Source organism: Brachypodium distachyon, chromosome 1, assembly GCF_000005505.3.
Source record: "Brachypodium distachyon strain Bd21 chromosome 1, Brachypodium_distachyon_v3.0, whole genome shotgun sequence".
In the NCBI taxonomy this organism is placed as follows: Eukaryota; Viridiplantae; Streptophyta; class Magnoliopsida; order Poales; family Poaceae; genus Brachypodium; species Brachypodium distachyon.
Window position 1 is genome coordinate 46632714 of NC_016131.3, and position 105665 is coordinate 46738378.

The following is a 105665-nucleotide window of genomic DNA, read 5'->3' on the forward strand; positions in this document are numbered from 1 at the left end:
GTGTGATCCAAGTTGTTCAGGGAATAAACGTTTTGAGGCCTCGTCAAACCGAATGCCATCAATCCAGGGGAAGGGGAATGCCACTGAGAGGGATTATACTCCCTCCGTCCCATATTAAGTGGTGAAATATTACATGTATATAGACGTATTTTAGTATATATATGGGATGGAGGGAGTAGTTCATTTTTTCTTCAATCCCTTTAATTCAGAGGGATTTGGCGGAGAAAAAAACAAGGTCCTACATGTGTCATGTTTGGAACATAAATAATAAAAAGTTGTTTAAGTTATTAACAATTTAAACAATTTTTAATTAAAATTTGTTTAAGGTGAACTGAGCCTAACTCAGGTGGTGTGGTTCCCTGAGCCTAGCGCGGGTGCTCACATTTACCTGGATTTATTCCAGGGTTTAACCGGTGCTATTCTTTTAGTGGAGGGTGACGTAACCGTCAACAACGAGGCGCCTGCGGTGACTTCATCAATCTCTTAATAACTGTCGGCTCAGTCTCTCGGAGGTGCTCATAGGGGTAGGAGTGAGTGTATGCGTGTGTGTGAGCGTCTGCGTTTGTACTGTGTTTCTCAAAAAAAAAATGTTTAAGTTTCTTATATAAAGGATTTTCTTATGAATTTTGGAGAATTTGAATTCTTAGATTTTTATTTACTATACGGTTTGTTTGATTTGTAGGACTGCATCTCATGGGAAATTTCCTAAGGATTCTATTGCATGCACTTCATAAGATTTTTTTTTGTTTATTCTGTGTTCAGTCAAACAAACTTTGGTGCAAATATAATCTTGTAGGATTCAAATAGGCATGACATTGAAATCCTGTGATTTTTCTATTCCAGTGTTTTTTCTATCCTGCGAATTAAAGAGGCCTTAGAAATTCCTGTTTGGACTTTTCGTTTATTTCGAACGGCTCTAAATTTCGTAGGGTGCGTCTTACTGCCAAGAACAATATGAGACCAGTTTTACGGTTTTGGAGTTCAGCGCATGGCCAGTGCAACTTGCTCCTTCGGTCCTTTTCCAGATCGATCGACTTTGAGCAATTTAAAATGTCCTTCCATACATCCTTCGTTATTAACTAGATGGTATTCAGTTTTTAGCATTGGCTACGGGGTAGCTGATGAGTAACTTTGGCATGCCATTAATTGTGTTGACAAAATATTACTCCTTATGCTCCGGTTTACCGGACCATCTTAAAAATCATTGTAACCAAAGAAGACCTAATTACTTCAGACAATTGCGTTGACAAAATATTACTACTTATTTTTTTGGCTTACTAGACCATCTTAAGAATCGTTGTAACCAAAGAAGACCTAATTACGTCACACAATTGCGTTGACAAAATATTACTACTTATTTTTTTGGCTTACTAGACCATCTTAAGAATCGTTGTAACCAAAGAAGACCTAATTACGTCACACAATTGCGTTGACAAAATATTACTCCTTATTTTCCGATTTACCGGACCACCTTAAGAATCATTGTAACCAAAAAAGTCCTAATTACATCAGACAGTAGCATTGACAAAATATTACTCCTTATTTTCCGGTTTACTAGACCATCTTAAGAATCATTGTAACCAAAGAAGACCTAATTACGTCAAACAGTTGTGTTGACAAAATGTTACTCCTTATTTTCCGGTTTACTAGACCATCTTAAGAATCATTGTAACCAAAGAAGACCTAATTACGTCAAACAGTTGTGTTGACAAAATGTTACTCCTTATTTTCCGGTTTACTAGACCATCTTAAGAATCATTGTAACCAAAGAAGACCTAATTACGTCAAACAGTTGTGTTGACAAAATGTTACTCCTTATTTTCCGGTTTACTAGACCATCTTAAGAATCGTTGTAACCAAAGAAGAGCTAATTACGTCACATAATTGTGTTGACAAAATATTACTCCTTACTTTCCGGTTTACTGGATCATCTTAAGAATCGTTGTAACCAAAGAAGACCGACCAAGATACTAACCATCATCTCCTTCATGCATTGGCTAGTTTTAATCGGTGCCACGTTGAGGACTAAAATCTGCAAAGTTATAAACTGATTTTGATAACAGATCCAATTATATTATTTTTCATCCGATCAATCACAATAACTTTTTCATATCACTTGTCAAATTTACATAAATTTGATCCCGCATTCTCAAAACAAGCTAGTTTGGACCTCATTCGTTCACTTGAAGAAGGTACATTATTTTTGTCCTAAGTAATTTTAGAAAAAATTAACCAAAATTCTAAAAATAATATTACTAACATTTACAATATCAAAACCTATGCCATCATTAAACATGTTTTTATAGCGTGGACAGAAAGCTAACATGTCTAGGAATTACGGGAAAAAAAATGTAAGGACGAGCTTTTAATTGCCGCTATAGAGAAAAAAAAAATAAGAAGAGGAAGGAGCCAAGTGCCAACCTCATCCAGCCAGTCAAGATCGTATCCTGGTGACCCGCAGGCCGCAGCCGCCGCGCACAGTCCCGGACCAAACCTTGCTAACCGCTAAACAGACGAAACCGATAGCCCCTGACCCCACCTAACCGTCGAGCTTACCGCGTCATCGTCCTGCCGTGCTCCAGCATGGATCGGGCAGCAGCCCAAGAAATGGCGGTCAAAGATGGAGACAATCCAATAGGCCGAGGCCCGAGGCCGAGAGCGGTGTGTGTGTCAACAAGTGCTGTCCTCCTGGACTCCACACTGTCCTCCCAACACCCCTATAAGACTCGGCACACTCCACCTCCCTGGGGCTGCCCAGTACTGTCGTCTTGCCGATTAGTGCCCAGCCTTCGTGTTGGTGGCCGCCGAGATCGACCGCCATTGCCGCCCCTCTTGCCTGCTCTGCTTTCGTCTTTGTTGTTCGATCGGCATGGGCGGGTTGCCGCGGCGGCTTGTCGTGGGGAGCCTCTGGCTGACAGCCTTGGCGCTGCTGCTGTGCGCGGATGCGGCGGCGGCGGCGGCGGAGGGGACGGCGGGGGTCGTGAGCGTGGACGCGCGGCGCGCCATTGCGTCGACGGACGAGGACTTCGTGTGCGCCACGCTCGACTGGTGGCCGCCGGAGAAGTGCGACTACGGCACCTGCAGCTGGGGCCACGCCGGCCTCCTCAACCTCGTAACTTTCGATCCTTTTCTCGCCTGTCCATGGATTATTCTCGCTCGATTCCTGACGCCATTGTTGTTCTGTCCTGACCTCGCAGGATCTGTCCAACAAAATCCTGCTCAACGCCGTCAGAGGTAGGCGACAACGATGACCCGAACTAGAGATTTTGGCCGCATGTAGCAGCAGCTCATCGATCCTCGGGTTTTTTGTTTTTCTTGGCAGCATTCTCGCCGCTGAAGCTCCGGCTGGGCGGCACGCTGCAGGACAAGGTGGTGTACGGCGCCGGCGACTCCGGGCAGCCCTGCAAGCCGTTCCTCAAGGGAAACGGGTCAGAGTTGTTCGGTTTCACGCAGGCATGCCTGCCCCAGCGCCGCTGGGACGAGCTCAACGCCTTCTTTCAGAAATCCGGGTATGTATTAGTTAACTTCCCGTATCTTCCCCACGAAATTAATCCCCTCCTACTGAATTTCCATTCAAAATTAATTTCCTACTACTACTTAATTTCCTCCAGATCACTTCACCATCTTACGGTGTGCTGTTGTTACTGATCCGAATTAACACTGCAGGGCGACAATTGTGTTCGGGCTGAACGCGCTCAACGGCCGCGTCCGTCTGCCGGACGGGTCAATGGGAGGAGACTGGGATATCTCCAATGCGGCATCGTTCATCCGTTACACCGTCAGCAAGGGCTACAAGATCCATGGATGGGAGCTCGGTCCGTTACTCTTTCTCCTGCTAAATTGACTTTAAACACGAAATCAGGGGGACACACAGGGTTTTGCACAACCTGGTTCAATCAGGAAGTGATGCATTTTTTAAATTTTGCTCTCTTCTCCTTGCAGGAAATGAGCTCAGTGGCACCGGAGTCGGGGTCCGGATCGGGTCCGGCCAGTATGCCAAAGACGTTGTCGCCCTGAAATCGGAAGTCGACAAGATATACCAAGGCAATGCATCTTCATCCAAGCCGCTGGTGATCGCCCCCGGAGGCTTCTTCGACAGAGGCTGGTTCAAGGACCTCCTCGTCAAGACCAAGCCAAACATGCTCAATGCGGTCACCCACCACATCTACAATCTAGGGCCAGGTATGTATGTAATTGACCTCAGTACCTCAACTTTGCATGCTGATAAAGAAAAAAGGGAAAAATTAGACTGGGAACTGAACAAGTTTTGTCGGAAAATGAACATCGACAGGGGTGGACACACATCTGATAGAGAAGATCCTCAAACCGTCGGTCCTCGACGGGATGGCCAGCACATTCAGGAACCTCCAGGGGCTGCTGAAATCGACCGGCACGTCGGCCGTCGCGTGGGTCGGCGAGGCTGGAGGGGCTTACAACAGTGGCCACCACCTTGTGACCGACGCATTCGTGTTCAGCTTCTGGTAAGATGGCAGTGTTCAATTCTCTATAAAAGAGTTCTTGATGAGGAGTGCTCTCTTAGTTATGGGGATCGTGTGGGTTTTCAGGTTCTTGGATCAGCTTGGGATGTCGGCCAAGTATGACACAAAGACCTACTGCAGACAGACCTTCATTGGAGGGAACTATGGCATGCTCAACACATCAACCTTCGAACCAAATCCAGACTATTACAGGTAGATACAATTATGTTTTTACTTATGATCTATTACTGTGCTAGAACAGAATTTGCACTGAAAATAATGTGCAACCTAAGAACCAGTTTGATTGCGTATGATCTTCTTGAGATCGAATGAAGTGACTGGCCTGTGGTTTTCATGACATTTCTTCTTTTCTGTTTCCTCCACAGCGCTCTACTGTGGCATCGCCTGATGGGAACAAAAGTTCTTGCTACAAAATTCAGCGGCACCAACAAGATCCGCGCCTACGCGCATTGCACAAAACGTTCTGTAAGAAATCCAGATGATCCATCACCTTTTTCATCATACTAATAACAGTGATCTCATCTGCTGATCGCGTGCCGTACCCTTTTTTGTTCCTGTGTTTCAGCCAGGAATAACCCTGCTGCTGATCAACCTCGGTGGCAACACCACAAACCATGTCTCTGTGACAAGTGAAGGTGCTGCAACGAAGCATGGGAGGAAGGTCAGACATGTTGTTGGCTTTGCTCAGGGAGCTGGAGCCATGAGAGAGGAGTACCATCTCACCCCCAAAGGTGGCAACATTCAGAGCCAGGTGATGGTGCTGAATGGGAAGGAATTGGCCACTGATGCAGCTGGGAACATCCCTAGGCTGGAGCCTGTCAAAGTGGATGCAGCACAGCACATTGCTGTGGCACCTCACTCCATTGTGTTTGCCCACATCCCACATTTCCATGCCCCTGCATGTAGTTAGGGGGGTTTTGCCCTTTTGGTGTGAGTTTTTCTTGTTATTGCTGGTTGTTATAGATGGAGTAAAGATGGGTAGCTAAGCTTGCCCATCCCAAAGATAATAAAATGCATTGCTGGATACTTTGTGCATTTATGTTTTTAGTCTGTATAATGGAATGGTTGGAGGGACAATTAGGGGGGCATACTGAGTACAGTTATTTATTGCAGTGGTAACCTTAGGTATACTAGTGCATCCAGTACAGTTACTGAAGATGCAAAAAGAACAAATCCAGCCGTGAATAGTACGATCATGATGCTATTAGTAATTTGGCTTGTCACATGTCAGGACTCAAGGACTCGAATTCAACCCATATTTGAATTTAGTACTTTAAATAGTGTGGTTGTCTTTTTTTTCTTAACAAAAGTTTTGTAAAATCTGTGTCTAAATTTAGTACTATTTTAGCATCATAAAATGATTGGATCTTTTCATGACTTTCCGATACACTTTTTAATAGTGGGAAGACGAATCCGGTTTCTAATTTCCCTTGGACATTCATTCAGTCGGGGACGGGAAAATAGAGAAAACAGAGGTGAATCAAAAGAGACAAATCTAAGGTGAGTGAGTGCCTTTAGTTTGCAAGACATGTTGGAAAGACTCTCACGGATCGATTTCATCCAAACAAGGCAAAGCGCTGTGCGGACTGAAATCACGCGCGGCGGCGAGAGCCTGCTAATGAGCAAATCTGATCCAACGTCTCTAATTTCCATTTAGGACATTCGTTCTTTAGAGGTTGAATGAGTCAAAGGTTTCAAGGAAGCTACGATAAATCAACTTATGGGGAAAACAGGAACTTCATAGAACTTATATTTCATATCTTATGATTGGGGAAGAACAAAACAACACTCCACACCCTTACTACATCCTCAGCACTTCAGGGTGTATTGATCTTATGTAGATCAAAGACAAATTTTGGGCGTAAGATAGCAGCATATATCCAGCTAATGACACAGGCAGATTAGTTTCAGAAAAAAATAGACTTGCAACCACCATTGACATGCAATAATAATCATATCATTGTTCAAGGGTTCAACATTATCGTCATCGTCGTCATCAGGAGACGAGGAAAATTTGCCAGACATACACCACGGGAGAGTGCACAATCTGGTCTCTTCTACATGGAGCTACTACAAGCCGTGAGTAAGACTAAGGTAACACCCTCAAGGCCCCAAGAGACCGAAACGGTAGGTAATGCAATAATAATATCCCGAAACGACATATGAGAGAACCAAAAGCAACAGCGCAACATACGAACTGACTGGCAAGGAATTATTCGTGATGGATGTCCGTAGATCATAGGTCCGCTTAATGTGAGTCCTTTAGAGGTAGTTGAACAGAACGCCTCCGTATGTCGCGAAGAATGGCGCAAACACGAGGGACTCGACGGCCATGAGCTTGATAAGGATGTTGAGCGACGGGCCTGAGGTGTCCTTGAGGGGGTCTCCAATGGTGTCACCAATCACGGCAGCCTTGTGGCAGTCTGATCCCTTGGGACCAAGGGATCTGGCGTGCTCGCTGTTACCAGCCTGAAGAAGATAGTGATGAAGTTAATGACAAAGTTGGATATAGCAAAAATACTAGGTCGACAATCAACAGTCAATGATCAATCAAGACTTTTAGAACATTTACCTCGATGTACTTCTTTGCATTGTCCCATGCACCGCCAGTGTTGGAAGCAGAGATGGCGATCTGTCAGAGAGGAAAAAGATCAATCCCTGGAATGAACTGGCTGACAGATGTACTCAAAAGGAAGAAAAAAACAAGTGAAGGGTACCTGTACTCCAGAAACAAGAGCGCCAGCCAGAACACCAGAAAGAGTTTCCACACCAAAGAAGGTTCCGACAACGAGGGGAGTGAGCATAACCAAAGCACCAGGAGGAATCATCTCCTTGATGGAAGCATCGGTAGAGATCTTGACGCAGGTTGCATAGTCTGGCTTAGCTGTTCCCTCCATCAGCCCAGGAATGGTATTGAACTGCCTGCGAACCTCCTCAACCATCTTGAGAGCAGCACTTCCAACACTCTTCATGGTCATGGCAGAGAACCAGTATGGGAGCATAGCTCCAACAATCAACCCAATGAATACCTTGGGAGAAAGGACATCAACAACCTTCACTCCAGCCCTGCTGACAAAAGCACCAAAAAGCGCCAAGGACACCAGTGCAGCTGAACCAATGGCGAAACCCTGTAAAAGTATATATGGATGGATGGAGTTACATAGCAATTACAGTTGATTTCACTTAAAACCCACAACTCCCACTGCCTGATTCCCTGCTAATCTAATAGATCATTTATTTATCAAATACTTCCGGATGTGCCAAAAATTAACAGTAGTGAAGTAAATAAGTCACCCAACAAATGTGTAGGAAAATTTACCTTCCCAATAGCAGCAGTCGTGTTGCCAGCGGCATCAAGAGCATCAGTTCTCTCACGGATTCTGTGGCTCATGCCGGCCATCTCAGCAATTCCACCAGCATTGTCACTAATGGGACCATAAGCATCAATGGCAAGACCAGTTGCCATTGTGCTTAGCATGCCAAGAGCGGCCATTGCAATGCCATACATCGCAGCAATAGAGAAGCTGACATAGATGCTGACAGCAATAGCGAAAATTGGGATGATAACTGACTTGTATCCCAGAGCAAGACCGAAGATGACATTAGTAGCAGCACCAGTTCTGCAGGAATCTGCAACATCTTGCACAGGGCTGCCACAAGAAAATAGTTGGGGGATAAAATACTGTAACATAGAATGATGGAAAAAAAAATATAACAACAAAATAATATGTCTCTTACCTGTATGCATTGCTAGTGTAGTATTCTGTGACAAACCCAATAATGAGACCAGCCCACAGACCAATTGACACACAGAAGAACAAGCCCCTGAAAAGCATAAAAAACTTTAATCAGAAGAGAGTACCTTTCAGAAATAAATACCAAAGACTAACAAATAAATTACCAGTTGGCCACTTCCTTCTGTGTACCAAAGTTGAAGATGGTGAACTTGGCTGGAAGAGCCAACCAGCTGATTATCGCGACACCAACAGTCATCAAAGCAGTTGAGATAATGAGCTGCTTCTTTAGAGCGGGTTCAATTTCATTTGCAGCCTTAATCTCAAAGAAATCAGTTGCAAAGAATGTGGTCAACAAGCAGACAATGATGCCAACAGAGCTCACAAGCAGTGGGTAGCACATCCCAGTGAAATCATGGTTGATTCCAAAAGATGAGATAGATGCAACAACAAGAGCAGCACAAGAAGATTCTGCATATGAACCAAAGAGATCTGATCCCATTCCAGCAATATCACCAACATTGTCACCAACGTTGTCAGCAATCACCTGCAAAACAGAGTTCCAGGATTAAAAAAAAATGCCATGAAGCATAAGGATCGACATATGTAAGCATTTTGAGCTAAATTCCATAAAAGTATTAGCCAAAAGCATAGAAGATAGCTTACAGCTGGATTCCTCGGGTCATCTTCAGGAATGTTCCTTTCAACCTTGCCAACGAGATCAGCACCCACGTCAGCAGCCTTTGTGTAAATACCTCCACCAACTCTTCCAAAGAGAGCCATGGAAGACCCACCAAGACCATAACCAGTGATGGACTCAAAAAGACCTTCCCAGTCATCACCGTAATACACCTTAAATACGTTGATGGTAATGTAAAGAACCACAAGACCACTTGATGACAATAAGAAGCCCATAACTGCACCAGAGCGGAAAGCGGTGATAAATGCCTTCCCAACACCCTTCCTTGCTTCGAGGGTTGTTCTGGCATTTGCATACGTGGCAATCTTCATTCCAAGGAAACCAGACACCAAAGATGTGATGGCTCCAAGCAAGAAAGATGCAGTGCTAAAGAGAGCAGTGTAAAGAGCTGGCTTGCAGATCTTGTCCTTGCTATAGGTGCAGGGCTTGCCCTTTGTGCTGAATCCCTCGATCGACCCAAGGAATAAGAAGATCAAGACCGCGAAGATGATCATGAAGATACCAACATACTGGTACATAGTGAAAAGAAATGATGTTGCTCCTGCTCATATAGAAAGTCAGTGTTACCAACAAATCATATGATCAAACTCAATAGGATTTTGTAACCTGAAGTTTTATTACACTTAACTGTGTACATATTAGATTATAACTTTGGTCCAATTATATGTTTCCGAAATAAGTATGTACTGAAATATGATCTACCTACAGACCGACACATTTGACAAACAAATGTCTACCACCCACTGCCAGTTTTTACATCTAGGGGAGAACAGCAAGCAACAAAGTACCCGATCCTAGCCGACAATTCCAGAAGTTGCTCTTCGTCCGTACCCATCTCAATCAATGAACTCCTCGGGTCGACATAGGTGACACAAAATCAACAAACTGAAGAAAGACACGTATACGATGAGCAGCAGGCTAGACAGGTGACCGAGATCCCTATCCAAGAACCTGACGTTTCCTGTCTAGATCGACCTAGACCCAAGACAGCTGAGTCCAATAATGACGTGAGGCAAGCTCAAGTCGGGCAAATCATAACGTGTCCAGCTTGCTACGTTTGGCAGATCCATCACGCACCTTCCAGTACCAAGAAAAGGCGAGCAACGGGGAAGGTGTGCAGTTGTCCACTGAAAGCTACAGCATCTTTACTACAGCGTCGACAAAAGGCAAGAGCATCGATACAAGCATTAAAAGAACTGTTTATTGAAACCTCGATTTAGAACCAATTACAAGCATTTCAAATCAATTTTTAATTTTTAAGATATATAAATGGGATGGAGATTTGCTAGCCCCACTGAAGCCACATAAACAAAAATCTAACAAAACAAAAGTAACCCAGGAGCCCCACTTTTAAAATCGTGCAGATTTGGGACAGGCCAGCAGTGACTGAAGTATCACAGGAGTGCGTAGTTTGGAGAAAAACGACACTACTTGGCAGCGCCGACAAACGAATCAAAAAGGTCCAAACGCACGGATTTGGCTTCCTTTGCAAAGCTTCAGCTTTTAACATCATCCTAGTTCAGCTTTTGCATGGTTTTTATCCATCTGTAGAGCCCGTAAAGCGCAAAAACATTCGAGGAGCTCCCCGAGCTAAAATTTCAAAATTCCCCGTCAGGTCAGCACTAAGATAGACAGAACGGAGCCATTTACCCCTGAATGAACGCACTAGCCATGAGATTCTACTCTCTAAGTACCAAAAGCAAGAGGCTAAAACACTACTCGCGGCGAAGAACGCGCCGCCAAATCCGGCGGAACGGCCACGGAACGCGCGGATCTAAACGGAACCAGCCCAGATCTGGGGGAGAGAGTCCCGCCTCGGGCGCGCTCACCTTCGGAGATGGCGGTCTGGATCTCGGCGCACTTGACGACGACGTTGTGGTCGTTGAGGCCCTCCTCCTCCTCGATGAGGTAGTCGCCGTAGCCGTTCTTGGCGCCGGTAGCGCCGGCCGCGCCGGGGGTGACCTTGACCCGCGCGACGAGCACCCACTGCACGACGGCGAAGACGATGCCGATGACGGCGGCGACCGGGATGAACACCTCGGTGCCGAGCGCCGAGAGGATCGCCATGGCGGCGGTGGCGTCGGCCGAAACCCTAACCAAACCGAACGGACGGACGCGAGGGGAAGGCGGCGGCGGGCGAGGGAAGGGTGTGACGCGTACAACCTCTCTGGCTCTGCGTTGAGCTTGGGAGGCGCGTGGGTTATATAGCGGGCGGGGGCAGCTGCGTGCGCCGAGGATAGAGAGACGGGACTTGGACGTAATTGGGAAGGACTTCCAGGGGGCTATCCGTAAGAGTCCATGTAAAATTCTGGCGATGTGAGGCAGGCCGGGATTTCTCTTCCGCTTTTCCTGGTGCCAATGGCAGGTGGGGCCCCGAAGATAGGTATGTCTATTTATCCACTGGGGGCTGGGGATGCCAGAGAATCAATTGGCCCAGATGCTGCAGAGAACCAACGATGCGAGTGAAACCACACGGCTCTCCCAACGGACGGATTAACCTCTCCAGCAAAATGTATCCTTATCCTAACGACACCCTACAAATCAAATCCTGTCAATAAGTCACGAAATAAATTTGTAAAAAATATATGACACAACAGAAAAAAAAAAAGTTAAGTCTTCCTATCCCTTTGCTCCCCTTGTCGTTGCCGTCTTCATCGGCGTCATGAGGTACATGGTAATAACGGAGGTCACAACAATTGTGCTCCATCTATTCAAGAGTAACAAAGTTGTATAGTTATGTTTGGTTAGGTTTCCCTCGATTGCCTTGGTGATGTACAATTTTGTACTTTTGTTTCTGAGGCTTTGACACTACCCGTCCTCCCTCCTACGCCTCGTGGCGGTCCCTTTGACCTCGACACAAATCCCAGAGATTTTATGCAAGTACAGTAGGATGCAGTCGATGGATGTTGTTTTTTGGAGTGGCAATGGCCGATATGGGGGGCACTTTAGCCTGGGCAAAACGACGGTCACTCTTCTCATGGATACTCCTTAGGTGCTGACAATCTCTGAAGTGTGGTCCTTCGTCCCAAATTCATGCCTTTTCGCCACGGTATGCTTCAATTCATATGGTTTGCAGTGTCCCAACAGTCGACCGAATGATTTATGTAGATAGATAAATTCCCTGCTAAAATATGCTCAGATAGACAATTACAGTAAATTTAATGATTGCTTCAAGATTTTCCGATACAAAATGCACGTTTCACGGGCCGACCTAAAACATGCCTAAAGAATTCATGCCCAGAATAAGACCACCCGAATTTTGTTTGGTTTAAAATGCTTTATTAGTAATTAATTTAGCATATAATCTGAAAGGGAGGGAGTATGGTATTTGAGTTCAAGGACCAAATCAAAATAGACCAATAGTTGAGGGACCAAAACTGACACCCCTACCCTTATCTACAAAATAGAAGGTCTTAATATAGCCAGACTTATCTAATTTTCAAGGTTACCTTTGCTTCTATTATTACAAGGGTTGGGATTGATGGTCCATCATCAATCTCCCCTTTCCCTCCATGTTTGTGGTGAATGTGTTTTCGTAGGCTAGGTGACTCGTGGCCTAGAGCATGTCTTGAAGAGGCAAACTACAATTCTACACACCCTAATTGCCATAAGAGATCACGGGAGCTCTCTTATATACTGTTGTTTTGGAGGTTATAGACATGCCTAGTGTGGTAAATTCGCTCTTGCCTTCGTATGGAGCTAGTATTAATCACAAGTTCACAACACAGTTAAAAATTAATTGTATTTTAAGCATGTTTATCCTTTATCTTTGTAGGTACCGATAGTTTTCTGAACTCTTTTCATTTATAGTAGATGACATCATCAAAAGTTTGCATCAAGTTTTCCGGACCTCGACTCATAATATGAAGAAAATATGAGACCGGTCATGCGAAAATGATACAGTAATATCGCTATATTTGTCATGATAAAAAAAAAATACATATAACACACTAGTTTTATATTTTATCTCTACCAACGTAGTGATACTAGACATATAATGGTCAAGATTGCATCTTGAAAACTGGCACCACACATCTAGAACATCATGTAAGCAGCTACTACCATAAAACCGAGCAAAATGTCCCCATGCGTAGAACTAGGTATGCTAACATTGACTCTTGAATTTGGACGTAGTGCTATATCCCGAGGACAAAGTTAAAAGTTTATGTGTGTCAGCAGGCGAGGAGCTTCTAACCAAATGCTGACCAAATCCTGCTCATGGGATTTCTAACCAAATGTCCAAATCCCTGCTCATAGGATGCCTAAACCAAATCTTGCCCGCCCAGACAAGCCTTGCTCCTGTACAAGCACTCCAGACAAAGACAAAACCAGTGAAGTAGTAGTAGTGATCATAAACAACGATATCTCTACAGCTGGAGTCTATCAAGCCAGAGTAAGAGAATACAACCGTGAAGGTAAATATCTGAATTTTGAAGGCCCTGTCCGGCACAACTCTGACCATTTATACTTGGACTTTATTACCCCCCCTTTCCGTATGGTGGCCACGTAGGTATCCGATTGGCTGGATGGTCTGGGAGGTTAAGAGGTACACGTCAGGGCCGGGTGGCGGGCCGATTAATTAGTTTAAGGAGACCTTTCTGTCGCAGCTGGGCTGTTTGGTACGTGCAATCTAATGCTAATGGCTACTGTACCAGCCTCCAGCTCGTCCGTCGGTGCTGCACTGCACAATCCATGATTATTCAGTGTGGTTGCAGGTAACGGCAATCATGCACGCCCTTTCCGTGCTTCGGATTTGCTGGTTATAAATTGAGCCCGGCTTTCTTTTGGCTTAGCATCTAAGAAATTAATTACCACTGCCTGTATTTAGCCAACTAGTAGCACTAAATTCATGCTACGTCTTTATTGGTGTAAGATCTCGATCTTGACATCGGCTCTGATTTCTCGGCGTAACGGCAGATAGATGTACTTCCTTGGATTCATATTACTTGTCTAAAAAACGTCTAGATACGTGTAATATTTCGACAAGTAATTCCGGCCGGAGTGAGTATAATTATCCGAAAGTATGTTATACGCCTGCTTCCAAGAACTCTGCCCTGCACGATTGGATCGAGTCACTGAAGAAGTACCGATCGAGGGAAACAAATTAGAGTACTGGCTAGCGTGCACCGCCACCTGGTCGAATAATGCTAGCTGGTCGAAGGCTTAAACCACTGCAAATATCTTAATCCCACCTCGCCATCACGCAGCACATGCATAAACACACGATCCATTTTATTCTGGTTTCCACATCAGATCGACCTAGCTGTCGATCGATCGATCGCAACGTACGTACATGTGGGAAGATCCCAAGCAAGACGCCGTGAAATCGGACGGATCCATCGCAAGGGAGCAGTGAGTGAGTGAGTGAGTAGGCAGTTAGAGAAAGACCGACCGACAAAAAAAGGGTAGCTTGGGATGCCGGCATCACGCTAGCTGGAAGCTGATTAATTAGCCGGAGGAGGTCACTCACGCACTCACTCACTCACACCTCCTTTTTCCGGAGAAAAAACAATGCTGATTATAATTAGTTTATACACATTCGATGGGATCGACGTGACGTTCTACTGGCGGCTAGTGAGCAGATGGATGGATCGGGCGAGGCAAAGACGAGGACGTGGCTGGCATGATTGGAGTCGGTTGGTGCGGCGGGGCCGGGGAAAAAGAGCTTAATTAAGGGAGCTCGGCCTAAACTAACACTTGACAACAACGGGGAGCACGCGAGGGGGCTGCATGCAGTTGCACGCAACGCAAGCGGGCCGTTACGTTCCATATCCGGATCTGGGCAAGGCCGGCACGTGCATGCCGCCGCTCAGCGGCGGCGGCGCCACAAATGCGCCGGCTCGCATCGGTCGCCGCCGCTGCGTCCGGACGCGGTTCGGTACGGGGGATTTGGATCGGTGCGGCTGTGCGGTGAAATCTGTTCGATCGGTTTAGAAGTTCGCAGCCCACGCACGGTTCATGGATCTTTCGGTTGGTTCACTGGCCGCGGGTGTTCCATAAAAAAACAAGCGCAGCCGAGTACACACGCAGGCACGCGTTCCCATCGTGCCCTGGCCCTTCCGGCGGCACTCCCAAACAAAACATGGCATGGGCCGACCGCTCACCGCGCGCCGGCGCCGGGACCGGGACCGGGAAATGTTAGGGCAACGTGGTCACGGCTAATCGCGGCCTCGCGTCGCGCACCGCATGCAACCGCCGAGAGAGAAGCTCGCGAGCGCCGTGGAGTGACCTGCAACTTGCACGTAAATTGACGCAAGGCGCAAAAGGGAAAAGGCGGCAGCGGCGGCCATGATTTGAAAAAAAAAAGTAAATTTTAAACCTGGACTCGTAGGACCTAACATTTCAATCTCAGGTTTTCAGACCCTAACCTATTTAATCCCAGTCAATTAAAACCTTATCCTGAAAATACATGTTTGGCTCGCACGGGATAATGACGTGTCATGAGATTATCTAAGTGGGCCACGTGCCCAACCGACGGCGCATCTCATCACTGTCGGATCGGACTCCATCCTCTGTCTCTCTTCCATTCCTTTCATCTGTCTCTTCACGTTTCTTCCTAACCACGTATCGGCACCCTGGATCGACGGCCAAGGTCATGACGCTGGGCCGGGCTGCCATGGAGGGGCCGTGCCGGCGTTCCTGCGACAGCGCGTCGCGGGGCGGGGTTGCGATCGGCGCGCGGGAGTTGCGGTGACGGGGCAGCACAGACGAGGTAGATGAGCCGGGCTGGCGGCAGGAGGCTGAGCGACCGGTAGGTGGTTGTTGCTGCCTTTGAACCACTGTCTGGAGTTGTACGGCGGCGCGGTTGACCTACTCGGCCACGCGCCGCACAATCTGCAGCTACAAGCCAAAATCTAAGTCAAAGCCATGGAACAGCACACCTGCATCATGTGTTTAGTCGTTGGATTTTCTCTCCCCTTCTTTTTTTTGCATGAGTTTCTTCAGAAGCCGCCGGCATTGGACAAGGCCACGGGGACCCACGTGCAGTGTTTACTCAGAAAATCCCATGACACATCATCATCATCATCCCGTCTGAACCAAACAGGTATTCTCGGAATAACGTTTTAATTGATAGGGATTAGATAGGTTAGGGTCTGAAAACCTGAAATCGAAAAGTTAGGGTTTGATTCAGATGAGTTGTACAAGTTTAGGGTTTAAATGAACTTTTCTCCTAGATTTATACCAACGGCGTCTGCGCCTACGTACGGGGCTGCAATGCAATCATTCGGCCATGTTTTGCTGTCTGTCTGCCGTCGTCACCTGCCGCTCCTTTTCCCCTTTCTTCTTGAGAACATTTCTAGATGGTTCGTGCGAGCGGCCATAGGGGAGAGGAATAAAAAGTTGTTGTGTCCATCCGGCTCGATCGTCATCTGGATCGGGATGCCATTCATCTCGAGCCGCGCGACCCAATTGGGGCAACTGGGCAATTGTTTCTAGACGACGACGTACGGGGTGGCCACGGTCGATGGATCCATACAAAATTGCTCGCGTGGAAATCTGTTGGGAATATGAAACTGCTGCTGCAAGTCCTTTGGAGTGCGTTGTGGTGAGCCGTGACGACGGCTGGAGACGTGAGATTTCTGAACGACTACGAACAACCACCGTGCACGTCCCCGTCACATGGATACCCCGTTCATCGGCTAGCTGCGACCTGCGATCGATCGGCCAACAAACTTGGCTTAATAATGTGACGACCAGACCCAGACGAGACCAGACTTCATATTTTCCTTTCCTTTGGAGAAAAGTACACCAACGAGGAATGCGAGAGCCTTCTTTAAAGTCTGGTACAGCAGTACTACAACTTCTTGATTTCCCTAAAAAAAAACTACTACTGCAACTTCTTGATCCAACAAAACCGCACCACGTGACAGCGTACCAGATTCACGCACACCCGACCGATCCTCTAATTGCCACTCTGGTGAAGGTCTCATCTGCTGGATCGATCCATGGATCCCGTTCGATCGATGGCATAGAAAAGTGAAAAAGTGACGGTGGTTCGTTCGGGCAGACGCTTAATTTAAAAGGGGGCGTTGGCAGCACGCACGCACAGATTCAGCAGGTTTCAGACTTGCTTTGCTGCTGCCAACACTGCACACAGCAAGTTGGCCATGCTATCAGGTAGCCGGAAGACCGGAATATCTCGAGGGATATACCGAAGCGATGATGGAGGCGCGGCAGGCAGGCGGACAAGGATTCTCTGACAGCCGTCTCGGCTCCATCGACGGCTCTCGTTCATCCACGTATGCAATTAGCTAGGGGTAACACTCACACCATCTCTGCATGGGAACTTGTTGCTGAACATTATCTTAAATATCTAGTTGCGAAAAACATACGGTATTCTCTCCGTTCATAGGAAAATGTATCAAGTTTGTCAAAATTTGGATTTAAGGCATGACTTAGTGTACAGATACATTCAAATTTAATGAAAATTGAGACATCTTTTGTTGGACGGAGGAAGTATGAAAATTGAGTTTTGCAAGTTGAAACATCACGTGCTTGTTAGGTTGTGCCATTAGACGATATGCTAATTGGGGACACGATGGGTCCTCCTGTCATTTTGTTTGCAAAAAGAGTTCAATCAGCGAAAAAGTTCTTACTTACGCAAAGATGGATGGAAGAGAGCCATCAGATGCATTTTTTTTTCCAAAGATTGAGTCCAGGCTGTGATTCGGCTCGGCCAAGCTAGAGAGAATCCTGGTCCGCGGCACGCGTATTCCTGGAAGGTTCGCGTTCGCGCCCTTAAAGCGTATTTACAAAGAGGACAGCCAGGCAGGCTGTGGCTAGCGGGGTGGGCCGGATGTAGCGAGCTTCTACGTTAGTTTGCCTGCTTTTTTTGCTTTGGGCCTTGTATGGCCATTGTTCCAGGAGAGAGCTGCGAACGTGAGGCTATTTGGGCCGGGGAGAGACTCGTGCGTTTTCTTTCCTTTGTTGCCTGCGCCTTGTGTGGGCTAGGAAAGGAAAACGAGAGAAAAAAATGCCAATGGAGTATGCCGCAACATTAGCTTCGAAGCCTAGCCGTATGGCCACGTCCTGCCCCTACTTTTGTACTCGACTTAGTTCTAACGATTATGCTATATATGCGTGTTTTAAGATTAAGTAACCCTTTAAGTAATGGATCTTTTCCATCTAACAAAAAACTTAAGTTTCAAAAGGAGGGATTTGGAAGCGTGAACTCATGTCTGGATTCTGGAATGCACTGTTAATACTCCATCACATATTAAGACACTTTCTATTACATGTATCTATATGCTTTTTAGATATAGATACATTCATGTTTAGCCAAATTTGAGTCACTTAATATGCGACTGAGGGAGTATATGTTTGAAGAATGCAGTTCAGAACTACTTCAGTGTACTAGTTTGATGGTGTCTACGCCAGTGAAATGGAGAATAAAGAAAGTACTACTCCTTTCTATTCATATCAATTGTCTCAAATTTGTTCAAATGTATACCTATAAAACGTCTAGATACATACATGTAATATTTTGACAATTAATATGGATCGGAGGGAGTACCATATGCATGTATTCGACATATATAAACTGACCACCATGAAAGTCCCTGTAGAAAATAGAATAAATTTAAGAATATATGAATATATGATACTCCACGTTTCCCCCTGTAAACGTACGTGTCGATGCGTCTTCGTCATCGTCGCCGCTAGCTTAGCAAGCTGACATGCATACTATCACATACGTCCATGGTAGGTCCAGTGATGACTCATGTGACGATATGATCCGTTCGGCCGCTAGCTAGTTGCTCACTCCCAAGTCCGATCCAACTCCTGCATCCGCCGCCCTTCAGAAACCCGGCGTCACCGTCTCTATTTTCAAATTTGAGAACTTCCTCCGTTCAACAAAAGATTTTCAAATTTGTTAAAATTTGGATGTATCTAGACATGACTTAACTTAATGTATCTGCATTCAAATTTGGTTAAAGTTGAGACATTCTTTGTTAGACAAAAGGAGTATTTGACGAGTGTCACAGATACATACGAGCAATTACACGGACGTTGTGCAAACTTAGATTTACAAATCAACAAATGTGCAACCGACCAGTTAATAAACTCCGTAGCATTTTTTTTAGGGAACTCCGCAGCATTTCTGCGTGCAACTTGATAGATAAATTTCAATCTATCCAAAATCGTTTGAAATTTTAGACGGTTTCGTGCCGATTGCCGGACAAGATTCCGCCGGTCACACCACGACACAAAACTCCCATGATGCATATCTGTTGGCAGAAGGTGACATTTGCAGACTTGCACCGTGCCAAGATGGATTTATGAATTTAATTATCATAGCTCACAGTCAACATGGCACCAGCCAGCACCAGAAAACTATAGGGAGGAGACAGAGCTAAGAGATCGAATATGAAGGTGTCCATACAGAAAATACTAAACAAGTTAACCCAACCTCAGACATGCATAAACCAGATCAATTATTTATTTTCACGAGATTTATCATCCCCTTGAAGTTCACCGATTCTTCATTTTGCATGGGCAAAGTTACTTAAGAGTCTTAGATCTTTGAATCAACGATTCTCGCTCCTCTAGAGAAATCATCATAGTGCGTAAACAGGAAATCCTTGGCCTTCATTTTCCTGTATCGCGCCGGTTGTTCCTCAGTCAACACATGAGGTATCGGTCCGACCTCTTTCTCAGGATCAACACCGTAGAACATGGCCACTGAGATCCTCTCTTTCTCAGCGTTAGTTACAACCCTGTGCACTGGGGCCCTGAAGATCCCGTTGGCCATAATCTGTTGGGAGACTCAGAGTTAATGGTCGACAAATGTCATCAACAAAACTTGAGCATATTATCATCGCAAATGCGGCAGACATTAAATATACTTGTGGGGGTTCAGAGATATCTACCTCCATTGTAAAACCAATGTTAATCAGCAAGGTGTAGTTAGGCAAGGTTGTGACATTGTACCATGTACCATCTCTAAGAACTTGCAGTCCACCGACATCTTTGTCCACGAGAAGAACCGTAAGAGCATAGACATCAGAGTGAGGTTTGACACCCAATACAAGATCAGGTCTTGGACACGGAGGGTAGTAATTGAATCTAGCATAGGCGGGGGCCTTGTCACTGAGCTGGTAAACGAAGTAATCTTCATCAAGCTCCAGAAGCTTGGCTATTGCCCGGAGGATTTCGCCTTTGATTCTCTTGCTCTTCATTGCGTACTCGTGTAGATCATCCCTGCAAAAAGCGCTCGGAGTTTTTGGAATAGATTGCAGTTTGACAGCAAAGGTAATTTCTTTTGAGTGGATGTGTCACAGATTGATTACCTGAAAGATTTGGGATGTATGGGCCAATGGGCAAGATTTCTCTCATTCTCTGGCTCAACTCTAAGATGCAGTCGATCGGACCAGTCCAGTCTTTGATCTTGAGTTTTCACCTGGTCATTTCCATACCCTTCTATCTGGAAATGTTCCCCATCTATTAGGTTGCTGTACTTTCTCTTCTCTTCGAGTGGCAGGCCAAAAAAATCCCTTGATGCAGACATCACAGAGTCCATCAGAGAGGTCTCTATTCCATGGTTAGAAACCTAGTAGTAACACAGGATCATGAATGTTACAAAAGAAATCAAGGACTCCATGAAGACGAAGCAAAAATGCAAAGACACAAGCAACAACTTAGGAGCAGGAAACTGGAGAACCAAGTTAAGATGCTCAATTACCTGGAAGAATCCCCAGCTCTGCAGCGTTGACCGCAGCTTGTTGGCTTCCTGCGTATCACTGGATGCTGATAGTAAGCCGAGATCGATGGTCGGAATGGCCTCCGGGATCTTGGTACCAGCGAGGTTCCCACCGTAAGGTTCTTGCTCTCTGAGCAAGTACCGGCTCGGTGGCTCCTGCACGTTGGCTGCCAGATGCTGTACTGAATTTGGTAGCCTCCATGACTCCTCTGCCATTGGAGTTCGTGGGATGTCTTTGCTTATCATGGTCTGCTTTGTCTCCATGGCAGTTGTGCTCTCTTGGAGGCAGAGTGCGCTAAGCTAGATGAAGTTGGCTTTGTCTCAGCCTCACCAACCACTAGAACTAACAGTAAAAGAATCTGAAAGATAATGCACATGATGGATGTTTTTTTTACTAGTTTCAAGACGAAACCTGGTAGAAGAAGACAAGTAGGAAAACACTTGAAAGAGATACAACTTGTGGATAGATGGCATGTGGTACTCATAGCCGGGGCATACAAATTTTCATATAACTCCTATATGGAATCTCTAATCCTGCTTAATTATCATGATGCTAGGATGCTTTTGACAGAACTCGTATTCAACATTGTCAACATCAGCGAGTAGAGCAGTCAGAATCCACAAAAATCCAGTGATGCAAAAGAAATTTGTACTGGGCACAACAGGGGGCGATGTTGGCACCGGCGACACACGATTTTAATTTTACTTTATATTTTTAAATACAAAATCATTTGAAATTTGGACAGTTTCCTAGAGGTTACTGGTCAAAGCCCGGTATCACACTACCTCATGAGTCATGACACTGAAATCTCATCGTGCATATGTTGGCCTTCGTTACCGGGGTACAACATGCCAACATGGCATTATCACAGCTCACATCCAACATGGTAATAAGTTACTAACACAAGTACCAAAAATTAACAATCATAAAAAACAATTAAGTCTGCGATATTTGAGCACCCTGCAAAAAATTAATTCACGAACCACTGTTTTTTCTAAAAGAAAATTTATGTACTTTTAGGAATACTTAAAAACAGAAAAAGAAGAAGGGAGGAGACACTTGACTACTTGAGCAGTTGAGCTCACAGAACATAGAAATGTACATACAAAAATTAACCACAGAACAGGTTAATCAAAACTTAAAACGTATCCATTCTTTATTTTGACCATATTCAACCCTTGATGTTCACCAATTCCATATTTTACATGGGTATTGTAGCATGAAGTAAAGTCACCTTACTTACATCTTCAGCGAATCGACGATTCTCTCTCCTCGAGTGAAATGTTCATAGTGCGCGATTAGGAAGTCTTGGGCCTTCATTTTCCTGTATCGCGCCGGTTGCTCCTCATTTAACAGATCCTCTATTGGTCCGATCTCTTTCTCAGGATCCACACCATAGAACATGGCCACTGATATCCTCTCTTTCTCAGCATTAGTCACAACCCTATGCACTGGGCCCTTGAAGATACCGTTGGTCATTATCTGCATCGCAGATGGTCAAAAAAAGGCATCAAGACCTTGAGTATATCCTTGACATCACGAATATCAGAGGAATTTGCTCGTGGTTCAAACATAGCTACCTCCATTGTAACACCAACGTTAATCAGCAAGGTGTAATTAGACACAGTTGGGACACTGTACCACGTCCCTTCTCTAAGAACTTGCAGTCCGGCGACATCTTTGTCCATGAGAAGTACCGTCAGAACAAAGACATCAGAGTGAGGCTTGATGCCCAAAACAAGATCAGGTCTTGGACATGGAGGATAGTAATTGAATCTAGCATAAGTGAGAGCCTTGTCACTAAACTGGTTAACGAGGCAATCTTCGTCAATCTCTAAAAGCTTGGCCATTGCCTGAAGGATGCTGTCTTTGATTCTCTTGCTCTGCAATGTGTACTCGTGTAGATCATCCCTGCAAATAGTACCGGGGTGTTCAGTTAAACCAAGTCAGGCTACACCACTCAAGACATAAACAAAATGAACTTTGTTTTGCAGAATTGATAGAACAGAAAATCCTTTTGAGTGCACGTGTCACTGATTGATTATTACCTGAAAGATTTGGGATATATGGGCCAATGAGCAAGATTTCTCTCGTTCTCTGGCTCAACTTTCAAATGCAGCCGATCGGACCAGTCAAGTCTTTGATCCTGGGTTTTCACCTGGTCATTTCCATACCCTTCTATCTGAAAATGTTTCCCATCTATTAGATTACTGTACTTTCTCTTCTCTTCAATCGGCAGGTGAAAAAAATCCCTTGATGCAGTCATCACAGAATCCATCAGAGAGGTCTCCATTCCATGATTAGAAACCTGGTCTCACATGTTGATGAGTGTTACAGACTATCAAGTACTCTGTGAAGCAAAAAGTGCAAAGACAGAAGTAAAGCTTAGGAACAAGAAACTCAAGCTCACCTGGAAGAATCCCCAGTTCTGCAGCGCCGATCGCAGCTTGGCAGCTTCTTCCGCATCACTGGATGCTGATAGCAGGCCGAGATCAATGGTTGGAATTGGCTCCGGCATCTTGGTACCAGCCAGGTTCCAACCCAGTGGTTCTTGCTCTCTGAGCAAGTACTGGCTCGGTGGCTCCTGAACGTTGACAGCAAGTTGCTGCACCGAATTCGGCAGCCTCCATGACTCGGCAGCCATTGGAGTTCTTGGATATTTATTTGCTTATCCTGTCCTACTTTGTATTTGTTGCTGTTGTGCTCTCTCTCGAAGAGCTTGCAGTAAGCAAGATGAAGTTGCCTTTATCTCAGTCCGAACAGTCATCAATGAGTAGACTAGCCACCAACCACTAGAACTAACATTAAAAATATTGGAAAAATATAATGCATATGATGGAAAATACTTATTTTCAAGAAGAAACCTATAAGGTAAAACAAGCTATAGAAGAAGACAAGAAGTGGGGAAACACTTGAAAGAAGACGAAGTTGTCTATATATGGCATGTGCTACTCATAGTTGGGGCTTCGGGCATACAAATTTATATATTCCTTCTATATTTAATACCTAATTCTTAACTAGAAAGATGACAAGATGTCTTTGCCAGAATTCATGGTAGACATGGTCACTATCAACGAGTAGACCAGCCACAAACCAATAACACCCACAAGCACAGGCACTTGCAAATTGTAAAAACAATGCAACTGGTGATGCAAAATATTTCTGGGTTAGGAGGAAGTAAATTTTCATTTTCATTTTGAAAGGGAGAAATGTAAAAATGAAAGAAACCCAACAAAATAAAAGAAGCTGAAGAAAAAATGTATATGGCGTGCAGTACAAAATATTATGCTATTCAGGTCTCTTCATGCGCAAATTGTGATATTCAGCAGTTTGTACTTGTTAGTACGGAGTACTAACTAATTGGTTCATGTAGGACAAAGTAAACCAGGCTGTCCACATCCTGACCTACTGGCTTGTGCACATAATAAATTTTTTATCTTATACAGAAGTGGACAAAGGAGTAGGAGTGGATCTATATGATGTGCCTGAAAGTCAAGATACTCCTTTGAGATTCACTACTCACTTTTGCAAATCCATTCCCATAAAACTGCCAAGTGCAAAGAGGGAGCTCAAGATCAACAACAACAACAAGCAAACATGGCTGATGAACCAGGGAAGATAGTTATACCCTCAATAGTGCAAGAGCTTGTGGCCAGTGTGCATGAGCCACCTAGTCAGTATGTGGTTCGTGAGCAAGACCGTCACACCATGGCTGGCTCTGAGATGCCTGAACCCATCCCCATCATTGATCTGAGCCGTCTGTCTGCCTCTGACAACAGCGCTGATGAGGTTATCAAGCTGCAGTCTGCCTTGGAAAACTGGGGCCTCTTCCTGGTAAACTTCACCCCATCAATTCTTTGTGATATTTTTTATCAACCAAATAAAATTTGTGATTGATCTTTCTCCAGGCTGTTGGACATGGAATGGAGCCAAGTTTTCTTGGTGAGGTGATGAAAGTGATGAGAGAATTTTACAAGCTCCCACAGGAAGATAAGCAAAAGTACACAAACTTGGTGGATGGCAAGGGGTTCAGGATGGAAGGATATGGAAATGACGTGGTCATTTCAGAGAAGCAGACCCTAGACTGGTGTGACCGGTTGTACCTCGTAGTCGAACCCGAGTCCAAGAGAATCTATAGCATGTGGCCAACACATCCTCCTTCTTTCAGGTACTTTTAAGCTTTTACCGGGATCAATATACTCCCTCCGTGCAACAATAGGGGGCATATTAGGGTTCGGTTGACCAAGCCTTTGACCACAAATTACTTCATGAATATGTGACTAATGTGATCAAAATCATAACCATAAGCAAATATCCTTGAGTAGGAATATAATGGATATGAATCTATTTCATATAATTATATATTAATAGAGTAATTTGTGGTCAAAGCATTGATCAAAGGAAAGCTAATACGCCCCTATTGTTGGACGGAGGTAGTACATCATAAAAACACAATTGACTGATAAAAAGTCATTAAGTGATTCTGACCATTCAGATTTCTTCAGAGATATCCTATCCGAGTACACAGTCAGGTGCAGGGAGATCGCCAATCTTGTACTTGGGAACCTGGCCAAGCTGCTCAATTTACACGAGGACTACTTCATCAATACGCTCAACGAGAATGCCATGACCTATGCCAGGTTCAACTACTACCCTCACTGTCCCAAACCAGACCAAGTCTTCGGCCTGAAGCCCCACACAGATGCCACTGTGACCACAATTGTCTTTATCGATGAAAACGTCAGTGGGCTCCAGCTGCAGAAAGGTGGAGTTTGGTACAATGTGCCAATAGTTCCGAATGCATTACTTGTGAACACAGGAGATGCAATGGAGGTATGTGTGTGTCGGAAGTTGCAAAAATTGTTCAATCTTGTCTTGCGGACAGTTAAGCTGAGCTATGTTTTATCTGATACATGCAGATACTGAGCAATGGATTCTTCAAGAGCCCGGTTCACAGGGTTGTGACCAATGCCGAGAAAGAGCGGATGTCATTGGTTATGTTCTATACAATGGACCCGGAGAGCGAGATTGAGCCAGTGCCAGAGCTGGTGGATGAGAAGAGGCCAAGACGTTATAGGAAGATAAAGACCAAGGACTATATGAAAGAACTCTTCGAAACTTTTGCGAGAGGGACACTAGTCATTGATACAGTGAAGATCTGAATGTGATTTGGAGTGCATTTGATTGTGCTGAAGTTTCTTCCAACCGATCTGTCCTTTCTTGAATTGGTTTATCTTTCAACTTTCCAATTAGAATATGCTATGTTTTACCATATATGTGTGCACTTTGACATCATTGTATGCCCTCTGCAGACAACTTCATACCTCTTTCAATTCAAGTGTCACCCAACTGTTCTACAGTTTCTTCTACCGTGTTAGCTTTCTGCTTCAGAAAACTGCTTTCTATACGGTCTTTCCTCATTTTTCTACTATTATTGCTGGTGGTTGGCAGCTGGTCTATTTGTTGATGACCATACTGATTAAGACACAATCAACTTGCTAATTAAGAGTATTAAACATCCATATATTAAACTTTTCTTCTTAGGCATGTCCAGTAGTCTTTCTATCAGTGCAATGAGACAAAAAACTTTCATGCTTTTTCAAAACAAAAAGGAATCTTGAACATGCATTTAAATGTGTGTTAGTTTGTATTAGAAGAAATAAGACGCGAACTGTACAACCGAAAACAAAAAGGGAACAGGAAAAAGCTATCCTAAAAGTCCAAGAAAAACAAGAACAGTGACCGAAAAACTATACAGCATCCCCGGCCACGGTCCACTGCTTGCAGCTAGGAGCATTAGCTCCAACAACCATCCAGAGTTTGGCTTCGCAAAAGATCAAATCCACAAGTGAGGGGCAGTTTGGAACGGGATCTTTGAAGACGCATGCAGTCGTTACGCAGTCTCCAGATCCTCCACAAGGTGAGGATAACGCAACTGGCTCAGCAGCGCTAATCAAAACATCAATAGCCTCAGCAAAGCACCTTTTAAGAGAGGGAAAAAATCAAGTTGACAAAGCACACCAGGATAATCATTTCCAGTTAGACGGGGAAGGATGTGAACCCATAATAACAGAAGATTTAACCAAAGGATGCAAGAAAGTTTGCACACTGGCCCATACATCCCAATGCTTTCAGTAATCTATTAGTGACACGACTACTGAAAAGGAAACACAGTTCATTATCTTATCCATGTCATGATTCACGAGTGATATAGCTTCACCTGGAAAAACTCCAGAACTATCTCTGTGAAATCACTTAATTCCCCATAAAGAAGCAAAAATTACTTCATAAAACCGTGTCAGTACCTTAACCTCTCCTTGTTAGTTGCCTAAGGCGTTTTTCTTCTTCTTCTCCATTTCTTCTTTTTCTGTTTTCTTTGTTTTCCTTTTGGCCCCTGCTGGGGTTTTTGTTGTTGCCTGTACTTGCGCTTCCTGTGCCTTCTTCTTAATGGAAAAGACACGCCGCTCGGCGTGTTCGAGAAAAAAAAACAGAGAGCTATTTGCCAAAATGTCTAGTTGAATTGTACTGTTACATTCTATCATCAGGGATCCCATGTTAGTAGAAGAAATAAGCAGAAAAGTGTAACTAGCAGCACCGGCGTGCTATGCATTTTAGCATATGCTAAAACTAAACCATTTGCAATATATATTCAGTTTAATTTGGGGGGGAAATTAAATCAATAGGCCAATAGTATATTTATTTAGCCATCATTTATATCACCGTTCCCGTGTTGCGTGTTCAAATGTAATAATGGAGAATCCATACAGGAAACCTACATAAACCACTGTTGGTGGGAATCCAACCACTCTAGTCTAGTGGTTCTCAACCGAAAAAAGGGTGTTAGTAATATACTCGCGATGCCCTCATGCCTATGCATGATAACCACCCCCAATGTCTCAAATCGCGGACCGGATATAAAATATCAGCACATCGCCATAGTCACCACAAGGATGAGGAATCATCAGGCTTCATGCTAGGCACAGTAGCATATGCGTGCTCTCAATCAAAATTTCTCGAAACAACTGAGGATATGAAGAGCGTGTTACCTCGGCGAGTACGTCCGGCAGCGCCTCCGCGGCAAGCGAGGAGGAGGAGCATGGTCTCCGGCTCTCCGCTGGCCCCGCATCCCTCCGCCTCGTGCCGCGCCTCCGCGGGGGGCGGGACCGACCTGTCTCCCGGCGTCCACTTTGCCGCTCTCCGCCTGAATCACTCGTGGCGGCATTGGGCAACTGGGAAGGAGGGGAACAAACACCGCAGAACGAACGAGCCGTTTTGTCCCGCGCCTCCTGGGCCATTGATTTCTACACCCGAATCGCCCATGACGAGTTGAATACGGCCCAGGAAGAGGCGAGTGTATAATCGAACTAGATTAGGCCCACAAGTGAATGCCGTTGTCCGCGGCCCACATCGTCAAATGCTGGCTGAAGCGCCAAGCAAGTTCATGTTTTATATCCGATGCCCCATTCATCTTTTTTGGAGTTGTGCAACGGATTTACATCTTGTTTTCAAGCTCTACTAAGAGGTGGCAGGTATTGCTTGATAATGTTCCAAACATGGCTGTTAAATCTTTGTGCAACACTCATTGGGAGAGTCGGATAAAGAGTGTTAAAGCTATTAGATATCAAGCGCCCCAGTTAAAAAAAGCTTTATTGAAACTGCATAGAACTTCTAATGATGACCCCAAAACTAAGAGTGATGCAAAATCTTTGGTTGCTGCACTTCAGAATTTTGAATTTTTAGTTGGTATGGTCATTTGGCATGATGTTTTATTTACTATAAACATGGTGACTAAGAAGTTGCAGTCTACAATTGTGTGCATTGATGTTACCCTTAAGCAAATCGAAGGTGCCATCTCAATTTTTTAGGGATTACAGAAATGATGGCTTTGCATCTAGTTTGATTATTACAAAATCTATTGCATCTGACATGGGTATAGGGCCTGCATTTCCTGTGAAGCGACGTGTTACAAGAACAAGACAATTTGATGAAAATAGTGACAATGAAGAAAATGATCAGAATGAAGAAGCGCAGGCAGTTGAGGAGGAATCATTCAGACTTAAATATTTTCTGGTGATGATAGATGTTGCTATTGCTTCCCAACCAACAGATTTGAGGAACTGAAGTCATTTGGGAGCATATTTGCCTTCTTGTTTAACTCTGAGAAATTGAAGTCCTTGGAAGATGATGATCTAAGAAGATGTTGCACTAAATTTGCAAAGACTTATTCTCATGGTAATACAGCAGATGTTGACTTGGATGATTTTTTTCTGAACTAAAAGTGTTGCAAGTGGTATTGCCAAGTACAATCATGTCCACGGATGAGATACTCGAGTTTGTTAGAGCTGCAGATTGTTATCCAAATGTCTCTATTGCTTATAGAATTCTCTTAACTGTACTGGTGACTGGCATCAGCAGAAAGAAGCTTTTCAAAACTGAAGTTACTGGAAATACTGAGTGGATTGGCCATGTGTTGTATTGAGAAGAATGTGTTGGATGATATCAATCTTGACACTGCAATCGATGACTTTGCGTCAAAAAATGCACGAATGAGTCATTTCAAATGATTATTGAAGGTTAGTCTGTTCTTTTTTGCCTATAAAAATTCATCAATGTTTCTACCGTATTGAACTATTGATTTTGCCTAGTGATATATGGAACTGTTTTTTTTTACCGGGCCCAATTATGAAGTTCGCCCCGGGGCCACCCCATGCAGGACCGGCGCTGCCGACGACACCTGGCCCCGAGCCCGTATCCTGGGTCACTTCGTTCAATGGACTCCTGCTTTTTCAAAAACTAGCGAGTGTTCCATTCCATGTGGTCAACCCGGCGACGCAGTGGTGGGCATGCTTGCCCCAACCCCCGCACCCGCCCCTGCCCCCAGGGAGGCTCCACAAGCCGTGGCACCTTGTGTTTGATCCCTTTGTGTTTGATCCCACGGAGTCAGTGCACAGCTATTGCTCCCTCCGTCTTTCTTTATTTTTTACGAGACACGCACGTCTCCGAAAATCACCAATTTAGCAGCAAAATACTTTTTCCTTTTCACAAAAAATGCACGCATGCATTTCGAGATTTTGGTTTGATCAATAATTAGACTAATCATATGAGAATTACTTGGTACAAAAATTATATCACTGGATTCGTATTTAAAAAACGTTTCCAACGATAAAAATTTTATAACATATAACGCAATATTAGTGGCTTAATTGTTGGTCAAAGTTCGTCCTCGACAAGCGGGTTCGCCATTCTTTGTGAAAATGAGGGAGTATAAGTTATGTCTCATAAAAAATATATCATTAGATTTGTAGCCAAATGAACTTTTTATGATATATATTTTATGTCATACTATGTCCGTTTGGGTTTATAAGGCTCGCGTGGAATTTTATGTCAAATTTTGACCAAGAATTGCATTAGTAATACGAGGTTATTTCGGCACAAAAGATGTACTGTTGGATTTGTATTGAAAAACTTTTTCTAATGATATAACTTTTATACACATATACTAAATATAATTTGAATAATTGTTGGTCAAATTATGGCACGAATTTCAATATGAGATCTATAAACCCAAACGGAAGTAATATAAGTATTTTGGTACGGACGCGTGCCATATATATATAGTGGGACCGAGGGAGTACTCTCGTTACAGTACATAAGTGTCAATGTTCCCCTAAAAAGACGTACGTATATCGTATATACACCGTCATCAATGATTTTTCTTGACTTAAGTATTTGCTAGCACTACTTAATACTTATAAATCAAATTTAGCTGAGTTTCCTCCTCGGAAAGATAAATTTCCGTACGGATCTGCCCCTGTCGCTATCGAAGCAGGCGCCGCCGCGCGCGCGGGTGAAGGAGAAGCCCGAGAGACACCAACTCTCGAAAGTCGAAAAGGTCCGGTGCTTCGGTGGATTCGCTGCTCCACCCCATCCGATTGGCCCCGCATTTCAGTCTCAGACGGGTTCGCTCGGTCGTTCCTTTGTGCTAATCTTGGTGCAATTATGCACTCCGAGTCCCGAGGCACTTCTTCTGGCCGTTAAGGTGTGCTTTGCGTGCCACGAAACAATCTGGGCCCTTCATTCTCGGCTAAGGACGAACAACCACTGCCTAGCTTTTCCATCGACTGGTTTGACCACAGCCACTTCAGTACTTGCATGCCATCGCTTTTACTTTCTTTTGGTTTCTGACCGTGTTGATTCTTTCTCGCTGCAGTAAATTTGTTACCGATCGTCGATCGACCGATACAAGATTCAGACTAACTTTCTTTTGCTTATGCATTGCTCATGATCTTCCGCTTGATTTAATTACCATGTGTAAAACTACATTAACAGCTCAGTGATGTTGATTCGCTGCAGCCCGAGCTGTCCTTGCACATACGTCCCCTTCTTTTCGGCTGAAACGTCTGCTTCATAAACCATCTTTAGCTGAATTCTTGAAAGAAACCGTTGCCACGTGAAATCCTGAGAAGCAATTTTTTTTTAGCTTCTGAAAATGCAACTTTGTTAGTCTGATTTGGCAAGGAAAGTCTCTAGTACCCTTGATATCAACTGTGTTATGTTTCTTTGTTAATATCATTATTTTGGACTGTTTACCATATACTGTAATTGACAATTAGATCAAGGGAGGGCACAACGGCTATCGGAGAGGAGAGATGGGGATGGGGAGGGGAAGCGGCTGCGAAGGATCCCATCAACCCTAGCGGGAGCGCGGAAGACGAGTGCAGAAAGCACGTGGAGAAGCCTGAGATAAGCTAATCTGGACCAATTTCTACATTAATACCAAGATTCCGTTTGGCATTGCGGTGGATTATCAGAATCCCATTTTTTTTCACCCGATTTCCACTCTTTTCGTGTTTGGCTTATCAACTTTTCTCTACTTTGTGTGTATTTTTTCTCAGTAGATTATAAAATAAGTTCAGCAATGCCAAAACTGAGACTAAAAAAAACTGCAGCTGAAAAAAAGAATATGAACAAGTTTTTCTTACTTTTAGCTCGTGGCTTGGTGAGAGCTAGAAGCTGCCCAAGAGGTGAAGAGAGGGGGCCGCGGTCTAATGCACGTACCTTGGCGCCCTCCCCTCTCCCCCGCCAGACCAATCGACGTCAAACCGTTTCAAAGAAGTAAACAGCCCGTGCTATCTGTCGGTGAGTCAATTCAAATGGATCAGATTGCGATTCGAACTGCATTTAGTACTGGAGAGATTAGGAAGATGAACGGATTACATACAAGTCCGGATCGATCTCCAACGGCATGATATACTCCACGGTAACAAACAATACCCACGGTATCCGCGGCCTTCCAACGTTTCTCCAAGATATCTATCGCTGGCTAGCAAAGATCGATAAACCCTATACCCGATGGCAGCGCCGATGCGGGTTCGACTAGTGCGGCCGGCGACGGCGAAGCCTTGAGAGCGGAGGCGGACGCGCGGCCCTGCGAACGGCTGGTGTGGTGGGGCGTGGGCCTGGCAATGATGGTCGTGTGTTCCCTCTTGACACTCGTCCACGTGTACGACCATCCAACCACCACCGCTGGGCGGGTGCTGCGTGTCGCTGACTTCGTCGTGATGTATTTGAGCTGCATGTCATGATACTTGTTTCATTGGCTTTTTCTCCCTCTTCAAAATAAATCTCCTTACTTTAAAGGGTGGGGCTATAAATCCAGATTGTAGGATTGGCTGCCATTTGTTGGGCCATTTGGAAAATTAGGAATAAATCTTGTTTTGAGCATAAGTCGATTAAGTCGCCGGCTGAGTTGGCGTGCTATGCGTGTGCTTTTCTTAAGTATATATACTGGGCAGGTTTACAGCGTGGGATGGAGCGTGATGACTTGCTGATGGACGGAGCTGCATCGTTACAGCTTATAGCACTACATGCGCATCATGAGACCATGGTTCAGAACAAGGCGAGACAAATCAAGGATGGAGATGGAGATGGTGGCGCTGATAACTCCTCGTCCGGGTCGTCCGGGTAAAAAAGGCTTGTTTGGTTTGAGCCCCAGTCTGTCCCACCAAATTTTTGGCAAATATTGGCATGACCAAAACAAGAGCATGACCAATATTTTGACAAATAGGTGTTGTTTGGTTTGCATCCAAATTTTTTTGACCAACCATTTATGTTTGCAACTAATTAGTGCTCAACCATTTAACTTGATCAAATTCTCGGTTCGCGAGGCAGTAAACAAAATTTAAAGGTAAATCATGAATTAGAAATAAACAAAAATGAAAAAGTTGCTGGACTTTTCCACCCACGGGATTGAGAAGAGAGAGTGCTCTGCTTCCATGAACAGCCAGAGAACGGAGAAAAAAAATAAAAAATCACCGGGGCCCACTAAGGATCAGAGGTTGAGCAGCGTTGGAGTAGCACGGGCGCGCCCGCGACAGGGGCGTGCTAGGCAAGCCAACTTTTCGGCCTCAATCCAAATAGCAACCAAATAGGGTGGGCAAACCAATTATTTGGTACGGCTCATTTTTGGTTGTAAACCTGCTGCTGTTAGGCCGTTGCCGTGATGACTGGTTGTGGGAGATGGTTGCCTGGAGCCTAGCAATCTGGCGCTGATGTTCGGTCTGCAAGTTCGTTTTAGATTCTGTTTTGTTACTGTACTTCTTTCCTGTCCTCAGAACAGACTTCTGGGCAGTCTTTTCTTTTTTTCTTGCTTATCTTCTGTCGCATGCATGGACTTATGGCTCCGTTTATGCAATTTCGTGCGGACGATTGGAAAAAAAAACTCAAGAAATTGGGCATATCTGTATCATATGGGAGAAAATTTAATGGAGGTTCAGAGATGGCCACCTCCATTGGAATGCCAAAGTTAATCAGCAAGGTGTAATTAGACACAGTTGGGACATTGTACCAGGTTCCATCTCTAAGAACTTGTAGTCCTGCGACATCTTTGTCCATGAGAAGAATTGTACATCAGAGTGAGGCTTGATGCCCAGGACAAGATCAGGTCTTGGACATGGCGGTTCGAAATTGAATCTAGCATAAGTGGGAGCCTTGTTGTTAAACTGGTTAACGAGGCAATCTTTATCAAGCTCCAAAAGCTTCGCTATTGCCCGAAGGATGTTGTGTCTGATTCTCTTGCTCTTCAATGTGAGCTCGTGTAGATCATCTCTGCAAATAGTAAACAGGGCAGTCAAGTTAAACCACCATTGTCGGTTTAATCTCTGAAGTCCAGGTCAGGTTACATCACTCATGACATAAGTAAATGGATTCTATTCTGCCAAACTGATATCAAAGAAAGATCTGTTCAAACACACAAATATCACTGAAAGATTACCTGAAACATTTGCGATGTGTAGGCCAATGGGTAAGGTTTCTGTCATCCTCCGGCTCAACTATCAGATAGAGTCGATTGGACCAGTACAATCTCTGATCTTCAGTTCTGACTTGGTCATTTCCATACCCTTCTACCTGGAAATGTTTACCCTCTGTCAGGTTACTGCATTTTTTGTTTTCTTCGGGCGGTAGGTGAAAAAAAATTCCTTTGATGAAAACATCACAGAATCCATCAAAGAGGTCTCCATTCCATGGTTAGAAACCTAGTCACACGTGCTGGTGTGTGTTAAAGAAAATCAAGTACTGTATGACGCACACAAATTCAAGATGATAGTTTCTTTTAGATAATGGAAGAGTTAAGAATCTTATCCAAAAAAAAAAGGAAGAGATAAGAAGCTAATAACTGGAAGAGTCCCCATCTCTGCAGTGCCGAGCACAGCTTGGTGGCTTCCTCTGCATTGTTGGATGCTGACAGCAGGCCGAGATCGATGGCTGGGATCAGCTCCGGCAATTCAGTACCAGCCAGGTGCCCACCCAGATGTTCTTGCTCTCTGAGCAAGTAACGGCTCGGTGGCTCCTGCACGGTGGCAGCCAGTTGCTGCACCAAATTTGGCAACCTCCATGACTCATCAGCCATTAGAATTCTTGGACATATCTTTGCTTATCCTGGTCTGCTCTGTCTCCTTGGTGCTCTCTTAAAGGAAGACGTTGCATTAAGCAAGATGGGTGATGGATGACTAAATTCTTAATCGGAAAGTTGCCTTTGTTCGATTAGCTTGGTGAGCAATGGACCAGCCACCAACCCCGAGAATTAATATTAACACTAAAAATCAGAAAGATAATGCACATGATGCCAAAAAATTACTTCCTGGGGATTGGGAGACACCCCTTCTGGATAGGATGCTGTTCATGGATGGCATGTTGTACTCATAGTTAGGGCATACAAATTTCCACACCCCTTCTATACGGATCCCTGATCCTTTATTTAATTAATTCGCAAGATGCTAATATGCCTTTGTGACAACGCATAGTCAACACGATCACCAGAAACTAGCAGAAGCCAACAACTACTAGCCCTTACAATAATATTAAGATATTCAGGCAAATAATGCACATGGTGCAAAATCTTCTTTTTCTCAAGAAGAAACTGGTTGAACTCTATAGAAGAAGACAAGAACTGGGGACTGGGAAATACTTACAAGAGATATAAAGTTGGTCATAAAACTGAGTACTGACAACATTGAACATCGTGCAAAAATTATGTGCCTGAAAGTCAAAGATAACCCACTACTGACTTTTGCATCCCATGCCCATAAAACAGCGCAAGTGTAGGATAAGGGAGATCAAGACCAACAACAGTAACAAGCAACCATGGCTGATGCAGAGCCATGGAAGACAGTCAAGATACACCCGACTGTGCAAGAGCTGGTGACCGGCGTGCAGGACGAGCCACCGAGCCGGTATGTGATCCCTGAGCAAAACCGTCGACCCGTCGTGGCTGGTTCTGAGATGCCTCATCCCATACCCATCATTGACCTCAGCCGTCTGTCTAACAACAACGCTGATGAGGTTGCCAGGCTACAGTCTGCCCTGGAGAACTGGGGCCTATTCCTGGTAAAAACTTATCACAAATTTCTCTGTGTTCTTCTATCATGAGATTTCTGATCAATCTTCCACCAGGCTGTTGGACATGGGATGGAACCAGGTTTCCTTGGTGAGGTGATGAAAGTGACTAGAGAATTTTTCAAGCTCCCACTGGAAGAGAAGCAGAAGTACTCAAACCTGGTGAATGGCAATGAAGTCAGGATCGAAGGATATGGAAACGACATGGTTGTATCAGAGAAGCAGATCCTGGACTGGTGTGACCGCCTCTACATCATAGTGGAACCTGAGTCTCGCAGAGTCTACAGCTTGTGGCCAACAGAACCTCCTTCTTTCAGGTACCTAACCTTTCAGGCTTTTACTTTTTTTTTTCAAAAAGTGGGAATGCCCGGGCCTCTGCATCGATGGATGCACTTAGATCAATCCGCATGTCGACTGGTTTGCAGCCATTGCAGTTGTCTGATCACTGAGATTTCTGCAGAGATATCCTGAGTGAGTACACAGTCAGCTGCCGGAAGATCGCCAACCTTGTCCTTGAGAACCTGTCCAAGCTGCTCGATCTACAAGAGGATTACTTCGTCAACATGCTCGACGAGAATGCCATGACATATGCCAGGTTAAACTACTACCCTCACTGTCCAAAGCCAGAACACGTCTTCGGCATGAAGCCCCACACTGATGCCTCAGTGATCACAATCGTCTTCATTGATGATAACGTCAGCGGGCTCCAGCTGCAAAAGAATGGCGTCTGGTACAACGTGCCCATTGTCCCGAATGCATTGCTCGTGAACGTAGGAGATGTAATGGAGGTACATGTATTTTAAGAAGTTTTGGAAAAATTTGGATCATGTATTCTGGACAGTACTTAAGCTGAGCTGTGAATCTATTTGGACTGATACTTGCAGATGCTGAGCAACGGGTTCTTCAAGAGTCCGGTTCACAGGGTTGTGACCAATGCTGTGAAAGAGCGGCTGTCGTTGGTGATGTTCTATACGATGGGCCCGGAGAGGGAGATTGAGCCAGTGCCAGAGCTGCTGGATGAGAAGAGACCAAGACGGTACAAAAAGATAAAGACCAAGGACTACATAGCACAACTCTTCGAAACTTTTGCAAGAGGGACGCTAGCCATTGATACAGTGAGGATCTGAAATTTGATTTTGAAGTGCACAAGATCAATTAGCTACATGGTGAAGTTTATTTCATCTATCTTCCGTTTCTTATGGATCTTGTCTATGCTCTAAATTAGTGGATCAAAATGTGGTATGGACACTTTGTATCACTGTATGCCATCTACCAGAAACTCCGTATTTCCTTTAATTCAACTGTTGCCCGGCCCTCTTAATATACACATTCTCTTAGGTTTCTGGTTAAGAAAGTACTTACAATTATTGTTTATTGTCTTCCCTTGTTTTCTAATATTATCGCTAGTGTGGTTAGATCTAGTCCATCCTTTTTTTCTCATGCTCATTGAGACAAAGTTAACTTGCTAATTAAGAATTAGGCCTGGCTCTGCTATGCCATTTTTTTAATGACAGTAGATCAATGAGCTACTGCAAATATATTAAAAGAGAATGTCATATGTACAAAGAACTGATAACAGCTCTGCTATGCCATTGCCTCGGCAAAAATAGTTAAAATACAATTATCTTGAATACACATCAAAATGTATGTCATTTTGTATTAGAACAAGAACGCCAACAGAGCGTCAAACTCACGACTGAACCAAGAAAACAAAGAAACACACCACTTTACACAAAACTGCCAACCAAAAATGGAAAACAAAAGGGCAAGAGAAGCAAGAAAAATCACTCTAACACTACCAGCCAAGGGCTCTGGAGGCCAGGCATGAAGAGGAAGCTGTTTTAGCTCCGTAGGATATCTATGCCAAGATCAGTGGGTCTTTTTTTTTCGAAAATGGAAAGCGATCCCTGGGCCTCTGCATCAATAGATGCATACAGCCATTTTTATTGCAATGCGATCAAAAATCATACAATTCACTGATCAGCGATAGTCGATACAAAGATAAGCCAACGAAATAGCTCTAACAAGACGAAATTATGCATCTAGGCGTCTAGTACACCGCCAGCCAGTCTGGCTGAAGATATCCCGAGGGACCATCTCCAATCGGTTGCATCCAGTATCCAAAGGTTCCCGCAGACGTGCAGGAAGCAGGAAAGCCCACAGTCGGATCCAATGGGTAGCTCTGAACACAACCTGCAAAAAATGTGGAACTCTGGTTCTATTAAAAACAGCATCATTTATGCAGTTCCAAATAGCCCAACAGAAATCTGAAACTCCCATTCGAATATGAGCCTTAATTTTGTTGTCTAACCCATTAAGCCAGTTGCCAAATAAATTAGTAATCGAAGATAGGTCTGGATGTGCACCATCATCAAGATACAATTGTTCAAAGCCCCTTCTTTTGAGAGAGGAAAATGACCAAAGGAGACAAACCAGACCAGGATACTCAAATCCCGCTCTAGAAGGGAATCAAAATGACCTTGTAAGTGTAAAACTAACGCTAGAATATCTCCCCCGATGTATATCCCTTGTAACCTCTGTAGCATATCCGGCAATAGCTTGTAGTTGAGATTCTAACTACCTTGTAATCTAATCCCTCGTGTGTGTGTGTGTGTAAATACAAGAGCCGGCAAGGGTTGTTGCCCACGTCAAATTCATCTAATCTATCTTGGTATCAAAGCCTGATCCATCTACAACCATGTCGACCTCTGCGTCCTCCGGTTCCGAGCTCGTCGGCGCAATCTCGTCTCCCATCAGCGCCACCATGTCTGTGTCGTCCCTCGGCGGTCTCATCAGCGTCCGGCTGAACCGCGACAACTTCCTGCTCTTGCGCCCGCAGGTTGAAGCAGCCCTATGCGGGCCAAACTTGTTCGGCCATCTCGATGGAACCATCGCTGCACCCGATGACATGATCACCGAAGGCACCGGTGATGCTGCTCGGCGCGTCGTCAACACGGCCTACATGCGCTGGTTCCAACAAGACAAGACTGTCCTCAGCGTCCTTCTCTCCTCGATGACGGAGGGAATCCTTGCGCAGGTCGTCACGCTCAAGACCTCCGCTGCTATATGGGCCGCCCTCATCGCCATGTTCTCTTCCCATAATAGAGCGAGGGTGGCTCAGATCCGTTACCAGCTGTCCAACTTGAAGAAGAAGAACATGCCCACTGCTGATTTCTTCAACAAGATGAAAGCACATGCCGACGCCATGGCGTCCATCGGCAAAGTGCTCGACGACGAGGAGATCATAGGGTACATGCTCGCTGGACTTAGTCCTGAGTATGATCCCCTTGTCACGTTGATCACCACCCGCACCAACCCTGTATCTCTTAACGAGTTTTATTCCTATTTTCTGAGCTTCAAAACTCGTCTTGAGTTGAACAGTGCGGGGCTGGAGATTCAATCATCCGGCAACAGCGTCTCTTGTCAATCCAACAACAACAATCGTTCCCGCTCTGCCACCCGCGGTGATCGCGGTGACCGTGGTGATCGCGGCAACAGCAACCAGCAGTAGAACCGTGGCCAGCAGAGCTACGGCAGCAACGGGGCAGGCAATGGCAATGGGCGCCCCAAGTCCACTTGCCAGATCTGTCATAAGTATGGCCACGACGCCCTCCGCTACCACAACCGCTTCAACCACACCTATTCCGTGGAGAGCTCGTGCGCCGGCAACTCGTCTTCACCAACCGACTACCATGTTGACACCAACTGGTACGTCAACACCGACGCGACGGACCACCTCACCATCGACCTCGACAAGCTCACCATGCACGAGCGCTACACTGGCAAGGATCAAGTCCAGGTTGCCAATGGCGTAGGTTTGAAAATTTCGCATGTTGGTCATAGTGTTTTGCCCGGCTCATCTTCCCAGTTGCACCTTCGTAATGTTCTGCATGTGCCTCACATACACAAAAATCTTCTCTCCATTTATAGACTTGTTTCCGATAATGATGTCTTTGCTGAATTTCACTCTAAATTTTTATGTGTTAAGGACAAGGTCACAAAGAAGGTCCTACTTCTCGGTAGGAGCAAGGGCGGCCTCTACCCGATTCCCCTATACCGTAGCTCCTCCTCCTTCATCAGTCGGCAAGGTCTCTCCAGTATCACCTCCCGTCAGTGGCACTGGCGGCTTGGTCATCCCTCTTCAGCTGTCACCGACATTATCCTTAGGTCCAATAAAATGTCGTGTGCCGTAGATCCATCCATGTGTGATGCTTGTCAACAAGCAAAGAGTCATAAACTCCCTTTTCCACATTCTACTCATGTGTCTATGTTTCCTGTTGAGCTTGTGCACTCCGATGTGTGGGGGTCTGCTCTTACTTCTGTAGGCGGTTTCAAATACTATGTTAGCTTTGTTGATGATTTCAGTCATTTTACCTGGGTTTATCTCCTTAAGCGCAAATCTGATGTTGAAGCTGCTTTCCACAATTTTCAAGCACATGCAGAACGTTCCTTGAACTCCAAGATTCGCGCTGTTCAATCTGATTGGGGAGTATCATCGTCTTCACCAACACTTCCAGAAGCTTGGCATTGCTCATCGCGTCTCCTGCCCGCACACGTCTGCCCAGAACGGCAGTGCCGAGCGGAAGCATCGCCACATTGTCGAGACAGGGCTCGCACTTCTCGCTCATGCCTCTCTTCCTTTACGTTTTTGGGATGAAGCGTTTCGTACGGCATGCTATCTCATCAACCGCATGCCTTCGAAGGTTTTGCTCAATGATAGTCCTATTTCTCGCCTACTGAATATCACTCTAGATTACTCCTTTCTCCGCACTTTTGGTTGTGCTTGTTGGCCTTACTTGCGACCCTATAACAACCGTAAGCTAGAATTTCGATCTCGGCAGTGTGTGTTCTTGGGGTACAGTAGCATGCATAAGGGTTATAAGTGTCTAGATCGTTCGACCGGCCGCATTTACATTTCTCGTCACGTTGTTTTCCATGAACATGTGTTTCCTTTTGCATCTTCTTCCACCGGTTCTTCATCTTCCGGGCCATCCACCTTTCCTTCATCCGAGCTGGTCATTCACCTTGACTCCATGCGTCATTATCATTCTTGCGACACTAACCCTGGTGCAGGCCCTGAACCCGCGGCGACTCCCTCCACGACAGCAGCGACAGACCGGAGTCCAGCAACGACTCCTGCCGCGGCAACGACTCCTCCTACCGCGGCAGAAAATCCTGCCGCGGTCGATCCTACCGTGTCGCCTACCACCGCAGACGTGTCGCCTCCTGCAACTCCTGCCGCGGAAAATCCTGCCGCCGCTGACCACATGCCTCCATCTCCGCTGGCGGTGATGCCCCCGGCTCCGGCCCGGTCTACTGTGGTGACCCGCCTCCGCAACAACATCCGCATGCCACTGAAGCCCACGGATGGGATTATCCGGTATGACCCCAACCGGCACGTGTTCTTCGCCGTACCGTCATCACATCGTCTTGCCCTCACCGAAGCAGCTGGGCGTGCTGCGATGGAGGCGGAGTTCTTAGCCCTGCAGGACAACGGCACATGGAGTCTCGTGCCCTGTCCTCCCGGCCAGCATGTCGTCGGCTGCAAGTGGGTGTTTAAAATGAAGGAGAAGCCCGACGGCTCCATCGACAAATATAAGGCGCGGCTCGTCGCTCGCGGTTGCACGCAGCGCCCTGGCATCGACTACCTCGACACATTCAGTCCGGTGGTCAAGCCAACCACCATTCGACTCGTCTTGTCCGTGGCCATCCCAAGCGGTGGCACCTTCGCCAAATCGATGTCAATAATGCTTTTCTTCACGGCGTGCTCACCGAAGAAGTGTATATGCAGCAGCCCCCTGGTTTTGAAGATCCATGCTCTCCCGGGCATGTTTGCCGCCTCCATAAGTCGCTTTATGGCCTCAAGCAGTCGCCGCGAGCCTGGCATGCTCGCTTGAGCGACAAGTTGCAGCAACTTGGTTTTGTTCCATCGAAGGCTGACACCTCCTTGTTTCATTTTTGCTCAAGGACCGGTGATGATCTACATGCTCATCTATGTTGACGATATTGTCATTGCCAGCTCGTGCTCCAAGGCGTCTGCTCATCTCCTACAACAACTCCAAGCGGCGTTCCCCATCAAGGATCTCGGCCCTCTGCGTTACTTTCTCGGCATTGAGGCGACCGCCACTTCAGGGGGAATGAATCTGTGCCAACAGAAGTATGCCGCCGATCTTCTTCATCGCGCCCACATGGAACACTGTCGTCCGGTCTCCACGCCAATGGCTGTGCAAGATCCGTTGGCTCATGATGTTGGTACTCCTTTACAAGATGAAGATGTGTTCCGGTATCGCAGCATGGTTGGTGGTCTCCAGTACCTCACCATGACTCGTCCCGATATCTCTTTTGCAGTTAACAAGGTGTGCCAGTACCTTGCTGCTCCTACGGACACACACTGGGAAGCTGTGAAACGGATCCTTCGATATGTCAAGGGCACCATGACAACCGGGATCAACATTCTCCGGGTTTTACCCTTCTCAGTGTGTTTACTGATGTTGATTGGGCAGGCTGCTCCGACGATCGGTGCTCTACTGGCGCATTCGCTGTGTTCTTTGGCCCAAAGTTGATTTCGTAGAGTGCTCGGAAGCAGCCTACGGTCTCACGATCTAGCACGGAGGCGGAGCCGCTGAAGTCTCGTGGGTTCAGTCGCTACTTCGAGAACTACTGATTCCTCAGCCTCGACCTCCGGTAATTTGGTGTGACAATCTTGGAGCGACTTACTTGTCTGCTAATCCGGTGTTTCATGCCCGCACCAAGCACATCGAAGTGGACTTTCACTTCGTTCGTGAGAAAGTAGCACTCGGTGCTTTGGAGGTTCGTTTTGTATCGTCTAGAGATTAGCTCGCCGATGCTTTCACGAAGTCAGCTACCAAGTTGATGCTCGAGAAAGATGCAATCTTCACCTCGGAACCTCTGGTCAAGATTGAGGGGGAATGTAAAACTAACGTTAGAATATCTCCCTCAACGTATATCCCTTGTAACCTCTGTAGCATATCTGGCAATAGCTTGTAGTTGAGATTCTAACTACCTTGTAATCTAATCCCTCGTGTGTGTATAAATACAAGAGCCGGTAAGGGTTGTTGCCCACGCCAAATTCATCTAATCTATCTGTAAGAACTGAATAGTTGACCAGACGATGAAAGAAATCTTGCCCACCGGGCCGATGAATTCCAAAGCTTCCAGGTAATCTATCGGTAATACATCTACTCAAACAGACCTTCCATCGTTGCCAATTTTATAAAACAGAGTTCGTTAGCTGATTCGTGTCAGTATGTCACGAGTTACATACCCTGACCTGGAATAACTTCATATATCCAAGTTGTAAACGGAACTGGTCTGAGGCAATATTTACTTTTGAGTGGGAATAATCGGCTAACAAATTAATTAATTATCATTTGTATCGCAATTCTGACAGTACAGGTTCGAATCTAAGAACACCATAATGGAGAACTCAAACAAAAAAAAATCCGTTTCAGTCATTTTGGTGTTTTTACAATTGGGTTTTTCCCAAAATGACAACTTTAACCGAAAATTCAGTTCGGTCATTTTGGTGATTTTGCAATTCGGTTTTCCTAAAAATGACAACTGACTTAACATAAACTCTACTAACAGATGCTTCAGTTGGCTGAAATTTCGGTTTTGGTTCTCAGTCATACCGAAAGAGACCGGAGCAATTCCTTCACTCGAGGCAGCAACAATAAAGTTACAGAGAAATCAAACCATCGAACGGCGAGATCGAACAATGGCTCGCCGGAGGAGGAGGAGGAGGAGGAGGAAGAGTCCTTCGAGCCGGGCTGGGTTGGTGGCCAAGGAGGAGACCGACCAGAAGCTGGATCCGTCTACTCCGTTAGCCGCCGCGAGGTCGATCACCGTCTACTCCGTGCCGACGCAAACTCGTCGCTGGATTCAGAAAAACACAAGATATTCAGTTAGCGGGCATTCAGGCGGCGCCGTGTGGTGCGGCGAGCCCCTTTGTTCGGTGGCTGGAGCAGCGGACGTCCGAGATCTTCCTGGCTACGATCCGACGGGGAGGGAGGTTTTGACGTATGCCCAAGCCCAATCGATTCCCTTCTCACCGAGTCCCTATGCCGCTCCGTCAAAAGTTAGATCTAACCTTAGAATCTCTCTGCTTCCTCTGACTCTGACGCATGCAGATTCTGAGTAATGGAATCTTCAAGAGCCCGGCTCACAGGGTTGTGACCAATGCAGAGCGAGCGAGAGCGGCTGTCGTTAGTGATGTTCTACTCTTCCATGGACCCGGAGAGGGAGATTGAGCCGGTGTCGGAGCTGGTGGATGAGAAGAATCCAAGGCGGTAGAAGAAGATCAAGACTAAGGACTACATAACAGAAATATTCGAAACATCTGCCAAAGACACAGTGAAGATCTGAATTTGATCCTCAAGTGCCGGAGATCGATTTGCTACGCGGTGAAAGTTTCTCCTGTCAATGTTTCCTTATGGGACTGGTTTGTGCTTCTAGTTTTTTGGATCAAAATGTTATGGTCTGCCCACGCATACGGGACACCTTTGTTTGGCCTAACTATGCCATCTATGGACAATTTCATACCTCTGCCAGTGCTCTAACAGTTACATTAACTTTAACAGAGGTAGTTCTAACATGTTTCATATGTAATACATGACCACGGTGGCAGAACAACCACAGATTCTGACAAAATAATGCATGATAATAACATATTATATACTATATCTTGACTGTATCGATAACCATTGTCCCTTGAGATAAATTTTCATAGAGCCCAGCGATGTAGTCTTTGACCTTGACTTTCCTGTACTTCGCCGGTCTCTTCTCGTCGACTAGCTGAGCCGCCGGCTCGATTTCCCTTTCGGGGTCAACGGAGTAGAACAGAGCCACGGACAGCCTTTCCTTCTCGGCATTCGTCACGACCCTGTGCACAGGGCTTTTGAAGATCCCGTTGCTCATTATCTGTGCCACACTCACAAAAACATTCGATTAGCCATACCGTAAATAGTCGAAAGTCAGAGAAGGTTACTTGTACCCCTCCGTCCCAAATTAACCGACGTAAATTTGTATAAATTTTTATACAAATCAACGTCATTTAATTCAGAACGGAGGAAATCTATACAAATTTACGTAAGTTAATTCGGAACGGAGTGTGTATCAAGTACAGTACCTCGGTTTGGTCTCCGAGGTTGATCAGCAGGGTACCGGGAACGACGGGGACATCCCACCACACGCCGTCTCCGAGGACCTGAAGCCCGCCGACGGTGTCATCCACCATGAGGACTGACAGAACTGTCCCGTCGGAGTGAGGCTTGAGGCCGAAGACGAGCTCCGGCCTCGGACACTCCGGGTAGTAACTGAACCTCGCGTAAGTGTCAGCAGCCTTCCCGTCTCCAGCTCCAAGCTGGTCCAGGAAGTATCCGTGGTCGTCAAGCTCCAGCAGCCTCGCCATTGCCGGCAGCAGCACGTCCTTCACCGCCCTGCATTTCCCGGTGAACTCGTGCAGCAGATCCCTGCAGAATGAGAATTCCCCCATGAGTGACCAACTGACGATCATTCGAGGAATCTGATTTACTCGAATTAAGCTACTACTGAGTGAGTGGTGACCTGAAGGATTGGGGGTGCGCCGGCCAGAGCGCGGGGCTCCGGTCGGCCTCGGGGTCCACCTTGAGGTAGAGGCGGTCGGACCAGTCCAGGATCTGCTCCGGCGAGCTCACGCGGTCGGTGCCGTACCCCTCGAGCTGGAACCGCTCGCCGTCGACCAGGTTCGTGTACCTCTGCTTCTCTTCTTGCGGCAGCCGGAAGAAGTCTCTCGACGCGGACATCATGCCGTCCATCAGGCCGGCGTCTACACCGTGGTTGGTCACCAGGAAGAGGCCCCAGGACTCGAGCGCCAGCCGGAGCTTTTCGGCTTCGGCGGCGGCGGCGGCGGCCTGGTTGCAGCACAGAAGGCCGAGGTCGATGACAGGGACCGGAGCCGGGGCGGCTGCCGGGCCGTGGTGGTGGCCCCGCGCGACGTAACGGGCTGGCACTTGGGGCGAGCTAAGGCCGCCGGCGAGCTCCTGCACCGTCTTGGTCGACGGCGTCGCTCTCCCTGGCCCCGCGCTGATCTCCATGATTGGGGGTAACAGATAATATCACAGAGATTGTGGTTTCAAGTTGAACTGATGCTTGTCCTGTATCATTCTCACGGCCAGGCCATCCGCTTATATACACATACTCCATGATTGGGAGTACACACACGAGTAGCCAGTAGGAGCATTAATCACAACGCAAATATATAAATCGATACTAGTGCAGCCTAGCCTTTTTCTTCTTTTTGAAATGTAAGTCTTTTTTTAATGGAGCACGAGCTAGCACTAATTAATCCTCTGGTAATGCCCATTGAGTCGCATGGGTTCCTCTCGTAGCTGCACCAACCAAGTGTCAAAATGACCGTGCGTTGCAACGGAAATGAACTCAACAACAACATCTTTTGTTTCATCGAGGACAATTGAGGCAAAGGTCTCAGGCGTGAGCATTACAACACTTGGAGGAATGGTTGCCAGCTTTACATTGTTACCTGAAAGAGCTAGCCCACATTATTTTAGAAGATGTTGTCCTTGTTAACAGGTACCAACTGTTTCCGAGAACGAGTAGTAGTGAGGAACAATGACGTATCATTATGGATGGCACCCGCCGGGTTCGGGGCCGGGTCTGGTAGGACCCGGCCGCCTGCCCCGTGACCCGAACCCGGACCAAGACCCGGCGTCGGGTTTAAAAATTTCTCAGATCCGAACCCGAGACGGGTCTCGGGTACCGCGGGTAAACCCGACCCGCGTGGCTGAGGGATGGTGCACGTGCGAGGCAGAGCGACGGCGGCGGCGGGCGTGCGAGGCGTGGCGACAGAAGCGGCGGCGTGGCCCGTGGCGGCGGGGACGCGGGGTGGCGTGGGAGGAGCCGAGGAGGAGTGCCGAGTGGAGGAGACGAGGAGTTCGGTTCGATGGCGTACAGTGCCGAGTGGAGGAGTTAGGTTAGGGTTTTCACACGAATTAGGCCTCCCGATCAGAACTGGGCCGGACCGTCGGATTTGACTGGGCCGGATGCATATACTGACATGTGAGGTCTCTATTACGAACCGGGTTTACGGGTTTACAGGTTCGGGTTCTGCTCTCCCAAATCCGGACCCGCCAGACCCGACGGGTCCAGGATTTCCCCTGTTTGCAGACCCGCGGGTTTTAATTTTTCCCAGACCCGCATCTAATCGGGTCTAGACCTGTCGGGTAATCGGGTTTTGGATACCCATTGCTATCCATACGTATCATAGAGATTGAAAACTGCATCTTCTCAGTAAAACAACACACAAGAAAGAATAGCTTACAAGCTATTTTTTTTTGCTAAGAACTTACAAGCTATTCTAGACTTCCCGGAGTACAAGTTAAAAGCCATATCTCATGTGTATTCACAAATTCAGCAAGGGCTTCTGCATTTCGCTGTCCTTCATACCTACATAGTCATAGCAATATGTACCTAATAATAAAAGCAATAAGTCTTCTGTCGTTGGGTTTCGTCCGTCACCACTTTTTCGTTTTAGTCCCTCCTCTTTTCAGGAATCAACCCACGGTCCCGCAGTCTAAGGGTTTTTCTGCAAAATTTCCACACACCCGTCCTGCCATCCCGTCGAAGCACGCCCCCCTCTCTCACTTCTCCCCGACCAACGCCGCCACCACCTTCGCCAAGCCTACCTGCTGCCGCCCCGTGTCCCCGTCCTCCCCATCCCATCGCACCACGCCCCCGTTCCCTCGCCACGCGCCGTCTGCAGGTTCTCCTCCCTGCTCACCGCCGCCTCCTTGCTCCTTGCTGCCCCGCGCTCGTCCCCCTGCCCCCCCCTTCGCTCCTCGCCGCCCGCCTCCTCCCCTTCACGTCAGCGAGCCTGTCCAGCCCCACCCGCGACGCCCCCTCCTCCCCCTTCCCCAGTTCCCCTACCACGCCCCGTGCCGACGAGCCCCACCCGCGGCGGCGGCCGAGGCAGAGGAATGGCGCGAGGATGACTCGGGCCACGCGGGAGTCGAGGAAGAGCACCAAGAGGTTCACATGATCCTCATGGAGCTCCTGGAGGTGGCGGTCGAAGCTGGAGACCGTTGCACGAGGAGATGGGCGCGCACCGGCACATGGCCGAATCCGGAGAAAACGATGGCGGCGACAGCGCTTGACGGGGATGGGGTCGATTTCTTCCTCAGTGAGGTTCAGCGCGACGATGCGGCAGGGACTGCTTGGTAAGGCGGCTTGGCTTGGGGAGGGCTAGCTTTGGGATCTAAACCGTTCCACCGTCGCTCGGCAGCACGACGTGACAAAGGACGCGTTCCAGACGTGCGAGCGGGCAGCGAACCGGACTGGCTACGCGTGGGCTTCTGGACGGTCCCTGTTCAACTCTGAATGCATGCGCAAGATGATGAAGAGTAGACTCTCGTGTCCATAATGGTTATTACCGTCTCTTAAAAACCGACAAACCAACTCTTCGTTACTTTTGTTACGGGAACGGGAGTCTTATTCCCGCTGCCCCTCTTTCCGCCTTTACGCCGCTTCTCCACTCCGACGGCGCCGCCTGAAATCGGCCGCCAACGCTGCCTCTGTGCCCCTTCTCCACTCCACCGCCCCTGCGGTCCACAATGCCGCTCCGGATCCCCAATGCTTTGAGTTTGTCTCAGATTTGGCAAGGAGAGGGGGCGAGGAACAGACCGCGCGCTGTGTGGGCCGGGAGGAGGAGGCGGAGCGGATCGAGGCAAGAAGGAGGCGGATCCGGTGTGCCGTGTGCCAGGAGGAGGGATCGTGGCGAGGAACAGATCGGCCGTGCGAGCAGGATGATCGGGGAGGATTGGGTTTCTGAGACGGATCGGGACCAGGTGGGACCGAGACAGGGTCGGGCCTCGGTGTTCGGGAGGACCTACAGCGACGGTCGTAGCATCGGCACCAATTACAATTTAATACATGGGTATAGATATTTTTCTTGAACGGTATCCTGTTATGGATCTGTTTTTAGATGATCAGGGGCCAAGCCCCTGGCCCAAATTTCATTCAAGCCAGTGTATGGCAGAGTTCCACAAAATCACAGTGTGCAGTTATTAGAGACTAACAAAACGAAAAGGGCCATTTACAGCTGGCAAAAGCACAGCAGTCACAGGACACAGCTTGGAGAGGGACGAGACACAGTCTTCGACTTCTTGAGCGGCGATGGTTGTGGCGAAAGGTTGCACGCTTCAAAAGGCGAAGTAGGGCTCAGCAGGTGCATCTTGAGAGGACCCAAAGGAGCTCTCTGTGGAGACGCAAGCGGCAGTTCTGAGATCTTGAGGCGTGCATAGTCTCCCAGGAGCGCGTCACCTGGGTCAGGCATGAGAGATTGCACTCTGCCTCCAGCGGGGGCAAATGCTCTCAGTGCCAGACCAAGGGAAGTGGCGCCTTCAGCACCAGAAGGAGGCGGGAACAGAAATCCTCGACCGCCGCTAGCATTTCCTGTTTTAAGATAATCTTCCATTTCTGGACAGATTTAAGAATTAGCCACCAAATGGTTTTAGAACTGATCCATTTAGCATTATTAAAAATTGTATCATTCCTAGTTTTCCAGATACACCACAGTGCAGCAGCACAAACTGAATTTAGAACAGCATGCTGTTTATTAGAGATCCAGTATCTGGCAACAGATTCATAATCAGATCCTAGAGGTTTCTGGAAACAACTAGAAATTACTGCCCAAACAGATTTGGCAACTACACAATCAAAGAAGAGGTGATGGACTGATTCTTTTTTAAGGCAGAAAGCACACTCTTCAGGTTTGTTCATGTGTCTCTTTTTTAAGTTGTCTCTGTTCATAATTTTGTTATGAGATCCTGTTATGGATCTTGAGGAAGGAAGAATAATTAATCTGGCTTTTTGCTCACACGGCTCAAAAGTCGCTCGATGCGGCGTGAAATGCCTCGTCCCAACAATGTACGAGCACGGATGCTTGTGTGCGAGTGGGAGTGAGTTCGACAGGTGAACTATCATGTCAGAATCTGGCAAAATAGTTAAACTGGTTAAAGATTTCGGATTTGGCATCGATAGGTCGTTTGCTTCTTTCACTAGTTGACGTGTTTCACAGTCAGATCTTCGTCCAAAAATAACATGTGAGAAATGAGAGGGTGAAGATGATCATCGGATCTTAAATTCAATGGCTATGATACGTCAACATAGATTTAAATCACTGAGAAATAATCACACCCTAAATATATGAAAAAAGAAAATTTGTTTTTTGCGGAGAAGGCCAAGGCCATATATAAAAATCAACCAACCCTTACAGAACCATCTTTAAAGTAAAAGAAAATTACACACAAGTTCTTGCAGGTAAACATCGTGGTCTTCCTCCCGCACTCGCCGGTGGCGCGCCGTGAGCGAAACTCGATGCTGCCTCTGGACCTCCGAACCACGTCGGAGTCAGGAAACCGTTGTTGTTGTAGCAGACAAGAAGTCGCCGGTCGGAGTGAGAAGACGTCGGCGACAGTGATCTGAAAAACATACCACCATCCCGAAAAAGAAGACGACGAAGAGGGTTGGATGACCATACCAGATCCGGCCAGACGGATCTGAGAAGACCTGGCCGCATTAACTCCACGATGAGGTCGAAGCAGACCGAGTCTCATCGATCGAAAAAAGAAGAATAAATCGATACAAGTAGACGACCTGCAAAACACAAACACATAACCAGATCCACCAATCTAGAAGAGCAGTGATCGACCGTCCCACACTCCTCAACGTCACCGGCAGGATCGCTGCCGACGAGGTGGATGAGGAGTCAGGAAGACCTTATTTATGATCCGCACAATGCTGCCATCACCATCATAACTCGGCTGTCGGTTGACGAAATCCTAATTTTTTGAAAACCTACTGCAGCACTAAATGTAGAAAAAGCATGGACGTCCTTGCCGGCCGGCCGGGAGGAGAGAATGATCTGGAGCGCCGGGTGGCCACGGGTAGGGCATAAAATAAAAGGTAGAATCTTACTCATGATTTTTCTTTCTAGTACCATAAAAGGTGCAACGTGAGCTTGAAACCCAATAATAACTTTGAAGACATCAGCTCCACTACTCATAAAACGATCGAGAAGATCCACGAGAGTTGACTGAAATCGTCAACAAAAAGCTCGTATAAATCCGTCAGGGCCGCTGGCGTGCTCCTGCACGTCCCGTCGTCGCTTCGCGCTCCCCCGCGCTAATTTCCAAAGTTGCACCGCCTTCCGCCGTGTGATGTTTTGGACAGTATATAGCTAGGGCGCCGCTCTTTCTTTCCAAATCCCAAACCGATAACTCTCGAACACGAATGACTCCATGCATCTATAACTGTATGTGACGATATTTTGGGATGGGATGCAGAATTATTGGTGGGCTTCCAGCTTCCGTATAAGATCGAGATATATATATATATATATATATATATATATATATATATATGCTTCCAGCTTTCGTAGCATGGATGCTGCAGGTGCAGCTAATAAGTCTCTGATCTGATCGATCGGATGGGAAAACCATGATATAATAAAGGAGGAAATTTGACACGGCGCGTAGCGTACGTAGGCCGATCGACTCCATCCGGCGCCGGCCGGTTGTACTTGAACGGCGGCTGCGACAAGCCGATGTATATGGGCCGGCCTCGTATGGCCGCCTGGTTAAGCATGGGCTTCCAAAGCTAGATCAGAAACCCAATTTCAGGCCCAGATATTATTCCAAGGACCCATAGCCGCCAAAAGGAAAACAGAGGAGACGACGATTGCCTCCAAATATTTTTTACCGTGTCCAGGTCGCCATGTCTGGCTCTTTGAGTCGCCGGACGATTTTTGTATACCTCCAAATATACTTGATCAATAAAATGGCGACCTTTTCCCTAAAAAAACAGATATATCTATTTATACTGCCACAAGAATTTATCAAGAAAAAAAAAGAAGCACATGATATAGCATGAATTATTTCACCCTTTTTTTTTTGCAGTGGACACATTTTTTGGAAACTCGAAAAGGAAAAAAGAAAAAAAGAAAAAAAGAGGAATATGGTGTGTAAAATTACTTTCTCGAGAGGAGACTGACTAAAAAAAAGACATTGTTCGGTGCTTACATGTTTGCATTTGGAGAAAAGAAGCTTTATTGAACTCAACTTCGAAAAAAAGAAGCATTCTTCGTAATAGCCTAATAGGATGCATGCAACCAAAAGTCCAAAAAAGAAAAGAAAAATCAGGACTTATTATAGTCGGTCAGAGAGCAAATTAAGTAGCCTCTAGATTCGATTATGTGCCACACATTGTGGATGAACACTTACTTGACCATCCGCTCCACCTGCATACATGCAGCTAAAACCATTGGCCTGTCTCAGAGCTTGATATTTGATGGAGGAATGTAGCTAGATAGAAAACCCTAGCTAGTCATTGTCGACTCGTTGTTGGGTACATCGTTCACCTTTTTTTTTATCTGTGTTGGTTCCGAATACCTCTACCATCCAATCTGGTGTGGAGGAGTGAGGAACCGTGGGTCAACTTACGTAAATGGCTTCATTACATATCTTGTTTGCTAGATTTGTGTGTCCTTATAGTGGAAATGACGTCACCAGAATAATGGTGTCCTAAATCCATCATCGTCCTAGAGTGGGCATAACCGTACATAGAGCCACTGGTTCTCGCGATTTGTTCTTTCGTGTTTTTGATATTCTTCCTCGTCAATTAGTGCTTTTTTGTTGTTCTGATTTATTTTTATTTCTTTTATAGATATTAAAATTAAAATTACATAGTAAGTGTTGGAAATTTAATACTCTCTTCGTCTTGAATTAACTTACGTGATTTTGTATAAATTCTTATACAATTTCATGTCAGTTACTTCGGGACTTTGTTTAGTATACTAGACAAGAGACCAACAAACAATAATTGTGATCCATCTCCAGGTGATCTTCATTTCATTTGCATTCACAGATCAGCCCCATGTGGCTCGATTGAGTTACATGCACCAACCCTTATTGTTTACGCACGTACCACTTGTTATTACTAGATTACAGCTCCGGTGGGGGAACGAAGCACCATTACCATGGATAATACACGAACAACAACACACAAGAAATTACACGTAACTCTTTTACAGACAAACCGAAGTGCTGCATATGCATATACTGGGGCCGGGCCGGCAAGCTAGCCGGCCGGCCGGCCGGCTTCAAGCTCCGGGAACCGCGGCCGGCGCATTCGGCTGATCACCGCCACCGCCGCCGCCGTCTTCGCCGACCTTGACCTTGAGGAAATCAATGGTGCGCTCGCCGAGCGCGAAGGCGTCCCAGAACCCATCCGCAAACGTCTTGGCCTGCAGCGTCTTGTACCTCGCCGGCCGCTCCTCGTCCACGAGCTCCCTGGCGGGCTCCAGCGCCCGGTGCGGCTCCGGCTGGTAGAAAACCACGAGCGACATCCTCTCCTCGGCGCTGACCACCACGCGGTGCACGGGCGCCCTGAACGCCGCGTTGCTCATGATCTCCATCTCGTCCCCCACCACCACCAGCAGCTCGTGGCCGCCCATCGCCGGCACGTCCACCCACCTCGCTCCTTCTTCTTCTTCTCCGGCGACGGCGAGATCACCGAGCGGCTGCCGCACCTGGAGGCCGCCGACGCGCTTGTCGAGGAGGAGCACGGTGACGACGGAGTTGTCGGTGTGGGGCTTGAGCCCGTAGACGAGGTCCGGGCGCGCGCACGGCGGGTAGTACGTGAACCGCGCGTACGACGGCATCCGGCTCTCGTCCCCGACTTTGTCCACGAAGAAAGACTCTTCGAAGCCCAGGATTCTCGCCATGGCGCGGAGGATGAGTTGCGCCACGGCCTGGCTCTTGAGGCTGTAGTCGTGGAGGAGCCCGGCGAGGTTCGGCGGTTCGGTTGGCCAGAACTGGCGCCGGCGCTCGTCCTCGGGCTGGACCTGGAGGTAGAGCCGGTCGCACCAGTCCAGGATCTGCTCGTCCGTGTCCACCCGGTCCACGCCGTAGCCCTCCGGCTGGAACTTCTTGTTGTTGTTGTTGTTGTTGTGGGAGTCATCGGAGTCGGAGGGGACGAGGTTGGAGTACTTGTGCTTGGCGTGCGTCGGGAGGTGGAAGAAGGCGCGGGTGGAGTCGAGGATGGCGTCCAGGAGCTCCCCCGGCATGCCGTGGCCGGTCACGGCAAAGAGGCCCCAGGTGTTGAGAGCCGAGCGGAGCTTCTCGGCCTCGTCGGGGTCGTTAGCGGCCAGGCGGCTCACGTCCACGGTGGGGATGGCGGCGTTGGTGGCCGGCGTCGGGCGGTCGTGCTCTCGCAGCACGTAGCGGCTCGGCGGCGAGCCGTCCGCGGCAACCTCCTGGACCAGGTGCTCCTGAGCTTGGTGGACCACCATGCTGTCGTTACACAAGTTCACCACTTCAGTTTGGAGTTTGGAGCTTGAGGAGAGTGCGGTGCCATTTTATAGAGGGGAGATTGGGACAGGCTCACTCGGTGATGGATTGATCTGCTTTGGGTATGACGTGGGACGTCATATTTGCCTGAGGAGGTACGTCCGAGATGAAGTGAGCTGAGAGTGATCAAACCCCAATCTTCCTTCCCTCAGTCCATGATTGGAAGGGATACGGATCTCTTTGTTTTTGTGATTACAAACAAGACACGTACGGATACTGTAGAACACGAATACTAGTACTCCGTATTTGGTTTCACCTTGGACTTGGACTTGCAGCTCGAATCCAACGATCTCACCTCATCGTGTCCATCGAGGCTGTTAATATATAATCGCGCGTCCACTTATCAAAGTAATCGGCGTGCAAACAAAGACGAAGATTTGTGCATCGCAATCCGCAACCTGTCGAGCCTGCAGGATGAAGATTTGTGTATCGCGCAACTTGTTGATATGATCCTGCAGGCCGATCTCTTGCAACCATACGGCTGCACGATTCCATCCAGCACACTGTGACTGGTGTCGGGACCAAAGATCGATGATCATGGGCATTGGTCGGGCGACGGCGATCTTCCGTGATCTCAAGCGCACTGATTTCTGATTGTGATCGGCTCTGGGAGATGCGAGTGACACGGGCGGCGGTCGAGAAATTCAAGAGCATCTTCAGAGAGGGCAAAGCACGTGCTTGGAATTTTCATTTATAATACAGTTTAGACGCAGCAAGCCAGCAATCAAGCGTGAGTTTTTTAAGGAACAATAAGCGTAAGTTTTTTTCAACAATCTTTGCTACTCTTTAATTTACACTTACGTTAGTCCCCGGTACGTCAAAGTCATCTAAATTACGATTGCTGCCACCGCCTGCCCCCGCACGTCGCCTCCCTCCCGTACGATTGTCTAATCTTTACCCTCGCTCGAAACGTTCACCACCGCCGCATCCGCCGCCTCTCTTCCCAACCTCTCCTAGGGTTTGTGCCCGCGCCGCTGCCCTCCACTCACATGTGCCGCCCAACTCCTCCGTCGGACCCCACTGCCTCCATCCCCTTCAGACCCTTCTCCTTCACCTGCTCACTCATGACGCCTAGCTCTAGGCTCTGTTCCAAGATGTCGCTGCCGCCTCGCTGTAGTCCGTCGCCGCGCGAGAACTGCCGCCGGATCAGGCCGCCTCGCTCTTCATCAAGACCTCACCTCTCTTCTCTTCCCCCTTCCCAGCGCCATGGGAACGCTCCCCCATCTATTTTCCTGCGGCATACATCAAGGTTATCTTCCCCCTTCCCAGAGCCCGCTCGCTTCTTCTCCCGCCCTCTCGTGAAACTCTAGCGGCCGACGGGAAGATGAGAAGATGATGCATGGTCAGACGACGAGCTTGGCGGCGTAGGCGTGCAGGTGGTGGTGGGGGATGGCGGCGGCTTGCACCACATCGTTGTCCCCAAATCTCAAATCCTGCACTACGTCGCACGGCCGTTGCAGCCTGCAGCCCTGCAGGCGATTGCGTCTTGCAGCCAGCAGCCCAATCAGTACAACAGGGCCTAAACCCCAATTCTGCAAGTGCAGCCAAGGTAAGCTATAAGCAGTGTGGAACTATGGTCTTTTTTTTCATGATTCTTAATTTTCTTAGTCTCAATGCAGCCATGCAGGCCTGTCTCGATGTCTCATCGATTGACGCGTATGACTGCATGATTTATCAAATTGGATGATTAGTCTCTCCTTCACTTGAATTTTTTGAAGATATGAATTTTGGACTGACATACTTGACTGCAATTTTGAGATCACCCATCAGTACTTTCCTAGAAGCTAATGGTGAGATATTTTTCAAAAATCTACAACTTCTAATATACCTGAAACGGAATGTAATGTGCTAAAGCTCTTTTCCTCATGTAATAATTGAAAATTGTACACCTTTCTTAAATTTCAGCGCCGGTGGTGGCGGCACCGGTGGCCCTCCCTCCCCGCGAACGACGACGCCGGTGGCCACCACGGATGACCCCGCGTAGGCCGCCGCCGCCTTCACCGTGGATGACGCAGCGACCGGTACGGTCACCCCCGCCGCCGTTCGTCGCCTCCGGATAGATTGATAACGGCCTCAACCTGCTCCCCGAGAGGGTCCAGCCCCAGACCTCTTGATCTCGAGCAATCAACGACTGCCTAGAGGTATAATCCTTATTGTGGATACTAGATAATTAATTTGTTCCATCAATGAAATTCTTGATTTTGTAGAGAATGGTGGTCATTCTTATACAAAGGTAATCAGCTATTGTGAAGCAGTGTAAAGTTCAGGGAATTTAGTATTATGAGGTTTCATGGAGAAACATGTCTGAGCTCAGACCTTCAGCTTTCCAGGGAATATCATTAGAAGGTAGTAATGGTGTCTTCCCTCCTCTTCTATCCTGCAATATCCAAGCATTTGTCTATGTTTTATCCTGTAAGACACTCGGAGCAGGCATCAAGCCCCGTCCTTTTGCTATATATTGATCTTTTCACGTCAATGTTGCTTACTGAAGTTGTACTTACAATGCATAGATGTTTCTGTATATTTTTCAGGTAGATAACTCTGAGAAGGAGCTGGAAGAGATGATGCATATACAAGGCTGGAGTTTGTGGCATCCCTCAGAAGGTGGGTTTGGCAAATTCAATTGCTGAAACTATAAGATAAATGTGTGTTATTTCTGAGCACTATGGTTCAATTCATTCTCGTTCAGTTAAAATATTGCATCATTTTCTTCTGCTATTTTCTGAGGGCACTACAAGCTATCCTTAAATATAGAATCCTGCGAGCAATTCCTTATTTTACTCATTTGTATATTATCTCCTGAAATCTCATGGAGCACCTCAATCGATGAAAATATGAATAGAATTGATATTCATTTAGGTCATACCATTTCTGTAAATTAGAATTGAGATAATTGCGCGTCTTCATTCCTGTCTTTTGGAGTAATTTATGCTGACAAACGCATTGAATTCATATTACAGTGGAGTGCTTGACATGCTGTTCTTTGTTCGGGTAAATCGAAGGTTTCTTTGGCTGGCCGTTCTTTTCTTCCAACAAATAAAGGGGAGAGCTTTACATTCTTTGGGGTTTTCTAATTTCAATCATTATATTAAGTGGTTACTTCTTTATGTGAAGCACAGCTAGATACTGTTTTTTCTCCATGAGTTTCTAAATTTTCAGATATGCCTGAACTTATTTTCAGGTGAAGAGAAGAAAGCAACCTGCCACTATTGCTCTTCAGTCATCAGCCAGTGTATATACAATGGTAACTTTTTATTGGTCTGTTATCAATCGATGATAAGACTGTACATTGACTTTCCATTCAGATTGCATCTTCGTTGAGCTGTTGCTGACTTGATGACTGACTTCTGGTTTCAGAGATGCTCCAACTTGTGACATATAAAACAACAAGGGTGAGCTGTGTGAGGTTGTCAGAATGACCAGTAACAAGTATGATGCCTCAATAGATGGAACAAAGCAGTCCATGGAGAACCAAGGTACTTCAGGTTATAATGGCTACATTGTAGAACTTAGCTGGGAGAGTGTTGGTCATCTTTTCTATCTACATGCGCATGCCCAGTTCTCTCAATTCTCTCTAGGTTTAGCTACAATTCTATTGACAGAGGTCTAAATTTCCTTAACAAGATTTATAAGTTTGAACGTTTATGCTATTGATATGACTTTCTCTCAGTGCTTTCCCTGGTCCTTGCTCATGGTTTCATTGTAAAAGGGTAACTCTCCACTGTACAATCAATTCAGCTAACTTAACTTTTCTCTCCTATCAGCCTATTTTGTACAATCAATGTATTACTGTGGCTTGGTTAGATTTTGGTTTGCTTCAGGTGGCAACCAACAAAGAAGAATCTGGGAGAAGCATTGTGCTGCCATGGGTTTTCCTAGGTCTCTCCTACTAACCAATCATACAAATTTCACAAGATGAATTGATCCAACTCGTCATGGCCTTGAAGTTATTTTTAGTTGCCATCTTTTAAGAATTTCAACTTGAGTGGTGTCAGGTCACTGTGCAATACCATTGTTTCATCAGGCAGATCTGTGAAATGAAATAACCATTTGATTAATTTTTTTGTATTCTGTATAAACATATGTTCTTATTGTTCTGTAGCAACGCACGGGCATTCCACTAGTAAACAATCAAGCGTGAGTTAATCACGCATCGATCCTGTTTGCATCGAGGTGTGGAATACCACCGGACTCCGGTGTGTGGCCTGCATTTGTCGATGACCGTGTAAAAATCTTTGTCTGTAACTCTGTTGACTTGACTTAATAACCTCCTCTCCTCTTATCAAGTCTCGAGGATAATACTTCATCGTCACTGCCTGGACAGCCTAGTGACCAGGGACCCTCGATTAGTCATTGGTTCTTGCCTAATACTTCATCGTCACTGCCTGGACACCAGCCTTAGACATACCTAGATGGTGGCCAAGATGGTCCTTGGATCATCCTAGAATTTCATATGATTCAGTCCCAAAAATACATCCCACTCCCAAGCCTAGTTGTCCCATGTCTAGATCAATAATGACTACTCGTTTTCTTATATGAGCCATAAGATTGTTGATTTTGATCACATTCTTTCCTGACTCAACTACTCAAACAGACATTTTGTCGTCCACAATTCAAAACCCTAGCAAGCGGAAAGCTCAGTGATATGGCACGCTAGGCGGAGTATATTAGCATGTCATATTTGTGACAAGAATGGTTTTTTGGTCAACTGGACCACCACCCTGGATCAACATCTTGGCTACGCGACCTAGCCACAAGACAATGTATGACCTCATTGTATTCCTCGTATATAATTTTTCATTCATTCACAAAGGCTACTAGGTGTGTATAAAAATGGAAAATGTACAAAAACACCTCTTCATTAGGACAGCACGGTCAGAAGTGGCACCGATCCCTTGTGCTTAGCTCATGCACTGGAACAGACTTTTTCTGGAGAAGAACAGTACAGATACAAGTTAGCAACGAAACAAAAATTTCCAAAAGAAGGAAAATACTTGACAGGTGAGCTTCTACCTTGTGTTGAACTGAGGCAACACATACGGTCATCATCAACATAAGTTGCATTAAGGCCCATCATCCATGAACCAACTGATATGTCATCATGGGCATAGCTTTGCAGCGACGCACTGCATATTGAAGGGAAGATTTTATAAAATCAAAGTTTGGAATGTAGGAAAACCGATTTGTCGACGCAGAAAGACCCGTAAATGACAGGCTCTAGTCTTTGAGAATTTCAGCAGCAAATACTGATGGGTAGTAGTAGCATCTATTGCTCAACTTGTGAGAAAGGTTTCCAATATATAATAATTGCGTCCCCAAAGAAAAAATTGTGTTATTTGTGCCAGTTAGGCAGTAAGAGCATGTTAACAGTTGGTTTCTTCTCAATAATAGAGACAGTATCATACCCTATAGTACATGCATCAAATGATTGTTTACTAAAACGCTACATATACCAAAGTGATGGATTCAAGAAAATTCCATATATGAAAGTAAGTCGATCAAGAAAACTGAAAATTAATTGAGATTCTGATCCACCAAGAATGACTCGGCATAGCCGCAACGACTCCACTAATGCACAAGACATTGAGCAGATTCAAAACCTCAGGAGACGCCACACACTGATATTGCTCAAGGATCTTTTTTTCGAACTTGGTGTTGATTAAAGAAAAGGTTTATCTTAGCATGCCTTAAGATAAAAACAGGCAGATAGACAGCAGTTACCTGTTTATGTTGATGTAGCGAGCCAAATTGTTTGAGAGGATAAATAAAGAACCAGAAGCATGGCGAAAATACCTGAGAATTAAAAATCAATCAGTGAAAAACTGAAAATTATAAGCAAGAAGCTAGAGAATGAACATAGTGAAGAAACAGGACATATTTATTTTCCTCACATCAGGCATAAGGCACCTAAAGGCTAAGCAGGTCCCTTTAAATAAACAAAAGATACCACTGAAACTTGACAATTACAACTTACAAGCACCGGATGTAAAATGAACTGTAACTTAATGGTTCTTATATGTCTATTCAGTTTTAAAACGAAGCAAAATGGAATCCACAAGATCAGCAAGGGCTACAGTCCCCAGAAACTGATTATCCAACACGATGCTAATAAGACACAGCTAGGTCAAATGGCAAGATTCTGGTATGAACTCCAGAAAAAGAAGCTGCTAAACACATGCCAGGTAACTTACATCTTTGAATCTCCAAATTTCCACCACTCAGGTTCATACCATTGTTGGTCCCTGAAATTGGAGTTAACATCAATATTCAATACTAGTTTATTGATTAACAAAAGCACAAAAGAGGCCCAAAGTAAAACTGCAATATCACTCAGATATAGCAAATTAGGCAATGCAATTTTAAAAATGTACCACACACTTTTTTTCAAGTTGATGCAATGAGAGAACCTATTGTACTAGCTGTTCCTCAAAATCATAAGTTAATCAATGAAATTGAAGAAATAAAAATATTGGCACTGTAGCATAATCCTTAGATTGCAAAAAAAAAAAAAGATGCTTAATGCACTCCACTATGGTCCGCACCATTGGAAGTCTACAGTCACTGAAGAGTCAATCCTAAATTAAACCCAGAAGGTATAGGCTGCTTCCACAGTTCCGCTTATGAATGGATGGTTTAGTTGGAGTTCAAGAGATGGCATGCTAGTTGTATACATACAGAATAATGATGATGCTGGGAAGGAAAGTACATACTCTTCACTCACGACAGCTCCGGACTTCATGCAGCCCATGTACAAACCTTGGCTACCTCGACGTCCTTCAAGCATCTCAATTAGCCCAGCTAATGGAAAATTGCAAGGAGTCGGAAAAAAAGGTGAGATCAAGAAATCAGTAATAGGAATACCAATTTTTACATATAAAAAGTGAAGTTACCCAAGTCAAGATTAATGTTATCATCAACTTTGACATAGAACTCTGCGTCCCAAGCTTCTATTGCCGCACTGAAAAAGAATTTAACTTTGCTAGGTAACTCCTCTGCAGCTTCCTCATGACTTTCCTGCATGGTCATTGATTTGTTTACAACAAAGTCCACTAATTCTAACTTTTGACAAATCACAAAATGTTATCAAGACATCTCAAGTTAAATGAACTTGAATGGTGCAGTAAAACTAACATTCAGATGAAAGAGAAAAAAAAAAAGATAACTGAAATAGCTCTTTTGTGGATTATAGGTTAATTAGTGTAATAAATGAATGATATTTTCAAGGATGAGACTTGGTCTTCCATACAAGTGAGCAAAGGTAAAAATGTCTTGTGCAGGTACCAGTACCACAACCACAAATAGGAATAACTAAAGGACAATTCGGAACAGCCATAATATTACTATTAACAGAACTTTACCAGGATCAAGAAATCATTTGTCTTTCTACTTTCGTCATTGATATTACGGTCCAAGCTATCACCACGATTTGGACTGCAGTGTCCAAAGAGTAAATTTCAGGCAGAGAACATGCATAAAAAAAAAGAGAAATTAAATTAAATAGAAACAAATCATGAGATGGATTAATTCTAAACTAAGATCTTAGGACAACTCGGAAAGTATGGTTTGAGAATAAAACCTCCGACCAATAACAAAACGAATAACCACACCCTTTTCCTCAAGCTTCTTCAAATCATCACCTGAAATTTGCATCGATTTAGAAAAATAGAGTTATCCTATGAGTTGAATGGAATCCTGGTTTGAATTCGACAATTGTAACTAGACAGCCAAAATTGAAGTTAGGGCCCTGGCATGAATTCAGCAATTTTAGTTACAGAAACAAACATTTAAGTTGCATTCCTTGTTTATATTCAGCAATATTGATCAATAAAGACATAAACCTAGAGTCCCAAATCAGTGCAGTTATCAATCACAGTTAGTCTTTTCAACCAATCAGTGTTACCGTGGGTGGGCTTATTTTATCAGTGAGAACAGCAAGCGAAAAAGACAAGAAGAGCATACCTCTGGGCATCCACGAGCCACGGAAGGTGTTCCTCCTGAGCCGGGAACCAAAACCAGTATAAACTCCAATGACGGCGAGGAGCTTCTTCTTGTCGGAGCCTGCAGTACCACCAGTCCCATTCCCCCACAAGTAGCCCTCGCTCTTCGCCTTGGTAAGGTCCATCTCCGCCTCGGCGATCTTCCTCCCGATCTCACTGCCACGAAACGACCCATTCCGGATCATGAATCCAGAACCGAGAAAAAATTCACCAGTAAGAGAACCGAGAAATTACGTGCATCCGAGGCTCCTCAGCTTGTCGTCCACCGAGAGCGCCTTGGGGAGCTGCAACCAGGCGGCGGGCCGTCATCACAAAATGGAGAAAAACGAGAGGTGGGCGGAGTGGGGGAAAGGAGGAGAGATCCGCACATTGCCGGAGCTCTTCTCGAGGAGGCTGGAGAGGACCGTCCGGGTCTGCGCGTCCTGCCATAGCCTGCGACGGGAAAGATCAGAACACCTCGGAGCCAACCGGGAAACGTTGGGGGCTGTCGGGATCTGGGGAGGGCGGGCGCGTACATACCGGCCGGCGACGTAGACCCAGGCGAGGCAGGAGAGGAAGCCCATGACCAGGGGCACCCTGCCGGCGGCGGCGGAGGAGGACGAGGACGCGGGCTTGAAGCGGCGGTTCTCGCGCCGCATGGCGCTGGCCAGCGTCTCCATGACGGCGATCTCTCCCTGGGCTCGCGCGCCTGCCTGAAACTGAAAAGCTCCGTCGCCAACACTAGGGTGTGTCTTTTTGGCTTCGCCGACAGAGCAAAACCGGAATGGAGAAAAATGGAAGGGCTAACGTGTTAATGGGCCACCGAAGGCCAAGGACCGCTGGACCAGGCCTGTTCAGTATGATGGGACCACGATGTAGGATTTCTTTTTTTTTCCCGGCTAGGTGGGCCGTGGGCGTGCAGGCCCGACATTCTCCACCTGCGCGCAGGCCAGGCCCAAAAGAACACTAGCTCGCGTCTCAAATCGCTGTCTCGTAGACCCATGAACACAAACATCTTTAAAAAAAAAGAGTCAACGGATCTTCAAGATGAAAAAAGCTCCACCGACGGATCCCTCCGGCGACCACACCGACACGCGTCGCCTCGGGGACCGGCCGGCGCCATTGAAGATTCGATCAGCATGCATGAAGTTTTTGATTAATTAATTATTACATTGGGTTTTTTTAGTCTTTGCATGCATAAACAAATGGATTAATCAGCACTATATGTTACTAATTGTTTGATAATTTATTTGGATGGCATGCTCATGATACTTCTTCATGCGATTGGATTGTGCCCGAAGGAAAGAACAGATGGACTACTGGATCGATACCTGCACGTCATATTACACGGCAGGTATCGATCAACCTGCACGGCACCGAACCATCCTGCGTGGAACTTCATAAAAGATTATCTGATACGATCGTCTAATCCAAGCATGATCGACAAGCTCAACTTCCCTCTGCTTCTAGATCGGTTTTCTCCAAAAATTCCCCCATCTATATGGGATCTTGATCTTGGTTTATGCACACTTGACAAATGCAACCCTTCCTCTTATTATCCATCGTGTAGTCAATTTGGTAAACGACCAAACTAGGAAAGCAAGGGCAGTGTTCACGAAGTAGAAGAAACAAAGGAAAGCATTGTCCGGAGCCGAGTCCATCATCCCCCGTTTTTCATTTCCAAATTTACACAAGTAGGTTTCCAAGGTTTGAGAGTCCAAACGATGAATATTGATCGGGTTATAAAGTATAAACCGAGGTGCCGAGACCCGCCGGAGCAGCTGCTAGCTAGCAATTCGGTACGTTAGAAAAGGCTTGGGCAGAACAAGAATCGAAGTCTCGCTTCTGCTAGCGAGCGAGCTCAGGCCGGTTAATTCCAAGTTCCAACCTCTCCCGACCTGCCACCGGGCTAACTTAACCCCACTCGATAAACACATGAGCTCGATGCATGATGCCGGTGAGCGCACGCATCTTACTTATCTGATCGCGCCACCACGTGCTAGCTCCTTCCTCTTGCATCGATCCAGGCTCATCACGGCACGGAAATTGAGTAAATTAATCCGAGCAAAACCGAGGACGATGGGTTCATTGTTTAGTCAAGGTCAGCTGTAGTGGTACGTATAGCCCGACCCGTCCAATGCTCCAATGTCTTGTTCTGGATGCAACCGGCCGGGAGCCCCGGGCGTGCACATGGCTGCTGCTTCATCGCACTTGCTTGCCGTCGTCGCACTCTTCGGCTTCTTCCTCATCTTCCTCGCCGTCGGTAGCCGCGCCGAGGCGGTGACCGCCGAGCAGTTATCGTCGCCGCCGTCTTCCTCGCCGCAACTGACCACCGACCTCACCACGGTATGTATGTTTGTCTGTATCGTTGTATCTATGCACGCTGATGAAGTTTCATGTCATTGGCATGTATGGAGTGGAACACGCCGGAGAATTCCCATTTTTTCCCTTGCGAGAACGAAGAGCATTAATATTTGTATTGTGTGTTAAGCAGAGGGGCGCCGGAACGGCGAGGAGGAGGAGGCCGAGCGTGGAGCGGGAGCTCGACGCGGCGCGAGCCGCGATACGGCGCGCGGCGCGGCGAGGCCATGCCGATCACGGCGGCGGCAATGCCAGCTCGGACTGGTTCCACGGCGGCGACTCCTCCGCGGAGCACGCCCGGCTGGCGCGCGTGTACCGCAACCCGGCAGCGTTCCACCGGAGCTACGTGGAGATGGAGAGGCGGTTCAAGGTGCACGTGTACGCGGAAGGGGAGCCGCCGATCCTGCACGCGGGGCCCTGCAAGAACATCTACACCATCGAGGGCCGCTTCATCGAGCAGCTGGAGCTCATGTCCCCCGGCGGCGCCGGCGTCCGGACGTGGGACCCCGAGCGCGCCCACGCCTTCTTCCTCCCCTTCAGCGTCTCCCAGATGGTGCAGTTCGCGTACGTGCCCCTCTCCTACGACCGCGCCCCGCTCCGCGCCCTCGTCGCCGACTACGTCCGCGTCGTCGCCGCCCGCCACCGCTTCTGGAACCGCTCCTCCGGCGCCGACCACTTCATGCTCTCCTGCCACGACTGGGTATGCACGCACGTCCAAACCTTCTCTTCTTCTTTCTCTTTTCAACGACTCGTTGTCTTGTCTTCTTGATGATGATGATGATGATGATGATGAAGAATGCCAACCCGTTGTACTGCTGCAGGGTCCGGAGGCGTCGAGAGGGGACCCGGAGTTGTACGGCAACGGCATCCGCGCGCTCTGCAACGCCAACACCTCGGAGGGGTTCCGGCCGGGCAAGGACGTGAGCATCCCAGAGATCAACCTCTACGACGGCGACACGCCGCGGCAGCTTCTGTTGCCGGCGCCGGGGCTGTCCGAACGGCCCTACCTAGCCTTCTTCGCCGGCGGGCGGCATGGTCACGTCCGGGACCTCCTCCTCCGGGAATGGAAAGGCCGCGACCCGGACAACTTCCCCGTATACGAGTACGACCTCCCCACCACCACCAACACCACCGGCGGCGGCGACAAGCAGCACGACTACTACTCCTACATGCAGCGGGCTCGCTTCTGCCTCTGCCCGAGCGGGCACGAGGTGGCGAGCCCGCGCGTGGTGGAGGCCATCCACGCCGGGTGCGTCCCCGTGCTCGTGTCGGACGGCTACGCGCCGCCCTTCGCCGACGTGCTCCGGTGGGAGGGGTTCTCGGTGTCCGTGCCGGTCGCCGATATCCCGAGGCTCAGGGAGGTGCTGGAGAGCATACCGGCGGCGGAGGTGGAGCGGCTCCGGGATGGGGGCCGGCTCGTGAAGCAGCACTTCACGCTGCGCCAGCCGCCGGAGCGGCTCGACATGTTCCACATGATCCTGCACTCTGTCTGGCTCAGGAGGCTCAACTTTAGACTCAACGACCACCTCAGTTCCTGACCGTACAAGAAGTACATCTGAAAGCATCATTTCTAGAAATAGACTGATTAACTTGTTGATGGGTATATGTCTTCTAGATAATACAACGAGGCTTTTGAAGGCAGCAGGTTTCTCAGATTGCCGCTAGGCGCTATATTTCCTGGTTACCTCCCATCCTTTCTGATTTCATAATTTGACTAGAGAGATGTTGGTTCTGGTGCAGTAAGGATATTCTGCTTGATGTAAACTAGATCCAATCATAGAACATGAAGCATTGTCCAAAGCAGTTTAGGTTTCAATATAACTTTCAAACTTTGTGCTTGCATGCTTTTTAAGGTGTCATCTTAGCTGTTACCTCTACCAGTAACCTTATGGTTTCCCTATTTCTTTTAGGGGCACAGAACATGGTCGAACACTTATTTTGTTCAGGTTGCAGTTATGAATGAATTCATACAGTCTCATCTGGAGAGGGATCCCCTCCTTAAAGTCAGTGACTTTACGGTCACTGACATGTGGACCCGGCCCCACCTGCCAGTGACCATAAAGTCACTCACTTTAAGTCAGGGGATCCAAGTCCTCTCATCTAATTCCTTCATCTATGATACAGTTAATTGTGCATTAGTTTAGAGAGTTTTTATGGTACCTGGTACTCCATATAGACCCATGGGAGTACAAATCAAATCTGACTCTTCATTTAAAAGGGTAAATTAGACTTTTTTCTGCTACCAAGATAATAACTTTCCATCTATAACGCCTCGTGGATCCTCGTCTCGATCCAATGCAAACACATGGACTGTTCGTCCCGTCGAGCAGATCCCGATCGAGACCCCGCCACTGCCTCTTTGCAGGGAACAATTAGGCTTTGAATTGGGCGTAAATCCCATGATCGTTGATGCTCCCTGGGCAGATGAGGATCTGTACAACTGCTGGGCATCGTTATGATCATCGAATTCCTGATCGATCTTTCTTGAGCCACTCCGCCTCCCCCAGTAGTTTTCAGCATCAGTGCCATGAATAAACATACCGCACTACCTGTGATGTTTCTTTTGAACTAGAACTAATTGGGATGTTTATCTACTCTAAAAACAGCAGAAACCCAAAGCCTGATCGATCTTTCTTGAGCCCTACCATTTGTTAAATTTTAAATACGATGGTGTGATGCTATCACACGGGCATTAGTTTCAAGATCTAGCCTCCGAATCCCTGATTAGGGATTACTAGACTAAGTCACCCTCCATCTCGTTGCAAGATTTTTTTTTACGAGAACTATCCACAGAAAAATGGAGAAGGCATAGATTGAATACACTGATATATAATTGTCATCTTGAGTCTTTCTTGATTACGATTTTACCCCTAGACTCGTGGTACTCCATAGTTTTCAGAGATGGCACTCCTATTTGATTGTGTTGGAGTATCAAATAAGATTAGCCATTAGATCGGAACAATTGAACGGCTCATATTTATTCCGGGGTACCGTAAAAGAGCTCTTAGTCTATTGACCAGTGGGAGCTAGGGATTGAGGAATACAGTTGGAGATCATGCCACTGGTTGTGGACTAGCTTAGGCCTGCAAGGGTGTGTCTTGAGGCTGTTTACTAGCTGGGGAGGCTTTGGGCCATTGGCACCCACAGGTGGTGACTTCAGGCTTCAGCTGCGCTGGGAGGCACGACAAGGATGGCAGCAGGGTGGCAACTGTCAAGGCTGTTCTTTTAAACGGGAAAATAATCAGATAAAACATACTGCCAAATTGGATATAAGCTGATTGCAGCGCCACATGCTCACAGCATTGCCAAGCGTGAACCTTTTCCGTTTTAGCAAATCATTACCAGGGAGGACAGGATCAGAGGATCCCCATAGTTCAGAAGAATGAATCCAGAAGAACATTTATGAGAGATGCTGCTTGAAATATTAGATCGTGTTTCATCATCTCTCATCATCACGATCTTAATATCTTATGTTCTTGATTCACATAACTGCTTGATCTAGAAACACCTAAAAAATGAGCCAATCATCTATGGTGCCAAAATACATCTTCAACACAAAGAAACCTGGCTCATGTCATAATCTGGATCACAATTCAGATGAATAAATTCTTTTCGTACATCAGTTTTTTTTTTTCGAACCTGAGTCCGAAGACTCAATCCATTGATTAAGAAGAATAGAATTGTCTAGTTAATTTTGGGCGTGGGTGGCCAGATCAGCCAGTGTGTTCCTTAGTGCGGTCGTGTTCCACGACGGTGCTATGGACATTTGTTCGTACATCAGATTTCATACTTAAACATCATGTTCTAGGGCAAGCTAGATAGTTAACTTGATATAGCAACAGCAGTTGATTTGGATTTTCAGTTTGACAACTGCTAGCAATTTCACGAAATTATGAAAGTGCCCACAAAGCCTATCTCGATCTCAAATGCTACAACTTTTTTTGTTCTTCCGACCATATTCAATATAGGACAAGCTACTTAGTGAATCAGACATATCAAAGCAAGTTAACACCGGATGGAAAACACACATCACAAATTGGAAGCCATGGTTGATGACAAATCTTAATAAACATTATCCTGGTTGATCAATTGTTCACCATAACATGGATATTATCAACCCGATTTTGGGGGGAAACAACAGCAAACTAGCTCAGTTGATCATGCCTCTGGCACCGGTTGCTGCTGGAAAGATTAGATCCTTTGGCGCCGGTGGCACCGGATGAAACCTTTTCCTTTTTAGCAATCACCAGGGGGGAGAGGATCAGAGGATCCCCATAGTTCAGATGTATGAATCCGGCAGAAGATTTTGTAAACAGATGCTGCTGGAAAGATTAGATCATGTTTCATCATCTCTCATCATCACGATCTTAATATCTTGTGTTCTTGAATCATATAAATGCTTGATGTAGAAACACCTCACAAATGAGCCAATCATCTCTGGTGCAGAAAAACATCTTAACAGAAAGACACCTTGATCATCGAATTATAATTGGGGATCACAATTCAGACAGATAAATTCTTTGGGTAGATCAGACTTCATACATAAACATCATGTTCTAGGGCAAGCTAGATAGTTAACCTGGATATATCAACAGCAGTTGATTTGGATAATTGTTTCAGTTTGACAACTGCTAGCAATTTCACGAAATCATAAGAGTGCCCACAAAAGCTATCTCGATCTCAAATACCACAACTTTGTTTGTTCTTCCGACCGTATTCCATACAGGGCAAGCTACATTGTGAACCGGATATATCAAAGCGAGTTAACACTGGATGGAAAACACAAATGACAAATTGGACCATGGTTGATGACAAATCTTACCCCTAATAAACTTTATCCTGATTGATCAATTGTTCACCATAACATGGATAATATCAACCCGTTTCGGGGGAGAACAATAGCAAACCAGCTCTGTCGATCATGCCTCCGGCGCCGGTTGTGTGAGCCCGGCTTTGGCGAGCAGCTTCCCCATGGCATCCGGGGAGCACAGCTGGTACTGCACCTCCCCGGTGCCCGGCTGCAGGAAAACCTCGGCCAGCTCCAACTTCTCAGCTGTCAAACTAGTGGAATCCATGGTCTTGCTGAGGACCTTGAGAGCGAGGGCGACGGCCTCCTCGCGGGTCATGCCGTCGCGGTAGTCCTGCTTGAGCATGGACTGAGCGGCCTGGCTGTTGGCCCCGACGGCGGCGGCCTTCCATCCGCCGTAATTCCCCGAGGGGTCGCTCATGTAGAGCTGGAAGCCGTGGGTCCTGTCCCAGCCGGCGAAGAGGAAGGAGACCCCGAAGGGGCGGAGGCCGCCGAACTGGGTGTATCCCTGCTTGGTGTCGCAGAGGGACTGGACGAGCTGCTCGACGGGGATGGGCTCCTGGTAGGAGAGCGCGTAGCGCTGGGCGTGGAGGCGGGCGGTGTTGATGAGGATGTTGGCGTCGGACATGATGCCGGCCACGGCGCAGGCGAGGTGGGAGTCGACCTTGTACATCTTCTCGGCGGAGCGGGAGGCCTGGAGGAGCTTGGAGGTGACCTTCTTCTCGCCGACGAGGACCACGCCGTCGGACGCCAGGATGCCGAGCGCCGACCCGGCGTTGCCGATGGCCTCCATCGCGTACTCCACCTGGTACAGCCGGCCCTCCGGGGAGAAGATCGTGGTGCGGCTGTCGTAGCGGCGAGACATCGTGGCGGCGGCGAGGAGGCGCTGCGGATTTCGGGCGTGCGGAGGCGATAGATCTGTTGCGGTTGAGGAAAAGAAGACAAGAAGCCGCTGATTTCTTCAGACTTGACTTTGGGTTTGGGGGTTACAGAAGCAAGAGCCTTTACCAGCCGGCCTCAGGCACGTGTAGAGAGGAATGCTGCGCTGAAACAGAGACACACATGTTTCAATGATTTACGTCTCAAATATAAATTACGCATGTTCATCGACCGATCAAATTTTTTTCTTTCCAAAACGTAATTGACAAGCACAGAACTTATCTTAATTTGTGGAACTTATCTTCCGCATGGGCTTAATTTTCTCAAATATAGATTACGCATGGTTTCCTTAATTTGTGAAACTTACCTTACTATGGGCTTAATTTGTGGAACTTACCCTGTTATGAGCTTAATTTGTGGAACTTACCCTGCGGTGGGACTGCGTCCCATGGCGACGGCGGCGGGGACCGGCAGTGCCGCACCCCATGACGCCGGCGGCGGGGACCGGCAGTGCCGCACCCCATGGCGGCGGCGGCGTGGACCGGCACATGGAGGGACGGGCACGGGAGGGATGGTGAGGGAGAGGAAGGGATCGAGAGGAAGACGAAGGGATTGAGAGGGAGACGAAGGGATCAAGAGATTTCGGGAGAGAAGAGGCTGGTGGGCGTTGGCGGCGGCGCGCGGGGGGGGGGAGCAGCGGTGGCATGCGGGCTGGGCGAGATGCGAGAAAAGGAAAGAGAAAAACGAATCGGGAGTTCAGGCGGTGGCATACGGATGTAATTTCTGTGAATTTGGGGGACAGACCGACGACCAACCAAACTGCAAATCAAGTAGTAGTAAAGATACACAACAAACAAAAGTGTGACATTAGCCAAGTATAACCCTGCTAATTCTTGGTTTAACTCGCCTCCTCCTAGCACAGTACCTCTACTCCTTGATGATGCAACTATTGTTTTCTTGAAATAAAAGAGGTATTTGCTGTAAAAAAAAAGTAAAATCGACCAAAACTGGTTTGCAATTGTATGCGACTAATCAAACTTCCGTTAGGTAAAGAGCATTTGTGATCGTTAATTTAGAAATCTATATTTCTAGATCAACTTGGAAATAGACTCTCCTATAATCTCTTTCGTTGGGCTTTTAGAAATACATATTTCTAGATCAACTTAGATATCTTCAGTTTTTGAGAAAGGGTGTTTGATGTCTATTACAAGAAACCAAATACTACAAGGTTCAACTGAAACAAAAGAGAAACAAAGCAAAAAGAGTAATGAAAGTTTGCAAGTCAATGCCAACAAATAAGCTAAACCTCAACAGCATCATCAGTCATGCTCTCTCCGTTTACAAATAAGTGTATGTTTAAGTTTTGTTCTAAATCAAACATTTTTAAATTTGATCAACTTTGTTGGAAATAGTAGCAATCGTGTATGTTTAAGTTTTGTTCTAAATCAAACATTTTTAAATTTGATCAACTTTGTTGGAAATAGTAGCAACACATATGATACCAAATCGGTATATTATGTGTTGAGAATAATTATTAGTAGGCAGTTACTGTAACCGTTCGTGTCCCAAGTTTTGGAAACAAAACTTGGGACGCGAAGGCAAAAGTTTGGGACACCAATGCATGTATTGGTGCCTCTTCACCCTGTATAAATATCATCATCAATCAATGGAATCAACACAGAGATTCATTCTCATTTTCATTCATAACACGTTATCAACCACGTTTGCTCTACAAACACAAAGGTTAGAATCATGGCAATCCAAGATCTACCCCTAGTTTTCCTTACCGTTCTTGAGTTCCCTGGCCATCAAGGAAGCAACCGCCGATGGGCCCCTCGCCGCCATCTGGCCCCACGCCGCCGGTGGGTCCCGCCCCGTCAGTGGGTGCCTCGCCGCCCCAGCATGCAGCGTGCCCATGTGCGCCGCCCGCGCGCTGCGCCCCTGGCCCCCGCGCCCATGGCCGCCGCGCCCCCGGCCTCCGCACCCCAGGCGCCTGCCGCGCCCCCGGCCTCAACCTTGCCGGCCATCACGCCGCTGACCTTCACGCTGCCAGACCGCGCGTCGCCGGCCTCCCTAGAGTACACACCCTCCATGGAGTGGTTGTTGTCGGGGCCGGCGCTGCCCATGCTCGGCGAGGAGGAGGATTTCCTGGTCGCACTTGCGCCTCCACCGCCGCCCCTCTACTGCCCTATCCATGGCCATGGACCATGCCCTACGCGCGACGGCACGGCACCACGACCTCCGTCTCCAACTCTGCCGGCGACTCCTCCGGGCATAGACGTCAACACCACCGCCGGCGACGACCTTGAAGATGGATGAGACGACGACGGGGGGCTCGAAGCCGTGCCCCCGGAAGCGCGGAGGATCCTCCGCCAGTACGCGGCCGCCATGGCCGTCTATCGCACGGGGACGGGCGCCGGCGGGTGGAACCCGGCCGCCCTTGGTCTCTCCTCCGTCGAAGGGGGGCCATCCCCCAAATGAGCATGCGCGAAGGAGGAGCGGCGGCGGATGGATACGGCGGCGGACGGGCGACGGCAGTGGCCGTGACGACGGCGGCGGCAGGATGGGTTTAACCCTAACCGCCCACGCCCCCACCCCTGTTAACCGCCCGCCCCTTCCGCCCTTAACGGGCCGGCCGAAAAGGCCTAGGCCCATGAACGCCCGAGGCCCAAAATCGCGCGCGCCTTCCTCCACTGTCTAGATCATTTTGCAGAAAAGTCCAGAAGTTTTGGCTATTTGCGATTTGGTCCATGTATCTATTTAATAGTTATGTTTTACATACCTATAGGTCCCTTTTAGAATATATTCCTACTAAAGACATATTCCTATGTAAATGTCAATGTAAATATTGCCGTGTTCAATGTGTTTGTATAATATACATCCCCTATTACATGTGATATTTACACTTTGCAATTGAGATCTTTATTTCTTGCATTTTGGAGAGTTTTGCTTCAACAATTAAGTCCCAAAAAGGCACCAAAAATGCCCCAAATTGACTTGATTCAAGAAAAATCTCCATTTGTGATAAACAAAATTATCACCACGTGACTACCTCAATTTAATATATGCGAATCACAAGGTAACTTTCAATAATGGTAAAACGATATAATTGCGTTGAATCTTCCGTGGGAACATACACCTTATTGAAAGCAGCGAATAATTTCGCGCAGTACTGAGAGGTTTACATTGTGTAAAAACGCACAATGACTACCTTCACCGTGCTCTTCTAATATTAAATAACACAAGGTGCTACAGCCTTTCAATAACGGTAAAACGATATTATTGCGTTGAATGTTCCGTGGGAACATACACCTTATTGAAAGTAGCGAATAATTTCGCGTAGAACTGAGAGATCTACAGCCATAAATCGGTGATTATCTTCAAACTGTTATTTGAGGTCTACACTATATGAATTTAACATTGATTAAATTTCATGCATTTTTCTGCAATTTACTTACAACAATGACCACAATATTTTGACTTTACCTACTAGTAATTGACAAAATCAATGGTTTTTCAATCCCATGTAGGACAAAATGACCGGGAAAGAGTTTGACGAACTCGCCCTCGACGGTCGAAACTATCCAACTTGGGCAATGGACGTAAAAGTGAGTCTTACATCACACGGACTTTCAGCGGCCATACAACCTCCTATAGAGGGACAAGAGCCCATCACAGATCTAAACAAATATAATGCCTTATACATTATAAGGAACCACATCCATGTTGATCTCAAATTAGAGTATCTCATCGAAGAAAATCCATACACACTCTGGCTTGCCCTTCAAACTAGATATGAACAGCAGAAGGCCGTAATTTTGCCTGAAGCCACACATGAATGGACTCAACTACGCCTACAAGATTTTAAATCTATAGGAGAGTTCAATCATGCCGTTCATAAAATTTGTTCAAAGATGCAATTTTGCGATAAGGAACCTTCTGAAGCGGAAAAGATCGAAAAGACCTTATCTACTATGCTTCCGGCCGATAGGATCCTCCAGCAACAATATCGTGCACGCCAATTTAATACATATTCTGATCTTATCCATGTTTTACTTCAAGCCGAAAAGCATGATGAACTTCTAATGAGAAATCATCATCAGCGTCCGGTAGGCGCTGCACCTTTACCTGAAGTACATGCTAATTTTCAGAGAAACAAAAAGTTCAATGGATTGAATAATCGACCAAACAACTTCAAAGGCAAGCAAAAGGGCAACAACAAGAAAAACAAGCCACGTGTACAGGATAAGGGGAAAGGCAATTTCAAATCACAATACGACAAATCTAAAGTTTGTCAAAAATGTGGGTGCTACAAGCAAATTACAAAGAAATGCCGTACTCCTTGACATTTGGTAGATCTATACCTACAATCTGTAGGACGCAAGCGACCTGCTCATCAAAGACCAAGATTTGAATCACACTTCAATTTCCAATCCGACAATTCCAAGGAAGCCGGTTGTTCGCATGCTGTCAAAGAAGAACCAAGCAACAACCCGACACTTCGATCGTCTGGGGATCCAATGAGCACGGAGAACATGATCATTGAATTCACTTCAAATGATGTGTTTGGAGACCTAGAATAGTTCACCTATCTCCGAAATAGATATTATCTATATTTACGTTCATAAGTATTGTTGTAAATAAATTATAATGATCATTGTCATCTATATTGTAATATTGCATTATTGTATCAGCACTCTGATACCAACATATTTGACATATGTATTGTAAATTACGATTGTATTATCAATTTAATACATAAATAAATTTGTATGTATTCTATATATCTATTAAGAATGATATTAAAATTCTTCCTTTTCCATATATAGTTTTCTACAGGAGTCAATCCAAAATGGACGAAGAACTTTGCCTTGTGGATAGCGCCACCACAAACACTATACTTAGGGAAACAAAATATTTTCAAACCCTTACTAAAAAACAAGGGAATATTTTGACAATCGCTGGACGCGATACATTAGTTGTTGGTTCTGGACGAGCTATCATCACACTTCCTATGGGTACACAAGTAATAATCGACGACGCTTTATTGTATCCTGATTCAACTCATACTCTAATAAGTTATAGGGATATCCGTCAAAATGGAATTCATATAGAAACCAACGATGACAACCATGAGGAATTTTACCTATTTACAAAATGTAACGGATATGGCAAACAAATTCTTGAAAAAAATTCCTTCTTTATCGTCCGGATTGTACTATACATACATAAAACCTATAGCCCATGTTGCGTATAAAATAATTTTTCAGAATGTCAATACATTCCAGACATGGCATGATCGCCTTGGTCACCCTGGTATCGGGATGACACGAAAAATTCGTAGAATCTCAGGATTTTGTATGCACAGCATGTGCACAAGGCAAGCTCATTTTAAGACCTTCCTATCTTAAAATACAAGCGGAACCACTACAGTTCCTTGAACGAATTCAAGGAGATATTTGTGGTCCTATCCAATCATTGTCTGAACCATTTAGGTATTTCCTGGTATTAATCGACGCATCTACAAGATGGTCTAATGTGTGTTTCCTTTCCACACGTAACCATGCATTCGCAAAGATAATGAGCCAAATAATTAAATTAAAAGCTCATTATCCAGAGCATCGAATTAAAACAATTCGAATGGACAATGCCGCTGAATTTTCCTCACGCGCGTTCATTGATTATTGCATGGCATTAGGAATCGAAGTTCAACATTCAGTCCCACATGTCCACACACAAAATGGTTTGGCTGAATCATTTATTAAGAGAATTAAGTTTATTGCAAGACTTTTATTACAGAATTGTAATCTATCAACAACTTGTTGGGGTCATGCGGTTATACATGCCGCTGATTTAATTCAATTGCGACCAACTGCATATCACACTACTTCTTGTCTTCAATTAGTACATGAAAATCCACCAAGTATTTCCCATCTACGAAAATTCGGTTGTGCTACATACGTACCGATCTCACCACCACAACGTACATCAATGGGACCACATAGAAAATTGGGGATCTATGTGGGGTATAAATCACCGTCAATTATCAAGTACCTAGAACCTCTCACAGGGGATCTATTCACTGCCCGGTACGCTGATTGTATTTTTAATGAGGACCATTTCCCGGCATTAGGGGGAAATTTAAAGTACCAAAAACAAGAATGCCAGGAAATCAATTGGAATGTCCAAGGCATTTCCGTCTCTGATCCACGTACTCAAGAAACTGAACAGCAAGTTCAGAAAATTATAAATTTGCAACATATTGCAAACAATTTACCAGACGCATTTGTTGATTACAAAGGTGTAACTAAATCTTATAATCCTGCACAGAACGTATCAGAAAGAGTGGAGGTACCTATAAAAACCACTCAACCTCTTGCACCTACCATTCAAAGGAAGAGGGGGAGAAGTACGACAACTAAAAAGGATCTAGTTTCCAGCAAACAACAAAAGGAACAAACGAAGGAGCCACGGCAAAGAAAACAGAAGAATAAACCTTCTGGACCTCCTTCAACAACAATAACAAATGTGAGTCAACATTTGATTGACCGAGATCAATTGGGTAATATACACCCTGTGAATAACCAACATCCACAACCCAGCTCAATAGTGCACTCAATTACTGATGCTGGGATATCGGAAAAATTTAGACTTAACCGCAACGGGAAATCGCGAACAGTCAGCAAAGGTAAATGAAATTTTCACAAATTATTTAGATACTGGAGAAACATATAATAGAGAGACTACATTCGTCGACACATATTTCTCAACTAAGATTGCAGACAACCTTCTAAATGATCATGATCCAAAGACCATAGCCGAGTGTGAAAAACGCTCCGACTGGCCTAAATGGAAGGATGCAATTCAAACAGAAATAGCCTCGCTCAATAAAAGAAAGATATTTACAGAAGTAATACCTACACCTCAAATGTTTTCCCAGTGGGATTCAAATGGGTTTTTGTCCAGAAAAGGAACGAAAACAATGAGGTGGTGAGATACAAAGCAAGGCTAGTAGCACAAGGGTTTACGCAGAGACCCGGCATTGATTTCAATGAAACATATTCTCCGGTTATGAGTGGAATTACTTTCCGATATTTAATCTCATTGTCTGTTCAAAATCGTCTAACTATGCAGTTAATGGACGTCGTGACTGCATATCTTTATGGGTCATTAGATTCGAATATTTACATAAAGGTTCCCATGGAATCCAAATTCCGAATGCTAACGCAAGACGCAACATGTACTGTGTAAAGTTGAATAAATCTTTATACGGTCTAAAACAGTCGGGTAGAATGTGGTACAACCGACTAAGTGAGTTTCTCGTTAAAGGGGTTACTCTAACAATGATGACTGCCCATGTGTATTCATCAAGAAATCCAAAACAGGATTTTGCATTATCTCTGTATATGTTGATGATTTAAACATCGTTGGCAACAAACAGGATATTGATGAGGCTCGTAATCATCTAATGACGGAATTTGAAATGAAAGATTTGGGTAAAACCAAGTTCTGCTTAGGTTTACAACTTGAGCACTTTCCTTCGGGAATATTGGTTCACCAAGATACATATATCCAGAAAATCTTGGAGAAATTTAACATGGACAAATCCTATCCATGCAAAACACCTATGGTAGTTCGATCTCTAGACGTAAAGAAAGATCCATTCAGACCAAAAGGTGATGGAGAGGAAATTTTGGGATCTGAATTCCCATATCTTAGTGCCATTGGAGCATTAATGTACTTAGCAAATTGCACCCGGCCGGATATTGCATTTGCGGTAAATTTACTAGCTAGACACAGCGCAGCTCCAACAAAACGCCATTGGATAGGAGTCAAGCAAGTTTTTCGCTACCTACAAGGCACTAAAGATCTAGGTCTATATTTACAAAAGGAAAACCAAGACTCTGAATTAATTGGATACACTGATGCTGACTATTTATCTGATCCCCACAATGCCAGATTCCAGACCGGTTTCGTGTTCCTACACGGTGGGACAACCATATCGTGGAAGTCTTCTAAACAGACCCTAGTGGCTACATCCACAAATCATTCGGAAATAATAGCCTTATACGAAGCATCTCGTGAAAGTGTATGGCTGCGAAGAATGATTAACCACATACAACAATCATGTGGTATTGGTTCAATTGAATCACCAACGATTATCTATGAGGATAATTCAGCTTGTGTTACTCAGATGCAATCAGGTTATATAAAGAGCAATATAACTAAACATATTGCACCTAAACTATTCTATCCTCATGAATTACAACAAAATGGGGAGATAAATATCTTGCAAACCAAATCATGTGATAATCTCGCGGATTTGTTTACTAAGTCCTTACCCAACTACACATTTCAGAAATGTGTATATGGGATTGGTATGCGACAACTTAAAAATTTGCAATCATCAGGGGGAGTGTTCACCTGAGTTTAACCTGTTCACAACATCATATTGCACTCTTTTCCTATTATGAGTTTTACTCACTAGTTTCTCATAAAAGGTTTTTAATGAGACAATATTAACATAAGATTATATGTCATATTTTCTATTTTCCCCACCGGGGTTTTTGCAGATAAATACAAGGCATATTTATTGTCCACATAATTCAATATGAATTATCAAAAGACAATATTCAAAGTATGTTATATCATTTTCTCCTTAATTTTTCCCATTGGGTTTTTAAAGGAGTTTTTATAACATATCGATATTATTATTATTTCCTCAATATTTTTTCCGCAGGGTTTTTGGAGGAAATTACAACATTACAAGATTCCATGATGATTCAAAAATATACAAGTTAAAGAAGCAAATTGATCAAGGGAGAGTGTTGAGAATAATATATGATCAATTAGTTTAATTATTAGTAGGCAGTTACTGTAACGTTCGTGTCCCAAGTTCTGGAAAACTTGGGACGCGAAGGCAAAAGTTTGGGACACCAATGCATGTATTGGTGCTTCTTCACCCTGTATAAATATCATCATCAATCAATGGAATCAACACAGAGATTTATTCTCATTTTCATTCATAACATTATGAACTAATAGCTTGTTCTTCACACGGGCTTATGTGGATGTGGATACTTGTAGTGCATTTTGTGAATCTCCCTCGGAATTGCAAAAATAGTGCCTTGAAACTTTAACATATACCATGTTTCTCTTCAACAAACATCAGTAGATTAGCTATAATCTTTCATGTTTATATAAATGATTGTTTGGCTAGGCGTTTTCCTTAGAGCATCACTTTTGATATTTACATAATGAAGATACTTACGATATCTTCATCTTACAGAGGGTTCTATTACACAAGCTGCACATAGACGTAGCATTAAATTTTAGATTTACTCAAATTCCAGTATGTTACAAACATCTGACAACAAAAGGCCTAGCTACAACTTATGAGCGGGGAACGAGCGTATGCCATTTCAAGCGAAATACAAGCAAAAATAAACTGTCAACACCAGATATCAGCAATCACATTTGACAAGCATTACAGCCGGTAACCAACTCTTCCAGAAATTGGATAAATACCAAGTGACATGGCCAGTTAATCTGCTTTATTTAACAATCACTCCAGTGAGAGAAAATGCCAACATGTGAGGCCTGAATATAAGTTTGCAAGTCACTTACTGCATATGCATGGGAAGAGGAAAAGAGTACAACTAGAAGTGATCCAAAAAAGTTAAATCATTCTTGGTGGAGTATAGGACATGGAAATTCCAACTGCTGCAACATTGGAAGGAGCTCTTCACATTAGTATCTGTGGGACAGCTTCTCCTGCTCCTTGTAGTACATCGCATATCTGCATGGCCACATCAAAGAAACCAAGAATGTCAAATGTGTGATCTTCACAAGTCATTTTGCAACTGACTTGGCAGTGAAGGGATTTCAATAGTTCAAAACATGCAAGTCAGTGGTTTGAAAAAAGAACAACTCTTCCAATATTTTTTTGTGGCTTGTATTGGTCTTTTTTGTTCATGTACCATACAATAACTATTACTTTCCTTTGTTAGGTATTAAACATACAGATTTTTTTTCCTTTCCACATATTAAAGTGCGCTGCAGCATTAATAAGCAGATGAGATCTACAAGTCGAAAGTCCAAACTAATGAACATCTGTGTTGCCACAACCTTAAGTGAAGGTTTCCTGGTATTATGAAAACAAAGATATGCACAATGGAAGGGAAAGGTAGATATTTCTGACTAAAGGGCTTGAGCCAAACTCATGGTGCTCTACAACATCAGAAACATCAAAAGTTGCAAAAGAATTTTGATACTCATTACTGGCATTTACAGAAAGTCCAAAAACTGTGAAACTGACCATCCACTTGGCCTAGCTTCAAGGCTGGCAACTTGAGTGGAGAGAAGTTTCCAAATGACCCAAACATAATGCATCTACCTAGGATGGTTCCACATAAGCTTCACTTAGGCAACTTTAAACATACATTGCCCTTAGATGAACCTTCAAGGCTTACGAAATTTTACCAAGAATATTTTTAATGAAATCTTTGAAGGCCTTGAAAATATTAGTTCGATTAGATCATCCATACAAGATACCACAGTATAGCTTGCAAACTTTAAGCCACAAGGCTGTAGGATTTCAGACTAATCTGAAAGACTTTCAAGAAGCCGAACTCCCACCTGAGGGGCCTTTAACTAGTTCCACGAGACTAATCAAGTAAAGTGAATCTCATATAACCTACCAGTTGTGAACATATGCATCGTATGTACATCAACAAACAAGATACAAGCGTTATCTGGGTTTCAACACTCCAAAAGACTAAACAATAACATGGTGAAGGGAAGTCAGGTGTAAACATTTCAATGTACTAGGTAACTGCATTTGATCAACCAGGTCTAAAATTCCACCATCATTTCAATCCCCATTTTCCAGAACCAACCAGGTTGGAATTTCCCTGTCATTTCGGTTCCCATTTCCTGAAAGTAACAACTAGGTCGAAGTGAAATTTCCCAGCCACGGGTCAACGTGGAGCATACATCAGATGGTTCGAAAGGGGAATCGTTTTAACAAACTACGTATCAAATCTGTGATAAACTCTGCGCTCTGATTAAATCTGAACAACCGACCGAATCCCGAATTGGATCCAGCAAATAGCGCAACCCTAGATCGGCCCGACCAGATACATCTGCGTGGCGCAAAGCAACAGGATCGTAGGAGGCGGGAGAAGTAGGGAGATGGGGACTTACTGGTAGGTGCCGACGACGGGGGTGAGGAGGAGCGTGGCGGAGATCCAGTTCTCCGACACCTTGTGGTGGATCTTGGTGGTGATGTCCTTCCACAGCCCCGGCATCACCTGCTGCTGGAACGGCGACAGCGCGTACACCACCGCCTTCATCCGCACAGGCATCTTCCCCATCCTTCTCTCTTTCTTCTCGCCGCTTTCTCCTTGCTCGACGGGGGTTGCTCCGGCTCCGATCACCTCACGCCGATGGTTTGTTTCTGGGTCGTTCCACGGGTAGGGTTCCGTATATAGGAGAAGGTAGTATTGGGCCCGAGCCCAATTATAGAGTACGCGGCACTTACAGTTCATTACTGAATGGTCAGGTGAAATCTTAGGCCCAGCCCAGTTACCGAACCATTTCAAAAGGAAGAATAGAAAAACAATGACCCTCCCTCAAAAAAAAAATGACCCGACAATCTACTTGGGCCACGTACCATGCATGTCTTATGCGCAAAGATGTTGTAATTCCTCTAAAAAAAAGATGTTGTAATTCATTTAAAAAAAAAAGTTGTAATTTTGCTTTTGCACATGGGACTTAATTTCTAGTACCTAAGTTTGTACTAAAACAACGACAAGTATTTAGGAACGGAGTGAGCAGTTCACTACTTCAGTGATATGTTAATCTTCATTGACTTACGGATACATCCATCACTGCAGATCAGAGGAACTGGTAGAAAATATGTGAGAATATTGCAAGGTAGGTTTCTAAAGATGGTGGTTTCTGATGGGGTTTGAAAAGGGCTTACTTGCATGTTGATTCCAACAGAGGAAGAATAATGACATTATCCATGATCGTTTAACGGTTTAAGTAAATTATGCAAGCTATGAAAAGCAAATCAATAAACACATTTGTTCCTTTTAGGGACAATACATATAGACACCATGCCATGTTCCTTGGTGTCCTACCCCAGTTCGTAGGTAGCAAAAAATATACTTACCTCCACCTCCACGCCATGTTTGCCGGCAAGATGGTCAAAGTACTATGGTAAGTCTTCACATCATTGTCAAAGATTGTCAAATTGGCATTACTATTGGCTCCACAGGTCCTTCAAAACGATGTACTTTGAGATCTTGACAAAAACATATGTGTGAATATATGATTGTAGTTCATCAATTTAAATTACATAGTACTTAGAAATACATAGAACGTCATTATTGGAGTTGCTACGACATGTTTTTAATTTCGGGGGTGCTCAATCCCTTGGTCGCTTGCTCCCAAGCTTACCCAAACAAAAAAGAACAAAAAAAAAACCACCTCCTCTTGCTCTCATCCATCCATTTCATGGTCCCCACATTTTCTCAAAGCGTGACGTTAGTATGCCTATCTCCTTCACGAGTACGCCCCTACGCCACTCTTCCAATCTATATAAACCCCAACGCAAGCGCGTCCACCCACCCACCCATAGCCAGCTAGCAATCCTTCCCACCTCACACCTTCCTCACGCGCACCGAAGAACCCATGAGGAACTTCTTGCTTGGCTGGCCTAGCATGGGTCCTGCTAACTCCTCCCTCCTCACCGGAACGGTTCCTTCTCCGTCCACCCAGGCCGTCGCCACGACCAACACCAACAACCGTGTCGACCCACCATCCACCCACGCATCCCACCACCTCCATCCCGCCATGTCCTTGCACGAGCACGCCGCGATCCGGCTCGTGCACATCCTCGTCACCTGTGCCGCTGCCATCCAGGCCGGCGACTATGGCGTCGCCGTCAACAACCTGGCCGAGGCCCACACCCTCCTTGCCACCACCATCCCCACTTCCTCCGGTATCGGCCGCGTCACCAGCCACTTTGCCACCGCGCTCGCCTACCGCCTCTTCTCGGCATCCCCACACTCCTCCATGCCGCCTTCTTCTTCCTCGCCATCGCCCAATAATCAAGCAGGTGAGCAGTACCGCCAGTTCTACGACATGGTTCCTCACCTCAAGTTCGCCCACTTCGCGGCCAACCAAGCCATCCTTGAGGCCTTTCAAGGCCACGATCAAGTGCACATCATCGACCTGGCCATCATGCGTGGTCTCCAGTGGCTTCCCCTCATCCAGGCCTTCTCCCTCCAGTCGGGCGGCCCGCCATCGATCCGCATCACCGGCGTCGGCCCAACACCTACTGGGCCACACGACGATATCCAAGAGGTGGGCCTCCTTCTCACAGAGCACGCACGCGTCTTAAACGTCCCCTTCTCCTTCCATAGCGTCACATGCGACAGCCTCGAGGGGCTCAAACCATGGATGTTCCACCTCATTCATAGCGAGGCCGTCGCCATCAACTCCATCTTCCAGCTCCACCGCCTTCTTGGGGACCCAGATGCCGCGTCGACTTCCCTGCCGCCGCCCATCGACACAGTTCTCGGTTGGATCACCGCCATGCGGCCCAAGGTGTTCACCATCGTCGAGCAGGAGGCGGACCACAACAAGCCAGAGCTGGTCGAGAGGTTCACCAACGCTCTCTTCTACTATGGCGTTGCATTCGACTCCATGGAGGCCATCGTGCCAAGGTCCCAGGCCGGCACCGCTGGGCTCGCGGCGGAGGCCCACCTGCAGCGGGAGATCTTTGACATCGTGTGCAACGAGGGAAGTGGCCGGGTCGAGCGCCACGAGACGCTGCAATGCTGGCGGGGCAGGCTGCGTCGGGCCGGGCTTGCCCAGGTGCCGCTCGGGCCCAACAACCTCCGCCATGCGTCCATGCTGCTCCGCATCTTCTCCGGCGCCGGGTACCACGTCATGGAGCGCGGCGACGGCCTCATGCTCGCGTGGCACGGCAACCCGTTGTTCTCAGTGTCGGTGTGGCACGTCATGGAGGAGGAGCTCGAAGACAACAAGAACAACGTTGTCCGCCATGTGACCACTGGGGCGATGTTATCCATGCAGTGAAAGCGAGATTAAGATCAGTGGGTTGTTATTCAGTGCTTCATCTGTTGCATCTCATCGAATTTAGTTGGTTATTCGCTAGTTTGTGATGAAAAATGTAGCCATCTGAATTATGTGATTTCGAGATTATCGTGCCAATTTGGTAATAAAAATGTCCATGTCAGTTGTTCGACATGTTAAGGTTACTCCTGATCTTTATTATGAAGCAGGTGTTGGCTGCTCAATTCATGTTAAGAAACGAATCACGTTTTTGGAGTGGTGCGTTAAATTCACAGACATAAGTCGTGGCTAGGACTGGAACTTTTTGCAGAGTAAAATTTCCTTCTTTGCACATCATTGTGGACAAAAGGAAGATCACTGTGGCGCAGTTGCTGGTAGAAGGGTTGGGAGAATGCTTCGGTGACGTATGGTCGGTGCCACATGGGCCCTGACCCCACATGCCAGCGACCGCGTAGTAGGTCGCCGACATTGTGACTATCTCTAGTGGGGATACTATGTGAGGGGAGACATGAGGAAACTTATGTTGCGTCAAAAAACAGAGCTCAAAAGCTGGAGCGCTTGTGTTAGAAGAGACAAGGGAGGAGCGCCACTGATCGATCGATTGGGTAAAAGGAATCATTTCCCATTCCAAATTGTTTTCTTAAATTTTCAGAACTTCTCACACACGCCGAGACATTATGTTAGAGAAATTGATATGCGAGCACCAACGATCGATTGGGTAAACCATAATGCCGTATTAAGAATTGAGTTGCCATTTAAGGCTGAAAATTAAACTTGGCGACCAAACCTCCACAAAAATACTCGCTAGCCAAATTATTTGGTATGGCAAGCTTGGGTTCAAACCAAAATAACCTAGGACCCCAGTTCAGGTGATGTGCACTTGTCTGCAGTAGTGCACATTCCAAACTTGGTGTTAAGACGGTGCAGAAGAGAGCATTGCTCTGTTAAGAAGTTGACACTCATACAATGGCATGATAGCATTCTAGAAAAAAAAAACAATGGCATGATTATGCCTGTGTTCACGGTCACAAGTAGTGAAAACATACAATCACAGGCTTAACATTTCTACCAAAACCTCATGGAGAGGCTTATTATTTGCAATTAGTATTGTTAACCAATGAATCACCAAGACATATCTCATCTACAACTACATGAACCAGAACCAGGAACTCCACATACCAGATTTTGCATGCTCTATGCTGGACCTGACCTTAGTGCACAATCAAGATCAGCTATCAGGTCTTCTACATCCTCAATTCCAACCGATATCCGGACTAGATCATCAGTCAACCCACGCTCTTCTCGCACCGAAGAAGGGATGCTCGCATGCGACATGAAGCAGGGCAAGCTTATGAGCGACTTCACACTCCCTGTGTTTGACATGTAGATACTGGGTGAGCAAGAATGAAAAAAACTGCAAACAAGACTCTGTAAGTACTGCCAGAAGATAACCAATAAATCATTTTTATGTGGATCAGATTTGTTGAGATTTTCTAATTGGAGTGTGTTGGACGATAAAAATGGGTATAGCAGTAAGGTGGTTTCTGAAAAGAGGGTGGAGCAGATATATGAGGATGTCAAACATAAAAGATACAAAATATCAGTTGTCTGAATGCTCACCAAAGCTAACCGTTATGTTGAAGTACTTGGTTGTCTCGACAACATGCTTCGAGAGAGACAATGAACCAGTTTGGAAACTGAGAACAGAGCCCGCACCCTTTGCCTGCAAAGGAAATGCGGAAAAAAAAATGTTTGCAGCTGAACTGCTTAGACAGTGTCCTGAAAGGTTTGAAGGCTGAAGACCCAAGCCAAATAGATGATCACTTAAGTTATGTAACGCGGGCAACTTGAAAATTGAGAAGTACCTGAGAGTAGTGTAAAGATCGCCCAGGATGATCAGGAAGCCCAGCATAATTTACTTGCTTGACCCTTGGATGAGAAGCTAGGAATTCAGCAATCTTTTGGGCATTAGCCTACCAAAATAAAAAATAAGCCAATCATCAGCCTTGTCAGATATTGAAATGATTACAAATACTGAACGTATGTAACAAATGAAATGGAAAACTGACAAAGTTCATAGCAGCATTTATTAAGGCCTCCAAATTTGTCAAAAATCAGTATGTACTTTTAACATACTAGTTGAATTACAGCTAAATATCACCTGTTGCTTTTCCACCCGCAAAGCCATTGTTTTGATTCCTCTCAAGCAAAGCCAGCAATCAAAAGGAGCTAAACCTGATCCTTCAGCATTTTGTAGAAATGCAATTTCCTTAGCCAGGCTGTTAGCAGTTGGAAAAAGTATTGCTCTTCAGAGTTCACGGACATTTAAAAAAAATTAACAAAAAAAACTAAACTAGTGATATAAAGGAGTATTTAGTAGCTGTATTCAACAAGAAACAGAGAAACAACCTATTAGTGTTTAGGCCAGCAGCTAGGAAATATTCACGTACCTCAGTAATTAACAGGAAACACATAATTCAGTTCATTTCAACAAAATAAGGGCCAGGAGACACTGGCATGTAACTATGTGATCATTATTAATTAACACTAGCAGAGTAGTGTCGAGCATACAGACAGTAAACGCAGTTGAGACTGGAAATTTTATCATCGAGAAAGTCAGTGTGATCATTAGTAACAAGGGAAGGTCACAGAACAGACCTTTCACCCTTTACTGCAAGAATGCCAGCCATAAGATCACTATGTCCGGCTATAAATTTGGTGGCTGAGTGCATCACAATATCTGCACTTAAGACGATAGATTGCCATGAAGTCGACTGACAGAATATGCATGAGAAGGACTGATGCTGTTTCTAGTTAAGTAAAATATGTACCTGCTCCAAGTTCTATAGGCCGGGACAGCACTGGTGACATGATGCTGTTGTCTACCAAAACAAGAGCACCATGGGAATGAGCAATCTCTGAGATTTTCTGTGAAGTACAGAGAAAACTGGACGGAATCAGAAAATTACCTAAGCAATTGTATTTGGATAAATCAAATTTTAGATATCTTCATGATCCCTGACATGCATATGGCAACAGTTTTACCTTTATATCAGTAATTTGTTGACGAGGATTGGTAGGACTTTCCAGCCAAACTAGCTTAGTCAAGGGTCCAATTGCCGAAGCCACATCGCCAATTTTGGTTGTATCCACTCGTCTATCACACCACAACGCATATGATACTGTTAAGTGGCAAAAGAACTGCGGGAGAATCATTCACTTAAAAAAATGTAGAACTAACTTCACTACAATTCCATTTCTTGGGACAACTTGTGAGAGCAGACGATCAGAGCCACCATATATGTCCTCGCCGGCTACTATTTCTTGTCCTGGAAATTGTACATTTGGCCAATGAATTCATAAATATATATAAATTCAATGATGAAAAGAGTAAAACATAATAGTGAACAGCACAATCTCATGCACTTACCAGACTGAAGGAGGTGTGTGACTGCAGCTAGTGCTGCCATCCCACTGGTGAAGCAAAATGCTTGATCCGCCTTCTCCAGCTTAGCCATAAGGCTGAATATGTGCTCAAATTTGTCAATACCACTAAAATATGCATATATTTACACTACACAGTGTAAATAAGAATACACAGTTGGGCCGAGACTGACCTCTGGAGAACATCACGGGTAGGGTTGCCACTTCTAGTATAATCATATGCTCCATTAACAGTTGCCGAAGGCTGAAAAATGATGTTTTGGAGTAAGCTACTAGGAAACAAAGAAAGAAAAGTCAACAAACCATGAGCAATCCTGAAACTACAAGGTGTATGCTGTAGCTCTTCACTGTCATACTGAACAACAAATATCCCAAGAGAATTTCTTACCAATATCAAAATACTAGGTTCCTATAAATGTAACAACATCATAGTGTTGTTTTATAGTGTTGTTTTAAGGGACAAAAACATAATTAGCAACAATGAAGATAACTAATATGTGATTGGTTATTACAACTAGATAGTAACTTGGTTTGCCAAACTTCAATTTTTGTAACCTGGCATGGTGTCCAATATTTTAGCACAGGCTGCACAGCAATTTCTAGCCTACTAGAAGTCTTGAGATTTCCAAAGGACTGAGATCCGTCTTACAAATCGTCAACACACGAACAATCGCTATCCACAAAAATTCCCACATGTACCTGAGTACTCAATGCCAAACAATAGAAATGGGGAGCTAAACCCCTAAAATGTCAACTGATCACACTTGGTGACACCACCACCTACTATGAAATGTCATCAGAAGTAGGATGAAACAACAATATGCTCCTAAACGCAACCAAAGTTCATTGAGAAAACATTGATGGAATATAGTTTTACATTATTAGCAGTTGCCACCATCTGTTTGTAACCCTAATTACCTGCTTGAACGTGGCCGTCTGGTAGAGCGGCGTGCTCAGAGCACCATACATGTCGAACGAATTATCGAAGCTGGTTAGAATCGTCGCTACGCTCGGCTCCTTCTTCTCCAAACCTACACCCCGAGAGCAGAGATTATACATAATTCCACCAAAACCAGCACAAAGCCACAAAGCCCTATCAGAAATGTTAAACCCCCACAAACGCACCGCCATCCGTGGCGTCGACGGCCCCAAGTGCCTCCGCAGAGACTGCGGACGCGCTAATGTCGCGCTCGGAGTCGCCGGAGGAGCCGGCTATCGCCGCCGGGCCCTTGGGCGGGGCCGCCGCCATGCGATGGGAGAGCGTGAGGCGCGGAGACGAGGGGAGGCGGAGGGTTTGGGCGGAGGTGGGCCTAGATTTCGTGCATGGGAGAGAGGGGGTTGGACAGGAGTGGAGTAGGAAAAGGCGGGCGGCAGGGGTCGTGGCGGCGGCGGCGGTCATGGCCGGTGGGAGTAGGGAAAGCGGGAGCGGAATGATTGGGAGGGGTTGGAGAACTGACAGGTGGGGTCGATAGTCAGTGTCAGGGCTGGTTGCTCTTGTGAAAACGGGATCATGTCTAGATTCGATGAATCACGGCTTCACCGTTCGCCCAGGGAAAGGCGGCGCAAGTGCGCGTCTACGCATAGGGCAGATTTCATCGTATGTCCTGTTTTACTTTGCATTTGATCATTTGTCCCTTCTTTTATGCCACTTTTACTTTGTAAGTCCGAGGTCCGCTGCGTGATTAGCAAATTTCAAAAACGAAATTAGCATGCGCGATAAGGGGACAATACGGCACTCTCCAAGATAAGAAATACGTATTAAAACACAATTACACATTTGAATGTTCGAATTTTCTGTGCTTGTAAATTTTATGAATTTTTATACTTCCTCCATCTCATATTAAGTGACTCAAATAGCTCAAATATGAACGTATTTATGCCTAAGAAGCATCTAGATATATGTAATAAAAAATCACTTAATATGGGACGGAGTGAGTAAATCTGAACAATGTTGGAACTGAAAATGCGGTTATCAAACTTATCTTACGAGTATGTTTATCTTATGAAATTTATAAGCACTAAATGTTTTCATTGCTAAAATAGTTTTTTAGGCAAGATCATGTTTTTCCATGTGCACAATTTTCACCGCATAATCACTATCCTTCTGAAAGAGGAGGACGTAATGTTGCTGGTGTGCTACACTGATCTGGCTGGAAACTCAGCGATTTGTCCGTCTCTTTCAGAAAGGAAACGACTGAACACACTGTGCCCCCATGTGTGATGCTGCGATTTTTTTTCTGAATACAAAAGGTAGGGTTCTGAAAATACAAAAGCAGGTGTTACAAGGTGATGCTACGACTGTAATAGGACAATGCACGGTGACCAAACTGTTTGCAAGTTAGGTTCAAAGCGCAATTCAGATTTTCAGGGGGTGAGACGTCGAGCGAAAGATGGTCACGTGATTTTGTAAAAAATTAAATAAAACTATTGCTTCCAATCCAAATTAATTGTCGCAACTTTGTCTACATACACATGTATTTAGACGCGTTTAAATGTGCAGTTATATACGTATCTAGAAAAATTTGGGACAACTAATTTCGACGGAAGGGAGTATTAAAAAAATTACCCTAATTTGTTTCTTTTTATATAAAATGAACTATAGTTTACTGGCCCTAAAACTTGGCCCAGTGTCACACACAATACATAGCGTCGAGGGTGGATATATCTCAGCTTTGACGTTCATCCTAAGCTATCACCGATGCAACCCAAAGATTTTTTTTTCGAAAAGGCCAAGGTCATATATTAACAACCAACCCTTACGAAACCATCTTTAAAGTAAAAAAAATACACACGCCAATTTTTGTGGATAAACGTCGTTGTCTTCCTCCTGCAATCATCGGTGGCGTGCCGTGAGCGAAGCTTGATGCTATGGTTTGGCACCAACAAACTTAGGTCAGGTATAGCTTCAAACTAGTTCCTTGTTTAGGAATACTGCAAAAAAAAATCAATTGCATCTACATGATCTAGACGACTGGACAGATAAACACTCTACATATTTCCAAATACACTTCTCTGCTGAATGTTCATACTTCGAAACAGTTGACACCTCTTCCTCCTCATGTCTCCTTCATACCCACAGATAATGAAATACGATTTTTTACGGGCCAGATATAAAAAAAAGTGGGTTCATATGTACGTGCGTGCGATGGAGGTAGCGGGATGAGGATTGGGATGCTGCGTGCGCTCGGTCGGGGTGAGGACAGAATAAAAACGAACCGGTATGTGACAATTTGGGTGTATTATGTGATTTGGTGGGAGGGTAATTGAGTAAACGGTCCGTTTTGAGGTGGCAGCCATGAAAAGAATCACCGAGATGGCAGCTTCTCGCTCGCAGTGCAATTGTGTGGAGCGCTTCCACGGAGCTTTTTGTGGGAGCCAACCCAAACCTGATGATTGTTTGGGGGTCCTGATTCTACGACCGAGAAGCTGTAGAAGCTGCTCCTGCGAAACATACACAACCGTTGCTCCCACGCAGCTCGTGACAGCACGTAACGCGTCCATTGCAACACGCATTATGAACTTTGGGGCTGAGTCTGGAACTGAAAACAGAAGCAAGGTCTAGCCCGGCCCAGTACCCATGAAAAGATCCAGTAGCAGGTCGACAATTAATCTACTCCCACATAAACATAACCACGATTATTATCCCCCCTTCGCCACGCAGGGAATGTCGGCGCCCCGCGCATCGCTCGCCCTGTCTGTCTGTCCCGGCAGCTGGCGGTGCTGGTCGATCTAGCCTGGGATTAGATGCTCTACCCAATTCTGACTTTTGTGTCTCCCTCGATCCCCACCTTTTTTATTACGTGCCAATGCATGCAGCTAGCTTAGCTTCCACATTCTACTGGACTCCAATGATCCCATCTTGGCCTAGCTTGTTTATTCGGCTAGGCTAATCATCTTTGTCCCGCCAACTCACACGCGAATCATGCAGACGCGAGCTAGGGACAACTGGAGTTAGGTCAAGACGCCGTTCTCGCGTTGTAGTAGACCCCTTTGGAAAAAGATTGCGCGGCAGAAATATGTAAACACAGCTCGTTTTGTCTTTTTTTACAGGTACTTATGTAGCAAATGATCGTGTTCTTAACCTCGTTCAAAAGAAATATGTCATACCGGGTATATTTACTAAACATTTTTTCCAAATAAGATTCAAAACTTGTAGGTGTAGATTTTAGTGGTTCGCAATTCGAAACTGCGTGATCCAGGAATCGACTATGATTTTCAGATAAATTCAACAATGATTTGTTAAGAATTGTCTAGGCAAGGTTCTGTGCACTTTGCAAACGAGTTCTTAACCCCGAGCTGATTTAACTGATAAAATGAAAATAATGCTATGCACCGAACAAACCAAATCGAACACTAAAAACACTTCTTGGCTCCACTGAGAAATTCGGAATGCCAATTTTGCAAAAACAAGGAAATAGTACCAAGAGAACAAAAGGAAACATCTACTCCCTCCGCTCAAGTTGTACTAAATCACCGACACTTATTATGAATTGAAAAGAGTATTTGTCATCACTATAACAATAACCCCCGATTCTTATGCATATACTCCAAACACCATCCATGGTAGGCTTGCAACTTATTTAAGCGCTAGTACACCAATGCGTGCAAATAAAAGTGCGCAAAATAGGAATGCTGGCTGGATCCTGCATATGTCCTGAATTTAGCCAAACCTTTAAACTTTCAATCCAAATTGAGCAAAAATTTGGACTAGCTAGCAAATCTTTGATGGCCGAGAAATGAGAAATAAGCGCGGAGCCCATCCGTGGTGCAAATGAGTACAACTACTTTTACAAGAGTTCCATCTATTCAGTAACAAAAAAATGATTTATTAGAAACACCTTTTGTTTTTAAGTAAAATAAGAAAAACGCGTCACACGGCATACAAACTGAAGTACACTTATAAAATATTTTAAATTTGGTCATATATCCTATTTTACCTTGCACTTTGATAATATACCAGTCCCGTATCACTTAACACATAGGGTAGAAGATGTACTACTCCCTCCGTCCAACAAAAGATGTCTCAAGCTTGCCAAAATTTAACTTAGCGTTTAGATGCATTCAAATTTAATCAAAGTTAAGACATAGTTCGTTGGACGGATGGAGTGAATATCAAAAATCTACTTTGTGATGCCGATTACCAGTGGCAAGTGGAGTAGCGCTGGAGTAGGTAGAAGCAAGTAGAAGAGACAGTCCACTGTACACCTGCATGTACCGAAATGGCGAAACGTGGAGCACTTGTGCATAAAAGGCAAGCCGATCGGTGGAGAGGGCAAAGGAAAAAGAGGTTCGGCCCAGACAATCGAGTCCTACTCAGCACCCACGATTATTATCCCACTGCCCTTGAGCCGACGCCTACGGTGGACTACCAATAAAGTAGCAGTATTATTATACTCACCACATATAGAATACTGGCATATTTGTTCCAAGGAGAGGAAAGAACTGATTAATTATCTGTTGCCACTTCGCATTCGTTGTCCCTCGTGCTTCACCGGTCACTCACGCTAATCATGCCACTTAATTAATCCACCGGAGTAGTAAGTACGGGAACTTACCCAGTTACCCCTCCTCGCTAATCTGCAATTATATATACTCGTGAGAAAATGACTTTTTTTTTGTGCGGGCAGACATGTTTCTTCTACAGGCCACGTTGGAGTCCTTTTTTTAGACAACATTTAATCCCGGGTTTGGACAGTACAACCTGTCATCCTTTTAAGATAAAATCACACTGCTATGTTGCATAAACTTTCAGTTCAAAAATGTTGCATAAACTTGTGTTGTTAATTGCTATCTACATTTCCACTGAATAAATGAATGTGAGTCGCTATTAGTCAGGAACAGGAACCACTTTAAAAAAATCTACTTCATTCGTCCAACAAAAGATATCTCAAGTTTGTAAAAATTTGGATGTATCTAGCATGACTTAACGTATAGATGTATCCAAATTTAGTCAAAGTTGAGACATCCTTTATTGAACGAATGAAATATATTTGTATTGTAAGGAAACGGAGGGAGTACCTAAGTGTACATGGCATATCTCTATAACCATTATAATCAAGGAATATCTAATAAAGTGTTGGACAAATGTTAATTCTCACGTACTATCAGTCTGCTTCATGCATTGGTTCCTTAAAATCTTTGTACAACATGCACATGTTGTTGTGAGATGAGGGTTGGTGGAAGGAAAGAAAAATCTTATACTATAATGAAATTGCAGAATTTTAGAGATAGACCCTCTAAACTGAAACGGAGGGAGTAACTTTCGGTCCAAATGAATGCTTCGTTGATGGAACTATAATCGAGCTTAAGTAAGTAAAAGGATACTAACTACACTCCTCAAAGAAAAGAAAAAGGCGGCCCGCAGTCAAAACATTTCCTCTCCACCGACGAGAGGCAGCAAACGAGGACTCCTATTAATTAAAAAGAAGAGGACGGTGCAAAGAAAGAAAACGATGGCGAAGCTAGTCAAGCAATAAAACAACGGAATTACGGAAATGGATGCGCTCTAGTAGTAGTAATAATAATCAGCAATTAATCAGCTGAGCTTGTACGCTAATCTGCTCTCTCTTTCCGTCTTTCCTGTCCGTGGCTGGCTTTTCTCCCTTGTTTAATCGGTATCGCGTCCCTGTCCGGCCACCGGGTGGTGGTTCGCTTCCGGGTTGGCCGAGCTTCGAAAGCGACTCCCCTCCCCCCTACTCCTCCTCTTCTCCTCCTCCTCCTCTTCCCCCTCGCCGAGAACCCAGTCCACACAGCCTCCTCCTATCGCCCCCGTCAAGGAAAGGCTTCTCCCTTTCCTCCTCCGTCCGGATTGTAGCATCTGCGGCTCCGCCTGCGGGAGGTAGGTGCCGTGTTTCTTGAGCTCGTTTGGTTTGATTCATTTCGTCGCCGCCTAGTAGATAGGGAGGAGTGCTGCGCGCGCGTGGCAGCAGCAGCTTTTGGGGTGATTCCTGCTGGCGGCTCAGGGCTCGAGCTCTGAATTCTGATTAAAGTTTCTTTATTTCTGGGGTGCCGTGAAGGCGAATGATTTATCTATTGCTTGCTTGATTGCTTGCCTGCTCAGTTTGAAATCTGTTCTTGCTGTTTTTGGCCTTAGCACTACTTGATTATTCGCAACTCTCCTTTGTTCGCGGCTGCTCTCAACTGGATCCAACCTCTCGGGGGGATCGCGTCCAAGAGCAGAGCAGGCTTCGGTTTTCTCAAGACGTTGAGTATTTCCGTTGCGTCGAATCCAAGTTTTGAATTTTGTCTCCTTGTTTTTTTGTCGGATATTGGACGTGCGCCGCTTCCCCGCAGAATCCGGACGGGATTCCTGCCTTGGCCTGTTCAATCTAGGGGATCCATTTGTGCTCCTCTGAATCCAATTATACTACCGTCTGTATGTATGACCAAAATTGGTGAAGCAAATCGATCCTGCTAGCTTCGATAGGTCCCCTGCAATCACACCAGCTCCACTTTGTTCCGCTGGTGTTCTCGTGATTCCGCCCCTGTAGGTGAGTAGTGTCTTGCTGGAGACGGACCTTGATAGGATTCGTGGTCCTCAGCACTTCGCCACTTCCTCTCACCGTTTTAGCTCAATTGATCTCTACAAGTGTTTGGTGTTTTATGGAAGTTCACTTTGGTATCATGTTCCTCTTTTATCTTGACGAATATTTCCGTTGAGCGTCAGAGATTTTGGTGGTGTTTGTTCGCCTGTTTCTTCCACTTCTGTTCGCAGCTCATTTGGATCCAATTGTTGTTTGGTGAAGTTCTCCCGGATCCGTTGTTTTGTAGATCTTGTGTATTTTGGCTAAAAATCTGTAGTAGTTGCTTCGAGGTCGAGTATCTTATGCTACTATTTAATTCTTTGCAAATGATTCTTAGTTTGGTGGGCAGTAATGTCTTGTCCCCCCACCTTGTTTGCTGAAGCAAAATCTAGATTTCTTGTCAGGCCACATGTACCTTTCATCCAACTGTTACATTGCCTAGTTCAATCTGTAAGAAACAGCATTTATTTAGTGCGAGTCCAGCACACATCTCATTTATACTATATTTGTTTCTTTGCGTGTCAGGCCAGCTAGGATAAAACCTTACTGAGGACAATGGCGGGTGGCGGCACTCAGCAGAGCCTCAGGAAGTACCTTGGAGCCCTCAAGGACACAACAACAGTGAGCCTAGCGAAAGTGAACAGTGATTATAAGGTTTGAATGATTTTATGATTCAGATGTACAGTTTTTTAAAACTTTCCATGTTTGGACCTCTACTGTTATTACGCTTCTGGCTTACAATGCTCCCCCAATAACAGGAACTGGACATTGCAATTGTGAAGGCCACAAACCATAGCGAGCGTCCATCAAGGGAGAAGTACATAAGAGGTAGTGGCATATCCTGTCCCTTAGATGAATCACTAGGGCAAACTAGGCGCTGCATCATATCTCTCTCCAATTTTCCTGATTAGCATGACTGTGAATCCAACTCAATATACTGTATGACAGAGCTAACTACTTTTAAACGATAGGCACTCTTCTGCTAGAAATTATTCATTCCTATTGCATACTTCTGTCCGTAGAAACCTGGTATCATATTGACGGCTTACTAATTTTTATCTTGGGTTGTCAATAATTATCTTTTGTGACCGCAGTAATTCTCATGTTTATTGGTTTGCAGAAATTTTCCATTCCATTTCTGCTGCAAGGCCACGGGCAGATGTAGCTTACTGCATCCATGCCCTTGCAAGGCGTCTTTCCAAGACACGGAATTGGGCGGTATGAATTTATTTCTTCAGTTTTGTAAAATTGAATGTCGTCATATTTGTTCTCTCATGATCATGATTGCAGCTCTGGTTAGAATGTAGAAGTTCCATTTTTTTCTTATCTTGGGAACCTTTTTGACACCAAGTGTATTGGTGTAATCTTTTTAAGCCTTTTAGCTATTTGATGTTCACAAAACTAAGCAAAAATGTAGTCTTACTATTTTGAAAACTAAAATGTCTAAACTCAGGATGTTATACATCATTAACAAGCATTGGTGATAACATTAATATTCTTGGGGTGGGATGGATTGTTTGGCCTGGCATACTGGTGAGCTGGAGATTTTTATTGTACTTAAAACTGTTTCAAAATGACTCTATACAATTCCAGGTTTAATTTCTAAATCAGGTGCAGATTGAATTCCTTTCTGTTAAAATAACATATCTCCTACATGATGCTTAATTCTGAATGTCTTGCTATATTCTGAGGTCTATGTATGTTTGTCCTTTAAAAATTCAATATATTATTCTTTATTTTTTATTTCTATATTTTCCACAATAAAACCCAGTTCAGATGGTAAATGATTTCCTTCTTTTATGATAATGTTTTTCATGGGTCGTCTGCAGTAAAGGAAGTTATAAAGAACTTATGAAAACTCTTTGCTATATTATTTATCCCTCAGGTTGCACTGAAGACATTAATTGTCATACACCGTGCCCTTCGAGAAGTTGATCCCACATTTCGTGAAGAGCTTATTAATTATGGCAGATCTAGGTCACACATGCTAAACATGGCCTACTTTAAAGACGATTCTAGTGCAGGAGGTACTGATAGCTAGTTTCATACTAGTACTGTCATTTGTATACTTGTATTGAATATAATGGTTTAAGAAACTTATCATGATCATACTTGTTTTTCAGCTTGGGATTATTCTGCATGGGTACGCACTTATGCTTTATATTTAGAAGAGAGACTTGAATGTTTCCGAGTGCTGAAGTATGATGTGGAGTCAGATCCTCCGGTATGCAATCCAATGCTATTTTCTCTTCAGTAACAAAATTAATAATAAATACAATGCTGGTATTACTTATTCCTCTTACCTGCATATGTGAGACTTTTAAATTTCTGTTTACTTTTTTTTTCAATCAATATACTTATGTGGAGCATGTTACATGCGTTTGAATTGTTACTAGATCAAATTTCCAATGTGTAATATAATGCGCCCTGGATTCAAAACTTGAAACTTATTTGTTTATACTATCTGAAATATACGCTAGCACATGTGGTTGTGTTACAACTGTTCAATTTCACATGTAATTATGGACAAATCTGTTCTCTGCAGAGGACTCGGGAACTTGATACTGTTGGTGTGCTTGACCATCTGCCACCACTGCAGCAACTTCTTTTTCGGCTGCTTGCTTGCCAGGTAACGAGCCTTTTTGCCTACCATTATTTCTTCAATTTCACTCAGCTTCTGTCTTCATGTGATGTTGTCGACATTGTTAAATGTGGACTATTGCAATTTTGTAGCCACAAGGTGCATCATCTTATAATATTATAATCCAGCACGCGCTTTCAATGGTAAGCAGCATGCCCACTTCCTATGTTTCTTTTTTCTTTTGAGATGTAATGCTTGTTTCATTTTCAAGCAGTATATATGACTGGTTATAGCAGCATTCTTGACTTTGTCTTATACATTACTGGAAGGTTGCTTTGGAGAGTGTTAAGATTTACACAGCCATCAGTGATGGCACAATCAATCTTGTTGACAAGGTGAACTTTCCTTTGCTTACCACTTGGGACAAGTTTGTAGAACTCTTAAGCACTAGCTGTTTTTATTATTTTGGTCATCCAATTTACACCTTATTCTCTGTTGCAGTTCTTTGAGATGCAAAGAAATGATGCTGTTAGGGCACTTGATATATATAAAAGAGCAACTAACCAGGTAAATATCTCATCCCTTCTCTATTGCTAATCCCTATTAAATTGTTCATTGGATTATTTCCAACGATTTTGGCTTTTTAAAGTTCTGAACCACTGATTTAATCCTTGTGAACTAGTATAACCTGACTGATATCATTGGGTTTTGAACTTTTACTTTTCTACTTTTGTTGCCCAGTCTGAGAGACTATCGGAATTTTATGAAGTGTGTAAAACAATACACGTTGGACGTGGTGAGAAGTTCTTAAAAATCGAACAGGTTCGTTATTTTTTTATTTGCTAGTCTTGTATTTGTTTTCTACATTACGAAGCTGCTGACAACATTTTGTTGATAACTTCTGCAGCCTCCGGCATCATTTTTGCAAACTATGGAGGAATATGTGAGAGATGCTCCCGCAATGAAAGATAAGGTTTGGAAACTGTTAAAATCTGATCTTAGTTATGGATAGTAGTGTTTAGAGATCAAATAAGACATCTTTGCTTAGATTTTAGAATGTCCACTATCAAGAAGATGACAGAGTTCTAACAAACATAGTAACTAGCATTATTGTGTACTGCCGTTATATGGAGTTACTAGTTAGCTGTGTATACTTCGTTCAGTTAGCTTTCTAGTAACCGACTAACCGTGTCTGTTAGAGCTTACGTGAATATATGCAAGGCACGGCTGCTAAAATCATGCACTGTATGCTGAATGTGCCTGAAGCTAAAAACAGTACATGCTCATCCTTATTCCGTGATTAGCATGATCAGATCGATCTGTGAGTAGCAGTACTTTTTTTTAAGGGCGCCTAAGCTATCTGAGTGATATCATAAAAGGCTAAAGGCAGGTAAGGTTACAGCATACATGGGGGAAAGGAGAGGGAAACAAACTAGGGTGGGTCAGCATAGAGTAAAAACCCAGCTTTCAACAATAGATTTTAGTACAAATTTTGAACTTCTTGTGCAGTGCAAATTGCTATATTCAGCATGTAGTTCTTCAGGCCACCATTTAACCAACTTCGATCTTTTTTTTTTTGCAATTTTTTCTCCCTTATCTGTTTCTTTTTGAGTTTCCTCTGAGCACATTTTATTTGTTAATAGGCCGTACTGGCTATAGAATACAAAAAAGAGCCAGAGGAGGAAGTAAAGCTATCTTCACCTCCTCCTGCTTCGGAACCTGAAGTAGAACAAGAGCCAGAGCCAGAACCCGAGCCTGAACCAGTAATAGAGGAAGCACCTGCGGCTGAACCAACAGATTTGCTGGTAACATTCTGTGCTACTCACAAAGAGGTCACCAATCAGTATAGTCTTGCTAATACTTTCTTTGGTTGTTAGGGTCTGAATGAAACAAACCCTTCTGTAGCCGAACTAGATGAGAAGAACGCACTAGCACTGGCAATTGTTCCAATCGGTAAATATCCCTCCCACGAGCGAAAAAACGCTTACCTTTATTTTCCCTTGAATTTGGTCAAGTGAAAGTTTATGCCCTTTTACACTTGCTTTGCTTGTTGCTGCAGATGATGCGCCCAGGTCTGCTCCTGCTTTTCCTGAAAATGGAGTCACAGGCTGGGAACTGGCCCTTGTTACCGCACCCAGTTCGAATGAAACTGCTGTCACTTCGGGCAAAAATCTGGTAGGATATTGTTTTCCTACAGATGCAGCAAGCCAGCAACACCACCACCACATTGCTTTGCTGATCCTCTTTTGATCATACTAAACTGGACTACTTGCAGGCTGGTGGACTGGACTTACTCACCCTTGACAGTCTATACGATGATGCGAACCGACGAGCGAGCCAGCCCACAAGCTACAACCCCTGGGAGGTTCCCGGTGCCGCGCCGGCCCCGATGATGCAACAGCCAATGGCAATGCACGACCCGTTCTACGGCTCAAGTGGGTACGCAGCACCACACGCGGTACAGATGGCCGCCATGGCCCAGCAGCAGCAGGCCTTCATGCTCCAGCAGCAGATGATGATGGCCAGCCACCACCACCCTCAGCTCTACCACCAGCAACAGCAACAACAACACCAGACCCAGGCCGCCCCAGCGAACCCATTCGGTGCCAACCCATTCGCGCCTGCTGGCGGCGCCGGGATGATGCCCCTCCACGCTGGCCCCAGCAACGGGTACACCGGGCTGATCTAGTTGGCTAGCGAGCCCCCAGTGGCTCACAAATCAACCTTTGTTTCTGCTCTGCCCACGTTCATTTTTCTTGGCTGCCATTGTTGATGGCTTTGTAGCACAGTTACTAGGAGGAGAAAGGGAGCCAGTGATGGCCAGTTCGTCAGGAGTGAGGAGTATAGCTGTTGGTTGGATCCGGGTAGGCGCATTGTGTATTTGTATATGGCGATTTTCGTTTGTGCAGGTGAGTTGGGGTATTATATTGTGTGTATACACGTCTGGGAGATTGGATTATTCGTGGACATGCATTTGGGGGAACAATAATGTGACGATTCTTTGTAGTGTAATGGAACAACTGTGCTGGTCTAAGTGGTCTTCTTCTGCGACACCCGTGTTGATACGTGAGAACAACAGCGGCTGTTTTGCTCTCAATCAAAACAAATTTTTTCTATTCGTATGCTATGTCTAAATGTTTCCAAACGTTAGTTCGTATGCTGCATATATCGTGATGTTTTCTTTAGCTGTTTTGCTACAACGATGTGGATTTGTTGGATATGTATAGGTGGTCTAAAGACCTATTTGTAATTTTTATGATTTTTAGGATTCTTTGTACTGCCGTTGGTGACACTTTTTTGGATCGGAGGAAGTACAAAGTTCGAAGATGTTTTTGCAAGACCAATACTGTACATATAAAAAAAACTGCTGCATGCCAGAGTTTGATGAGCAAAGTATAAATAGCAGCAAAATTTGAACAGTCGACATATCAAATTTTTAAGGTAAATACTTGTCGTGGTTTCAGTCCAAGTATTTTAAGAAGGGAAGGGAGTAAATCGGACGGTCAAAAATGCGACGGATTGGATGAAAGCATCACCCAACCGACTCCTACCGCTGCCCCGGAACTTTCCGTAACTTGCCATGTTTTGACACTGAAGTTTTTGTTCTTTGCATTAGCTCCGTGTGACCACTGACTGGTCACCGGTGAGAGATCACATCAGTAAATCCCTGATTGGACTCCTGGACCGCACCGCACTTCACCTCACCAGATAGTCAAACTACCCAGCGCCGTAATTTACCTCTTTACCCCCCACGCCGCCTCTCTCACAAAGTCCAGAAGAGAAAGCGGGGGAGCAAGTACGCAGGCAACCCCACCCCGGCCGGCCTGGGACTGGAATCCAAACGGGAATCGCGTGGAAACCTGTTGGCGGCAGCAAACCCCCACCCCCCCCCCCCCCCGATCGACGGAACCGAATCCCCTTCTTTCCCGTCCCTCTCACAAAGTCCTAATCATTGCCTTCTTCCCCACCCCCACCGAGCGAAGCAAAGCAAAGCAACCCCCCGCCGCAACCGAAAGGCGGAACCAATCCCCCCTGCCGCCGCCGCCGCCGCAGAGAACTCTCCTCGCCGGGCTGAGCGGCGCGCTACCCCTCCTTCTGCTCCTCCTCCGCCGGCGGCGCGATCGGGATGGCGCGCGGGCTGCGCGGCGTCCGGGACGACCTGTCGGAGCTGGGCCGCCACCTGCTCGACATCGCCTGCTTCCTCCACCCGCTCCTCTCGCCGGCCCACACCGACTCCCCGCCCCTCACCCCCACGGCCCACGCCGCCCGCCGCAACCGCTCCCCTTCCCCGCGCCCCGCGTCCCCGCCTTCCTCCCCGTCCCTCCTCGCCGGCATCCTCGCCGACCTCGCCGAGATCGGCGGCTCCTTCCGCGTCGGCTTCTCCCCGCGGGGATCCCTCCCCGACCGCCCGCCGCCGGCCCGGGCCCTCCCCGGCCCGGACTCCCCGCCCCGCGCCGCCGCTGCCGCTGGCATCGCTGACGGTGTCGTGGGCGCGGCTCGCTCCTTTGCCGCCAGGCCTGAGGCGTGGATTGACTTCCCCGTGCTCGCGCTCGATGAGAGTAATGCTCTCTTCTCCAACTTCGGTTTGATCGTTGCGAATTGTACAAATATCTGTAGCCCCGTTGCCACCGATTTCGCCCGCTCATCATGCTGTCTTATGCAGTAGCACTTCTTTTTGCCAGACACGTTGTTTAATTAACTGTGATTTCAGTGAAATTGGATGGGAAGTGTTTACTAAAAAGACCAGGGTTTAGTGCTGTGTATATAGCCTTATAATACTAGACATCTTTCAAGTAAGAACTTTGGTAGAAAGCATTGATTAAAACCAAATGATCTACAGTTCCAGGGCGTGCTACCCGCATTGCACTCTTGCGTACGTCGCACTACTAAAGGACTGTTAAGCTACAATAACTTGGGTGGTTGTAGGGGGTTTGTACTTTGTTGTTCATGCCGTTGACCACAGGTTTCTTAAAGGCTCTTCTTGTGGTTTCGTTTTGTTCCATGTACCATTTATGAATATTATGATTGCTTAGATAGTATATTTCCATGCACATTTTTTCAAATTATTATGGCTTCATACTCCATAGGTTAATATAAGGAAATCACTTATGCTGCCTCGGCTGTATTCAAGAAAAAACAATTATCTAAACATTTAAGAACTCACTGGGTCATTAATACTGGTAACACGAAGTGACATGACTATCATAAGGAATTAATAGGTTCCATAATCACTGAGATCCTGATTGTTGTAGCTAGACATAGTATAAATTAGATGCACTATTACAGATTTCAAGTTAGTTTACTGTTTGTAGGTTATAGCTAGAACAGGGAACATTTAAAATACAGACATCAAGTGTATTTAGTGAAGCTGATCTAGAACCATAGGATCTTGTTTTGATGTGCTTACTGGTACTTCAGGTTCTAGTTATTTCTTGTTGCCTTTACTCCTCCTCGGAATCACTTAAGAAGTTAAGATTGGTACCATCACCATCATACCATAACTTCTGAAACATCAAAAATGTAGGTTCAATAGCGTTGTTAGTTGTTTTCATTATCTCATATCTGGAAAAATCTTATGTGGCTATCTTTTTGCTGCCTTATGGATTTAGTTTTGTGTTTTAATGCCATAAATGGTATTTTATACTACTTCACAGATTCTGCAATCTCTGATATTGAAAGGGATCATATGAAAGTTATTGAAGAACTTGTCCCTGATTTGGCATCTTTACGGGCTAGGCTCTGCCCATCCTACATGGATGAAGATGTATTCTGGAAGATATACTTTAGATTGCTTGAATCAAACCTCATTGAGCATAACTCAGAGGTATGTTATGACATGATTTTTGTCATTGTTCTCTACAAACATACTTTGCATCGTAGAACCAATTATGATGCTAGATTCAGTTCAAACAGTTTATAGTTTTGAACTAAAGAGTATACTTAGCCAGAATGGCTTGCAAACAAAAAGAGCTAGAAGCATGTTTAAACCACTCTTTATTCTATTTTTAGTTAAACACATGCTTGTTATTACTGCCTCTGGATGTATACCCACTGAGCATTTTAAAGTGCCAGAAACAAGATTGGTCATGTATTAATTGTTCATTGCACCACATTTAAAGAAGCAAGTCCAGCTTAATCAGTACTCCCTCCGATCCATAAAAGTGTCGCCACTTAGTACAAAATTTGTACTAACTTAGTACAAAATGAGCGACACTTTTTATGGATCGAAGGGAGTAAGTAAATGCTAGGATTTATTCAGGGGAGCCAATAAAAATCGGTCACTAAATATTGCTAATGAGACCACTCCATCAGCCACGCCAACACGTATGGTTTAGGTGCTAGCTGGATGGGCAATATAGTAATAAGTACTCCCTCCGATCCTAAATTGCTGTCGTGGTTTTAGTTCAAATTTGAACTAAAACCACGACAAGAATTTAGGATCAGAGGGAGTAATATGTACCGCCATTGTAACTACCTTCACAGTGATGACTGATTAATATATATGTATTTAATACTTCTTATTCATGCATGCAGCTGGTTAAAATTGGTATCAATTTATTTTCTATATATAGTTGGCTGCAACAGTTTGTCTGAACCAATTTCTCAACAACTAGTAATATATTAAAATGGGAACTATTCCTGTACGAATACATGGACCAAATTCTAGTTTCTGCCAGTCGTTGGAACTGGTGTTGATTGCTACTAGGCCTCAGAACGTTCACTTGAATGGCATCTGTTTAGCCAGCACATACTATTATCTCGCAGCAACAATGTGCTTGAGTCATGGTCTTGAATGAACTGTTTTATGTTATTTTTTATTACACCCTGGTGGCATTATCATTCACGAAAACATGATCAGATGTTGTACTTTCAGGAAGATAACCAGAATGTGCCGCGCCATCACGTAAATGAGATAGAGTCAGATTCTGCTCCTCATGTCTGTGAGATTGAAAGCGAGAAAAGCATTCAAGAGGGTTACCAATCTTCAGAGAGTCATGCTTTGAGCAAAACACGATCTGAGCAAAGCATTGACCAATGGGTGTTTGCAAAGTCGAAGTCTGAGCAGAGCATGGATCAGTGGTCGGAAATCCCTTCCGATGTGGAATCTTTCAGAGAAGGTAAAAGGTACCTCAGCAGCGAGGCTGAGGAGATGAGCGATGCTGACAGTTCCAATGTTGTTGTCATGGACAAATACATGGATTCACTCCTGCCAGATCGGAGAAGCCTCTCGTACGCCAGCTCCTCTGTCCGACGTGATTCGGTAAGAAGAAAACCTGCCTCGTCTCCTGAATATAGCCACCGACCTCCGCAGCCTACACAGCATGCATCGCTGTCGAAGAAGGAATCATGGGATGTCATCGAGGATTCGGAGTTTGATATACTTGACAGTTAGCGGTAAGGGATCTTTGCAGTCTTTCCGGCTGTTTATCCTCTTATTTTTCTTCATGACCCCTTCAGCTGGTTTGTAAATGGCGACCTTCAGGCGGTGCCAGTGATCGTGGGCAAAGATCTTCAAAGTAATAATATCGTGTGCATATTCTCTCTATGTTTCTAGAGTGTATATCCTCTCATCGTCTCATGCATGTCACCTGCTGTAACATAAGAAATTCGTGATGGATCCCTCAAAGAGTGAGGCTTGGGTACTGGCCTCCTTGCAGTAGAAAATTTGCTTTTCACATTTTATTTGCATCATGTCTGGCCATTCTAATTAACCAACGGGCAGCTACAAAATCCAAGTTCCTGCGAACGCCAGCGGCCAGCGCAAAAAAAAGGCCAGCGGAGCCCTTCCACTTCCTAGTTTCTGATACGCGAACCGACGGAACCGTGTAGCGACCAACGGCTTAGCACTTCGACACTCCATTTTCCTTCGCGGCACGGGATCGCCAGCCTGAGTGGCAATCACCGACCGGTCACTGTTTATATCATTGAAGATTATCTCAAAGAACACTGCTAAAAGAAATATGTTGTTCAAATAAACATTATGCAATCAGCCGACCGGAAGTTGAACGGTTATCTATATAATATATTAAATT

The 105665-nt window shown here is 45.4% G+C and overlaps 17 protein-coding genes, 2 long non-coding RNA genes and 1 pseudogene across 29 annotated transcripts; 10 read left to right on the forward strand and 10 right to left on the reverse strand.

The window, feature by feature from the left end:
• Window positions 1–2580: 2580 nt before the first annotated feature.
• Window positions 2581–5536, forward strand: LOC100834568 (heparanase-like protein 3). Its single transcript, XM_003560971.4, has 9 exons — window positions 2581–3112; window positions 3198–3234; window positions 3323–3509; window positions 3667–3815; window positions 3943–4182; window positions 4292–4481; window positions 4566–4691; window positions 4865–4964; window positions 5065–5536. The coding sequence occupies exons 1-9, from the start codon at window positions 2870–2872 to the stop codon at window positions 5407–5409; spliced, it is 1617 nt and encodes a 538-aa protein (XP_003561019.1). The 5' UTR covers window positions 2581–2869; the 3' UTR covers window positions 5410–5536.
• Window positions 5537–6400: 864 nt separating this feature from the next.
• On the reverse strand, window positions 6401–11119 carry LOC100833667 (pyrophosphate-energized vacuolar membrane proton pump). Its single transcript, XM_003564169.4, has 8 exons — window positions 10763–11119; window positions 8900–9474; window positions 8401–8780; window positions 8238–8324; window positions 7819–8149; window positions 7217–7627; window positions 7072–7131; window positions 6401–6968 (listed from the first exon to the last, which is right to left on the reverse strand). The coding sequence occupies exons 1-8, from the start codon at window positions 10998–11000 to the stop codon at window positions 6762–6764; spliced, it is 2289 nt and encodes a 762-aa protein (XP_003564217.1). The 5' UTR covers window positions 11001–11119; the 3' UTR covers window positions 6401–6761.
• Window positions 11120–19190: 8071 nt separating this feature from the next.
• On the reverse strand, window positions 19191–24116 carry LOC100835002 (protein SRG1-like). 5 transcript variants are annotated; one of them, XM_014897098.2, is made up of 5 exons: window positions 21879–22018; window positions 20617–20934; window positions 20225–20484; window positions 19805–20135; window positions 19191–19689 (listed from the first exon to the last, which is right to left on the reverse strand). In XM_014897098.2, exons 2-5 carry the CDS (start codon window positions 20896–20898, stop codon window positions 19450–19452), a joined length of 1113 nt encoding a protein of 370 aa, XP_014752584.1. In that variant the 5' UTR covers window positions 20899–20934; window positions 21879–22018; the 3' UTR covers window positions 19191–19449. The 5 variants fall into 5 exon arrangements, with proteins under 5 accessions (XP_014752584.1, XP_024310964.1, XP_024310969.1 ...); XM_024455196.1 differs by having other exon boundaries at window positions 20617–20993; XM_014897097.2 differs by lacking the exons at window positions 19191–19689; window positions 19805–20135; window positions 20225–20484 and adding exons at window positions 22216–22546; window positions 22684–22943; window positions 23046–24116 and having other exon boundaries at window positions 20735–20934; window positions 21879–22117.
• On the forward strand, window positions 24109–26004 carry LOC100834695 (protein SRG1). Its single transcript, XM_003564173.4, has 4 exons — window positions 24109–24469; window positions 24544–24803; window positions 25141–25468; window positions 25555–26004. Exons 1-4 carry the CDS (start codon window positions 24233–24235, stop codon window positions 25795–25797), a joined length of 1068 nt encoding a protein of 355 aa, XP_003564221.1. The 5' UTR covers window positions 24109–24232; the 3' UTR covers window positions 25798–26004.
• Window positions 26005–26230: 226 nt separating this feature from the next.
• On the reverse strand, window positions 26231–28022 carry LOC112268928. Of its 2 annotated transcripts, none has more exons than XR_002960475.1 (2): window positions 27682–28022; window positions 26231–26617 (listed from the first exon to the last, which is right to left on the reverse strand). It is a non-coding gene; the product is annotated as an uncharacterized LOC112268928 (long non-coding RNA). The 2 variants fall into 2 exon arrangements; XR_002960474.1 differs by having other exon boundaries at window positions 26941–28011.
• Window positions 28023–32755: 4733 nt separating this feature from the next.
• Window positions 32756–35017, reverse strand: LOC100834869 (annotated as a pseudogene).
• A 155-nt stretch (window positions 35018–35172) lies between these two features.
• Window positions 35173–36897, forward strand: LOC100833979 (protein SRG1). The gene is made up of 4 exons (XM_003564170.4): window positions 35173–35521; window positions 35588–35847; window positions 35991–36318; window positions 36415–36897. The coding sequence occupies exons 1-4, from the start codon at window positions 35279–35281 to the stop codon at window positions 36655–36657; spliced, it is 1074 nt and encodes a 357-aa protein (XP_003564218.1). The 5' UTR covers window positions 35173–35278; the 3' UTR covers window positions 36658–36897.
• Window positions 36898–41505: 4608 nt separating this feature from the next.
• Window positions 41506–42194, forward strand: LOC106865674 (uncharacterized mitochondrial protein AtMg00810-like). The gene is made up of 2 exons (XM_014896265.1): window positions 41506–42006; window positions 42102–42194. The coding sequence occupies exons 1-2, from the start codon at window positions 41506–41508 to the stop codon at window positions 42192–42194; spliced, it is 594 nt and encodes a 197-aa protein (XP_014751751.1).
• A 1798-nt stretch (window positions 42195–43992) lies between these two features.
• LOC100835818 (protein SRG1) lies at window positions 43993–45718 on the reverse strand. The gene is made up of 3 exons (XM_003564177.4): window positions 45116–45718; window positions 44679–45021; window positions 43993–44470 (listed from the first exon to the last, which is right to left on the reverse strand). The coding sequence occupies exons 1-3, from the start codon at window positions 45622–45624 to the stop codon at window positions 44228–44230; spliced, it is 1095 nt and encodes a 364-aa protein (XP_003564225.1). The 5' UTR covers window positions 45625–45718; the 3' UTR covers window positions 43993–44227.
• Window positions 45719–52419: 6701 nt separating this feature from the next.
• Window positions 52420–54002, reverse strand: LOC100835487 (probable 2-oxoglutarate-dependent dioxygenase ANS). The gene has a single exon (XM_003560973.4). It carries the CDS (start codon window positions 53892–53894, stop codon window positions 52704–52706), a length of 1191 nt encoding a protein of 396 aa, XP_003561021.1. The 5' UTR covers window positions 53895–54002; the 3' UTR covers window positions 52420–52703.
• Window positions 54003–54844: 842 nt separating this feature from the next.
• Window positions 54845–58080, forward strand: LOC104581633. Of its 5 annotated transcripts, XR_001407504.2 has the most exons (8): window positions 54845–55501; window positions 55572–55742; window positions 55858–56093; window positions 56160–56298; window positions 56484–56556; window positions 56913–57196; window positions 57310–57428; window positions 57774–58080. It is a non-coding gene; the product is annotated as an uncharacterized LOC104581633 (long non-coding RNA). The 5 variants fall into 5 exon arrangements; XR_002962156.1 differs by having other exon boundaries at window positions 54846–55501; window positions 55561–55742; window positions 57310–58044; XR_002962155.1 differs by having other exon boundaries at window positions 54846–55501; window positions 57310–58044.
• A 474-nt stretch (window positions 58081–58554) lies between these two features.
• On the reverse strand, window positions 58555–62689 carry LOC100836123 (hydroxyproline O-galactosyltransferase HPGT3). Its single transcript, XM_003564178.3, has 12 exons — window positions 62469–62689; window positions 62318–62381; window positions 62184–62233; window positions 61912–62105; window positions 61529–61589; window positions 61311–61383; window positions 60843–60966; window positions 60663–60750; window positions 60144–60194; window positions 59674–59745; window positions 58966–59078; window positions 58555–58881 (listed from the first exon to the last, which is right to left on the reverse strand). The coding sequence occupies exons 1-12, from the start codon at window positions 62606–62608 to the stop codon at window positions 58859–58861; spliced, it is 1053 nt and encodes a 350-aa protein (XP_003564226.1). The 5' UTR covers window positions 62609–62689; the 3' UTR covers window positions 58555–58858.
• Window positions 62690–63380: 691 nt separating this feature from the next.
• LOC100835795 (probable glycosyltransferase At5g25310) lies at window positions 63381–66131 on the forward strand. The gene is made up of 3 exons (XM_003560974.3): window positions 63381–64274; window positions 64423–64989; window positions 65111–66131. The coding sequence occupies exons 1-3, from the start codon at window positions 64074–64076 to the stop codon at window positions 65825–65827; spliced, it is 1485 nt and encodes a 494-aa protein (XP_003561022.2). The 5' UTR covers window positions 63381–64073; the 3' UTR covers window positions 65828–66131.
• Window positions 66132–68744: 2613 nt separating this feature from the next.
• Window positions 68745–70093, reverse strand: LOC100836430 (proteasome subunit alpha type-4-1). Its single transcript, XM_003564179.4, has one exon. The coding sequence runs from the start codon at window positions 69959–69961 to the stop codon at window positions 69209–69211; it is 753 nt and encodes a 250-aa protein (XP_003564227.2). The 5' UTR covers window positions 69962–70093; the 3' UTR covers window positions 68745–69208.
• A 1838-nt stretch (window positions 70094–71931) lies between these two features.
• On the forward strand, window positions 71932–72294 carry LOC104582231 (forkhead box protein I3-like). The gene has a single exon (XM_010231624.1). The coding sequence runs from the start codon at window positions 71932–71934 to the stop codon at window positions 72292–72294; it is 363 nt and encodes a 120-aa protein (XP_010229926.1).
• Window positions 72295–79439: 7145 nt separating this feature from the next.
• On the reverse strand, window positions 79440–81444 carry LOC100836741 (cytochrome b-c1 complex subunit 8). Its single transcript, XM_003564180.4, has 2 exons — window positions 81181–81444; window positions 79440–79774 (listed from the first exon to the last, which is right to left on the reverse strand). The coding sequence occupies exons 1-2, from the start codon at window positions 81348–81350 to the stop codon at window positions 79726–79728; spliced, it is 219 nt and encodes a 72-aa protein (XP_003564228.1). The 5' UTR covers window positions 81351–81444; the 3' UTR covers window positions 79440–79725.
• Window positions 81445–82674: 1230 nt separating this feature from the next.
• Window positions 82675–84087, forward strand: LOC100836102 (DELLA protein GAI). The gene has a single exon (XM_003560975.1). The coding sequence runs from the start codon at window positions 82675–82677 to the stop codon at window positions 84085–84087; it is 1413 nt and encodes a 470-aa protein (XP_003561023.1).
• A 918-nt stretch (window positions 84088–85005) lies between these two features.
• Window positions 85006–89001, reverse strand: LOC100836410 (cystathionine beta-lyase, chloroplastic). The gene is made up of 12 exons (XM_003560976.4): window positions 88654–89001; window positions 88447–88559; window positions 87702–87772; window positions 87515–87606; window positions 87326–87413; window positions 87130–87241; window positions 86916–87012; window positions 86743–86824; window positions 86246–86363; window positions 85950–86057; window positions 85705–85807; window positions 85006–85454 (listed from the first exon to the last, which is right to left on the reverse strand). Exons 1-12 carry the CDS (start codon window positions 88925–88927, stop codon window positions 85279–85281), a joined length of 1434 nt encoding a protein of 477 aa, XP_003561024.1. The 5' UTR covers window positions 88928–89001; the 3' UTR covers window positions 85006–85278.
• A 5156-nt stretch (window positions 89002–94157) lies between these two features.
• On the forward strand, window positions 94158–100746 carry LOC100837054 (putative clathrin assembly protein At5g35200). Its single transcript, XM_003564181.4, has 16 exons — window positions 94158–94366; window positions 95577–95705; window positions 95810–95879; window positions 96172–96269; window positions 96937–97078; window positions 97175–97275; window positions 97597–97680; window positions 97785–97835; window positions 97962–98027; window positions 98134–98199; window positions 98374–98454; window positions 98540–98605; window positions 99276–99437; window positions 99510–99585; window positions 99692–99807; window positions 99908–100746. Exons 2-16 carry the CDS (start codon window positions 95607–95609, stop codon window positions 100319–100321), a joined length of 1692 nt encoding a protein of 563 aa, XP_003564229.1. The 5' UTR covers window positions 94158–94366; window positions 95577–95606; the 3' UTR covers window positions 100322–100746.
• Window positions 100747–101562: 816 nt separating this feature from the next.
• Window positions 101563–105315, forward strand: LOC100837360. Of its 2 annotated transcripts, none has more exons than XM_010229668.3 (3): window positions 101563–102191; window positions 103287–103456; window positions 104492–105315. In XM_010229668.3, exons 1-3 carry the CDS (start codon window positions 101759–101761, stop codon window positions 105023–105025), a joined length of 1137 nt encoding a protein of 378 aa, XP_010227970.1. In that variant the 5' UTR covers window positions 101563–101758; the 3' UTR covers window positions 105026–105315. The 2 variants fall into 2 exon arrangements, with proteins under 2 accessions (XP_010227970.1, XP_003564230.1); XM_003564182.4 differs by having other exon boundaries at window positions 101570–102191; window positions 104507–105315.
• The last annotated feature ends 350 nt before the right edge of the window (window positions 105316–105665 follow it).

Excerpts from the sequence above, each read along its gene's own strand:
- LOC100836410 (XM_003560976.4), bottom strand. The coding sequence starts at position 88,927 with ATGACCGCCGCCGCCGCCACGACCCCTGCCGCCCGCCTTTTCCTACTC. Across the intron at positions 87,242-87,325 it reads AGAAATGGAATTGTAGTGAA|ACGAGTGGATACAACCAAAA; the intron begins GTTAGTTCTACA and ends GTGGTGTGATAG. Across the intron at positions 85,808-85,949 it reads GATCTTTACACTACTCTCAG|GCAAAGGGTGCGGGCTCTGT; the intron begins GTACTTCTCAAT and ends TTTCCTTTGCAG.
- LOC100834695 (XM_003564173.4), top strand. The coding sequence starts at position 24,233 with ATGGCTGATGAACCAGGGAAGATAGTTATACCCTCAATAGTGCAAGAG. Across the intron at positions 24,470-24,543 it reads AAAACTGGGGCCTCTTCCTG|GCTGTTGGACATGGAATGGA; the intron begins GTAAACTTCACC and ends ATCTTTCTCCAG. Across the intron at positions 25,469-25,554 it reads ACACAGGAGATGCAATGGAG|ATACTGAGCAATGGATTCTT; the intron begins GTATGTGTGTGT and ends TGATACATGCAG.
- LOC104582231 (XM_010231624.1), top strand. The coding sequence starts at position 71,932 with ATGGCCGCCGCGCCCCCGGCCTCCGCACCCCAGGCGCCTGCCGCGCCC.
- LOC100834568 (XM_003560971.4), top strand. The coding sequence starts at position 2,870 with ATGGGCGGGTTGCCGCGGCGGCTTGTCGTGGGGAGCCTCTGGCTGACA. Across the intron at positions 3,235-3,322 it reads CCTGCTCAACGCCGTCAGAG|CATTCTCGCCGCTGAAGCTC; the intron begins GTAGGCGACAAC and ends TTTTCTTGGCAG. Across the intron at positions 4,183-4,291 it reads CATCTACAATCTAGGGCCAG|GGGTGGACACACATCTGATA; the intron begins GTATGTATGTAA and ends GAACATCGACAG.
- LOC100835818 (XM_003564177.4), bottom strand. The coding sequence starts at position 45,624 with ATGGAGATCAGCGCGGGGCCAGGGAGAGCGACGCCGTCGACCAAGACG. Across the intron at positions 45,022-45,115 it reads GCGCACCCCCAATCCTTCAG|GGATCTGCTGCACGAGTTCA; the intron begins GTCACCACTCAC and ends CTCATTCTGCAG. Across the intron at positions 44,471-44,678 it reads ACCTCGGAGACCAAACCGAG|ATAATGAGCAACGGGATCTT; the intron begins GTACTGTACTTG and ends AGTGTGGCACAG.
- LOC100833667 (XM_003564169.4), bottom strand. The coding sequence starts at position 11,000 with ATGGCGATCCTCTCGGCGCTCGGCACCGAGGTGTTCATCCCGGTCGCC. Across the intron at positions 8,325-8,400 it reads CAGAAGGAAGTGGCCAACTG|GGGCTTGTTCTTCTGTGTGT; the intron begins GTAATTTATTTG and ends TATGCTTTTCAG. Across the intron at positions 7,628-7,818 it reads CGACTGCTGCTATTGGGAAG|GGTTTCGCCATTGGTTCAGC; the intron begins GTAAATTTTCCT and ends ATACTTTTACAG.
- LOC100837360 (XM_010229668.3), top strand. The coding sequence starts at position 101,759 with ATGGCGCGCGGGCTGCGCGGCGTCCGGGACGACCTGTCGGAGCTGGGC. Across the intron at positions 102,192-103,286 it reads CGTGCTCGCGCTCGATGAGA|ATTCTGCAATCTCTGATATT; the intron begins GTAATGCTCTCT and ends ACTACTTCACAG. Across the intron at positions 103,457-104,491 it reads TCATTGAGCATAACTCAGAG|ATGTTGTACTTTCAGGAAGA; the intron begins GTATGTTATGAC and ends AAACATGATCAG.
- LOC100836102 (XM_003560975.1), top strand. The coding sequence starts at position 82,675 with ATGAGGAACTTCTTGCTTGGCTGGCCTAGCATGGGTCCTGCTAACTCC.
- LOC100836123 (XM_003564178.3), bottom strand. The coding sequence starts at position 62,608 with ATGGAGACGCTGGCCAGCGCCATGCGGCGCGAGAACCGCCGCTTCAAG. Across the intron at positions 62,234-62,317 it reads TCGAGAAGAGCTCCGGCAAT|CTCCCCAAGGCGCTCTCGGT; the intron begins GTGCGGATCTCT and ends GCCTGGTTGCAG. Across the intron at positions 59,746-60,143 it reads AAATTTGGAGATTCAAAGAT|GTATTTTCGCCATGCTTCTG; the intron begins GTAAGTTACCTG and ends TTTAATTCTCAG.
- LOC100835795 (XM_003560974.3), top strand. The coding sequence starts at position 64,074 with ATGTCTTGTTCTGGATGCAACCGGCCGGGAGCCCCGGGCGTGCACATG. Across the intron at positions 64,275-64,422 it reads TGACCACCGACCTCACCACG|AGGGGCGCCGGAACGGCGAG; the intron begins GTATGTATGTTT and ends TGTGTTAAGCAG. Across the intron at positions 64,990-65,110 it reads TGCTCTCCTGCCACGACTGG|GGTCCGGAGGCGTCGAGAGG; the intron begins GTATGCACGCAC and ends GTACTGCTGCAG.
- LOC100835002 (XM_014897097.2), bottom strand. The coding sequence starts at position 23,279 with ATGGCTGCCGAGTCATGGAGGCTGCCGAATTCGGTGCAGCAACTTGCT. Across the intron at positions 22,944-23,045 it reads AGAACTGGGGATTCTTCCAG|GTTTCTAATCATGGAATGGA; the intron begins GTGAGCTTGAGT and ends ATGTGAGACCAG. Across the intron at positions 22,118-22,215 it reads ACGTTGGTGTTACAATGGAG|ATAATGACCAACGGTATCTT; the intron begins GTAGCTATGTTT and ends TCTGCGATGCAG.
- LOC100836741 (XM_003564180.4), bottom strand. The coding sequence starts at position 81,350 with ATGGGGAAGATGCCTGTGCGGATGAAGGCGGTGGTGTACGCGCTGTCG. Across the intron at positions 79,775-81,180 it reads CCCGTCGTCGGCACCTACCA|ATATGCGATGTACTACAAGG; the intron begins GTAAGTCCCCAT and ends GTGGCCATGCAG.
- LOC100837054 (XM_003564181.4), top strand. The coding sequence starts at position 95,607 with ATGGCGGGTGGCGGCACTCAGCAGAGCCTCAGGAAGTACCTTGGAGCC. Across the intron at positions 98,606-99,275 it reads CTCCCGCAATGAAAGATAAG|GCCGTACTGGCTATAGAATA; the intron begins GTTTGGAAACTG and ends ATTTGTTAATAG. Across the intron at positions 99,808-99,907 it reads TCACTTCGGGCAAAAATCTG|GCTGGTGGACTGGACTTACT; the intron begins GTAGGATATTGT and ends GACTACTTGCAG.
- LOC100835487 (XM_003560973.4), bottom strand. The coding sequence starts at position 53,894 with ATGGTGGTCCACCAAGCTCAGGAGCACCTGGTCCAGGAGGTTGCCGCG.
- LOC100836430 (XM_003564179.4), bottom strand. The coding sequence starts at position 69,961 with ATGTCTCGCCGCTACGACAGCCGCACCACGATCTTCTCCCCGGAGGGC.
- LOC100833979 (XM_003564170.4), top strand. The coding sequence starts at position 35,279 with ATGGCTGATGCAGAGCCATGGAAGACAGTCAAGATACACCCGACTGTG. Across the intron at positions 35,522-35,587 it reads AGAACTGGGGCCTATTCCTG|GCTGTTGGACATGGGATGGA; the intron begins GTAAAAACTTAT and ends ATCTTCCACCAG. Across the intron at positions 36,319-36,414 it reads ACGTAGGAGATGTAATGGAG|ATGCTGAGCAACGGGTTCTT; the intron begins GTACATGTATTT and ends TGATACTTGCAG.
- LOC106865674 (XM_014896265.1), top strand. The coding sequence starts at position 41,506 with ATGATCTACATGCTCATCTATGTTGACGATATTGTCATTGCCAGCTCG. Across the intron at positions 42,007-42,101 it reads TCCGGGTTTTACCCTTCTCA|AGTGCTCGGAAGCAGCCTAC; the intron begins GTGTGTTTACTG and ends TTGATTTCGTAG.